At 40.7% G+C, this 142,568-nt stretch overlaps 9 protein-coding genes across 9 annotated transcripts in view; 2 read left to right on the top strand and 7 right to left on the bottom strand.

Annotated features, from left to right (window-relative positions):
* The window catches only part of LOC310924768 (proteasome subunit alpha type-6-like), a 7,138-nt gene extending 3,546 nt beyond the window's left edge, over positions 1-3,592 (bottom strand). The window contains exons 1-2 of the mRNA XM_083886596.1: positions 3,357-3,592; positions 1,351-1,445 (exon numbers count right to left, since the gene is read on the bottom strand). Coding sequence (XP_083742722.1) covers positions 1,351-1,445; positions 3,357-3,432 — 171 coding nt within the window. The 5' untranslated portion in view covers positions 3,433-3,592. The remainder of the gene's footprint in view (positions 1-1,350; positions 1,446-3,356) is intronic.
* A 330-nt stretch (positions 3,593-3,922) lies between these two features.
* Positions 3,923-14,703, top strand: LOC310924974 (inositol-tetrakisphosphate 1-kinase-like; the record flags this gene model as incomplete). Its single annotated transcript, XM_083886840.1, has 10 exons — positions 3,923-4,005; positions 4,719-4,743; positions 6,231-6,353; positions 7,914-8,031; positions 8,114-8,215; positions 9,878-9,918; positions 10,052-10,217; positions 11,628-11,695; positions 13,989-14,151; positions 14,597-14,703. The coding sequence occupies 10 exons, from the start codon at positions 3,923-3,925 to the stop codon at positions 14,701-14,703; spliced, it is 996 nt and encodes a 331-aa protein (XP_083742966.1).
* Positions 14,704-31,016: 16,313 nt separating this feature from the next.
* sars2 (seryl-tRNA synthetase 2, mitochondrial) lies at positions 31,017-43,349 on the bottom strand (the record flags this gene model as incomplete). The annotated part of the gene is made up of 16 exons (XM_083886839.1): positions 31,017-31,175; positions 32,854-32,919; positions 33,007-33,099; positions 33,961-34,054; positions 34,178-34,290; positions 35,009-35,096; positions 35,189-35,234; positions 36,732-36,840; positions 36,956-37,003; positions 37,132-37,237; positions 38,147-38,210; positions 38,303-38,357; positions 40,167-40,307; positions 40,395-40,424; positions 40,611-40,706; positions 43,089-43,349. The coding sequence occupies 16 exons, from the start codon at positions 43,347-43,349 to the stop codon at positions 31,017-31,019; spliced, it is 1,569 nt and encodes a 522-aa protein (XP_083742965.1).
* A 1,749-nt stretch (positions 43,350-45,098) lies between these two features.
* Positions 45,099-51,079, top strand: LOC310925364 (kelch repeat and BTB domain-containing protein 8; the record flags this gene model as incomplete). Its single annotated transcript, XM_083887308.1, has 4 exons — positions 45,099-45,252; positions 46,432-46,510; positions 49,206-49,433; positions 49,582-51,079. The coding sequence occupies 4 exons, from the start codon at positions 45,099-45,101 to the stop codon at positions 51,077-51,079; spliced, it is 1,959 nt and encodes a 652-aa protein (XP_083743434.1).
* Positions 51,080-57,669: 6,590 nt separating this feature from the next.
* fbxo46 (F-box protein 46) lies at positions 57,670-66,818 on the bottom strand. Its single transcript, XM_083887120.1, has 3 exons — positions 66,498-66,818; positions 61,279-61,876; positions 57,670-61,197 (listed from the first exon to the last, which is right to left on the bottom strand). The coding sequence occupies exons 2-3, from the start codon at positions 61,738-61,740 to the stop codon at positions 59,380-59,382; spliced, it is 2,280 nt and encodes a 759-aa protein (XP_083743246.1). The 5' UTR covers positions 61,741-61,876; positions 66,498-66,818; the 3' UTR covers positions 57,670-59,379.
* A 4,024-nt stretch (positions 66,819-70,842) lies between these two features.
* Positions 70,843-86,304, bottom strand: noxa1 (NADPH oxidase activator 1; the record flags this gene model as incomplete). The annotated part of the gene is made up of 15 exons (XM_083886838.1): positions 70,843-70,964; positions 71,046-71,169; positions 72,409-72,517; positions 72,885-73,045; positions 74,094-74,185; positions 74,808-74,895; positions 75,411-75,479; positions 75,700-75,838; positions 76,118-76,155; positions 76,236-76,295; positions 76,788-76,895; positions 77,456-77,590; positions 82,589-82,697; positions 84,143-84,225; positions 86,131-86,304. The coding sequence occupies 15 exons, from the start codon at positions 86,302-86,304 to the stop codon at positions 70,843-70,845; spliced, it is 1,611 nt and encodes a 536-aa protein (XP_083742964.1).
* A 6,201-nt stretch (positions 86,305-92,505) lies between these two features.
* LOC310924376 (syntaxin-binding protein 1-like) lies at positions 92,506-107,836 on the bottom strand (the record flags this gene model as incomplete). Its single annotated transcript, XM_083886090.1, has 19 exons — positions 92,506-92,615; positions 93,985-94,139; positions 94,399-94,484; positions 95,006-95,107; positions 95,218-95,327; positions 95,715-95,853; positions 96,442-96,522; positions 96,883-96,948; positions 97,698-97,758; positions 98,123-98,230; positions 98,570-98,700; positions 100,020-100,104; positions 100,211-100,359; positions 102,045-102,148; positions 102,447-102,525; positions 102,749-102,825; positions 103,063-103,144; positions 103,277-103,326; positions 107,800-107,836. 19 exons carry the CDS (start codon positions 107,834-107,836, stop codon positions 92,506-92,508), a joined length of 1,812 nt encoding a protein of 603 aa, XP_083742216.1.
* Positions 107,837-109,624: 1,788 nt separating this feature from the next.
* On the bottom strand, positions 109,625-118,162 carry arrdc1a (arrestin domain containing 1a; the record flags this gene model as incomplete). Its single annotated transcript, XM_083885999.1, has 8 exons — positions 109,625-109,662; positions 109,967-110,465; positions 110,875-111,051; positions 111,210-111,392; positions 111,797-111,951; positions 113,241-113,291; positions 113,621-113,731; positions 118,045-118,162. The coding sequence occupies 8 exons, from the start codon at positions 118,160-118,162 to the stop codon at positions 109,625-109,627; spliced, it is 1,332 nt and encodes a 443-aa protein (XP_083742125.1).
* A 1,045-nt stretch (positions 118,163-119,207) lies between these two features.
* On the bottom strand, positions 119,208-124,896 carry nelfb (negative elongation factor complex member B). Its single transcript, XM_083886796.1, has 13 exons — positions 124,705-124,896; positions 124,243-124,403; positions 124,056-124,155; positions 123,198-123,428; positions 122,941-123,126; positions 122,230-122,342; positions 122,029-122,131; positions 121,634-121,729; positions 121,198-121,340; positions 120,621-120,727; positions 120,196-120,337; positions 119,933-120,041; positions 119,208-119,485 (listed from the first exon to the last, which is right to left on the bottom strand). Exons 1-13 carry the CDS (start codon positions 124,804-124,806, stop codon positions 119,309-119,311), a joined length of 1,770 nt encoding a protein of 589 aa, XP_083742922.1. The 5' UTR covers positions 124,807-124,896; the 3' UTR covers positions 119,208-119,308.
* Between the last annotated feature and the right edge of the window lie 17,672 nt (positions 124,897-142,568).

Raw genomic sequence — 142,568 nt, 5'->3', positions numbered from 1 at the left:
AAGAGACCATGGGGGCACATGAGTGCAGGAGGCACTGGAGGTAAAAAAAGAAGGTGGTAATCATGAGAGGCATTAATCCATTCATTATCCATTATGATGATAATTGTTAGTTCAGGCTCAATAACTTCTTGATTACGATGATAATGAATTTATAGACAGGGAATAATAGTAAAGCTGCCATCTTAAGACTCAAACAGTCTTCATCATGGTAAAGTGTGATGCAGCCCTAACCCTCACTCTCCTGCCAACATCCCCTCATAGATCTTATGTTTGAATGTAGAAGTAACTTGGGGTCTGGTGCAGAGGTTGCGCTAGACTTTTTTGTTGTCTGTCATTTTGACTGACAGGGTCAGAAAATTCCTGTCATAAGCTATTTTTACCAGTCACTTTAATTTATTTAATTTAAATGACAATAAATATTCAATTGCATTTCATTTTAATTCATTTTTAATTAATATTCAGTCCAAAAAAGCTGAACAAATAATCCCTTTTCTCTGCAGTAACAAAAACATCTGACTATGTGGCCCCAGTAGCTACATATGAACAATGAATAGTGAAATATGAGCGGGTCACAGACGCGCTCCAAAGCCTCCTGTCCATAGCTCTTTAGAACTGAACTAGAAGGAGAACTCCTGCTCCCACTGAACTCTGTAATCCCGCCTCACCTCCTTGCTGCCGCTTCCTCGCTCCGCCAAGGCCAAGGGCTGAGTTTGTCCTTCATCTTCATCTGCATCTATCCCTCTTTTTTAACCTCTTTTATCAACATCGTTATTGGGCTTTTTAAAGAAACTTCTGACACTCAACTTTCTACGTTTCTTCTCCTACAAGAGCCAATTACTCTAATATGCTCTTCGCCACCAAGTGGTCAGGGGTGTGAATTGCAATCTGTCAAAATGACGGATGGCCCTCAGATTTTTCCGTCGCCGTTTTAAAAAATCGGTCAATGACGGAAAATATTCGGTTAACGCGACACCCTGGTCTGGTGTTTTATATCCGCTATGCATCTGTAAACAAAGTGAGTCTGCTTTCTTAACAATGTCATGAGAAAGCCAATGCTTCCTATTCCTGTCTGACTACCATGAACTTTCACTTAAACAAGAATGGACAGTGTTGGCAGCTCAGCACGCCACAATAAATGCAGAAATGTGAGTCGTTTCCAGCTTGGTTATATGAGTATTGTCTCTGAGGTCAGCACAAATCTGGATTAATGACTCTGTCAGGATTCACTGCTGCACGTTTAACAGTGTGTGTGTGTGTGTGTGTGTGTGTGTGTGTGTGTGTGTGTGTGTGTGTGTGTGTGTGTGTGTGTGTGTGTGTGTGTGTGTGTGTGTGTGTGTGTGTGTGTCTTACAGGTATTTTCTTCTGCGTAACCACCACCACACTGTCTTTTCCACGGACGCCCACGGAGGTCAAGCCGCTCTGGGAGATGGCTTTGAAGGCATACTCTGTGGGACAGCACACAATGAATACAATCATCTGTCCCTCCCATAATGCATCAGTCGTGTGAAGATAATTTAAAGAAAGTATAGCGTTTATGAATATTTGCATTAAAGCTGCAATACATACTTGGGAAAAAATGATTGTTAAATTGTGTCACAGTTTCTCCTTTTCACACATTTTAAAAAATAGTGGCTGAAAAACATGTGCAAGAAAATGCAATTATGGAGTAGAGACTGAAAAGAGTTTCTCTCCAGTTTTCTGGATTTTTGAGCTTGTCTAAATAAATATGGTTTGATGACATAACTCCTCCTCAAACATTAAGTGTTATAGTTACATTATCGTTATTTTGTCATTACGTTAACGTTTAAAACCCCTCAGTGTGTATTATCATGATGTTTCACCCCTTCACTCCAGAGTGACTGCACCTGCTCTTACATCACTTCCTTTGGTTTGCTAATTAGATGAGATGTCTTTGTACCGTTTCTTACCTCGACGTAAAGACACACAGAAAAGCTCTGCCACTTATGATTTATAGACGATCTATAAATAAAGAGGAACTGAAGTCGAGAAGAAGAACCAAGCTAAACCAGCTCTGTTTGTGGACAGTATGCTGAGACCACATTGTTCAAATCCTCCATTTTGAGCTTTCTTTCATCAGAAGAAGAGGAAGGAGTTTGTCAGTTTCAAAAAGTAGACCTGAATTACATTTAAATTAATACTAGTTACTTGTACATTGCACTTATCTCTAGCACCCTATAGTTTGCCATAATTGAAGCACTTATTTACTTCTAGTTTTTTTACCCAAATGTTGAAATGCACCTATTGTAAGTCGCTTTGGATAAAAACGTCTGCCAAATGCCATGTAAATGACATGTAAATGTAAAAAGTCTCCAGGAAAACAATATACATTGATATTCAGCTTTTGGGTGAAATGTATGGAAAACAATGTATGAAACAAAAAGCAGTGGTGGGTATACGACAACAAAAAATGTCAATGTCTCAATAACTTGTCTTGTGCCGTTGAGCATCAATTACAGCTTGACGACGTCTCATGCTGTTCACAAGTCGACTTATTGTCTGCTGAGACATGGCATCCCACTCCTCTTGAAGGGCGGCCCTCAGGTCATTAAGGTTCTGGGGTACAGTACAGAGCCTCTACACGGTGACTCAGCTGATCTCATAGGTTTTCTATGGGATTTTGGAGGTTTGGCATTCATCTGCTGATCTCCTTAGAACTGCAAGTTGTGCAAAAAGTACTGAAACATTCAAAAGTTGTGCATTCAAAAGTTTAGAGAAGGTCACATTAAGTTCACCTGTAAAGGTCATAGTGTAGGTTTAGGTTCATCCTGAAATTTCACCCAAAAGCTGAAAATCCCTAACTTTTTGTGAGTAGTGTAAGACAATGTAATGATTTGACATGTAGTTTCAACACAATCTCCCTTTTTTTGTTATGTAGTTTACGGAAGCGTATTGCATTCACTTGAAGAAAAATAAATACATTTTGGTTTGTTTTTTAGATTTGTTTTTTTCTGTTTTTCTGACTAATATTTATTTTCCCTGTTTTTCTGTCTCATTTTTTTCCAGATTTTCTGAGTAATTCTTTTCCTGTTTTTTAGAGTAATTTTTTTTTGCAATATGCTTCAGTAATCTTTTACCTCTTTTTGGATTTATTTTTATTTAGTCCTAATTATTTTTGGTTTGTTCGTAAGAAAATCGACCTTTTTCCATGTGCACTATTGAGAAAGTGACGAACTTTGGCAGATGATCCACTAGGTGGTGCTGTTTGGGGAAATACACTCACTGCTTTGGGGGGGGGGGTTGGGGGGGTGTAGTGTTGATCCGCTTAATAAGAGACCACTGAAAACGGTGCTAAAACCCCGGAGGAAGGACAGTATATGAACGTTGTTGTTTCTTACCGACTTGGTAGAGGCGGCCTTCCGGTGAGAAGATGGTGATGTGTCGGTCGAAGCCTGCGTTTGATCCGCGCGACATTGTTCCCGCCCTTGTGACCTAAGGTGAATTTCACAGCCCTTAGTTTCTTAATCGCGCACCTGGTAGTGTGTTACTGATAAGTTTAGTTTAAGATAAACAGCATTTATTTCCCTGTGTGCTGCTGCTGCTGCTGCTGCTGCTGCTCAACTACAGAGACTGATCATGGAGGCACGTCCTGTCACACTTTTACTTTCTCTTTCGCTTGTTGAGTCAGTTTAACAGGCAGTGGAGCGGCCTCTTCATCATCATCACCACCATCATCATCATCATCAGCAGCAGCAGCAATAAGGAAGTATGAAGTGACCTGACCAGTTTGACTGGCACTCAATGAATCACAATGTCATGATTTTAAAAAAGACGCACACACTTCATGTGTGTGTAAGAGCACCTCTCTCTCTATATATCTCTCTCTCTCTCTCTCTCACACACACACACACTCTCTCTCTGCTGCTGCTGACCCACGCACACACACTCACACACACACACACTCATGTCAGGTCGCAGGGTGGGCTTCTGTCTCAGCGACAAGAAGCGCAGGAGGATGAACCTGGACGCCTTTGCACACTTCTGTGCGTAAGTTCACTTTTTTTGTTGTTCTTCTTCATTATTACTATTATTCTGATTGTTCTATATACCATTGCGCAATGCTGTGTAATGCTTTATTTACATATTGTTTAATGTTCACATAAAATCTACGTATACGTAATCATCAGCCAACTTAGTACATGTATGTTGTTATATAAATGTACTACTCACCCAGTATTTACAGGGGGTAATCCTGTGTGTGTGGAGTGGAGTCCAAATTAATTATAATACTGGTAAAACCTGTTTTTGTCCTTTATGTCTGTTTACTGCTGTACTATTACTATATATGTCTCTGACATCTGCTGTGAAAAAGGTCTATTACATCAGGTTTATCCACAACATGCTCGATCATTGCATACACGTATGAGTTCAAGTCATTGAGCATCAGTACGATACAGTGGTTTAACACATTTTAGACTAGAAAGCTGTTCACAAATGTCTGCTGATGCATTTCAGTTCATTTAAAAGGTACAATTCTCCACACACATGTTCTTATCCCATAAAGAAGAAATAAACAGCCCACAACAAATAATTTTGCTGATTGTTATTTACATTTTTGCAGTCCGTACATAGTGAAGCATGTGATATGTAAGATTCGTGGATTGTATTGGATTTTACATTTTAATCTGTCGAATATCCAATCCAGTGATTTTGTCAACCGTGTGTACCTTTACTCAAGTTTATGTGTTTTTTTTTGTCAGCGTCCATGGTGTGGAAGTGGTGGAGGTGAGTGATTTTAAGTATAAAATCAGCCTAAAAGTGTGTGTATATGTATTGATATTGTAATGTCCAAAAACGTACAAACCTATCCTTGTGAGGACATTTTGACCTTGTGGGGACATTAAATGTCCGGGTCCCGGGTTAACATGGTTTTAGGGTTAGGGGTAGAATTATGTTTATATTAGGTTTAGTTTAAGGGTTAGTGTTAGGCACTTAGCTGTGATGGTGAAGGTTAGATAAGGGGCTAGGTTATGCATTGTGTCCATGGTGTATCCTCACTGAGATATAAAAACAAGTTTGCGTGTGTGCTTTAAAAGGTATTTGCTCACAGGTCATATTTAACAACCACCCACATGCACACAGCCACATCTTTTCTTTGAACAGGTTGAACAGTGTTGAAGTATTCGTCTTCACAGACACACATGTGTCATATACAGATGTCTAAACCTTTAGTAATCCATGTCACAGCCACCTGCTGCCACCTCTTACACTGTGTTTGTCGCAAAAGCCCAAACAATGGTTGTGTGGTTAGTACCTGCCCAGATACCAGTGTTACACTACATATGACTTGACTTCAAGCATGAGAGGAAAAATGGTCATGTTAAATGACTCTTATTGTTTACTTACATACTAGGGCTGTCAAAAGATAAACATTTTTAATCAGATTAATCACAGGGTAGCTGTGGGTTAATCACGATTAATTACCATTCGTAAATATGCCAGAGAAATTCAAATTTTCTCTTTATATTGTTGTAGGAACGGAGAGATAAATAAAGTATGTGAAAATATAAATGTAAAGAACAATAAAATATTGTAAATAACTTTTTTAAAAAACCTATACAAACTTAGTAAAAAATAAACATTACATTGTAAAGAACCCACATTATAAGACAATATAAATATATAGAAAAAAAACCTTAAAAAAAATTATACATTGCACTGTAAATAACTCACATTATAAACAAAATATAAAGTATAGAAGTCAAATAGTTTTCTTGGGAATACTAAACCCACAGCAGGAAATTCCTCATCGGCACCTTTGAAGCACTGCTTCTACTAGTTAGCGTTAGCGTCAGCTAGCATTCTGACGCTAATATTAGCTGCAGTTCAAGTCTGTGTCCCCGTTAGTTAGACAAAGTAACTGTTCAGTAACAGCAGTCATTTACTGTTAATATTATGATTATATCATTATCGGGGATGTGGCTGGTCACTGATGCATTTAGGCAACAGCCCTCAGGCTCTGAGTGTCAGGTGCCCCCTATCGGCTCGGGGCCCCAAGCAGTTGCCTGCCTTGCCTGTTCATAAACAGCACATCTACCTGTAGCGCAATGAAAGTGAGAAAGTGCGTTAATTAACGCGTTAATTCCACAAATGAATCATCCTGCGTTAACGCATTAATTTTGACAGTCCTAATACATACTGATAAAGAGATAATAATTGAGTTGTAATTTGACTACATTATAGTGCAAAGGAGTGTTTGTGTTGTGTGGCAGATCGACCTCTCTCAGCCGCTGATACCACAGGGACCCTTCAATGTCATCGTTCACAAGCTTTCTGATCTCATTGTGGAGGCAGAGCACGACAGCCAATCACAACAGCTGCTGGCCAATTTCCAGGTAAAACAAGTTTAATTAAGTGTAGAGTAAATGTTGAGTGTGATTATCCTTGGTTTGAAGTGATGCTTTTTCTGTGGTGTGACTGTATGAGGTACTGACGGTCTGGACTGTGCAAACTGAACAAAAGGCTCCAATACCTGCTTCAACATCCTCGCATCCATTTTCTACCATTTTATTCTCCACATGAGGGTTACACTGGTGCCAATCTCAGCTGACATAGGGTGAAAGGTGTGTTATACCCTGGACAGGTCACCAGTCTATCACAGGGCCACATAGAGACAAACAACCACGCACTCTCGCAATCACACCTACAGTCAATTTAGAGTGTCCAATGTGTCCAATCCCCAAATCTACATGTTTTTGGATTGTGGGAGGAATCTGTAGAAAATAACCTTGGCCCGCTGTCCGTTCATGTCAGACCATCAGTCAGATACCTTAGTGTTTACTTTGATTCAGATTTTACCTTCAACATAAAAATTAATTAAGTCACCCAGTACTGTTTTTGTTTATGCACACTCTTCCAAAATCAAACCACTCCTTCCCCACTCAGGTTTTGAAGAGGTCATCTTACTCCTCTCTGGTATCACAAATCACTCTCCCATCTCCAACTAGTTCAGAATACAGCAGCTAAGCTTCTTATTAGACGCTGTCACATCAGCCCATTCATGGCTGCTCTTCACTGGCTCGTTTTTTTTTATTAGTTGATTTTAAGATTTTACTGCTCACTTGTACAGCTCTGATGGGTCTTTGATCCCCAGGTGAGGTCTTCCTGGCTATTCTGAAGTTAAAGCTCAAATCCAGAGGAAGATGTTGACGGGGAAAATTTGTTCTGTTTTGTGAAAACGAGTTTCTGACAGACAGCCACCACAAGCCTGTGACTACTCCCAGTCCATTGAGCTGTCGGCAGCTTCCTAAGGACAACTTATGGTCAGAATCACAAACAAAAATGGTCTAAAGAAAAAATCAGTGAGCACAAAGAACAGATCTATTTTCAAACAATAAAATACAATATTTTTAAATGATTAAATCTTAATTGAATTTGCTTCTTAAAAACAGTTGTTTGATTAGTGAAAAGTGACACAGATCCAATTCCATAGGTTTAAGCCAAGGCAAGCACAGTCAACATTTTGATTTCAAACCCTGAAGTCACTGATGTGAATGTGGATCAACAGCACTTAACAGCTTTGAATCGTGTACAAAGCGACAGACACTTCCATTTCCACTTGGAAAAGGCTGTTCCTGAAGAAAAGTCCTTTTAATAAGTAGTTAAAATCTGTTTTCCTTGTGTCCCTGTTGACAGCCAAGATATGAAGAGATGAGATGAGCTATTAGTCCCACAATGGGGGAAATGTACGGTGTCACAGCAGCAAAGACACTAAAGCTAATAAACATGCATTTTCACGTCAATGAATATTCAATATAGAAAGCTATTGATGATTAAGATTATAAAATAAATAATTTACAACATATACATTACATAGTACAGTATGAGCTTAATATTTACAGTGTAAACCAGGATTGTACTTGAGATATTGACATTACATTGATGTTATGTTACAGAGCTATGTGTCAACTCATCCCGATACCATTCTCCTCGACCCCCTGCCAGCGATGACCCAGCTACTAGACCGCTTCGCCTCTTATAGGATCATGAGCAAGTTGCACAATTCACTCCGAGGTGATTGCACCTTCGCAAACTGACGGATGTTAACCTTTACTGACAGATGTCAACAGCTGCCTCTCCTCCTCCTGTTTTACAGACTGGCGTATCTGCAGTCCTCCCTACCTGGAGATCCAAAGTGACAGTGACCTGATCTCCATTAAACAGACTGTGACAGCTCAGGACCTAAGCTTTCCTCTCAGTCAGTTCACCCTCTATCTGCAACCTTTCTCAGCCACATTGCCCTCTTTATTTAGTTCTTATAAATGTATCTGTAACTGTGAATAATGCGAATCTGATTTATGTTGTGTTCATACACCTCATACGGAATCATGTGACAATCAAGTGGTTGTCCAGAGGGATCGTGAGAATAGATGTTTGCAGAAGTTGATTATTTTACCAACATTCTCCTGCTAGCAATTCATTTAAATGTTATATGTATAGTGCCGAACATACATTATCTCATCATAGTAAGGTAAGACCTTACAATTAACCTCGTAGAGAAATTCAGTCACTCAGCAGCTCACAAAATAGCCAAGACAGTAAATGGAGGCATACATAGCATTTTAACCAGTAAAATACAGGTCTAAAGGTTTGTGCAATCAAATCTGTTATTGCACAAGTCGGGTAATAATAGATTAAAATAAAGGTAAAAGGATAAAAGACACTACACACAGACGTTATAAAGAAGTTATAAAGTTATAAAGCTATAAAGAGGGAAGTAGGGACAAACAGTCACTCTGCAGCACAGTGATATGAGCTGTCCACTGCGGCTGCTTTTCTGACAGCCAGAATGTTGTGAAGAGGGTTCTCTGTATCGCCCAGCACTGTTTGCACCCTCTTCAGTGTGCACTTTCCTGACTCAGTCCCGTCACTGAGGGTCTTTTTTTTTTTTTTTTACAAATAAGGGTTCCAAAAGGGTTCTTCTACAAGGGCTGGAACCATTTGTTTTTCAATGGTTCTTGGAAATGATTACCCTTTCCTGAATGAAGGGTTTTAAAAGGGTTCTTGGTAATATTATGGTTCCAGTGTCCCATAAATGGTTCTACCTGGAACCAAAAAGGGTTCTCCTATGAGGACAAGCCAAAGAACCTTATATGGTTCTACTTAGCACTTTTATTTCTAAAAGTATATTGACCACATGGAACACATGGAGCGTCTCACTGCAGGTATTGAAGTACTTCATCCTCCTGAGGAAATACAGTCAGCTCTGTACCTACTTGAACAGACCCTCAGTATTCACTTATGCACTTGCTGAAGAGAGGGCCCAGTCCTGAGAAAAACCACCGCCATATCCTTATGCAGCAAAGAACCATTGGTATAATCAAACTCTGGTCACTGCAATGTGCCCTTTGCTACCAACTGAGCTACAGTATATGGCACCCCCATGTAAATGTACATATTATAATGGTGAATGGGGAAAATCGTGACTATTTCACTTGAATTACCTAAAGTCCTGAATATCGCTCCAATGTGCAGTCCAGTTATTCAATGACCTCATGATTTTATTAATTCTTTTGAGCGAGCTGGAGCCACATCATCAGCTGACTTAAGTTGCCAGCCATGGGGGATTCACATCCAGTGTACTCCTACTGCCAGTCCCTAACCCAGATAAATGAGAGGGTTGCATCAGGAAGGGCAAAAAATCTCTGCCAAAGCAAACATGCAGATTGTTTGCTGTGGTGACCCCCAGAGAGGGAGCAGCTGAAACAAAAAAAGAAAACCTGCCATGTTTTTTTATTTTTTTATTAAAAAAAACTACTCAAATGGTAAAAGTCTGAATTCCTGGAATAAGTCCTCTATTTCTAAATGTGTTAAATGACAGAACCAGAAGTAATCTCCTCTTTTTCTCTGTTGTCCCCAGTTTGCAAAACGAGAGTGGCACATGGCTCAGTTTCCCATGAGGTTAGTTGATACATTTTTCCATTTTGCTCTGACGATGTTTTGTGTACTTTTGAACTTTTTTGTTTTCCATTCACTCTCGTATGTGTGTTCCCTGATCAGTCAACATCTGTATTGTAACTTGTTTGTTCTGCAGATGTCGCTGATCTTCAGTGCTAGCAGTCTGGTTGACATACGTCCTCCCTGTGTCCTCCAGAGCTTCGTTAACCATGGAGCTGTTCTGCACAAGGTCTTTGTGATAGGAGACAAACACTTTTGTGTAGAGAGGCCATCACTGAAGAACTTCCCCTCTGGTCCCTGTGGTCAGTCTTCACAAACACATGTCACATTTTATTTGATTTAATTTTGAAACCAACACTCTAGTTCTGGATTCATCATTATAGTGGGGCACATTGCTGAAACAATCTTTCACTTGAAGATACCAGCATCGTATTTGGCACACAAGTGCTTCAGAACCTATTCTTTTAGAAAAGTATGTTATCTACTTGAAAATACAAAATTCGAAGCAGTTGAAAACGGTGTTGAACTACATTTTGATTGAATAATCTGATATTTTTGATGGTATATACATCCAAATATGTGTTTTTGAGTGTGAGAAATCCAATTCTGCATTTAGAAAATCAAAATGACTGAATATTATGATGATTCACTTACACTTCGCACAGACAGAATCCCCATTACCCTTGGCTCAGCTCTCCTGTGCTGGCACATCCTGTCAATTCTATTCGATATTCAAATTCTATTGCTGTTAACAGGGGCTTATTGTATAGCATTTGGGACACTAAAGTATACTACAAACTACAATGAGTACACCACTACAACAGTTAGTATACCCCATGCTGAGTCTCACAGCAGTGATGTCACCAGTGTGCCCTGGTTGTGCTTTGACTTCACTCTTATAAAATAATACTAACCAACAGTGCTTGAATGATCATGGATGTTGCCCTTCAACTTAATGCAATATCTGTGATCAGACAGCTTCCCAAAACAACCCACAACACATTTTGAGTGACGTAATAGCCGCCATCTTGAAAACGGGCGGCCATATTGGAATTCAAATGACACCATTGAGTTTTTCCAGTCAGAATGCATTCATTTTGATGTTTGAAAACCATTTGTTTTGCATTTGACGAGGCGGCCACCTTGAAAACTGGCTGCCATTTTGGATTACAGGAGCAGAAGGATGACGTACTTTTCTTCAAAAGTACATCCTGAACATGATTTGTGCCAAATTTGGTTCTTGTATCACAAAGTGAACGATTCTTATGGAATATTGTCTTAGGGCGCTTTCACACCTATAGTTCGATTGCTTTGGTCCGCACCAGTCAGAAAAATGTTACAATCTAGCAAACAGACGTGGTTCACATACACATAGTTCTAAACGAACCAAAATAGACCACAAAGACCGTCGGCACCGGAACCGGACTTACGCTCGATTTCCATCTCAACTCATACCCATAATGCATTAAACTATACCGCTTCGTCCCATTGGGTTTGGTTGCTTTCACACCAGACGAACCGTACCAAAGTCGGGCAGATAAAGCGGTTGATTGAAGGACCGAGATTACATTCACACTTACGCAAACGAACCGAACCAAGGGACCAAACACGTTTGGTGCACACCAAATGCTGTAGGTGTGAAAGCACCCTAAATCTGTCTCACTATACAAATAAAATAAAATTGAATTGAATTGAATTGGTTTTGTCACCAGACAGGAAAACCATCTTCTTTAACAGCCACCATGTGTCCAAGCCCGAGTCAAGCTCTGATCTCACAGCTGTAAGTATAAGAAATAACATTATATTGAAAAAAGCATTAATTCATTCATTGTATACCCCTTTACGTAGGATGAAAGTAAATATGATATAAATATGACACCATGGACTGGTCACCATTCCATCACAGGGCCACCACACAGAGAAAAAGAACCATTCACACTCACACTTTTAGAGTGTCCAACTCTTGCTTGTTGTTACTTCACCCAACAGAGTGGGAGTATTTTTGCGTGAATGGGATGAAGTCTGCCATTGCTGATTGCCCTGTTTTTGAACGATGGGGGGAACCAGAGAACCCAGAGAAAACCCCTGAACACACATACTGTGCATAAATTCAGGTCCATAACCATGTGTTCATAAGAACTCTGGTGAAATGCTGGAGGATGGTGTGGGTTCACACTGACTTCACTGTTGTGTACCAGGTGCAGGTGTGCTTTCTTGCACTTCAAGGAGGTGATGTCTTACTGTCTGTGAATCCTCATGTCAGATGTGACAGCTAAGTGGCATTTCTGCAGGCTGGATTATTGTGGCTGGTCGCCATTGGCCATCTTCATGCTGGAATCGGATGGGTGCTCCAGTGTTTAGTGATGGTTGAGGTCTGGCAGCTCTGTTGCAGTGTTTCTTCAGGCAACATTGACATTCCTCTCTCCTTTCTAGCACAATGTTCTGTGGGGCTACTTGGGGCCGCAGTTGCTTTGCTGTTGGGAGAGTGGAGCATTATCTGCGGCTCATCAGGATTTCTTCTGGTGATTTCCTGTACTCAGTAGGCTGAGGTGGGGATCTTTTCCATCCTCTTTGGCCTCTGTGAGTGTCCGCTATGCAATTTGAACAGTCCTTTCGGCCAAGCCATTACTCTGGGGGTAAATTGGGCTTGATGTGGTGTGTTAAAATCCCCAGGATGTCTGGAATAGGTACTGTCGCATGTTCCGTTGTCACTTGTGACTGTTTTTTGGATGCCATGTCTTGCAAAGGTGGCTTTCATTCTCTGGATTGCAGCAGCTGTTGGGATGTTCTCTATAAATATCTGCTGAGATACTTTCTTGGAATTCTCGGAAGTTGAAGTTGGAGTTGCAGTGTGTTTGGCAGTGTACTCTATATTCCAGGTCAGAATATCACGTGATACTTTGAAGTGGAAAAAAATGCTGTAATTTCATGCATTTTTTCCTTGTTTCTGGCCAGCCTGTTTGAATAACATGTTTGAGGGCAGACAGCTGATCACTCTGTGCTGTAACTGTCTTTATGTCCTCGAGTCTGAAAGCACTCACAGGGTCTGTGCTGATGATTGTGTGCACTTGAGTCCATTGCCTATGTTAGTCATATGTCTTCATCATCCATGGATTTTCTTGACATTGTGTCGGCCACGAGGATATCTTTCCTGGGTTTATACACAAACAGCTCTGAGTTGAAATCTTCACTTATTTCATTGCGTGCACGCCTTTGTGTCCTGTCTTCTGAGGAGTGTGGGACTTTAACTTGCATGCTCTTGCAAAGTGATTGAATTTACAATACTTTAAGCATTGTTTTCCTTTTGTTGGGAATTATATGTGCCTGTCATGATGTCCCCCACATGAAATCTGTTTAAATTCTCATATAAATACCTAAAAAAAGTGCCCACTAACTTTGCTTTACATTTACCAATCTGCGCAAAACACAATATGTGAGACCAGGGACCCGTCCTGAACATGTCTGCAAAAGATGACCTCCCAACAGGAAGCGGAACGCCTGAAAGAGGAAGTAAAATCTAACATTGTCCCATCTGCACGAAACATGACAAGTGTGACAAGGGAGCTTCCCTGAACATGTTTACGGACTTTGTCCGAAAAATTGGTAGCAAGAAACAGGCAGGATTGAAATTTCGCCCAGGGAATTTTCTATTACTTCTTTTTTCTATAGTTTAGTCAAATGATGTTATTATATTATAGAATATGTCATCGTATGTGGGACACATGGTGAAATCATGGCTAGCATTGTTGCCTTGCAGCAACTGCGTTTGCAACCCGGTCCGACTAAGGGTCTTTCTGCATGGAGTCTCTCAGTCCACAAACATGCAAATACTAGGAATTGACCAAAGGTATAAATGAGAGTAAATCATTGTTTGTCACCTTTGTGTTTGCCCTGCGATGGACTGATGACCAGACCATGTACCCTGACTTTCACCCTGTGTCACTTGGCATTAGCTCCATCAGGCACCGTGGCCCTCGTGTGGAGGATGGAGTGGTAGAAAATGAATGAATTTAAGCTTGACTCAGTTCTTGAAATATAGTATATGTTTGTGTTTGTGTTTCCTATTCTCCAAGCTGGATGAGCAGATGCCGTGCCTGCCTCCTCCCAGCTCCCAGGCCGTGGCCGCTCTTGCCAGAGAGCTCAGGGTTCAGCTGGGCATGGCCCTCTTTGGTGTGGACGTCATCATCAACATACGCACACACACGCTGACTGTCATTGACATCAACATCTTCCCAGGTACAGCAACCACACTGACACACACATACATGGACTAAGGCTGGGCAATATGGATTATATCCAAATAATATCTGGATTAGGCTAATCCTGATATACAAGATACACACAGGTTGTTTCTCTGGACTCATGAAAAGTTTTATTTTAAGATGTTTGTGCTTCTCAAAGGAGACTGTACATTTTGAATATAATTTTGTCTATTCCATATTTTTTTCACTCAACATATATATATATATATATATATCATATTGAATTATTTAGGGTATTTCACAAATTGATAAAAAAAAAACAAAGATTATCAATACAACAGCCTTTAAAAGCAGGAACAACCTTTGCAGATATGTTGTCACAATATGACATTATCCAAAATCTAAGACCATATCTAGATATATCCATAAATATAATATCCATATATGACATAGATATTCTGACCTCTCCTCTCCAACAGGATACGAGGGAGTGCCACAGTTTTTTTCCTCTCTGCTGAGCCACATCAAGTCAGTGCTAGACACACAGACCTCTACTGGCCCACGTGGTCCATCTGCTGGCCTTTAAGTCGCCTTCATTGTCTTGCTGGGAGGAAAGACCTGCTGTGTGTATGCCTTTGTTTTGTTTCTAAAAAGCTATTTATTCATCATGTGTAGCTTGATGTAACGCTCGTCATTATGTGCCTTTATGTGATTCTCTTCATATGTCAACAAACCAAACGCACAACACATACTGGTTGAAACCATTTTCCATTTATTGATTGACAGGTAGCATACGAATAAGATACACCAGGCACAAAATACAGCACAGTACCAGCCAGTAGTATTACAAATTATGTTTTAGGTTTTTTTTCTTTTACCATTACTTGAAATGTCAATGTCAAATGTATTATGTGGAAATATGTTGCACTTCTACTGTATATTAACTAGGAATGTCCAATAATATCTTCTTGTATCAGTTTTTCTGCAATAATGAAAAATAATACCTAGATGTGCGATTAAATGCTTGGTAAACATCGTGGGAAGCTTGAGTTGCAGTAAGCAAAAATTGAGTAGAGTATTGAACAAGAAGTGCCTTTTATTTTGACAGTCAGAGCGTTGATTAAGACACCACGTTCAGTGAAAACCCAGAGGGTCATTAACTGCATGAACACTCTTAACTCATGGTGCAAAACACAAAAACACAAAAGTAGCAGTAAACTAGTGTACATGTATGAACACAGTACAACAATAACTGCACCATGGCTGCAGTAGTGTTACTCCCATAATGCCTCTCGGCTATATGAACCGTGTTCTCACTTGTGAGGCACGTCCATGAACAGCCAAATGCATGATTGGAGTAACACATTGACAGCTGCTGAGAACTGTCGTGTTTACTGTTATATTTAAGCATGTAATATAAAATATTTTGATACATGTTATTTTTACAATGCTATATTTAGTATTTTGACTATTTGTAATGCATTTTACAAATGTTAATCCACCTCAGCTTGTCATTTCAAGGACATATACTGCATGATAATAATTCAAAAAACCCCTACAGAAAATGCACAGTGTGTACATTGTAGAACATGTTTCTGTTAACTGTATGTTAATTTGACATCATCAAACTTATGCGATAACAGGTCAACACATTTGAAATATTTCTACAATGTTATTGTCCAAAAATGTGTCACAATATAAAGCTCACAATCTCACCAAAACTTCCTTGGATTGATGACACTCCAGCCCTGAATACATCTATATTAAAATATTAAATTTGGGAAACAGTGCCACCTGGTGACATCAGACAGAATTACATTTGGTATTTGAACAAACTTGTCGTAGCGCTTTTGTGCAATCGCCTTCAAACTTGGTGAGGTCACTGTGGACCAGTTGAGGATCGAAGGTGATCGAAGGTTTTCATTTATTTATTTATTTATTTATTTATTTATTTTTAAATAAAAAATGTTGCATGGTCTACAAGATAGAGGGCGCCAAAGTTGGTGAAAATTCTGAATTTCAAAACCGACCAAGGTCCGATCCAAACCAAACTTGCTATGGTTGATGATGGGTAGTAGCTAAAGACGACTATGAAAAAACGATCAAGTTTGAGAACAGCGCCTCCTGTTGGTGATCGGAAATTTAAAAATTGAATTTAAAAAGTTTATTTACGATCATAACTTTGCGAATCCAGTTCCGATCTGAATCAAACTTCCTTGGATTGATGATAGTGTGACCCTGAAGACGTCTATATGAAAATATTCAATTTCATTCAACATTACGTTTCACACTTTTCCATGCTGCTCTAACTAGGAACGTTGTAATCACCTAAAACGTGATATGTGAGACCACAGACCCGCTCATACATGTCTGCAAAAGATGACCTCCCAACAGGAAGCGGAACGTAACTTTGCCTCCACAGCCCGACATGCACAGGGACAGTGCTGAAAATTACTAGTACTTGAAAAAGTAAATACTACTGAGTGAAGAATAAAAATAAATAACACCTGCTTTGTCGTAATATTTGTCGCTCCACATGACCAGGCTTTTGGTGTGCGCGTACTGTGACGTCACTCTGGGAAACAAGATTTTTCTGGCCTTTGGGAAGGTTTTACAAATATGAAACTCCATGAATTAAAAATATAGAATATAAATATCTATTAAGGCTATTATAGATCTTTATATTCACAATAAAAGTAGGCAATATGTTTTCATTCCACGACAGGAGACCTGACCTAAAATATGTTTTTTGGGGAAAAAGCCTGTATATATTGGTATTGGTATATTGGTTGATATCGAAATCAGAAAATTAAATGTTGGACAATATCGGCAAAAAAGCCAATATCGGACATCCCTTATATTAACAGAAAATTAAAATACATTCATTTTTCATTTATTCTTAAGTGAACAGAAATATACACTTTGGAATGGACAGCCATCAATTCATTAGTGTTGATTCATGATCATTTGTGTGTTTATACAGGTTGAGCAGTGACTTTGCCAGTATAGATTGTAAATATTGGCTGTGTAGAAAAAAAGAGATTAGAGATTATTATTGCTAAATTAACCTCACCATGCACTTTGATTACATACAAATACATGAAATTATGACTTATTGGAATAATTATTGCATTCCCATCTGCTGTTGTCTGCATTGTATTATTGCAGTGAAGTGGGCTTCCACTAGTAACCCTGTTAAATTTACACCATGTGCATGTCCACCCAGAATCCTCTTGGGGGCGCTGTTACTTAATAATTTCTATGACCTTGGCAGAAAGACTATTGCCCTGTTTCCACTACATGGTCTAAGCTCACCTCGCCTTCGCCTCGCCTCTTCACGATTTGGTTGTATCATCACTAGCATGGCTGCATGAAACGTTTTACACGTTCCTTGGTAATTGTTGATCAACCCACGTTTTTAGGATTGTTCGGCACTGTTCAGCTTGATTCTTGTTGCTCATGACTCTACCTGGGACACAATCTGACAAATCAGTGGCCCGGCAGTCTGATGACATCACACAAAGAATCAGCTCAGATCCCTTGGAGCTTACCTTGCCAGAGCAGGTACTAAATGCAAAATAACCGGGACGAGGCGAGGTGTGCCGTGCTAGTGGAAAGGGGGCTTATGGCAGCTGATATGTACACAAATGATATGATAGCCATGGAAACAGTGAGCTTATTCCACTGGGTGAATTTATTAGTGATTGTCCGCTGTTACCAAAAGACAACAGATGGCTTTAGTGTGTCACTCTGCTCTTGGCTCCTCCTTGGCATGTTAAGATAAGAGTGCAAAGCTGACTGAGAACCTGAAGTGACACTTTTAAGACCTTGTAAGCTCTAAGTACATCTCGTCCTTTCACTGCACACTAACCACGTGCAGGACAAACTAAGCGTCTAACTTACATTTGACATGCAAAATGTACAATCACTTTCCTCTGTGTTCTGCTCGCGTCACCCTGGTTCATCTCAAACAGTCTAGTTTTTAACAGTGCATGAGCCAAATGAAACACAATCCTCAGTTTCTACTTATTCATCAAAGTTGATGATAATGACCTGTGTAGAAATATCAGTAATATTTATTACTAACAGTCAGGAACAGTTTACACATAATCATCAATTATTGCACAAATATATTGAAATACTTTAAATACACATATAATTATAGTTCAGTAACAGTTCACTGACAGTACCCTCAGACATAAAAAGTGAGTGAGAGTGAGTGCCAGTACTCATGAGTTTGCAGTCAACATGAACATTTGGATGAAAGTGCTGAATGCTTGGTTTACAACTAAAGTTTTTGGGCAAAGAGACATGAGACACACGGAGCTGCAGAAAATGCTCTATTTTCATCAGAGTATCTGAACGAGCACTGGGGAAACAGTGACCTTTTCCAGACCATCTTAAAGCGGTATGTACACTTTCTGCTACTGTCCATTCACAGATTCACATCTGAGGATGTTTCTCACCATAACTGAAGGAAGTTGACGGCTGTTGATAAATGTGTTTTTGTCAAATCTGTGAGGTGAGTATGTGAAAGTGAATAAAACAGGGTCCTATCTGTGTGTGTGTGTGTGTGTGTGCGTGTGACTCATCCTCTGCGAAGCTCTCTCAATTCCGCTGCCACCTTTTGCAGCTCTGCCTCAATCTCCAGCAGCTCCTGTAACACATGACACAAGGATACTGAACATTCTAGAACACCTCAGATCAGTGATTCTGAAACTTTCTATATGATAACACACTGTTTATAGATCCTATTTAAAACACCACCAGGTGTGTTGTTTTTATGTGGATGGCACATGTGATATATTCCATAAATTAGAATGTAGTAGTTATTTTTGTGACATAAACCCAAAATCAGAAGTTCAATAGTGCCAACACAGGCAATGTACACCTGTTCAGTCTGACGTTTGGCCATTCACCCGGTCAAAATAATATTTGAAATCTAACGTTGGGTTGCTTTAACTTATGCTGAAGCTTTTTTATTTCTGAATGTGTTTCCATCCATCCATCTTCTACCGTTTCATCCTCCACATGAGGGTCGTGGGGGCACTGTGTCAAACTCAGCTGACATAGGGGTACAACCTGGACAGTTCCCCAGCCCATCATAGAGCTACATAGAGAACATTCAATCTCCCGTTCACACCCACATACGGTCAATTTACCTAATCTTTCAATGTGTTTCAATAAAGAAAAATAATTATACTGTATGGTCATTAGCATTGCAAAAACAACAAATCTAATGGTGGCTAAGCCTTTAACAAACTATTGTATAAGCTCTCCACTTGTGTTTGACGCCGGGATGGAAATGAGTGCAATGATTGGTCGCAATCGTCTTTTGACAGCAGACTAAAGTGGGCTGTGAGCTGCTGCACTGATGCACGTAAACAGATGAACTGAAAGATCTTATTCCCTTTTCGAATAGTTTTAAGTAACACATCGTAGCAGCCTAATTTAATGTTAAAATCCGTATCTGCTACATAATTGCGTAGAAGTTGGTAGGTCTGCATCTATTATCACAAGGTGGCAGGAGCAGCAAGCATTTAATTAGTTAATTGCATGTATTTTAGCAGAAGTGATGAAAATGAAGGGGTTCCTTGAATGAAGCTGCTCTTCTCAACTCAACACGTCATAGATCCCCAATGAAGACGTGTTTCCATCCAGTGGAACGGTTCGGTTTGGTACACTATGATACACATTTTTGGGAAGTTTCCATGAGGAATAGTTCCAAATCAAAATAACCAGCGCAGTTACATTTTTTGACATCCTTCCCCTGGGATACCAGAATAAAATGGTATGGTACGGTCAGACTACTATGTCACAGTCAAAATGCAAGCCTGTCCCAGGGCTTTACTATTCCAAACTGTAACAAAGTGTACCAAACCAAACCGTACCATGACAGAAACACAAAATGAGTACCCAGGTAGCCTGTGGAATGGGTGAGGCCACCATAGAAAACAAGGACAAAGTGCATAGGACCAATATTATCAGCCCATTACAACCCTTATGGGGCCACATGGACACGCTGGCTTTATTGTTTTGCATGAACTTACCTCCCCTTCATCTTCTTCCTCATCACCCTCATCATCGTCTTCCTCCTCTTGCCCCTTTTCATCCTCTCTGATGTACTCTTCCTCGTCTTCCTCCTCTTCCCCATTTCCGTCCTCTTCCTCCTCATTCTTATACCTGTCCTGCTCAAACTGCCTTGTGGCCTCATCACTGGCTTTCTCCATCACCCTCTTCTGTTGGGGCTCCTTCATCTCTAATGCTACTATCTCCGTCGTCTTCTTCACTTCATCCCCTGCTTTACCATCAGTCTCCTTTACTGGTTTTTCCTCGTCCTTTACAGTCTTCTCTTCCACCAGTGAGTCACCCACCCAATGTTCTTCTGTTCTGCCCTTAATATCCTCCTCCTCCTCTTGCACATGCTTCATCTTCCTCTCAAGTTCATCCAGCTCCTCTTGCTTCTCCTTCCTCTCCTGTTCCTGCTGCAGCTTGTTCTTGTTGTCCTGCTCTTTGAGAAGCTCCTTTAGCTCATTTTCCACCTTCTCCTTTTCCACCATCAGCTCCACCTTGTTCTTCCTCCTCTCTTCAACCCTCTGCTTCTCCACTGATTGTTTTTTATTTTCTTTGTCTCTTTTCTTCTTATCTTTCCCCTGCTCTATTTCTGAGCCTTTTTGGATTTCTCTCTCCCTCACAGCCTCATATCGCCTCTTTTTCAACTCTTTCAGCAGCTCTTTCAGCTCTTCATCATTCCTCTCCTCCTTCCCTTTCTTGGTTATCTTTTCAGCCAGCAGCTCCTCAAGCTCCCTGGCTCTCTCCTCTTCATCATATCTGTCCTTGATTCGTGGCTTCTCCATCAACTCTTTGGTGTCCTCCCCTTCTGTCTTTCCTTCCTTCCGATTGACAGTCTTGTTCAAATGGTCAGTTGTTTGTCTCTCATCATCAGCCAAGTCATAGTCGTAATGCTCATGCTGCCTCTCTCTCTCTGCAACATTCAGAATGTGTTGTTAGTCAGGGACTCATTTTGGCATTTGAGCAAACTATATGTGTGTACTTAGGGCTACAGACATTACACTCTTAGAAATAAGGGTTCCAAAAGGGTTCTTCTACAAGGGCTGAGGTTCTACCTGGGACCATTTGCTTCTGAATAACCCTTTCCTGTAGAAAGGGTTTTTCACAGGTTCTTGGTAACACTAATGGTTCCAGTAAGAACCATTTTGATCCAGAGAACCCTTTAAAACCCATTTCCCTGAATAAAGGGTTTTAAAAGGGTTCCTGGTGGAAAGTTTATAAAAAGGTTCTACCTGAAGCCAAAAAGGGTTCTCCTATGAGGACAAGCCGATGAACCTTATATGGTTCTACTTAGCACTTTTATTTCTAAGAGTGTACTTCTCTTTACATCAAAGTAAGTTCCAAGCAAATGAAAGTCCCCAAGTCAGTGTGTACATGTGTTAGGACTGGACCATAACAAGATAATACATACACATGCACTATATTTAAGCCATGGTAATAATATTGTTACTTTGATTTTTTTTTTTAAAAGAAGGAAAAAAAAAAGAATGTTGTTTGATATACCTAAAGAAATAGTGTTTGTCAAACACACCTGTCTGTGTGGGTGAGTTTTCTGTTTCCCTAAGAGAATGATTCACAAGATGACATCTACTAAGGTTTATTAGATTATTGGTCACATGACTAGTTCCCCACAAAAGTAAGGATAAAAGAAAGAGATAACAATAAAAAAGTAGGGATGGGCATGTTATCAACATATTCATATCACTGATAAAAGGCTGGCATTTTGGGTGAGACAATGACATCAACACTGGGCAGGTCAACGGTCCATCACAGGACCACATAGAGCCAAATAACCACTCTCACATAGTCAATTTAGAGCGTCCAATTTGCCTAATCCCCAAATCTACTTGTTTTTGGACTGCTTGAGGGAACCGAGAACCCATGCATACACGGGTAGAACATGCAAACTGAACGCATGAATTCTACACAAACTTCCAGCCTCAGATGATTTATGTGTCCAGTGGATACATTTTATATATGACGGCAATGTGCCGGCTAGAGTCGGGAAACAATGGCTTTTCCAAATGCAAAGTGCTGTTAGCTTCTGTAGCCTGAGTGCAATTACATAGTTTCCTGTGTCTCATTTGCATTTAAAGAGACAGGCACTCAAAACCAAGCGTTCTGAACAGGGCTGTTTTGGCAGAGTGATTGAACTGCTGTGGTGCTTCATCCTTATGGTGTTTTGACCAAAGCATGTCACAGACATGTTCATTAGGACACATAAGGGAACTAGGTTCACTTGGAGAAATAGGGTATAATATGAGTCCTTTAATTTTCATTATGGTCCATGATTGTAGCACCTAATTTCTGAGGAACTGGTCATATGAATGCAGTCAACAGCTGTGTGTGTGTGCGTGTGTGTGTGTGTACCATGATCAGCCAGCCCCTGTAGCTCCCTGAGCAGACCCTCATGTCTCTGCACTTTGTCAAGTTCCTCTGCAAACATTCACATTAAGATCATTAGACACAATAACACAGTGGGAAATATTACCAACAAATGTAATTATAACTTCGCAAAGGCTGAGAAGTCAATAATAAACACAACACAATATTCTTCACATAAGGAACAAAGATAAATGAGTTTTGTGATCATTGAATTATGTCTGTTATTTAACTCAGTCAATCAATTGGGAAAAAAATAACCATTACCTGCCAGCTGTGGCCCACAATCATGATGTGACCCATTCTCATTCAGTGTCTCTTGAATGATACATTCAACCTGGACCTTGGCATCACTAAGGGGTGAGGTCACTGGCCGGCTTCCCACTGAGGTATAAAACCAGGAGGTAAACAGATGACAGTGGTGAGAAATTAGTATGAGGAGTAAAAATCTTTTAACATTCTGCAGCAGCAAATGCTGTACCACCTGAACCACAAGAGGAGCACAGACACGTGTACTGGTTTGTCCAACGTGAGCATGGGTCGAGATGTGTCCTCATTGAGGTTAAGCACAGTTATCTTACTAAAGTGACCCAGCAAAGAAGCTTAACTTCAGGAAGTAGATATTCCCTCAGGCTTTATCACACATGGAGCTTCAGTCACCAGTTGAGCTTTAAAGGGACACTAACCACATTGGAGCTAACAAAGACCTAAAAGTCAGTGCAGATTGGAATCCATGTACAGTGTGAAGCTCACAACCTTGACTTTTGTTGTTATGAATTGGTTGCAAGGACTGATTTATAAGATCTGATACTGTTCAGTTACTGCACTGTTATTCACTAATGAATCTAAATACCAACCCTTAGTACTCTCACTTAAATTTAATTTTAAGTAAACTTCAATGAAAGCAAATACTCCATTTTTGCTCGAAATGCCCATCCCTAGCTTATGCGGTTTAAACATTTTTCCTTAAACAGTTTATATGGAATAAATCAACTTACAGGGATAGTTTAGGGCTTTTTTAAAGTGTTGTTATATGTGCTGTGTTAGTCCTCTGAACCTGACACTCATACGCTCTCTCTCTCAGGCAAAACAGAGCTGCCTGCCAACAGGGACGAATACACACTTACAGTATATGTCCAGCAGTTTATCTTTTGATGTTACACAGTCTTTTCAATGTGAAAATGTGAATGGCTCACTCTCCTGTACCAAAGTCCATCAAGAAAATCTAAAATCAGTTTTAAGCTCCTGCTCTATTGCTGCCCCATTTGGTAATATGACACATCTAAACTGTTTTTTTTCCCTACGGACTTAGGTGGGGGAATAAGATTGTTACACAAAGCGACAAATTTCAGTTTCCAGTGCGTCTATCTGTGAGATAAAGAGGTCAACATAATCTTTAGACATCATAGACTTAAGTGGGTATAGATTTGCTAACATGTGTTTTTTCTTGTGCCCCCTCTTTGCAGCCCTGTTTTCAGTGAGATTGAGGGGATATCCACAATAAAACCAGTCTCAGTGGATCCACTTAAGTTTTTTTTTTTATCGTATCAGCATTTATTCACATGGAAACAGTGTTTGGAAATCTAAAAATGCCATCCTTGCATTTCCATGTGTACGACAAAATGCTACTTTGGAAAAGTGGTGCTGTTTATTATGAAGATTGTTCATGTTTCATTCAATTTCTTTGTGAATAGAGCCTAACCTTCTGTGTCTCAAACTGGTTCTCCATATAGGCTACACTAATCTGAATGCTCAATTTAACCCTTCATGGTAATCTTTATATGTAGAAAAAATTAGTTCCAATTTACAGTCTAATCAAATGTGGCCTTAGAGGTTTACCAGTGAGCTCTGCAAGTGATGAATATATTTATTACTATTATTTAATAGTAATAAAAAGTTTTTTTTAAGTTTGTCTAAGAAACTACTACAGAGCAGCTCAAATCCTGCCACTAGTTGGATGGTATATACCAAACTATAGATCAAGAAGAAAATAATTAATAATTTCTTAAAAGTTGCCAACTGAGAAAAGAGATAGAATTATGATCCCGAATTTTCACCCAATAATTATGACACAAGGTTTAAAATTTGGATTGGTATTGGGCTCAGTGCATACTTCCAAGAATTTGGCTGACGAAATCAAGATCACTTTAGAGACTGACAAATCAGAGAAACAAAACAACTCTCAAAGGATATTATATCAGGTAGAGAAGAAATTCTTAATATTTCCCATAGCCTATATAAGAATGCAACTTATACAATCGCTCAGTCAGAACAACCAACTGAATCTCCTCATTAAGCAGCCTGAATGAGGAGTTTATGGTTACCCCTGTGAGAGAGGTGCTGCAGTACAGGGAATCGAAAGTCTCCCAGGCTGGCATCGTAGTCAGGACTGGGAGGAAGTGGAGGGCGCAGGAAACAGTGGAGCAGGCTGAATCACACTTGCGTCACAGTGTGCTAGTCGGCCCAGTGGCATCAGGACAATAGGGCTTGGTGCCTCAGGAGAGGGATGCTAGAGCATATCCTCAACTGTTGCCCAAATGCCCTGGGAGAAGGACGCTACACTTGGTGCTGAAGGCGATAGCAGAAACCATCTTCACCAGCATCACCCAGAACAAGTCTTTCCGACCAGCAAGGCAGGCTATTGCTTTCTTCAGAGCAGATGAGAAGCCTAAGCCCCAGCCAAGGGGGGCAGCGGGACTCCTTGCAACCGCACAGGACTGGCAGCTGAAGGCCGACCTGAGGACATTGTGAAAATTCACTCCTACTGGAGCTGACAGTCCCCTGGGAGGAGTGCAAAGACGAGGCTAATGAAAGAAAGTACGTCAACTTAGTGGAGGAGTGCCGTAGACGAGGGTGGCGTGCCCGGTGTGTGCCAATAGAGGTGGGCTGTAGAGGCTTCACAGCGCAATCTTTCTGGCCATCAAAACCACCACAGTGTCACGAGGAGGCAGATCTGTTAATGTTTTTGTTGATTAGTCAGTTTTTTTGTTAGTTTATGTTTTAAGTCACTTTTTGGTGTTGGGTTAGGTTCACTTCCCCTTTTATTTTTGGTAAACAGTCACTCACCCTGTCGCGCTGGCACTGCATCCACCTTGACACACCTCCTCCTAATTCCCTCATGCACAGCACCTGGTGCTCCTTAGTAATCACACACACCTGCCCTTGATTTCCTCTCCCCTTTATAATGTCCCCACTTCCCTCAGTCGGTGCCAGTGCGTCGTTTACGCTACATGGAGAAATCATTGTTTCATGTCTGTTCGCAAAGTAATTTTGGAAGCTCAGCGCTAGATTATGTTTTGTTATTTTCGTTAAAGACCCAGCTCATTGTCAACTTTGATTGTTTTTTCCATTTTGTTTGAGGAGCAAAATAAAGCCTCAACATTGTTCATTCACGCTGATTCCTGTCTCTTGCATTTTAATTATAGCATAATAACAATGTTGATGACACACTACAGTTCAAAAGTTTGGGGTCACTTAGAAATGACATCATTTTTTTTTAAGGAAAAGCACTTTTTCAATGAATATAACATTAAATTAATTAGAAATACACTCTATACATTGTTAATGTGGTAAACGACTAGTCTAGATGCAAAATATTCAAAAAAAATTTTTTATGGAATATGTACATAGGTGTATAGAGGCCCATTTCCAGCAACCATCTCTCCAGTGTCCTAATGGTACATTGTGTTTGCTAATCACATTAGAAGGCTATTGGATGATTAGAAAACCCTTGTGCGATTATGTTAGCACAGCTGAAAACAGTTTTGCTGGTCCTTTTAATGAAAGTTTGTAGGGCAAGATTAAAATTTAAACATATAAATCTCTATATTTCTAATCTTGTCAATGTCTTGACTATATTTTCTATTCATTTTGCAACTCTTTTGATGAATAAATGTGTTTTAATGGAAAACACATTCCCATTCACATTGCTTGAACCCTAATAATAACTACTTCAGTTTCAATAGGGTTCTACGCACCCTTGGTGCTCGCCGGTGCCACCAGCAGGCCAGGTAAGCCCTGGACTCTGTGTATGGCAATGTTATGGGTCACTTCCTGTCTGGGAAGAACTGCTTCCTGTGTGCAGGTAATGTCTTACGTGGTAAGGGGTCTCACATATCAAGTTTTGAGCCAATTGGTCAATATATGGGGTTAAAAATCTTAAATGGCAGGTTGTGCCAAACTGTGCCAAACGAGAGAACACTGAGACATCTCTTTACTAAAACCTCTGTCATTTTACTCATCTCATCTCTCATCATGTCCACATGTTGTTACATGACCTCCATGTGTTTTTAAGCTCCTACTGCATATTTTAATGGTGATATTTACTTTAAAATGCAATTTTTTTTTTAGGCGAGGGAAAAAATCCTTCTTTTATGCTGAGTTCCATCTGCATATTACTCTGACACAGTGGCATCTACAGTGATGCTTACACTGGTGGAATCTCACAAGTTTTATCTTAATTTTGATAATTCACATAGACCTTGTAATTGCAGAGATGTACTGCATATATATTTAGTCATTTTTGAGCAGGGACCCCAAAAAGAGGGTCAGGGAAGAACAGGTTAACAAAACATCTAGCGCGGTGCCACGCTAAGCTAGTAACCAAAAGAAAGCAAACCGAGGATGAGAGCGGAGACAAAAACTAAGCAGCAAACACTAACATTCTCCCGTCCTGCGATGCTTGAACCTCATGAAGTGAGGAGACTCATGGCAGAGTATGTTGTCGAAGATATGCTGCCACTAACAACAGGGGATTCTCCATCTTTTGGAAGAATTTAAGCAAGATCCCTGTCCAGGCTTGCAACAGCAAAGTTATTGATAGCTTACCTTGATAGCCTATCATTGCCTCAACAGGTTAGTGCTACTGGGCTACTGACTATCATATAACTAGCCACCAGAACAGCGACATAACGTCAATCTGTATCCAGATAAAACAATATACAGTACAATATACATTGGTAGGCTCTAGCTCTACTGATTTCAATATGAATACACTAACTGCTGTAAAGTCAAAGTCGACTGGTCGACTAATTGGTCGACAAGTTCTGGCTCGACCAAAATTCTGATTGGTCGACTAATTTTTTAATAATTATTATTATTTATTTTATGGTGAATTTCCTTAGGAGGAAAGTACCAAGTGCTAATGCGGGTGTTTTAATTTAGAGCACCCGTGTTTCACGGGTAACAGCGTGTATTCAGAGAACACCCCCCCTTGTTTTCCATTATTTTGGTTTCGTCCAGCCCAGTGGTTTGTTGTCGCTCCGTGGCTAATGAGAGACAGACAGATTAGCGCTGCCATTAATTAGACGTGACTGGCAACCCGTGGTTGCTCGGCAGCTGAGACTCTACTGACTGCAATGATTGGTAGACGGGTGGCGCCACATGCCAAAAACGTGATTTCAAAACATAAACATGATTTGCAGTCTGCAAAATGTTTTTTTTAATGCAAATATTTTGGCTGTACTGTTGTTGTTGGTGAGTTCAGTTTGTTATATGAACATTATTCCTGAGTCTCTGTGACATATTAGGAGGATTTTATGGCCAGTTGCTTTAGATTTATTACATAATGCACCTTTAATGTTGAGCCCTCTAGTTCCTGTTTGTCTGGACCCCCAAATTCTATTTCATATGGAGCTGAAGTGATCACTACAGGTTCTAATACTACACTAATACTAATGAGTATTAACTTAAACCCACACACAGTTTATACTCTGCAGTGCTATGTGGGTTAACCACTACAAACTACACTCTTATTTCCACACACATATTACGTGCAGGAGCAGACAGAGACAGACAGAGAGGTGGACTCTTCACAAATTATGTAACAACGCTTTTGTTTAGCCTATTAAGTTTAAAACCACCTGGTTAACACGTACACACCTAAACCTCTCATCTGCTATTTAAATACAAACATTTTCGTCCATCTATTAAAGCAGCGTCTGTGTGGTGTCGGTATAATAACAAATAACATGGCGACAGTGGAAGCACTTGTGTGTGTGTGTGGAGCACACGTATCTGTAGTGAATCCTGCTGAGAGATGCTGAGCGACCCAAATACACACAGACACGCGTTTACAGTGGCTCTCTCATGTGTTCATGTCTAAATGACATGGTGGTGATGGTGAATGCCTACCTCCGACTGCAGCCCACAGGAACAGTGCGGTTATTATCAAAAATCCCATAGGATCTGGAGAGGGAGACTCCTGCAGGAGATAACCTTGAAATAACGGACTGGAGACTCTTCCCACACACACACACACACACACACACACGCTCAGGAGTCACAAACACAAACCACACACACACACACCAGGGGAGGAGGAGGAGCCGAGGAGAGAGAGACAGACGGAGAGAGAGAGAGAGAGAAACACTGACCAAATACCAGGATTAATGAAGCAGAATCTCATTTTATTTATTAATCAAAATACTATAAAAATCAAGTCCCCATGATGTAAATTATAACATTTTAATGTGTGTGTGAAGCCACTTTTGGATTTCAGGCTTTAGTCTAATTGGGCGTTGGGATCAGTTATTGTTCTGGTTATTATGCAGGAATTTATTGAAAATGTCGGCAGAAGTGACAAGTGATAAGCATATTACCCTCTGTCAGCTCGAGACACTGATGTTCAGTCAAGCCACTTCACAAAAAGCTCACCTAACATCTATTTTACACATTTTCCATTTCAAAATTCCATACTTTTCCAGACTCAAATTCCCAGACTTCTCTGAGGATTTTTTCAGTCAATATTAAACATCTCAATACCAATTGTTAGATGCTTATTTTGTAAATACCTTCACTCATTTTTCATGAAGTCAGCCCTTGGAAAACTTGCATCGACCCACAACACAGAAAATAATAAATAAATGAGAATCGCAGTCACTAACAGTAACCATGGTAACTCGACACAATTCTACATCAGTTTCATATCATCTACAGCACGTGTCAAACTCGAGGCAGATTTTATGTGGCCCGCAAGTGATTAATTACCCACAAAGAGGCGGCACCGACACTAGATCGCAGTTTATCATTGTATATGTATCATGCGATGAGTGAAATTGATTAAGTAATAAATACAGAAAGTTATTTAGCAATAGTTTACAGAGTAGTTACCTTTAGTTTACATTATATTTTGTTACATTATTCTGTATGACAGTTACATCTGGCCCTTAGAGGGTAGCCATTATGCTGATGTGGCCCTCAGTGAAAATGAGTTTGACACCCCTGATCTACAGGAACCCTATCTACACCTGCCTCTGTCTAAGATACATGACAAATATGTTTTTCCTCTTTGTCCCCCGAAGAGAGTCTATTTTTTTGTACTGGAAACGGAAGTGTGTAAACCGTTGCAGCAAGGTCCAGACAAATACATCATTATTTTTGACCCACAGGGACACAGAAGCTGCCGGACAACTTCAAACCCTACAGTCACAACAACATATAATTGAACTTAATGGAGGCAGCAGTGGACTCCTATGATGTTGTGATGTTCTAACATTGCTGATTTTCCCGGTGGACTTCTGCACAAGGAGTGAGTAGTTTACAAAGTTCAACACCAGTAGATATTCTTATGATATCATAGACTTAAGTGTATATTTGACATATATTAATATATTCACTCGACTTAACTTAAGTGACTTAAGTGTATATTTTACTTGGTCAGCCTTTTCTTAACTGGTTAAAACCTTTTTCGTTGTGTCCCCACTGGCAGCCAGTCATGATTATCCTGACCAAAAAATGTTATAATATATTGTTTGAGCTCATGCCTGTCTGCACCTACAGAGGTCAGAAACATTGTATACAGTGACATTGTTTGCATATGTACAAACCTGGAAGTTTTGGGGCCCTCAAAACTCTGAAACTGCTTTTATGAATGAACATTTCTGCAATTTCTGCAAGTATGCCAACAGCTCTAACATGCAGGAATAATTTCCATTTCAAATGTATTCTTCCAAATGCAATCTTGGGTTTAAATGGAAACTGTAGCACAACGACATGTTCTACCCTAATAAGACTGTGTCAATGACCATAATTACATATTTTAACTGAAGTAACTGAAGTACTGGCCACCTCAGCTTCTGTCAATCCTGTTAAAACTCACATCCATCAATTATCAAAAGCAAGAGAAAGTAGCCCAGACTAGAGATAAACAAGCTGACAGAGGGATACATTGGAGGCTGGAGTGCGGTTACTACGGAGATCATGATTTTGCATTTTTAACAAAATGTCAAGCAATGGGGAAAAAAAATTGGACCTTAGAGTGTGAATGACTATGAGCCATCAGAGTCATTTGGAAAACACATTTCCTGGCTTGGTTGAGGAGTTTGTAGGAGTTTGGAGATTGCATTCACTTCCTCTGAAGAACAGTATTGATGATAAACAATCTGTAAACTTCTGATTAAACGTCCATAAACCCTGTGGTGTTTGTAGGCGTTTGATGTCCACTGATCAGAGCATCAGTGTCATCTGCTCTTTGGTCTGGTCTGGTCTGGTCGGTCGACTGTGCTGGTTGGGTCCAATGTATTTCAGTGCAGTGTGTGACGGCTTCTTGATCACTTTCAGACCTAAATACGGCTGCAGAGCTTTTGGGACACACACTGTCCCATCCTGAAGACAAAGACAGAAGGGAAAAATAATGGTCCAAGTTATTGTTCATGTGAAAATTATAAAACCAAATGTTCATACCAAACTCCTCTGTGAAGATGTTCTATTTTTGGCAGAGTGTTGGAAATTGAGGTCTGGACTCGAGTCACATGACTGGGACTCGAGTCTGACTTTGATGATTTTAGACTCAACTTTGCAACTAGACTTTGATTTTAACATCAGTGACTTGCGACTTCTCTGTGACTTGAGCCTTTTGACTTGAAAAGACTTGCTACTTTTCCCAAAACCCAAATATTAAAAAATTATGTTATAAAGGAACATTCTGTATCTTTCATGGTGTATAGGAGAGCGTCTGTGCATGTATGAGCTGTCGGCAAAACATCCAATCAAATTAGAAAGAGACGGACAGACACACAGAGCTACTAAAAACAATACTTCACTCCCACTCCGTGAAGTGACAAAGGAACAGCGCAAGGTACAAGGAACAAATACTCACCTCTCAACACAGACAGCTGAAACAAACATGCCATAGCATGAACATTCTTTATACCAATACAAAACAAAGGGTCTCTTTGAGCTCAAAGGAAACAACGCATTGTGAGTGCTTATGGTAACACCCACTCTCTCCTGATTCAAACAAACAAAATAAAGTCATCTTATGTATAACCAGTACCTTACATAGAAAAGGTGTGTGTGGTACAGCCATCTGACTCCATTGCTGTAGGACATTTAGCAGGACGTCTTGACGGATGGTGATCTTTGCTCCTCCATAACTGGGCTGCTTTGCGGTGAGTGCTAATATCTTCATCTTGTCCACCGGATAATGGAGCTTCATGATGACCACTGGGGGCATCCCAGATTTGGGAAGCCCAATACGTCAATAACATTTGTTCAGCCGGATTCTGCCATTCTTGGTTTCCAAGTGGGGGAGTTTTGGCAGCCAGGTTTCGAAAAATATCATGCATTATTGCCTTCAGTACCTTCATTAACAGCGAAGATCCTGATATTATCCCTCCGGGATCTCACCTCCTGCTCATCCAAGCGATGAGTGAGGTTAATTTACTCGCTTTTTCCAAATCAGCAATAATATATTCAGCATTGGAAATGCGGTCTTCTGCTTCTCATTACGTTCCAAGTCATTCTCTAGTTTTGCCGCAATGATGTCCAGTTTATTTGAGAACAGTCATAGCTTCTCCTCCACGTTAGCCGCCACTTTAGCCGTAGTTTCTGCCTCTAATGAAGTTACAAGGTTAGCTCCAGCTACGTCGCCATCGTTAGCAGCTGCCTCGTCGTAAGTTAGCTGGTTGCTATTTTTCTGGGGAAGTGATTTTGCTGTCTTCTTTGCTGGCATTTCTTTGCCATACACAGTGAAATATTTTAAGTTTGATTATAAATATATATCTCAAACAAGTTTATGGGTAGTTTCTGAAATACGATAAACGTCTTTTGCCCGGAGGAGCTCTGTGGAGCAAGTTACTTACAATGGAAGCAACAGCTGATTTGTAAAACAGCGGTTTTGGGTTCACCCAGGCTAATCTTTTTCACTTTCTCTAGAATTTTTTATTTATCAGGACATTCCCCTCCCTCTTAAACGAAAAATTTAGATTTGCTGTTTTTTGCTGCTATACAGACAAAAATACTACAGCCTAAAGATGAATGTCCCTCAGTGTTAGTGTCTTACTTTGGTCTGATGAGACTCCAGGATGGCGATGATCATTCGTGGGATGGCACATGCTGTAGCATTTACCTAGAAGTGAAAACGACACACAAACACATTATAAAAATAAACTGCAGCAGAGCTAAATTGGCAGTGAAGTTACATCTGAGGTCTTACTGTGTGAGCGTACTGCAGGCTGCCATCCTCTCGCTCATATAGGATGTTGAGGCGTCTGCTCTGGTAGTCTGTACAGTTGGACCCACTGGAAACCTAACTTGGAGAGATGTGACAACGCATTGTCAGCCTTTTTGATTGCTGGGATTAAATGCCCTTCTTGTAACTACATATTGAGAGAGCGAGACAGAGAGAGAGCTGTCTATTAAACTGTGACGTCTGATTTAAAGTGCCTTTTTTTTCTGATTTTCTTATGACTACAGTTTCTAGTTTTTAAATCACAATTGTGATTTTTTTCAAACGTACATTTTAAACAAACATTTTACAAATACAAACATTATTATCAATCATCACCATCAAAGATTGATATTTATGTGTCACAAATATAATATGTGTGTTTTAGAATTAGGAATTTTTGCAACCACACCAATTGGTGACAGTGAATTTGTCCTCTGCATTTAACCCATCCTTATTACACACCAGTAGTGAACACAGACAAGCCAGACGCATGAGTGCCTTGCTCAGGGGGGCACCTCAGCTCTTGGCCTGTCCCGGGATTAAACCAGCGACCTTCCAGTTATGAGCCCCAATTCCTGTCCTCTTGGCCATGGGCTGCCTTTTAAATGGCCTGACAGATACTGTACATCCACAGTTAATGTGTTTGTGTGAGTGTCTGTGTGAGTGAAGGGGAAAAAAAGTGAACTTCAAGGTCTGTTTTGTAACATTTAGGAGGGCTTTTTGGCAGGAAATGTAATACATTATCCACATGTTTGTTTTAAAAATCACTTGGGTACATTCCACATACTAAGATGATCTGCTAGTCAAAACTTTCTGTCTTTAATGTGGTTCATTTGATCAAATAATGATCTGATCACGTGTATTTTCTACACAGGTAACGTGCATGTAATGTAGAGTAAGCTACAGTACAGTAGACAGCAGTGATGTGATGGGGCTGACCTCTCCAAAGCTGTTCCTCCCTGGCATCCAGGCTTCAATGTCATACTTCCTGTGAGCAGGAGGACCCAGTTCCTGTGTGGGCATGTCCAGCACTCTAAAGGAAAACACATATACAAACTATAGCTCAGAATAAAACTTATATAATGAAAACTAATATTTAAAACGTTTTGTAAGACCAAATAGATGTATGTAGGTGACTGTGTGTGTGTGTTGTGACCTGTAGTGCAGCTCCAGAGCGGAAAACATCTCTTTCTGCAAAGAGACAAACTCGTCGAGCAGCTGAGAGCTCTCCTCTCCCGTCTCATCTGCAGTCACTCCAAACATCTCTACCTGAACACACACCCAGTTCATTAGCATATGTATAGTCATTCCTTGTTTTTATCATATCATAGAGGAGACAAACGCAGTGATATGTGAGAAGCGAAATAAAGTTGATATGATTTACAGAAAGTGTGCAAGAATTATTTAAACAAAATTAGGCCTGTGCACAAATTTGGGCACCCTTGTTATTTTACTGATTTCAATACATTTAGCACTAACTATTGGAACTCAAAATTGGTTTGGTAACCTCAGTGACCCTTGACCTCCATACACAGGTGAATCCAATCATGAGAAAATGTATTTAAGGAGGCCAATTGTAAGTGTTTCTCCTCTTTGCATCTTCTCTGAAGAGTGGCAACATGGCACACTTTACACAAGGAGATGCTGTATGGAAGAGTAATAACCAGCCAGGAGTAACCTGCCACAAACAGAGTTGCTTGAGGTATGATAAAGCACATTTGGAATAAGGTGCTGTGAACTGATGAAACTAAAATAGAGTTATTTGGGCAAAACAAGGGGCATTTCACTTCTCAAATATCACAGTGTTTGTCTCCTATATGATATATTTAACTGAAAGTTCTTATTCAAACAACCAATAATTTATAAAGGAAAATCATGAAAATCCACTGTATATATGCATATATATATATATACCCCAGTTTGTCGACATACATTACATTATGTTCATGTATTTGTTTGAGACAGAGTGTGCTTGTATCTTTTGGACCTTGTTGAAGTGATGAACTCTGTAGAGGCCCCATGCTTCTCTGCCCGTGTCTGTCTCTGCTCTGTAGCAGGTGCTACTGCACACAGTCCTGCAGGGACAGGGACAAGTGCCAGATTACCTCAGCTGCAATTTAATTAATACACTATCTGCTGCAAACTTTGATTGACAGGTGGCCCTCACCTGACGGGCAGGTCCTTCCAGTTTACCGCATGATCCATGAAATAGCCTGAGGAAGAGACACAGTTATCAGGTTACGTCTTCCTACAAATGGATGTCTCAGGTTCTCGTTTCCAGTTGCTGCAGCACGCCTGTTCTCATTTTACTCAAAACATTATTTATTCAAATAACTAATCTATTCATCAGGTCTTTTGGTGGTTTTTGGAAAAGCATAACAGCACACGTTTAAATAGTGACTCGTTTTACATAGTCTCTTTTTCAGTATAAGAACGTTTATCATTTAAAACAGGAGAAACATTAAATAGGCATGATAGTCTTTCATGAAAAAAATATTACATATACAATATTATAGGTAAAGAATGAAAAGGCAATCAAAGAACCCTTATTATATAAACTACTTATTTTCAGCTAAAGACACATGAAAGGGTAACTAAATCCCCCTTTCCACCCAATGGCCTGATTTTGAAAAATGCCAAGAAGCGGGCAAGAAAATTGCCAAGAAGAGCTGAGCTGACTAAAAGATGGAGGAGTCTGGAGCAACACGCCAACAAGTGCTCATTTGACAAGAGGGAAAGAAAGAGTGTACCAGTAATGGTCCAAGAAAGCATGGACCAAGAAAGCCAATGGCAAAATTTGAGGGCAGTAGCTGGTGTTTGACCAGTATTCTCAGGCTCTGAAAAAGCCTGGTATTGTGACGTAAGAATCCTGTCTCCTGAATAGCAGATCCTCCTGCTCCGGGCACTAGTCCGGTTGTGTACATTGAACCGCAGAAGAAGAAGAAGAAGAAGAACGTCCGTTGTGGAGGTGTTTCACTTGCGAAAGTGTCTTCTGACTCTGGGTCTGACTCCAGGTCAAAGTCGTAAAAGGGACTGCGGCGGGGAGTCGTGACGAAGCCATTTTGAAACATTGTTAAAAAAAATGTTTGATAATGAGTAGCAGTGCATCCACCGTTCCAGAGGGGGGAGCTGCGCTTCTGAGAGCTGACGTGCCAATTACGTAACTTCCAGGTATTGGCCAATCACAACACAGTTGGGGAAGCTCTCGTTGACAGTCTGTCTTCTGGGTGTAAGATTTCAATCTGATAACAGCACGGCTGACGAGAGCTTCAGTGAGGAGAGATTACTATTCGTTTGCAGCAACTCGGAGGTTTTTGACCATAAAAACAAGTTAATGTATGTAAGTAGACCTCCATAACTATGTGCGACAGGATCACTCTATGGGAGCTTTAAAAAGAGTGGGACACAACCAAAATTTAAGGGATAGTTCCAGTTTGGAGGTTAGTGTTTATAAGGCACAGACACATGCTCTCAATGAAACATAGCTGCCTGGTGGGGATACATGGAAAACAGATTTTAGCCACTACATAAAAACTAGAAAATGAAGTTTGCATACATTTGTTTTACAAAATGTAATATCACAGCACATAAACTACTCATTAGTACTAATAATAGACAACCATATTGGTTCTGTATTGTTACAAATAAATGAAAACCGCATTGCAATCGCAGCACAGGAATCATGACAGTGGTAAACAATTGATATTCACCTGCTATCCCAACCTCCCCAGTCCCAGCCAGATTGAGGTCTGGGAACCGAGCAGGGTCCAGGGAGTAGACCTGTGAACGGTGCGCGTTCGGCTGCATCCCACAACCCTCCTGGACAAAATCACAAATCCAAGCAAGGAGAAGGCATGATGGGACTGTTTGTAGCTTGAAGATACGTTTTTGTTTTGCACAAATTAAAATTCTGTGTTTGAGTTGTTCTACTCACAAACACTGCCCCCTTCAGCATGTCAGGAACAACCATGGGAATGAAGCCCTGCAGTCAAAGCAACACACAAGACTTGCCATTTTGTATTGTAATGTATTTTGTAATGTAATGTATTTTGTTTACAAAATACATTGACAGCCAAACTTTATTTCCAAATTTTCTAGACATGAGCTTACCCGTCGCTGCAGTGTATCGAGGGCGAAGTTTTGGAGAGCAGTCTGAAGTCTGGCTCCTGCTCCCCTCAAATAGTATGACCTGTGACCTGAGACATGAGCTAAATGCCTGCCGGAGACAATAGAAACAAACTATACTGAAACATATCATTTGCAAAAACAAATAGTACCACAAGGGGAAGAGTACCTCACACTAAGGATGTACCGACAACTTTTTTCTGACCAAGTACAATTACTTAAATTAACTATTAACTATTAAGTACTTGCCGATACCAAGTACTTAATAGTACAATTACAGCAAAAAAAAAAGTTGAAAAATTGTATTTGTCTCACGTTGACTGTTGAATTTGTTAAGTTCACACTGTCCATAATAATGTTGTTGTTTTTTACTTTATACCACAACTGGTTAATAACAAACAAACATCCACTCACAATGATGCTTCATTACCAGACTTCATGAGTGGAGGCTTGCTTGTTAAACAGGTTCTCAACTCATTGTCACACTCATTGTATTAATACAGCAGCAGTTACATTTAATAGTGACCACACATTTTATTGTGCAAAACAATTACACTATAAGTATACATATAACATATAAGAGCAGCCAACTTATTGTTATAACAAAAATAAAGAATTAACTTTGTACAAATGCTGAGAAATATTTTTTAAAAGTTTTTAAAAGGACCCATAATCTTTTGCCAAGGAGTTGCTCCTAGCGTAGCCGGCAAACAAAACAGGACCTGATGACGACTTCTACCCAAATAATCACAAGACAAAAACCCGTCAAGCTGAGCAGAGGCTGAGTGAGAGGAGTAGTAGACCTGCTCGTTCTGCAGAAACTATGGAGGTTTTTGACCATAAAAACAAGCTAATGTTTTCAAGAAGACCGTTCTATCTATTAATTATTAATTATTATTAATATTTAGTGGCAAATCCTTGGCAGCATTAGACTCAATCTATATTAGTATCAGTATCGTTGTATTCCTATGCTGCCACCAATAACTACAGTCATCCTCACCTCTGCCTGATGAGACCCAGCTCCTCCCCCAGCTGTACATGGCCCCTGGGCTTGAAGTCAAACTCTACAACAAACAGTGAGAGGTTTTTAAATGTAAAATGTGTCATGAAACCATTTCATCCAAAGATCCACCACAGCACAGATCACGTCAATCACCTGGTTTCTGTCCCACCAGTTCCACCACCCTTGCCTGGCTCTCATCTCCAACTGGCTAATAAAAGAAAAATACATTTTAAAAGGGATAATTAAAGTTTTTTTTGAAGTGTTGTGAGTGAGGTACTGACACATGGGTTATGTTAGCTTGTATAAATGACACAGCACATTCTCTCTGACAGAGCACAGAGAAGAGAGAGGCCCATCCACGATCTATAGGTGACAGCAGAGCAGGAGAGTGAGCTGAGGCGTTTTGCTTGGGTGACAATCGCAGTGACAGAGAGGAGGAGGATATAGCGGTTAAATAGATGAGAGTGATGCAGGAGGGGCTGCCTGCCCCCGAGCAGAGGGACAGATTTAGGGTGGGTTGGGTTGTTCTCTATACAGCTTGTCTGACACACAATGGAGTGTAAAGATAGAGGCTCAGTGGCAAAGCATTTGCTTGGTGTGATCCAGGATAACCTCACCAGTGAAGCCAAAACTGTGGCACAGTGCCTCAAGACACATTTTAAGTCCTTTCAAGCAGTTTTGCTCCTCACATTGGTGTTACAATGCATAGAGGATAGAAAACTTGCCAGCCAATCATCAACCATCACACTTGTGCTTAGAGAAAGAAACTAGACTGTATTTCAGCCCAGGGACTGTGTCAGATGGAGTCTTTGCTCCGGTCACGGAGGAAGTACTGAAAAAACATTTTAATTCACTGATTCACTGAAACAACTGCTTTACATGTCACTAGTCACAGCACTTCTGCGCAGCCATGCAGTGATGACGGTCACGCCGCCCACATTGAGTAGGTACTATCTTGTAGTGGAAAACCAAATTATCCCTCTAGGGTTGCTGCAGTTGGACAGGTCTAGGTTCAGCAAATGTTCCCAAAGAATGAGGTCATCTGACTACCTGAATATACTAAATGACCAGATTATTCCATTAATGGATTTTTTTTCTTCCCGGATGGCTCGGGCATATTCCAAGATGATAATGCCAGGGCTCAAATTGTGAAAGAGTGGTTCAGGGAGCATGAGACATCATTTTGGCATCATGATGGCGCTGTGCCTGGGATTTGAACAGGTAAGTGTATGTGTTGTATGCTTGTTTACTTAAATTAACATTACTGCAACGTAATGTACTTGAACTGGGATCCATGTACCACTTAGTGTGTAGTTTTATTTTATGACTATATAGCTAACTAAATGAAAAGCTAACAAAGATAGACACCAACTGATAAACCTTAGCTTGTTAAAACCTATTGCATCCGCTGTTGTTTTCTCCTCTCTGTATTTTAAGATTCAACACTTTTTTCACCCGTGTGTGAAATTGCTAAAGATAGGAATTATTCTAGCGATATCTAGCGTCTTCTACATGGACCCCTGAAGAATCAGAGAGTCACTCTCTCTAAAACCGATGCCAAACAGATAGCACAATCTGATCTGAACCAGGGTAAGATCTCCGAACGGGAGCCTCATCAAATGATTTAACAACGTTGCATCAACTCGACTCCTGGGGTCTGTGCCATACAACTTCAGGTTCAAAAATTCAAAAACTATAATATGTTTAGCCAACTACTTGCAGCTAACATATTGTTAAGACTTTGTGGATTTAAGAAGGTGAATATTTTAATGTAAGCCTTTTGTTAAGGGACTAAAACTTCACATAGCCATGTCTTCAGTGGCAGTTTGCCTCCGTATCTCAGGCTTGTTTCTGGTGCAGGGGGGTACAGCAGTGGGTGCACACAGCACAGTGAGCACTGAATATGTCTAAGAACCTCAGACAGCCACATTTCAAAAAACCTCAAGTATCACTTCAACTAACAGACTTGCTTCACAGCACACATGCTTTGGACAGAGTGTAAGAAAAGTGTACTAACCACATCAGGGTGTGTGGTGTTTGGCAGCCTCAGTGCTTGAATGTAATGCTCCTGATCCAGCTCAGTCTCTTTAGCACAGAGCTGATTGAGCCTGTTGCGGATCTCTCGACCCTCCTGTAGAGCACGGGTGTACTCTGAGAGCTGTAGGACAAACAAGGAACCAGGTGAATGTAATTTACCACTGACATTAGAGATTTGCTGGCATGGAAATCTGCAGCTGGAACTTACATTGGCCAGAGTTTTCTTGTCATAGTTGTTCTGTGAGGAAATGAGAAAACGATTAAACAAACCTAAAGCAAGAAGATGGAGATTTATGAGGATGATTTAGAAAACATTTAAAAAAACTCAATCTTCATCAATTAACATTAAAAACAACCGACACAAAAAGCATATTGTAGAAAACGTAAGGTGGTGAACAGCACTGATGTAAGAACCTTTACTGACCACTAGTGTTCTGACTGAGTCACTGATGCGTTTCTTCAGGTTCTCCAACTCAGAGATTTCTGTCCTCAGTGCCTGAAGTTCCTGCCACACACATACCTATAGTGTAGACACACGGGACATTTAGTTTAAAAAAAATACATTCAAAAATACATGACAATGGACATTATTATTTGATCTGTTGCGTTTTCTGTAATGTCGTGTTTTGCAATATAAAATATTGTATTTTCTGTAATGTGTTTTGTGAAATGTTGTTGTGTTTTCTGTAATGTTGCTGTGTTTTGGGAAATGTGTTTTCTGTAAGGTTGTGTTTTGGGAAATGTTGAGTTTAGTTAAATGTTGTTGTGTTTTCTGTAATGTTGTGTTTTGTAATGTAAAATGATGTTGTGTTTTCTGTAATGTTGTTGTGTTCAGTGAAATGTTGTTATGCTTTCTGTAATGTGTTTTGTGAAATTTTGTGTTTTGTAACGTAAAATGTTCAAAGGCGGACAGAGTACACAGCTTCATTACTTGAGTAAAAGTAGAGATACCCCTTGCTAAAATTTACTCAAGTACAAGTACAGAAATGTGTAATATCAGAAAAGAAAATTCAGCTAACAATTGTATGTTTGTGCCAAGTGACAACTGTGTGTATGTGTCTCATCTTATTTTGTCCATGGTTTCGTCTCTCAACTAAATCTGCGTTTTCTGTAATGTCGTGTTTCGTAATGTAAAATGTTGTTGTGTTTTCTGGAATGTTGTTGTGTTTTGCCCCTAGCTGTAAACTAATTACAATCGTTAAATGTTACATACAGAAATTAATAAATTAAGAAGTTCAGGTTGTGGTCTCCATGATGACTACTGGTCATGAGAAGGTTTATGCCAGAAACAGTCCTGAAGAGGTAACAAATGTGGCATTGGCAGGTAGTGGCACCTCACTGGCAGTCCGTGACAGCCTATGACAACTTCTGGCCTTTCCGTGGCATTTACTGACACCTGCTTGGTGTTTAGAGACGCCTCCCTTGACTCGCTGACAATAAAGGCGGGGCCACATTTGTTGTTACAACAGTCACTTCCTCCATGGATCATGATGAATACAAAATAAAAGTATTAGGGAAAAATCAACTATTTGTTTACTTATTTTAGTGTATAAAGTTTTGCATGATTTCCCTATGTTTTGTACTTCTTAATATTATCTAAATATACATTAATATCTGTTCCATAGCTTAAATGTGAATGTTAAAGGGGAAATAAGTAGTTTATAGTGCCATCTAGAGGAGAGGCTGAAATTTACAACAAAGAACTGCTCCTCTGCTCACCCCCTCCCTTCCCTGAGTGCTACGGTATCCGCAGCTGGTCAAATGTCGTCCTCGTCGTCTTTCTCCGTGTCAGCAGATGAGGTTCGTGAGGCGAGGGAGAGGGCGAGCTACCGTGGCCGTAGCTTACGAAGCGGAGAGAGAGGAGGCGGGACTTACGCTACAAGTAAAGAGACGCTTGTTTTGTTCTCTCGTATTTGTCCTTACAGGCTCCGGTAGAAACATGGCGTCTCGCTGCTAACAGTGGCTATGCAACCGCGGTCCGCGGTCATGTTATTTTACATGACTTTTTGAAACACTACGAAAATGAAACAAAAACTATTATACAGCGACTAGACAATGCAGGAGCACATAATATGTATAAAAAAGTGGATTTTGGGTTATATAAACACATAAATACTACATATTGTACCTTTAAATAGTGTACATATTGTACTATTCTTATTCTTATATTTAATATTTCCCTGTGTTTATATTATTCCTATCATTTGTTACCTTAAGCAGTGACAGAGTGACAATGGACACTGACATACACTGCCAGACAGAGTGCCAGAGCCTGCCACAGAGTGCCAGAGAATGCCATAGTGTCCATTGTCACTCTGTCACTGCGTAAGGATAAGAATAATATAAACACAGGGAAATATTAAATATAAGAATTAGAATTGTACAATATGCACACTATTTTACATTCACATTTACACTATGGAACAGATATTAATGTATATTTAGATAATATTAAGAAGTACAAAACACAGAGAAATCATGCAAAACTTTGTACATTGAAATAAGTAAACAAATAGTTGATTTTTCCCAAATACTTTTATTTTGTATTCATCATGATCCATGGAGGAAGTGACTGTCGTAACAACAAATGTGGCCCCCGCCTTTATTGGCAGCGAGTCAAGGGAGGCGTCTCTGAACACCAAGCAGGTGTCAGTAAATGCCACGGAAAGGCCAGAAGTTGCCACAGGCTGTCACGGACTGCCAGTGAGGTGCCACTACCTGCCAATGCCACTGGGAGGATCTCGGTGCTGCTGCCGTTTTGAATACCTATTCATTCTTCCATTAATTTTAACAGCCTTAACAATGCGTTAACTAGTTGGTCCTAACAAGGTCAATGTTTATGCCAAAATAAAAAAAAATAATGTCAAGAGGTAACAAACTTACAATGTACACACACACTTACAATCTTGTTGACATCGTCTGCGCACAGGTCCCCCTTCCTGTTCTCCACATTAGCTACGACTTTGTCAGTGTGCTCACACACCGCTCTCATGTCCAGCTCGGGTTTGTCACTGTAGCCTTCACGGACATGTTCATACAAACTGCTCCGGACTCCGTGACAGCAGCGCTGCAGTTTGACCAACACGCTGCTCCTCCACGGTGGCTTCAACATTAAGTGACCGGTGTTTCTCACAGTCACAACCATGCCTATGAGCGTCGCCATGTTTGTCTTGTGGTTCATGCTGCATTTGCGTGGTGTAGGAATAATTCGACTCTTAAGAAGTGCGGACTCTTTGACAATCGTACACCACGCACATCAAATGTCCTGCGTTTGAGTTGAACGACAGGGAATTCGATTACTACATACAATTTTAAATTATTAGCCATACATATATGCTAGGGTACAATTTATTATATCCAATGAAATCTACCTCTACAAAACAGCCGTGTTTCCCTGAATGCAACACGAATGCGGAACTGATTAATTCATTAAAATACAGATACAACTAAACAAAGCATGGTGAATACATCGTTTTGTAATATTATTTAAAATATTCAGAATCCATTATTTTACAGCATTTGTGACAATAGAGTAAACCACGTTGTTATTCGAGCAGCGAAATAAAAACATCTCAGCTCCAAACAACAAACGTCACGAGCCAAAGGTCAGCCAATCACATGAGCGGAAGTTTAACGTTGCGGTAATCCGGTTCAGACATGACAAGTGCGGCCGACTGAACCTCATTTTCCAATAAAACTGGAATCTCCGGTGTATCGACACAGAGCTGTGTCCGTGTGCCATGGTGGACTGACACATGTCGGAAGGTGAATAGTTTCCTCTGGAGCAGACCTGGTGCTCTGTGAGCGTGTAGTAGCTCTGTCAGTTGGCAGTGATGTTGGTCACTGAGCTGCTGGAGCAACAGCGAGCAGCCTCTCATCTGTAGGCCGACCGAGCCCTCCACACTCACCGAATGGGAACCCGGGGTCTGCTCAGAAACTTGAGCTAATACGCGGCGAGCCTACTTCAACAATTCCTGCTAAACGTGAGACCACAACAGCTTTCACGGTGGAAACGAGAAGACGAGCGAAGGTAATGAGGGCGAGAAAAATTCACCTTGTCAGCGGGGAAGAGATGCTACAGCAGCAGCAGCAGCCTGCTGTGTGATTGTATGCGTCTTATTGGGGCTAGTCATTCAGGAATTCATTGTTCATCTGGTATGATAAAGGAAAAGGGAATGATATTGTGGAATTAGGGTGTGGTGAAGCTCTAGTATGTAATATGCCATTCTTAATATAAAGCAATGCTGCTGCCATGTGACCCTTACTGTATAGGCAGATGTTTTATGGAGTCGCTTTAAAATGTTTTGCGTTCCATCACCTGAAGAACCCTACTTGGAACTCGGACCACCCCAACTAATATTTACAACAACATAATTACAGAAATGAATGGTGAGAGTTAGTTATATCTACCGTTCATGCATTTACAGTTAAGGTAGACGTTTGTCTACTGATATTACATTGAAATGATAACCAAACTAATTATTTGCTTCCAAATAGCAACTACTTCATTTAACGTAGCACAGTCAAGATTCAGTTCCTGCTAAAAAAAATACATGCCAGTCTAATTTTCCACAACTGTGTTCAATCTCACATTCCATTCCAGCTGTGATCATTTCTCACCAGGAGTTTGCCTTGATTTGTATGTCCTTCTATTGTTTGGGTACTGAGTTCTACACATGTGGTACCAGTGGACCTCTTCACATAACACCAAACATCAACCATGAACTGGACAGTGTTGTGCTATGGGAAGCATGCACAGGGGCAATTGCCTATATTGCCTACACTACGCTAAACAGGCGCTATAATACAAAGACCCGTTTCTAGCATGTAGATATGAGATGGGTAACGTATGCAGTGTTTGTTCGCTTCAAACACACATGATGATTCATATCTGCTTTGTGTATGCCTCCAGATGAATGCTGTGCGAGGGGGCACAGTAACCTGGCGTCCCCAGCCGTGGCAGGACGGGGACGGGGGTGGAGGGGAGCCTCTGTCAGACTCTGACTCAGAGGAGGAGGACTTCCCTGATGACAGCACCACCCCATTAGGGGACTATATCACACATGGTGAGTGAGACAGTTAAAAAAAACCTAGCCCGGACATTCCATTAAAGCTGTTTTTTGTGTGTATCTGCGTCATTACCTCATTCACAAAGCCCTGAATTTTCTAAACAAACAGTTCAGCCATTACTGAGAACGCTGTCTTTTATTGTAATCTCGGGCTCAGCGAGATCTCCCTTTTGGTTACGTAAACACCGGTTCTCCTGAAAAAGCATATCCTCCTGCTCCGGGCACATCCTGTTGCGTACATTGAACCGCAGAAGAAGAATAACGTCCGTTGTGGAGGTGTTTCACGAGTGACAGTGTCTTCTGACTCTGGGTCTGACTCAGTGTGTTCTGAGTCAGTGTCTTCTGACTCTTGGCAGCTGTGGCCTAGTGGTTAGGGCTTCGAGCTCGAGACCGGAAGGTAGCCGGTTCAATCCCCGACCAGTCCGTAGCTGAAGTGCTGTTGAGCAAGGCACTTAACCCCCCTCACTGCTCCCCGAGTGCCGCTCACTGGCATGGCAGCTCACTGTGCTGGGTTAGCATGTTCTCCACCTCACTGTGTGCTGTGTGTGTTCACTAACTCACTGCAGAATTGAATCTCCCCTTGCGGGACTTAAAGGGTTCTTAATCTAATCTAATCTTAATCTTACTCCGGGTCAAAGTCATAAAAGGGGCTACGGCGGGGAGTCGTGACGAAACTATTTTTAAACATTGTTAAAACAATGTTTTGATAATGAATAGCAGTGCATCCACCGTTCCAGAGGGGGGAGCTGCGCTTCTGAGAGCTGGCGGGCTGATTATGTGACTTCTGGGTATTGGCCAATCACAAGACAGTTGAGAAGGCTCTACGCTGGCTGGCCAATCACAACACAGTCTGTCTTCTGGGTGTGAGATTTCAGTCTGAAACACCGCGGCTGAGGAGAGCGTCAGTGAGGGGAGATTTTGATCGATTCGTTTGCAGAAAATAGCAGGTTTTGGACCATAAAAACAAGTTAATGTATATAAGTAGACCTCCATAACTAACATATGTACAACAGGACCACTCTATGTGACCTTTTAAAAAAAGGTGCAGGTTTGAGCAGTGTGCGAAATGCAGCTGATGAGTTTGATCCAACGTGGTTTTGTTGTATGAACTGCAATATTAAATGTATCGATCTATCTTTCCCCTTCTTGTGTCCTCACCTGTCTCTATTGTTTCAGGACTGAAGCAGCTACTGGATGCTCAGCAGCTGTGTGATGTTACTCTACTCGTGGAGGGGAAGAAGTTCATGTGTCACAGGTATTTTGTGCCAGGCTTCCCTTATCTGACAAAGTACCAGAAATAATCAACTTTTGTAATAATAAAAAACTGACCGTAAAATATGGTTTCCTGAATCAGCATATTCACGCTTTTTAATTCCTCCATGTGCACTTTAAAAGGGATACATGATATTATCAGCATTATATTGGTATTGGCCAATATTGGCTTTAAAATATTTTAAAGGATATCAGCAAACATGCCAAGATCCCCTGAAATGACTCATGATGAAAACAGTAGGCTGAATATGCTGCTACCTTCTTGACATATTTCTATGCTTGTGGCCTTTATATCTACATCTGCTGTGACATGAGTATGCAAAATATAATTGTATTTTTACTAGTTTCGTTATCGGTTATTGGCCCGAGTGCTCCTGATATGACTGCATTTTAGATATTGGCAAAAAGAACAATATCACTTTGCACTCTTGATAGCAAGCTAGTTAGTTACATCATTATATTGCACAGCGCTTGTTGTGTGGCGATGTTTAAGGAAAAAAGATGAATGTATTACCTGTAATGACAGTAAAATAACAGTAAATAAATATTATTTAACATTCGCCTCAACAATTGCCAATTTTAACTCATTTGACGCTCCATGCTGCAACTGCGGTGGCTCCACCAGATGGTGAAAGACGCAAATCATTTGCCGGATTAATCTATAAAGTAGTATAGGCTCGCTTTACATTCATACTGAGAAGAGCAAATACACATGTATTTAAAGTAAAGTAATACAGGGCATTATTTTAGATTTTCCGACTCACGAGCGCCCCCCCCCCCCCCCCCCCCCCCCACAGTTGCTGTGTCTAATTGCACTGTCGTAAATACCACTCCGACACAATGACACGCCTGCTCCTCAGATCAGCACAAAGTTGCAGAAAACGACGACGTCATCCAACAAGGTACAGTAGTTTTTTGTGTTTTCCAGGAATATCACATTTATCACACAGTTGTAGTCGTTTCATTTATCAGACCTGTAGTTTTAGCTGTCGTGGACTCACTCAAAGTGGTCGTCTTTAGAGGTGAGCTCATAGAAGCTATGGCTGCTGGTCTATGCTGTTAAATCATGAAAAAAGTGACGAGAGGGATGATCAATAATGTACATCATGAACACTGTGCAGCACATGCTGCATCATGCTTATATGGAGCCATATTACATATATTGACCACAGACAAATGAGCTTGTGTTCAATGCTAAGTTGTAGTTTATTCAAAATGATTAACTTGCAGTACAACAGTGGTTAGAATCTTTCACATGTTTTCTTTCTCATGGTTTTATCACAGGATTACTCCTCACCTCTCAGCACAAGCTCTTCAGGGGCAGAGACAACGACCACATCCCTGAGCCTGGAGTCAATCAGCAGCAGTACAGACACTTTGTTTACTGGTCATTCCAAGCTGCTGTGTTTGGAAAATAAGGCATAAATATCCTGATCCAAGGGACACGTACACTGGCTTATGTAGAAAAAATAAAACTCTTATAGCCAGTAAATGTTAATATATTATATATAAATATTAATTATATTTTATATTGTTGTGCCAGCATTTGTGAACTTTTGTTTTATTTATTTATACTTTAAGCTAATGCAGTATATACAGTATGCTTTTTTTGTACATGTTCTTACAATTGTTTTACAAATATTTATTTGAGAAAAATAAAACATTATTTGTTCTTTGTTATGGATATTAACTTCTTTTCTATTCACTTTTGCCTTTATTGCTATGACTACAATCTAGCAGTAATTGGCAAATGAAAATAGTGTGAAAAGTATGCAAAATGAAATGTAATGTACAGAAAAAGTCTTTCACATAATGCAAAAAGTCAGCACTTGTATGACACACATTTGGCGATGTACCTAGTGTATGATGACCTAAATAGTTATAGATTATAGATTATAGATCTGTAAATTCAGCTCACATGGATAAGTAATGTCTAAAAAACCATGTTACATCAGAAAAACAACACCCACAGGATCAACTATCAATGCGACTGCGACATAGTTCCTTTGTGTGTATCTATTTCCCCCAAAAAATAAATAACATTTTCAATCGTTACATCATAAATTGATGCGTTTTCTGCCGCATTTGTCATTGTTCTTCAGGAGGGAGGCGTCAGAGAGTGCGTTTTTAGAGTCATTTGTATATTAATATGTGGGAGGAACAAGGGCGTGGTGTGTTACTCATTCACCTCTGCTCAGTTTCACGTTTGTATAAAGATGTATAAAGAGAAGGTGATCTCAAATTTTGAGAGTACGCCATCTTTCGGTATGATATCTGCGCACTCTTTTATACATGAGGCCCTTGGTCTTTCCCAAAGACCATTGTGAACAATGACGCTATCAGGCTAATTAAGGTCTATCACCCTTTGGCAAGATATGATACTAGCCAATGGAGGGCTACGAGGTATTAAATATGCAGGGTTCCCAAACTTTTGCTGTGGCCCTTTTTCCTTTTCTCTTGTTTTGAGACACTTGCTCAATTGTTCACATTAACAGAAATTTTGACCAGGCTGCCCAAACCTTTGCATGCCACACTAGATGCGCTGTATGAATGGGTGTGAATGGTGAATAGCAAAACTGAAGTGTAAAGCAGCCTTGAATGGTCATCAAACTGAACACCACATAAAATGCTACTTTCTATATTCCTCTCTTTTTCCTTCTGACCCTTCCTCTCCTCAGAGTCCTCTTGGCTGCTGTAAGTCCCTACTTCCGGGCCATGTTCACCAGCCCTCTGGTGGAGTCCCGTCTCACAGAGATCCGTCTGGAAGAGGTGACGCCATCTGTCATGGAGACCGTCATCCAGTTTGTATACACTGGTGAAGCGGGGCTCTCTCTGGACACGGCTGAGGATCTGTTTGTGGCCGCCAACCGGCTTCAAGTCATGCCCCTTCAGGACCTGTGTTCCAGGTGAATCTGCCGTATTCAGAGTTTATCAAGTTTACGCTGATCAGAACTTTAAAAATCAATCATTCTTACCTTTTCATTGATTCGTTTTTTTCTTTTCCTGCCTATTTTTCTGACCGTCTGCATATTCTCTTCCCTCCTTTCTGTCCAGGTTTCTGTTTGAGCACCTCTCAGTAGAGAACTGCCTGGGGATGTACTCCCTGGCTCGGTCTCACCACGACCAGCTGCTGCTGCGTGCCTCCCTTCGGCTGGTTGCTCAGCACTTCCCCCGGGTTGCACGGCAGAAAGACTTTCTTCTACTTGACCATGGCACTTTAGGCAGCCTCCTTAGTTCAGATCGCTTGGGCGTGGACTCTGAGGCTGAGGTATACGATGCAGCACGTCGCTGGGCAGAGCACCAGCCTTTAGACCGATACGCTCACATGCCCGCACTGCTTCACCACCTGAGGCCGGGGCTGCTGTCCCAAGAAGAGAGCCGAAGACTGAGCCAGGAGTTGGGACCCGCTGCAGCAGGTGAGGGCCTTGGAGGGCCCCTGAGACCACGGGAGGGAATGTTTGAGAAAAAGATAGTCTGTGTGGACTTGACACCCCGGGAAGATGAGAATTTAGCCTCAAGAGACTACACAGTGGACTGCTTTGATCCTCGAACGGGGAAGTGGGAGAAGTTGGCAGCATTGGGATCCCTTGTCAGTCCGGGCTGCACTGCAATGGGTGACAGGCTGTTTGTAGCTGGTGGAATCCTGCGGACAGGCTCTGTATCTGCAGCCGTGCATGAATACGATGCTGTTTTGGACCATTGGATAGAGCGACCATCAATGGTCCAGCCCAGGGCCATGCTCGGTCTGCTGGGCTGTGGAGAGTCCCTCTATGCTTTAGGTGGCAGTAACCGCTCGGCCCTGTTGGACTCCAGTGAAACCTTGGAGCTGTCGACACTACGGTGGATTCCGGGGCCTCGGCTGCCGCTCCCGCTGCGTGCCTTTGCCTGTGCAGCACTACGTGGACGACTCTACCTTCTGGGTGGAACCACGCTAGAACAGAACCGGGCTGTAGTCCACTCAGGAGTGCTTATTTATCACACCCTAACTGACTGCTGGACACGTGTGGCTCTGGAATCTGGCGCCACCTGCCTCGCTGGAGGAGTAGCCGTGCGAGGAGGAGTCTGTGCAATTGGTGGATACATGAGGGACACGACTAAGTTCCTGGATGGAAACTACACTAACCTGGAGACTTTAGACGCTACTGGCCGTGTTTTGTTTTTCAAAGAGGGCAGGGGGTCCGGGGTAGAGAGGGAGGTGACTGGTGGAGGAGTGATGGTAACTGCAGAGCAGCGTGGGGGTGCAAGTGGTGGAAGTGACCGAGCTCCAAGCCCTGTGGTATTTCCTGGGCTGCCGCGGCGGATAGCAGCTGGGGGCGTGGCCAGGTGGAAAAGAAGGATTTATGTGCTAGGTGGGGAAAACGGCTCACGGTTCTATGACAGCGTATACTGTTGGAAGCCTGGCTGGCGCAGCTGGGTTCAGAGGCGTGAAAAGCTGCCTGGGGATACAGGAGGAGTTAGCCAGTTTGGGTGTACCACTCTAAAATTCCCCAAGAAACATATCCTGTCCAGACTGAGACTAGCCAAAGAAAACTGCAAGAAGGCCATTGAGTAGCTTGACGGGGACCAGTATGAGTGAAGGGGAGGCGGCCATTGCTGTGACACAGAGGCACGGTCCTGGCTGAGGTTTGAATTAATGAAGAAACAATTTTTACAAATAGAGTGCAGCCACAGAGTAGTTTAATAATGACATGGATATGAACAGATCTTATGAAATGTATTTCGGATTGGTAGAGCAAGTGGAGCCAGAAACTGGATTTAAATAGGCACAAAGCACCTGAATGTAACCTACATCCACTAGCTGTTATAACATTGAAGTCCTCTAAGAGAAACACAGCAGTGTAATGTTGTCAGCTTTTTGATGGTGTACATTTTTGGGTGGGCTTTTTGAGAATAATTTTTCACCCTGTGAAGTTTCCAGCAGTTCAGACGGATACCTGCATATCTGTGATGAGGCTGTGTATCACTGATTTGTCTGAACCTAAAGTTCAGGTTTTTTGACGTGAACTTTTTATGAGGTACTGACACATAGTCTGTCGGAGAGCACTGTGTGCAGGCTCACGTTCATTAAAAACCTGGCTGCCAATGTGGATGCGAGCATTAACGGCTCTCCTATGTACTGTACATTTTTTATTTACCGTTTTTTTTTTTTTTTTTGTAAGGTGGCATATTTGAAAATTCATGGATGACAATTACATACACATTACACGCACATAGCAAATATTTGAGTTGAACTGAATGCACTTTCACCAAGCACTCAGGACAATTTACTATAGATTGTTGAAAGAGGGCACCAGATGTGTGATTTTCTCATTTTAGTGTTTGAGTTTGAGTTCAGATTTATTCAAGTGAACCTAATAGCAACTCCTGTGTCCTTGTGACAGTTAGAAGTTTACAAACCACAAACTGTTTCCGGTTAGTCACTTATTGTGAGATATAGCAGCAAACTTATTCTGGAAGTACCCTAGGTTTAGGCTGGTGTAGATTTTGATCGATGAGCCTTTTGTTAAAGGTCCCCTATTGTGAAAATCAACTTTTTGATCTTTTAGTACTGATATTAAGGACTCAGTGGGCCATACCAGTCCCCAAAATGTGAAAAAACAAGACTCAGTCATGTTTTAGTGGTTCCACTTTGTGTAAGTATAGGCGATAAAACATGCGATGTTTACACCTCCCGACCAAGTGACGACAGTGCGTACATTTCACCGTGAATGTTGGCACCCTGCCAGGCAGAGTACTTCACAGAGTACTTCACAGCTCCACCGTAGCTCCCCCTTGTCCCTGTGAAATACGAGACTGCAGGCAAGGTAGGAAGAGCGGAGCACAGCGGAGCAAAGTGTTTTACACAAACTTCCAGCCTCAGAATATTTTTGTGTCCAGTTGATATATTTTATTTATGAAAAAAATGTTCACAAGCTTTACAAGCCCTTTGTTGTTGATCGCGTATGTAAATTCCTATGCTGGAGGGACACCTTGATCGCACCAGTTACGTGCCTGCAGTTAGCAAGTGGAGTGTGTGGATCGGTGATATGAGGAGCACGCGTTTGAAAGCACTGCAGAAAGATGTAGATGTTGTCCTACATTTCTTCTCAACCAAAGGCTGCCTTTCTGTCGTGTTTACACGTTCTCTCCTCGCCGCAGTTGCACTGGTGCGTTCAGGGTCTTTTTCTAGCATGGGAATTTACATACACTCCGTGCGGCGCATTAATCGTTTTTCTTCGATTATTTTATGATCGCGAGAAGCCAAAATTGTGGTCACTCTATGCATTACGGTGAAACGCAGTAACAACAGGTAAATGGACATTACTATGGGGTATATGGAGCAGGGGTTGTGACGACGCTGCATGACAATAGGTGATAAGTGGCGATAGTTAGATCAACACTCCCGTGGAAGCAGTGGATGTGTGTTTACCTGGGTCCCATTCACATGTAAATGATCAGGCACAAAACCGAGCTCTTGTGCTTCATCCTTATGATATTTTGACTAAAGCACGACACAGACATGTTTATTAGGGCACCAGGACCTAGTTTAACTTGGGTTAATAGGGTATAATATGGGACCTTTAAATGTCTAAAATCTTTTATCCCTTGTGTCCCTGTTGGCAGCCATGTCTAGAATGAGAGTGAGCATCTGTAACTGAAGCTGGTCCACACCACCTTTTATTTTGGAACACATGTTAACTTATGAGAGAGTCCACACTGCCCGCGTTAGTCTTGCTTCTCAGGTGCAGCTCACACAAGCACAGACCTCTTGCCTATTTTTTTTCCATAAGGAAACACATTTCACAACAACAAAAATGGTTAAAAAAAAACAGTTTTCGCCACCAGTTTCACCATCTTCATCTGTTACACATGTCACACAGCAAATCCTGTTTCAAAGTAAAAACACTACAACAATTTAGTTCCCCGATTCCATAATTTTTTTCCACAAAGTTGTATTGTGAAGTATTTGCAGGCCTAAGGGATTGTGGCATCATACTGAAGAGAACTATATTTTTTAAAAAGGGAGACCCTATAAATGTGACAGATCAGTGACGCTACCGACACACACTGCACACACATCCAGTCTGACTCCGCCCTCAGCATGGGTCCTAGTGTAGGGGGCACCCATATGTGTCGGTGCCTCAGAGACGTCAATAAAGTTAGTTTTTTTCACTTGAACCTGGCCAGAGCCTTGTCTCCTCCTCTTCCTGTGTTGCTTTGTGTGTTTTCTGCTCTCTTGCTCTCTTATACAGAAACATTTAATGTGAGCGGTCATATCACACAATATATAACATTAAAGCTGCAGTAGGCAGGTCCTCCGGAGCATATTGGGGCCACACATTTCTGTTTCGACACAGACAGATGCACTCATTACCTCCATGGTTTCGTCTGTGTAAATTGTAAGCTAACAACCTCCTGTCTACAGATTAATCTGATTTTTTTTCTAGTTGTATGGGTAGGTGATCATCCAACTGTTCTAATGTACCAATTTGGCATGATAATACACTCAGCTAAAGTTCAATCTGTACTTGATCCAGATTATGGCTTTTTTGAGATTTTATCTCAAAATGTGATATGAATACTAAATCCTAGCTAGTAGTCATGCTGGGGAGTGTGCAAAGTACTAGGGCTGTGTAATTGTCATCTTAGCGACTTTGTTGCTGTATTTAGCAAGTATTCAGACCTCTCAGCAACTCACAACTTGCACACCAGTGACAAATGTGTCTGTATGTAGAGACTGTATGTCATCAACAAAACTCTTGATTCTGACACCTTAAAAAAAACTCAGTTTTTGTCTATTCCACTACATTATTCCTCTCTTACATGATTGTTTACAATTACATACACATGGTCAATTAGGTGATGACATTTATATCATTTAGAGACTTCGAGGACAGCCAATAGCTACTTTTCCTTGCTGAGGAGTAATGGTTTGAAATAATCGTGATCTTGACCCAAATAATCGGGATTATAATTTTTTAACATAATTGACATAATTGAGTCACACTCATAAAATCTGAAATATCCCTTTAATTAATTATTTTCAAAATTGATGTATGTGATCAGTTTTTCAATTAATTGAAATTGTCTTGTTTTACCAGTTTATAAATCATTGGTTGTTTGGATAAGACATTTCAGTTAAATATAACATATAGGAGACAAACAGTGATATTTGAGAAGTGAAAAAAAGTTTATATGATTTAAAGAAAGTGTGCAAGAATTATTTAAACAAAATTAGGACGGGGTCAGAGGTAGAGAGGGGGGTGACTGGTGGAGGAGTTAAATCTGCATGGGTTTTTTTACAGTGCTCCTGACTTACCCACAGGCTTTTAGCCAGCAGGGTGTCCAGGCCCTGCACTGAAAATAGTAAGAAATTAGACACCCTACTTTTTCCTCCGTTTCCCTAGGTAACTTCACTCAATGTGATCAAAATTAGCCACAGGATTTTTTCTAAACCGGGGAACAAGGGCACTGCATCCCCATGTAATCGGCGAGTCAGGTGCCGGTTGAACCCCAAATCACACGATCAAATAAGTCATTATTGAGGTTATATTGTTCACAATAAAAAGTCACAATAATTTCCAGTTATATTGTGTATGTGCTCCCCCAGAAGATCGTGAATCAAATTGAAATAGCAATATCTGCCAGAAAAATCGCAATTGGATCTTTTCCTAAAATCATTCAGCTCTACTTTCAATGTAGTGGATGCTTCCATCTGAGACTGCATCTCAAGCTCATTTGAAATTTTGACAGGCTAACACAAATCAGATACGACCCATTACAAAAAGCAAAAAAAAAAAAGTGTATGAATTCAGATATTGTCTGCTCAGGTATCTGCATTTACTTCTCAGTGGACAGATCAGATATCTCCATGTCAATGCGACTTGTGCTTCCTTTAAATTAGATGGTGGCAAATGATCGTACACTATCTATGATCACATGACTCTATTTCAACTGGACAGAAAGGGGAGAGAAATGATAAGAGGGAGATGATAACGCAAAACTAGGTCTTTCAGGTATGAAGGTAAGACCATTAAGTGCTTTGTACGTGAGGAGGAGGATTTTATATTGTTTTCTAAACTGTACAGGGAGCCAGTGTAGAGAAGCTGAATTAACTGAAGGTTTCGAACAGACTTGTTGGAACATCCCGATAATAAGGCATTACAGTAATCTAGTTTACATGTGACAAAGGCATGAACTAGTTTTTCAGCATCCTTTTAGGATGTTTCTAATTTTTTTTTAATAATGTTCCACAGGTGGAAGAAGGCTGTTCTGATGATTAGTTTTATGTGTGAATCGAATGACATGTCCTGGTCAAAAATCACTCCAAGGTTCCTCACATTGGAACTGGAAGCCATGGTGATGTCATCTGAAGTGACAATGTGGTCAGAGAGTTTTTCTCTAAGGTGATTAGTTGAAATACACTGTGGATGCTAATGCTGTGTTATCATGATGGCTGTAGCAGACACTTAACCAAGTGTCCTCTTGTCTCTGTAGCTATAAGCATACATATTAATTAATGTGTGAATTTGTAGCTTTGTCCCAACAAATACAGTGTCACCATCTTTAAATGTAATGTGACTCTGCTGTAGGGAACAGGTTTTGCTTCGAAGGAGAAAATGAGCAGGTACTGGTCCTTCATTGCATTTCTCCACTTTTAAAATCCATTCGATGCAGTGTCTACAGATATTTGATCAGGTTAGAAAGCCATTATTGTATACTGTTACAAAATGATTCAATCACATGCCAGCACTGAGATAAAAGGTGTGGAATAAAATGTACATTTGAAAATCATAAACTCAATAAAATTTCAAATATCTGTAGCTTCTTGAAAACGTATTGTCTTCCTCTAAAACTTAATGTAGCGTTTAAATTCTCCTCTTTTTTTATTGATGTTATTAATATGTAATATTTTATGCTGCCTCCTGCTGAAAACGTTCCTCCTGCTGATAGTTTTGTCAAGCAAAACTATCACTTCAGGATTTCACTGAAAGCAGCTAAACATTTGTTGTTTCTCACAGTCAAACTGCCAGCAGACATTTTGTGATTATTTTTTAATCAACATTTAAAGCGGTTTGTTTTACTTGCTGCTGGTGGTTTTGAGAAAAGGAGAGTATCCACACTCTTGCTACGATTAGGTTTTCCCCTAGGCCTGATCGTAACACTGGTAAGTATGCAGTAAATGTAGAGGTGTGGGCCGGATTAAGAAGCATCCCCTTGTCTCCCTTAAATGTACTGCTTAACCACCTTTAAACTCACCCACTCAACCAGGAATCGATGAATCAGGAGAACTCAAAAAATCAATGTTATTTCCATGTCATTGTTATCAATATTATCTCATGCATAAGATAATGGTTAACATCCGGATTCATTTGTATTTTAATGCTGAGTCAGCATTTATTTAGCACTGAGATTCTCATGGTTCAGATGAAAAAAAACCAAGATTTTGTGAATGGAGGCTTGGGAAGTACTTACAATATACTTTATTTCTCCTTTATTTAGTATTATCCTGTAGATACTCTGTAATTCAAAAATACTTATGCTATAATTTATAACTCCTTTCCCATAAATACCCCATAGGTAGTAAGTACAATAAAACTTGCAGTGCAATTAAGTCTTACTTCCTGTGTAATTACCAATAACCAAAGTTGTTTATTATATTGGGATTCTGGGAGCCCTTAAATGCTTTTGTTTTGTTTTAAACTGTCCCAGAGTGGAGAAATCTCAAAACCCCACACCAACGTTTTTTTGTGTAGCTGACCAATGCTATGATATTATAATTCCCACCTCTTTTGCAATTGCGGTCATCTTCCTCTTCTTGTTTGGAGATAGTTTGGTAGGTATACTTTGTGATCAATTCAATCATTTTGCTTAGTTGCCCTGGCTTTCTTCATGACCCCTGTGTATGTTATTGTATAAATCAAATAAAGCTTTAAAAAATATTTTTTCTTTTTATAGAAAGTTTGTTCACAGTGAACATGCTGTATCCAGTTATGATGTAGTGGTGCTGCGACACCACATACAGGCCTGACAGGTGCACTACAGTATATAGAGCTAATATACATTAACTAATCACACACTGTGAGACCAGGATGATTCAGATTTCCAGTTTTTAATCATCACTTCTGTTTTTATTTAAGCAGATATTTTTTCATTAGCGTTGTACATGTCTGGAACCTACAGAGTTCTCCCATGAGTACCCAACCAGTTTCCAATCTCCATGCAGAGTATTCAGCATTATTCATCAAATACAGTATCACATAATTTCTTCAATGTCCAGTCGGTCAGCTTGCAGGTAGGGAAAGTGTAAAAGCAAGAGGACAGTTTTTCATTCCAACAAGTCAGAACCATCACCTGGCACTGCTCACTTACACTCGAGAGCAATAAGTGGATCCAGTAGAGCTCTATTGAGTCTGTCGAGCATCAGAAATATCTCCACCAACAGGGTCCTGTGCAGTTCCCAACAGTCTTTATAGTGTGTGAGGTATGTGATGCCTCAGTCTCCTGCAGGGTGGGTAAGAGGTAGGGGCTTTTAAGGCTAGAAGCTGGTGTTGAGTTTCTGCAGTCTGTGGTGGTTGATTTAACTTATTTTTGCAGTATGAATGCCGAATACTGCCCTCTGCCAAATCATAGGACATGGGGTAGGTGGAAGGGAAGAGAGCTGGGGGTCAAACAAGATGGAGTATTTTAAAAAGAAAAATACACCTTTTCCAGGATGTAGGCCCTCGGACTGAGGACAGAGAACACGGTCCTCAAGAATAAAAGCAAACATAACGGCAAATGTTCTCAGCCACACACACCAATAAAAACCACACTCCCACCCAAAACAACAACAACAAAAATCTAGATGACAAACACACAAGTCAATCAAACAATAAAAAGTGACATCAGGCCTTTCCAAAGTGACATCAAGTTTCTCTTTTTAATCCCATCCAGTGCCACTGGTCTTGACCAATTAAGTCCATATCCCATAATTCTCTGTAAACCAAAAAACTCTCGGTGGCTCCTCTTAAATTATGGCTGTTGAGCAAGGTTAGGGTCCATTCCAGTCTTTGCCAGCGATCTGGACACTGTACATGTCATTACCCATTGGTATGGCTATTTCTGAAGTAACATCAATGACACAAAGAAATGATTTCAGCAGCATTACCAGGCGACTGATCAACAGAGTATGTTACAGCACATTCAGAAAAAAATAGAAAACTGTAGAGCTGGACAGGTACAGAAGGTCATCTTGCAATGGTAAAATCAAGTTTGCTTGATACAATCACATTTCTTGAGCAATGTTGAACATTCCATCACTGAAAATTTACATCTGTTGTAATGTCTTATTCCTTGAAGCACCATTGTACAGCTAACATGGAGGTTTGTGATACCACACAGAACACGTATTGGAACAGTAAGCAGGCTCCAGGGCAGTACATTTCTATGTGTCACTTAATGAATGCTAATCTCATTCAACTACACTGCAAAGTTAGCATGTGAATTACCCTACAACCATGTATGGGTGTTTGACAGAGACTCAAATGATTAAGACGCAGAAAGAGGGCTGATGGACACAGCAGCAGCAGGAAAGGACCCAACCCTGGTATGCAATCTTTTAAAAAGGTGCCACTCTGGACACAGAGGGATCCTGGAGGGTTTGGAACAAAAAACAAGGCAAGGAGAGCGACACACCTCTCTTCCTTCTTTATCTCTCAACCTCCACTTAGGGCAAGTATGAGAAAGGACTGCTGGATCCAAGTAAAACACAAACAGTCCTGGAGTGCTCATTTCTCCTCTCTGTCTATTCCCCTATTCGTCCAGTGGACAGAGATGAGAGGGAGAAAGGAGGAGATGAGAATTGGTGCCAAGGGGTCAGTCTTTCCTTCTTTACCTGGCCTCCTCCCTCCTGTCTTCTCTCTTGGTGCGGATGGGCTGAGAACCATCAGCAGGTTGCTGGACCCAGTTGTTATCATGGAGCCCAACACGGCAGCCTGGTGTGTCCTTGTCTGTACGCCGGCAGCACATCCAGTAGGAACGTCCGTAAGGCAGGTCATGGTGGTAAGGTTTGGGGTGCCAACGGCACAAGGAAACATCGCCACGCTCGTATTGCCGTTTACACTGCTTACAGGGGTCATCCCTATAGAGAGGGTCTTGATTCCAGCGTGAATCCACTGCTCGCACACCATATGTTTCAATCAACATCTTAAAGTAGTGGCAGGTGCATTTGAGGGCTGCCAAGGAGCGTGTGGGCAGATAACTAAAGATGTTCACCATGATGTGGTCGGGCAGCAGCAGCATGTACTGGCGCGGTTCGAGGAGCCGCTGAATCTGAAAGCGAATCTCCAGGAAGTCATGCGACACATGGCGGTAGAGGCGACACAGCGAGGGGTCTGAACAATCTTCCACAACACTAGGAGAGTCTGGTCGAGTTGCCCGCTCCACGGAGCCCACTGGTACACCTGCTCCTGGGCTGCCGTTGTTGTTGGCACAGTCCAAAGAGCACATTCCTGACCCACTGCCAGGGCCCATTCCTTTGATATCTTCCTCTGGTCCCCGAGGAGGCTGTAGAAAAAACAGCTGTCCAGGAGGGGGGTCATCTGATGAAGGATCAGTGGAGCTGCCTACACCCCCACTTCCTCTCCCAGTAGGCAAAGCAAAACACACAGTCTCCTCCTGCACATTCTCAGTACTGTCCTTGCCATAAAACACACATTGGTCCACAGCACCTGTAACCACAACCTCCACATGAAAGCCAGTTACTCGCTCCCTGCCCACACCCACAGCTTTCTTCTCAGCAGAGGAAAGCTCTTGTGTTGGATCTGGGCTGCCACAGGCCGCACTGTCTTGGTGATGGTCTCCATCTGGTTTGGGGGCAGCAGTTGTGGCAGCAAGTAGGAGACTACTAGGGTCTTTAGATGAGGGGCTGACAAGCTGGTAGAGGTCACAGGTGATTTTCTCTTTGGCCCTGACTGCTGCCTGGTTGCTTCCACCACCACAGCTCATAAACATACAGCGGGATCTGCCAATTGTCTCCATCTGAGATCGCGGGTCCAGATTTGACACTCTAAAAGCTATTCTAACTTCACCATGGCTGTGGCTGGGTGGTGGAGGCGGTGTTACAAGGCCAGACTCTCCTTTACTTGCCTCCCTGTCTCTGTCTCGATTGGAGGGGTCCACAGAACCAGTGCCCAAATGGAGCTGATTCTCCAGGTTCTGGGACTCAAAGTGTGCTATAGCCTGAGCTACTCTACATGACTCCTGCTGCTCTTCTAGCTCTTGGTCTGTCTGGATGGCAGATGATGATTCCTGGGCCTCTTTGGAGGGCTGGCCATTTGAACTGTCTGACACAAATACTAAAGGTGTAGGGTCTGACACTGTGCCACGCAGTAGAGTGTGCTGGTGGGGGACAAGGCCCTGATTGTTAGTACTAGATGGGGTATGCTGGTGTTGGTTCCCATGAACAGCTACAATCCCCTGGAGGGCCATAGCAGTCCTCTGCTCAACCAAGGCAACCATCTCTGCCACTGACAAGAGGTCTGTTTCATTCACTCTTCCAAAGGGTGGCTTATCAGGACTCAAAGGTGAAAGAGAGGAGTCATGGCTAGGGTGTGGCTCTGAGGCTTGGGAGCGTGTTGGAGGGTCATAGGAAGAACATCGTCTTCTGCGTTTTGCTTTACTGCAGTCAGTTGCCCAATTTCCTTTAACCTGAAGAGATAAAAATCATATAATACGTCAAACAAAAACCATTTCACCGTTCATTCACAGTTATTTTTTTAAGTTCATTACCTTCATTGCACTGGGTCTGGATTGACCCGCTCCACTGAACTGATGAGCAACAAAGAAGGCAATCTTCTCTTTGGTGTTGCCTGGCTTGATGACATACCACGTGTCTAACAGCACACGACCATCTTCCAACTGGGACCCAGGCATAGGTGAAGGAGGGACTGAAGAGGGTGGAGGGGCCTGGTTCTGTGTAAGTGAGCTGGATTCAAGCTCAGGTTCAGGTGGAGTGTTCTCTGAGCCCAGCTCCTCCTCATCGCCATTCTGCTCCTGCACCCCTACTATCATCCCTCCATCCTCACTTCCAGAACCTGGGGATGCCTCAACCTTGCAGAGGGAAGAGGCCCCTGCTCCACCACCCCCTCCACTGCTGCCCCCTGAGCCTGGGCTCCGAGCTTTGTTCTGGGAGTAGGTGCCAAAGGGCCGCGGGCACCACAGTCTGATGTGGGAGAAGGTGTCTCGGTCCATCAGGATGGGGACCCCCTGGGCATATCTGCATTTACGCTGGCCAGCAAATACTGAGAGACAGAGCCCTCATTGTTCTACTGCCAACCTGATGGGCACCGTCTGCCACCAAGTTGACCAGCAACACAAGGGATAAAACCTGTATCAATAGAAAAGGGAGGGGAGTGAAGAGAGAGAAAAAGGAAAATATTTACAAAAAAATATAACGAATAATACGCAACACATACAGCTCAGTCACTGAAAACAGCTTCACTATCATAGCACTAGCAACAAAGTTTGTCAGTGTCCCAATCAATTCAAATTATCACTGATTAATTGAGGCCTTATAAAATAGTGTGAAGGAACTGCAGGTGGGCCATGAGATCACTCAAAAATATTTAATAATTTATAAAAAACAAGCAAAAAAAAAGTTCCTTTGCAAGTTGTTCCAATTATTTTGAAGGTATCTCCAAGTTTTAACATACATTCTCTCCTGTGAACTACAGGTGGAACTTCAGTGTACCCTCTATGGGGTTACATTTGTTCCAAGAGAGTGCAGAGAGTGGTCCACAAGTATTTCTTGATTTGCATGCGTGTTTTGAGATCCATAAATAAAAAAGAAAATCCCATTTGTAACTTGTATATTGATTTTTACAAATACAGATTTTTGAGATGTTATATTTGTCACAATAACAGCTCCCTTCATCAGCAGGTGGCAGTGTTTTAAAAGTAGAATCAAGTGAGTTCAGCAGTTTGACAGAATAAACACGTCTTGCCCCCTCCCGCCCCAGTACATTGGTGAATACACACAAACGCTCCCTCGATCGTCATGTCTGCTTCTAACATGTATGATCAGTGTGTGGTTATCGATAGTGCTCTCTCTCTTGCAATGTCAAGACGTGTTTGTGTCAAACTGCTGAACTCACTTGTTTCTACTTTTTTTTTTTAATTCAGGATCTCAAAACACATGCAAATCACAAAATACTTGTGGATCTCCATCTGCACGTCTCGATCTGTGCGACTTTCAAAGAAGATTACATATAACAGAGGTGGAGTTCTCTTCCATTTTGTTTTCAATTTCAGCTATGGCTTCCACTATACTTGGACTCAAACAGAAATGCATTACCCTATCCATAGGTCACAAAGATTAGTCAACCACTGAGAACAAAACTGACATCATACTGTTATCTGAACTCATCGCTGTTGGCCTGCCTCCTACTTTGGCCAAACTCAATTAACAATTACTTTTGCCTCTGTGTGCCATGATTATCTTCCTGCTTCGGAGCCTTTAAAATCTAATTAAGGAGAACCATTTCAGATTGGGTGTCTGAGGCCAGCAGATGATATTGGAGAACGATGGAAGACAAAGGTTCAAATGGACCCTCTCATTTCCCTTTGCACCTCTCCTGCACCAGAACCAGAAATATTTCCATGCCTCGTTTCAGATACTTTGGTATAGTGACTGTTTGTACAGGAGGACGGTTCAGTTTGTGTCCTCTATCAGCATCGATTATTAATTGGATAAAAAGGGAAAAAACACATTGATTTCACAACGCGCTATATACCGTTATTCAGCTTATTACAGTCAAATGTATCTACCTTTTTCAGGCAAATGTTTTGACGGACAAATGCACGATTTCAGGCCAATTTAAAAACAAACTTAATGGAAAGAAATACTCTCTGTTTTCCTAGGGCTGTAAAGTTGTGAAGTTTGCATTCCACTTTTTTTTTTTACCGTCATCTACTTTTGAAAAAGGCTGCCACACTGCTGATGTCTTTGACATGGATGCGACAGGACGACTGACTGTAGCCTCAAATAAAAAGCTCAAAATTCAGGCAAGGCTAATCTGTCTGTCGCTCGTTAGCCACAGAGCGACAACAAACCACTGGGCTGGACTAAACCAAAATAGTGGAAAACAAGGGGGGGTGTTCTCTGAAGACACGCTGTTACCTGTGAAACAAGGGTCCTCTAAAACACCCCTATTAGCACTTGATACTTTCCTCCTAATGAAATTCACCATAAAAATAATCATAATAAAAAAAAGTGTCGACCAATCACAATTTTGGTCGAGCCAGAGCGTGTTGACCAATTAGTCGACCAGTCGACTTTGACTTTACAGCCCTAGTTATCACAGCAACACCCAGCCGCCTGGCACGCATATCCAATCAAATGCCACACGTTAGGGTCACCGTATGCATGCAGATTTCCTCCCGAAAAAAACGATTGTCTAAACGTGGAATGAAAAGGGAAGACACAACGCCACTTTTGTGTCTTCTGTTCAGACCGTCATCATATGAACGTAGCCTCACCCGCCTGCACACAGAACTGTCACTGAGGATGTGATTTACAGTACTGTGCAAAAGTTTCAGGCACCACCAGCTCTGTTGTTTTTTCTGTCTGTCAAATTCTGTGATCATTGGAATGAAGTGATGCGACTTAAAGCTGGTCTTATATATTAGCGAGCTGTCAATGAGTTTAACTCATGCAACTTGAATAAACCTGGCGTAATGGACGTTTTTTACAGCAGATATTTCTTTAAATTAAATAGTAGGACAACACAGGATTTACCAGTAACATAAATAAAGGTTCCACTCCAGTATTAACAGAGCTGTGTTATTGTTCAAGTGTAAGGGTAGATCACGCTAAATACTTGACACCTGTAGAAGATGTTTTTTTTCTGATTTTTTGTTTTTGATTTTTTTAAACAACAATAAACTGCATACATATTTTCTGGATGTGTTCCAGTACAGTGAAATAGAAATAATTATACTCTATTGTCATTGTAGCATTGCTTAAACAACAAATGTAATGCCACTGTGCAGTCACTCACTCACTGATTCGCAATCCAGTGACAGCACCAACGTGAATCACGTCCTTACAGTTCTCTTCGACAAACGACGCAGCCAGCGAGCGGGTGGGGACTGTCATTCACTCCCTGTTGTGTCTCTGCTTTTTATGTGAATACATTCAAGTCCACAAATATACTGTATATAGAGGACTGCTGCCACTCTATTACCTGCTCAAGCTGCAGACATACTGCCGTTACTTCCTGTGTAGCTGTATCACATTTAAAAATAAAAGGTATACGTTACCAAACATTACACTCGCCTGCACACAGAACTGTAACGAAGGACCTGATTCACGTTTGCACTGTAACTCACTGATTCACAAACCTACTGCACTCAGAGAACCGTCTTCGAGGATGTGACTCATGTGGCAGGGCACTGGGCTCCTGCTAAGCACTGCACGAGATGGTGAACACGTTTTTAACAAATCACTTTAATGAACGGATTCTCGGGACGAACTGTCCAGGGTCTACACTGCCTATCGCCCTATGTCAGCTGAGATAGGCACAGCACCCCCCACGACCCTCTGGTGGAGGATAAAGCGGGAGATGATGGATGGATGGATGGTATTCTAGGGATGCAGTACAAGCAAATGAACTGCCATTCCCATCACCAATTAAAATTGGTTCAAATTTATACAAACATTACAGGTCACTATAAATTGATTTCAACTCGATTTGATTTAAAAATTGACAGGTCTAATTCTTCTATTTAAAAGTGAACATTCTACAAACAAACTTGTACTTGAACACACACGGGATTGCACAGCTATTCTTCAATGCACTGCACTGACACTGCAATGACTTTTATTAATTTAGACAGCCTAAACAAGGCATTATCCCTAACATTAGCCATAACTAGTTAATGGCTAAACCTAACCCAAACCGAACCCCAATTCAAATATTAGTCCTAAGGTTAACCAGCTCCTTAGACATTAGGTTCTGCCACATTAGGATTAGGTTTTACTCCCCTTGAGGACTACTATTCTTAACAAAGTATCTGGTTATGCCTGGTAAGTACACTCACAATCTACTTCAAGCACACACCTTTTTTCAGTTTTGTTGCCCACAGTATTATGTATTTTTTGCACACATATAGCAATGGTCCACTGAAGTAAAATCCCTTGTATGTGCACACATTCTTGATCAATAAAGCCGATTCTGTCTCTGAAACACTGTCATACAGCAAAAACTCTCAACACTATGTAAGAGGAGACGTTCTACACCTGGGAGCTTAAAATCAATGACAACGTTAAGATTTGATCAGTCAACAATACAGAGTGACTCTATGTTTGTTTATCTGGGCTTATCAGTCATCTATAGTCTTACAGTAACTGAGACGTGCAATTACACTGCACCACTTACATTTACTTACACATGCAACCTCACAGTAGTCTGTGAATTTCACTTTACATCTGGTCTTGTGTGTGCCTGATTCTACTGTATGGTGTCGCCTTAAAGACAACTAAAACAGCTGTAACCCTGGTTCTGTTCTAGATCACCTTACTTCTCCAGCGGGAAACAAGTGAAGCGCCACGAAAACATCTTTACTAGCAAGATGTGTGCAGCTGTCAATGTGAACTGCAGCAATCCTCTTCGATCATCTTTCTCAAATCGCTAGCTTGTTGCCCTGTTAGCAAACATGTCGTAAACATAGCATCGTAACAGAATAATCAGCAACCGATTAACAAAGTAGCACATTCTGTTTTGTCGTCAATTATTGTTTAACAACGACAAGGCCCGAGCCAACAACGCTTCTAGGAGCTTAAATAAGAAATACACAGTCTTTCCAGAGTAAATAAATCCGTCATTAGCCGAGGAGTTGCTAACTCAGCAGCACTTACCTGCATAACAACACCAAAGCATTAGCTAGCAAGCTAATGAGATTCAAAAAAAAGAAATACACTCAATGTTATACTGTGCTATCCAACTTACCCAAGCAATGTGAACACCCACAGACAACCTTGAAGACTTGTAAGCTGTCGATGAGAAGAGCTTCCTCGCTGTATTTTGCGAGGATCAAGCCAGTTTGACTAGTGATATAGATTGACACGAGTGAACTATCCACGTAGCTAAGCTCTTGCTAACGTCGACATTAGCCAGCAGCTACACTCTGTTACCAGCATCTCTAGTAGTGTATGCTGTCGATACTCCTGTGCCTGTCAGCGCTTTAAAACACGGTGGCACTCACAGCATTCAGCGTCCCACTATCTATATAGAAGTGACAGCACCGCTTACGGTATATTCTCGGGAATACCAAAATAATCAGTGTTAAAACGGCAGAAGGAAGAAGGCCATCTTGTTGACAAGCAGCTGCATAAGGACCACAACCAATAGCAACGCAGAGTCGATGGTGTGTCCATATATGGCGTCTGCACTGCTCCCTCCCTCTCCAACTCTCTGCCTCCCCCATCCTCTCTGCACTGGGCAACACTGTACAGCAGCAACATCAAAGGTCACCATGTGTCAAAGGTAGGTACGACACTGTACCCAAAACATGTAACACCAAGGATGGATGACTGAACGGGTTCTACCGGGATCAGGAGTCCAAACCAATATTTAAATGTGGCCCTGAAGCAGCGTGACACTGGTTATGTTCAGTCAGTGATATATCTAATTATTATAAGCCAGGTGTTATATACTTATATAGTTACATAGTGGGGAAATCAAAGCATTGTTCACATTGTGTTTCCTCTTGCATAAATCAGATGCACTTCTTATTGAAATTATAAGCTTACCTAGTGGTCTTACTAGTCAATTGGAGCTTTGCTCGACTTTTGTGTTAGGTAGGGCCCTATCCGTTTGATTTTTTTCCAAAAAATGTTTACCTTTTACACTCTGACTTTACCGCCATATAGTGTGTGCTTTTTGTGTCAGTGAATAAAATGTCCATTAATGAAATGCAACTTTCTTCTTGAATCCGCTGACTTGTCAATTGTTCAATTGTTTTCACTTAAGTTAAATCCTAATTAAGTAATCGGTCAGTAAATCTTAAAACAAGCCATGCAATGCTGGTCACATTTAAAAGTAAAATAAATAAACAAAAATGTAAAAGTGGTAGTGCCCCCTCATCTGGCGCGTTGTGGCATCCTAGGTTGTGCTGTACTGTACTGTACTCCCTCTCTCCTGCTCCGTGCACTTCTCCGTCCCCAAGCGGACTCTCCGTATCCAACGCAGACTGGATCATTTCTCTACATGCAGATTTATCCCTACATACAAATAATGATCTTTATGACGAGGATCGAGTACAGTCTAGTTCTCATGCCTTCGCTGCGCACGTCGCGATGGCTCCGCAGCCCGACATGCACAGAGACGCTGCTGAAAATAACTAGTACTGAAAATAACCAGTACCACAAGCGGTGAATGAACGGGTTCGAAGACGAGGCACTTCACAAATTTCACTTCACGAATGACTCAAATTAAAGGTGACTTTGATCGGTGGTCTCTTTTACATTTATCTGTGGCCGCCAGAATCAGTATAATAAATATCGTTTTATGTACTCGTTTTAATGCATATCAATTTTTATCCCTCGCTCCTTTTTTCGTAAATTTGACAGATTATTTTGGATTTCATTTGGAATAAAAAAACAAAAAAAACAAGTTACGATTACAATCACTTCAAAGAACTAAAGAGTTGTAAGGGATGGCACTACCAAATATGCTATTTTATTATTGGGCGGTGAATATAAGGAATTTAAATTTTTGGATTCAGTATGGAAACCTTGAGGCTCCACCTATGTGGTTAAATATAGAAGCTAATTCTGCACATCCGGCCACATTGTAGTCTTTATTACACCCGCAGCTCTCCTCCTCTGTATAAGTATACGAAAAATACAATTACATCGTCTTCACTGAAAATATGGGCCCAATTCCATCGCTTTTTTGGTTTCCAATCACTCTCTACTAAATCTCCTTTGATTGGCAATCACCTTTTCACTCCATCTTTGATGGATAATGCTTTTTCAGCATGGGCTCTATTGGGAGTGAGGTACATTATGGACTTATTCATAGATGGGGTATTTGCCTCTTTTCAACAATTAGTATTTCAAATTTTGATATCTCCATGTGTATAGCTTTGTCTCAAGAACATATGCATGTTTCCCCACCTCCCACACATTAACAGTGGCTAGATGTCCTACATTTTCTAAGACTTGAAAAAATTAGGTTGTCATTCCGTGGACAATCAGGAAAGTTTGATAGGATTTGGAGGATTTTGTCCTAGTTAATTGCACACAATTTACACCAGGCTGAGCTCAAGAATGGATAAATTAACATAACATTGTACGCTAAGGTCACTTTATAAAACAGCTTATCTTGTTCATTTAAAAAAAAAAAAAAAAAAAAAAAATTAAACTAATTTTTTTTTCCACGCTCTGTTAGTCTCAATGTTCTTTTTGTTATTTGCTGGGGGAGTGTACCATTAAGGGGAGGGTGGGATGGGATTATTTAGTTCTCATTTTAGCAGATTCTATCCAATTGTTTTATGGTAATATTGTTCTGTACTCTGCATTAAAGATTATTCCCTGCAAAAAGTGTGCTGTTAGTGCTCTTCTCTGCTTTGGCCAGCAGGGGGTACTCTAGGACCTTCCTGAGAAATTGTGACAAGCGGCAAATTAAACTTCAAATTGTGTCTTCTATGGTGCCTTTCATCACCACTGAACTCTTAGGTGAAGCTGGTCAGAGAAATTAAGAAAAACTTTCCTAATTCTTTTAAAGCACAGGTGTCAAAATGGTGACCCTTAGGCCATATGCGGCCCCTCACTTAATATCATGTTATAATGAAAACATACCCCACGACCTCACCGTCTTTTAAACACAGTGTGTAGCTGAGGCACAGCTGCCAGCAAGGTTATAAAATAATACATGTTTGCAAGCAATGTTTTTATAACAGTAATAAAAAGACATTTGGTCATTATGATCACATTGTTAAATGTATCACATACAACATTCAATTACATATATGAATCCTTCAGATTATTATTACATCCGTGGCTTTCCAGTCACTTAAATTAGCTAACTTTGTACTGGACAAAAAGGTGAAATGTTGTCTGAAAATGTTTTGCGGATTCAAAACGGCGTGGCCATGGCAAACCTCTGCGTTTTTGGCAAATTCCGACCATTCCCCATGAAACAGGAAGTGCCCTATAGCTTCTGCATAGATTGAATTCCACCGAATTTCCTGAAACTTGGCTACAAGACCATGGCCTCAACTCAGATGTCCATTTTGGCAATTTGCACCCTACGTAAATGAGCTAGACACATCGTTGTCGAAAGGTTTTGAGAATTCAAAAGTGAGGTCAGGGAACTGCTGCATTCCCCCGTCTTGCTTGGGGACGCTTGCGTGAGGGTACGAGGGCCCAATCATGACTGTGTGCAGTCCTAGTTTGGTGTTATTTATGTCATTTTAAATAAATGTCTCTGTTTTTGATATTAATAGATTCATTTTGCAAGTGTGATATCATGATGCAATATTGTGAACAGTTGTCCCCCCCCCCCCCTTTTTGTTGTCAAGGCCAGCGCCCTCTTGACCACACTAAACAATCATTGGCCCCAGGTCATTTGACTTTGACACCCCTTGTCCAGGGTGTACCCCGCCTATCGCCCTATGTCAGCTGAGTTTGGCACAGCTCCCCCCGCAACACTGTGTGGAGGGTAAAGCGGTCGAAAATGGATGGATGTTTACAAATATACGATTTTTGAGCCTGTTTGGCGATTAAGCAGTTAAATCAGCAATAGTCAGTTTTTCAGCGTGTTATCTTTTATTATTCAACAATTCTCAGGAAACACTGAGATTCAGAAAACATATTCAGTAAGGCCCAGAGGCATCATAACCCTCTAGAAGTGAGAAAACATATCAGAAATGTATACAGTGACATCACATGACAAGTATTACTCAAAAAGTAAAACATGAAGAATAACATATGCCGTGTTTCCATTACGTTACGGTTTTGGCTTGGTACAGTTTGGAATGGTTAAGGCCTGGGTCAGGCTTGCGTTTTGACTGAGAACAGTACCTTTACTCTGGTGTCCCAAGGGAAACTATGTCAAAAATTAAAAGGTTGGGGCTGGTTGTTCTGGTCTTATTCCCCAAAATATATACCGTACCAAACTGAAACTGGACTAAAGTGATTTCATAGGATTTACAGTAGAAAACAGGGAAATTATAGCAGTTTTAATATAAAGATACACCTCAGAATAGACATATTCTCGCCTTGCTTAGTAATATTAAAGTGATGCTATATCAAGATGAACATAATCAGATTTATTAAACGCTTCTATACTATAACTCATCTTCCTCTGTGGCATGGCCCTGGTTGATGTAGCCATTTTCCCTGTAGGCGAAGCTGCTGGGAAAGATGCCAGTAGTTCCTGCACAATGTCCCTCCAGCCATTCTTCATTAACTAGAAAAGAGAGGTGAAGAAGATGCATGAAGAAAATGTCTGTGTAATGCAGACAAATCTCCGCTCAACCTGGCAACTCACCTTCACCCAAGATGTCAATAGTGTCACCTTCACTGAACTCCAAGTCCTCTGGGCCCTGAGCTATGTAGTCATACAGTGCCACCATCTGGTACAGGATGGTATAGTTTGTCAGCGGGTCTTCTTTCTGCAACATTCATTATCGTTATATATTAGCAAAGAAACATGAATTTGAGGGAGCAATACAATAATTTTAATATTCTTTTTCTTTCTTAATCAAATTTGCAAGTCAAAGATAATTTGATGGTGTATCTCAAAAGACAATTGGAGACTATTGTAGCACCACAGCTTTTATATATTCTAACATCTGATCTAAAATGTTTATTCAGTGGCAGGCATGGGTCTCAGTCTCAGTGGTCTAACAGTAAATCTTGGATCAGGAGCTAGACCTCTAAAAAAAGGAATCAAAACCACAAAAAAGATACAAAGAGTTCAGCCCTTTACTCATATATATATAAACGGAGGTATCATTCAGAAATAATATTTGGTGGATTAAGCCTAATGTGTAATCACAGGCACACAGTTGTGTGGCTGACAGCATTCAACAGGAAATTAGGTTTTCAAATAATGTGAAATTCAGCAAACATTCTCTGCTCACAACACAATAATGATAGCTACAGCCTCACAACAGCACATCTGCTCTTTTATCTTGCGATTCCACTATTTTTTTCAGCTACACTAACATTAATCATTAGTAATGTAGCAGCGCAGTTTTGAATGACAGGGTCCCTGCTATCACATGTTGATAAAATATAACATTTACATAATAAAATCAACTTTAGGCTCCCCGAATGCTGTAATAAAGTAAACATGATGAGTTAAGCATATGTCAGCATGTGGCCCCACTTTTAACTCTTTCTTATTTCAAAACCTTATTGCAGATGGATAGGCTTAAAGATGCAGTATGTAAATATTACTCGCGACCAACACTTTGTCTTATTTACTTTATAAACCTTTAGGAAGCTATGTATATATTTATTTATTTATTTAATTATAATTTTTTATTAATTTATTTAAATGTCTGTTAAATCTATAAGAGATGCTGCTGAATCTGGAAGCTTCCTGCACTTTTTGTGAAAGCTTTAAAATAAAGCTCCTAAAAGATATGTTCAATAAATGCATGCTTAAAGGCATTTAAATCAAGTTAAGTGTTGGTGTTTGTATTATTCAAAATTTTGATGCCGATATTTTTACTTTTACTGCAAATGAATATCGACTCCAAATATCAGTTATTGGCCTCCTTGACTACTAATAATCAGTATTGCTATTGCAAAAACATATCGGTCCATTTCTACCAACAATGCAGTTTTACCAATAACAGAAGGGACACATGTTGAACTGATCCCCTGAGTTTTTTAATGTTCACCTGACACCACAGGGTGACTCTGCCACTCTCCGCCACATCCTGCATCATGGGACCTGATTCCACCTCTCCACCCAGTGGAATGAGCACTTGGGAGCCATGTGGCTTGTGCCTGGAGAGAGAAAAAAGGACAAATGAGGGGAAGCATGGGAGAGGGAATAAAAAGGTTTAGGGCATCATGGGGGCAAACCTGGATGGCAGATGATTATTATTTTCTAAAACAGAAAATGTCAAGCCTTATAACAAGCCTCTAATACATATATTATTATATTTTATCAGTTCCCGAATTGCTTTTGACACCTGCTTAAATTAACAGCTCCCACGGTTATCAGTAACACATACACACATATCTCTTATTCTGCTTTTTATAGCTGCTCTCATGACTGAAGTTGCAGTTGCAGTGTCCTATAGCTCATGTTATGTTAGGCATAAAGAAACTTAGAAAGACAGAAGTGGGTGAGCACCAGACGCAGGGTTACCTGAGGCGCAGCTGGTTTGCAGGCTGGCCCAGTTTGTGTGCAATTTGTTCCTTCACCTCATGGTATGGAGCATTTAGAGGCACAGACAGAGCAACAGTGTATGTGTAGTGGACCTTCACCATCACGGAGCCCACATCTTCAAGCTGAGCTGAGCTGGCAGTCTGGAAGAGCAGTGAGAGCACAGACATGATATATGTCTGGATATTATATAAAAGTACATTTAAAAATATTGATTGGTGCTTCTCTCTGTGAATAGCTTTCAATTGTTACAATGTAGGTATAAGTGGCCTGTATTTACAGTATAAAGGACCTTTATAGACTTGATTAGAACACGAATAACTGCCCTGAGCTCATCATATCCTGTTTGGATCCCCAGTTTTGGACAAAAATTCAGAAATCATTTTTTGGCTCTGGTCAGATTTGGCAATGCTAATTGACATGGTAATCCAATTAGCATTCATGGGTTGTAGATTGTTTAGGAGGCTTTTGTCCTTTCCAGTGTTAAGTATTGATTTTATGATTCGCAGTTCCATTGTTGTCATGAGTTCTTTGTGGGAAAACATTCCTTCATTGCCTCAAATGGTAAAGTTTTTATTTTTTGCCCCCAAAAATGATAAAAAATAGCTGTTAATCCATCTGAGCCAGGGGAGCGATCAGATGCCATTTTATTGATGATACTGTCTTATTGTTCAATGTGTAGCTCTTTTTCACATGCATCCCTAAAAATGAGATGGATTACCAGGACCGTCTTCTTTATTTTGTCTAAGAATAGCTTTGTATGCTCCCTTGAACCAATTTGGATTCATCAACCTTTGATTCTTCATTTTTTTTCTCATTAAACCTTATTGAATATGTTCTGATTGAGAATGATAGATATTCCCACTTTTGTATGGCTGTAATCAGGCCATTATCATTGCTAATTTCTTGAACAACCATTTTAATGTCATGACAATATTCTTCCTTTGTTAATAGCTTTGCATTAAATTCCAATAATCCCTGGATTTGTTGCCGACTGAGGTGGAAATACTGCAGAATGCAGTCAGAATGAAATGCTTTTTTTAAACGGAGCTTGAATTATGTTATAACATTGGGCTGTAGAAAGGTTTAGTGTGATTTAAAGCTCAACATAATGTAAGATACAACGTGCTAATTAATCTTTATGGTATGATCATCTATAGCTGGCACATATAAGTTAGTGGAGGATATTACCGGGTTGCTGGCTATGTTGGGCAGCTCTGATACAGGCGACTTGTGGGTGGCAGTTGTGTAGGATGGAGGTGGAGAGGTTGAGGTGAAATGCGCTGCAAAGAAAACAGCACAGGTTCTGTTAGGAAAAGTTAGGCAGTGAGATGACGGCTTGGATTGTATTCCATGTTATATATTATATATAATATCTTGTAGAAAGTACATTTTCAATCATTCCTGGCACTGTCTCACAATATCAACCAACGTGATATTTATGGTTGAACAAACCATATTTTGAATGATGATTACTCTGATGATATTTTGAATTAGACACTGACACTGAAGAGCAGTTTTCTGTTTATTCAAGAGGTCATAATAAGAACAATCTTGTTGGGCCTTTAATCACGTTAAACGTCCAATATGCAACATTTAATCTCAGTACTGCACAACTTTGTATGTTTGTACAATTCTAAGACGTCAATGAGTCAACTCATACAACAATTTGTTTGTAAAATAAATAATATAAATAAATCTAAGCATCACAATCAGCCCAATTTATAATACTAAATAGATTATTTTGTAACAATGTAAAAGTCATTGGCTTACTACATCTACAGAATTGTAAGTGAAAATAGGAATATTACAATTATACTAATATTCTATAATAATAATTATATATATTATTTTACTGTCTTAAATCTATGAAAAGGAAGAAGAAATCTAGATTTTTCTTTTTACCACGAGGAGGAGGTGCAGGGTTGGGCTTAGCCCGTGGACGTGTTGGTGGCTTGAGTCCTGGTGGGTAGGGAATCCCATTGGGAAATTTCTGTGGAAGCAAAGACAGAAAGTCACATGAAACAGCACTTTTATGGTTTTCCGTCCACAAATCTTTGGATTGTGTTTCTGTTCATCACTTATCAACACAAAAAAAAGTCATATCTGCCAAAACACCATATGTTATTAGAGGTTCCCAAACCCTCGACCCCCTGACCCAAATATAAATCAAATCTTCTAAATTGAGGAGCTGCGACTGATAAGAATAAGAATAGAATAAGAATAGCCTTAATGTATTGCATACATCGACATTTGAGTGCAAATCCTTTGGTGCATAAGAAACAGATGATGATATTGATCGACTACATTTTCTACAATTTCAGGGTCAACAGTCATATCGGAAGGGGTACAACATTTTCTTTTGTTTAAAGTTGAAAGAGACAATTCTTTGGTTAAAAATGTTCATTGAGATGACAATAGAGACACTAAAGAAATTAGCAATACCCCTGACCAATTAGTTTGGAAACATTTGTAATTATTCCATGAATACACACAGTAAATCTTTACATTCTCCCTTTTGCCTTTGGAGATCCTGACATCCATTGGTTCAAGCACGGACACTGGCAGAAGTCCTCTCTGGGGAAAACAACACAAAAACAAAGAAGCAGATCATTTTCAGAAATCAGGGGTGTACAATGAAAAACATGCCCTTTCTACTACTTTTTTTTTTAACATTAGATTAATCTTGCAGTTGTCAAACAATGATGATGATGATTATTACCTGTTTAGTAATCAGTCAAGCTTTTTCTGTCATGTATGCACACAACACTTACGTCATGTCCATCTCTCACCTCACCTGTCCATCACATATGACAGTTGCCATCCCATCCCTGTCTTCCTCGGCTAATAAGAACACGACGGCCCCTCTCGGCACAGTCAGATGTCCTTGCTCTCGAGCCACGTAAGGTGCACTTAGGCGCATGTATCGAGAATCCCTGAGTTAATGAAAAGAATAAGTCATATATCCACAACCATTGCATTTTAATATTGTGTTCAGCAACTGTGTTATCATCAGATAGTAACTAACATTAGTATTATAACCATCAGTGGAGGCCCGTACATAGAGGGAGCTAGGGCACCGCCCCACCAGTCTCCACAGTGTCATGTCTGATCTTGGTGTAGTGCTTTTTTTTGCTTTTTTCATTAAAATATGCCCCCCAAAATTATGAGTATATATGTGTAGTGATTTGAAATTGATCGGTAATAATACTAACCGAGTTCCGTCCACCTTAGGCTCATAAAAGCCAGGTTTCTGTGAAGAAGACAGAGTGACAATTATTAAAGGGACACACTCACAACAACATTTTAATGGGCAGTGCTAGTCAGCCTTACCTGTGGCCTCAGAGGTTCAAAGCCTCCAAAATCATCATTGGGAATCATGGAGGAAATCACCTGCAAGCACATCGTCATAAATGTCACGTATTTGCTACTTTAAATGAACATATAATGTTTTGCAAATAATAAAAAATATGTTCATGAGTTTGTTTTGTATTGTGCTGTAGCACTCAGTTTACACTAGGAGGTGCTATGAGTCCTATGAGTCACATACAGAGCATGGTTTCAGAGGTTTGCAAAAGCCTCCATGAACATAATCTCTAGAATGTAATCTGCCTGACAATAAGGGAGCAGTTGTTGTTCATCTACGTAAGCCAAAAATATTTTTTTCTGCCTTTCTCGGGCAAGAAGGCACTTAATTCAACTATTATTTCACATCTCTATGACATAGATGACCCAGTTTTACATATATATTTACAGACATTCATCTTTCCAATGGTGAATTATTCCTTTAAGTATCACAATAAACTATGGTAGGGAAAGGGACACACAGAGCTGAGGTGAGTGAAATAACAGGCTAGCATTACAGTCATCATAAGGACACACTACCTTTGCTTTGCCCAAGAAGTCTCTCTGCTGAAGCTGCGCCACATCATCTTTTTTGGGGCGAAACACCACACCCCCAGGCACCAGGACAGGAGCGAGGACCTCTTTCCTCTTTGTTTAAAGGAAGAGATATAATGACATGTTTAATTCTCTGTGTATGATCTGGCTCATCATTAACAAAAACAACATTTACAAAAGGAGTTTATTTCTTCTTAACTTCAGACGTTTGTGAGATTGTATTTCACATATTTCTAATAACAATGTATGTAAGTATGTGAGATCACATTTTGTCAGCTGAGCCCCGACAGACAACACTTTTGATAAAAACAGCAACACAACTATGCTGCGCTTAGCGGAAAGTGTTAATATGAAATGATGATTAAATATGAGCGAAACAATGCAAGTCAGACAATATTATTGTATATTTTATCATATATTATATAGCTCCACTATATATTGTATGGGGTTGGTTAATTGTATTTGAATCAAATACAATTAAGCACATCAGTATGAGAGCCTGTGTGTTTTAATCACAGTTACGAGTGGGGTCACATGGCTTTTATTATCATCGAGGGGGTGCGATATTGCATTAGACGTAATGATGACTTAACAGGTCAGTTCTGTCACAGATCTTCACAAGTATGAGTGGGTGTGGGTCTGTTAACACTCACCTGGATGTTGTCCAGGGCCACCTCGATGTTTCCCCCTCGACCTCCTCCTCTCTCCTGATAGGCTGACAGCAGGACATTATTTGCCTGATCCCACTGGCCCATTAGACAGTACACAGCTGCTGTATTATATAAAACCTAGAGGATATATTTAAAGAAAGAAAACACAGACGCTGTGAAACAAACAAAGGAAATGCATAATGTAGTCGGGGCTTCCTTTATATGTTGAGAAGGTTCTACACATTTCTTTTGCACACTTGGGAATTGTCCTTGCATTATCATAAGTGAGCAGAAAATCAAAAGAAATGTGAGAGTGTATATGCACTGAAATCCATCTTACTAACTTAGAATCTGTCAGTAGCAACTTATCAGGGATTTATTGTCAATATTATTGTTCTTACATATGGAGGCGTTTGCAGGTTCTCCTTGTGTGTGCACATGAAATATGGGGGATAAGGTAAATTGGACACTCTAAATTGACCGTAGGTGTGAGTGTGAGAGTAGATGGTTGTTTGTCTCTGTGTATGGGTCCCTGTGATGGAGTGGCGATCTGTCCAAGCTCCTTCCACAACCCTCATGTGGAGGATATAGAGGTAGAAGATGGATGGATGGATTCCACATTTCTTTGGTATTACATTACAGGTTGGTCGAATGTACAACAACCTGATAACCATTTGAATTCTATTCTATAAAAGAATGCCACAGAGCCTTGACAAAATCTCATAGATGTGTTTTTTTTATTTGATAATGTACTCAACTGCCCTGATCATGTTATTGCTACAATATTTTGAATTATTTAGATTAGGTGGGGAGGCATATGGTGGTGACTGTGCATTCCCTTTACATTAAGATGTAACGCAAAAAGCTGCCTTTCATTTTTATTTGACTTTGTCATGTCATTAACTTAATTGAATTCTTGTTTGCAACAGTTAGCCACGGACCAAGCGGGAACAAGTCGGCCAGCGCTAAAGGAGAAAAAAAGGAAAACGTTTTTTTTTTTTCAAAATGAGTGATTTCCGGTTTTTTTCAAAATTACACAAGTTGAAGTTTTGAAGAAGCCACTACATGCTTCAAATCACAGTATTGTGGGTCTTAAAACCATAAACTTTGTGCTTGAATTAAGGTTGTTTTATCGCTGTGAATCACTCCTAGTTTGGGTGTGGCGATCTCACATTCCAGAGCTTTTGTTGCTTTTTCAGCCAATCAGCTGAAGATCACGGAGAATACACATGGCTAATTATACGGAGAGAGAGAGGGAGAGAGAGAGAGTGTGTTGAATGTCCAGCGTATGTGTGCAGTGTGTGTGTATGTGTGCAGTGCGAAATTAAAGCGTGATTATCATCAAAGCAGACATCATCAAAACTTTGTTTGACAAAGGAAGACAAAGAGAACAGGACAATAAGTCAGTGGCTGAGCAGCTTCTTCACGGACAAGGACAGCGAACGTACAGAGACTGCTGTGTGTGGACTGTTAGCATTTTAAGCTAGCGATCTTTATGCTAACGTGTTAGCAGACTTCATCGTCACAAAAACGACAAACAGATGGATTATTCCGCGGCTGAAAGAGAGCAGGACACACACGGTAGTTGTCTGAGATGATGACGTGACGCCAGCACCGCTCTATCTCCTATCGAATTGGACTTTTGGAGGCGAACAGACGTAAAACTGCGACGAAAAGGAAGCAAGCCCGGACCTTTTATCTGATCGGAGGCACTGAAGTCTGTCGGAATACCTTTCAGTTTCTTATGGAGTTTTCATTAACGTTGTTTATCTATGTTATGTTAGTGTTCATTCAAAGTCACATACAGACGCACATAGGGACGCTGTCTTTTAATAATCCACTGTGCGTTTCATAACGCCTTTTGGCTACATTGTTATTAGCTATGCTTGCTTAGCTCGCTAGCTGTACTGTATTATTACAATGAGAATGATGCGCACATCGAAACTTTTGTTCGGTCAGATGAGCGTATTATTAGTCGTAAGGGGAGCATATCACGGCCGTCTTTGAGATTTTGTACACCCACAGGTTCAGTTTGATAATTCAAATGCTTTGAGACAAAACTCCCGTGTTAATGCCACACCTTTGCATGCATGAATCACACATGTGATTAACAGACATGTGATTAACACAATTTGTGATGAACGTGTTAATTACACGTGCAATTCATGCACATAAAGGTGTGGCATTCACACATAATTCAAGCAATACTACTGATCAATCTATACTGATTCTGTGATAAAGTGCCTGTTAACATGAACCATGATTTGAAACAAGTATTTTTTTTTTTTTTTTCAGAATCCTGGGCATAAGGATTGGCATGTGAAGTTGCTGCCAACCCATGTGTCCAAGGCCTCAGTGTGGCGTCAATACATGAGGTCGGCTAAGGCTCTTGGTATGTGTATAAATTGATTTCTATACAATAGCCAAATGCTTATATAGACTGCTTTATGTAATGTGTAAAATGTGATTTTTTTGGGGGGAAAAGTAAAATAATTATTTTCATTGTGGTTCTTGCTGTCAACAGGTAGTGGAACACAGCTCTCCTGAAAGTCGCCTCAATATTCCGCAGCTTGTTGGAACGGCAGATGGCAGAGTGATAGTAAAGACCATCGACTGGCAGACACATCTGAGTCCCTACTTTCGAAAGCTCCCACAGATCAAGAGTTATCAGCACTTAAGGTATTTATATTCAAACTTCTGCATTTAATGAATAAACAAATCATGAATGGACATGATAGTGTTCCATGTGAACAGTGAGCCATGTTTTAAATATCCTGTTGTGTGCTTCTATTCTGTCACAGCTTTGATGCCAACAGACCAGGTGTGGTGCTTGCTCAAACTCACAGTGATGCAGAGCCTATCGAGTTTCAGCTACTGCGCAACCCAGGAGTTCTGCCCCCTGTTGACAGTCTTGGCCCCACCTGGACTGACCATGGACAGGCAGACGTATCTTTTTGAAAAAATCAGGCTTTTCTATTCTGATGAGGCAAAATACTTCACATGCCCAGCACCAAAGGTTACAGCACAGAAGAGTAAGCAGAAGAGGGTGCGTTTGTGATGTCATCATTTAGTCCACATATCAACTGTGATGGACAGAGTGGGTACAGCCACATTGTGGGGGAGGAACTGGTATTGAAGATGATAATAAAGTCCATGGTCTGGAAAATATTGAACTCTCCTTCACACACTTAGATATATTTTATTTGATATTTGAAGTATGTATCTATCTTTCACCTTTCTTGTTTCTCATTTTTATTCAAGTGCTTTTTGTAACAGAAGAATTTCCCTCTGGGGATCAATAAAGTAAATTCTGATTCTTATCAGTCCACTGAAGTACTTACAGCATATAGCACTACATTGACATGAACTACATTCATTCCTTTGTTTTCAAACTGCTACACTGTTACTGTCCTGTGGGCTAACAGACATCAGATGTCACGGACAGCTAGACTGGGTGGGGGGTTGTGACCATGTTAATGTGATGCAAATGAGCAGCTATTGGCCTGGCTCCTCAAGAAGGTTGAAATCTTTCAGGCTGAATTTCTCCCTAAAGCAGTTTGAGGAGTGCCTACATTCAAATGACCACATCTTCTTCAAAAATTATCAGATGGACATGGGTTTGACATTGTTGGAAAGCTTAGAAATCACACTTTCGGAATCTGTAAATAACTCCAAATGTCCCAAAGTAGACATGTGAACCCTTTTGCCATGGCTGGACACAGATGGGGTCATAATAGTCTGTATAGGCTTCCAAACATATAACAGTTGAAGAATCATCCATCCAACAATAACAAAATGGACAGTGGTGACTCGACAGTGACAGATTGTGTCAGCACAACTAACAGCAAAAATGTCTTAGATTAGCATTGCTTCGGGTTAAAGAGAAAATAATAAAAAAAATAATCAAATAAATAAATTTATATGAGCACAACCGTTCGTCTTGTGAGGATTGTGATTACAGTTTCTTTTTTTTTATCTTCCTTACTAACTAACAAGATATGTCTTATGGATCTAATTTTCATTTCCTTTATAGTTCTTGGCCTACTTACATGTTGATAATATTAGTTCCTCTCCTTCCGACAAAAATCTGAAGATCTGAAGAACATCTCCCAGTGATTGGGCAACAGCTCCTTCTGAAAGACCTCTCCATCATCCACCTTTATGCTGTTCCCCACAGATCCAGGTCTTCAGGTAGTTTCAGTGATGTGTCTCATTCATAAGCATGCTGCTACATTATCTCAGTATTTAGTTGTTGCGTGATTGCATGTCATGTCCTTGAGAATATGGGAGTTTAGTTAGTTTGTAAATGGTGGAGTAGTTATACTGTATATGTGGAGCACAGGTGCATTAACAATAGCTGGAACAGGATGTCTTATCTGCCCTGTGTGAAATATGTTGTGTTGTGTAACCTCTCCTTCAGCCACCATCAATGACGCTTTGTTTTGCACTGTTTGAACTCCACAGTCAAGATGATGACATGTCAGTTCTCACTGCTTTCATATATCACTACTGACAGATGTCAAGGTGTTGGATTTTCATTTCATTCCATTGCAATGTGCCAGAAATGAGAAGAATGAAGACTGGAGTCCCTGTGTGAATGCAGGGCTGTTGTTTGAGGTGTTTTTTTTATATACCAGCACAAAGGGCAGATCATTATTTTGTAGTAATGGGTTTTATATTTACACATATAGTATATAGTGTAATGTATGTGTTTGTCATCCTCACAGGCACTAAAACATGGTCCTCATGAGGTAAAACCTAAAGCCCTAAGTTTAGAGCTAACTTTTGAACTGTGATTAGGTTATGGTTAGGTTTAGGCATCAATGTCAGCGTTATGGATAATACTTTGTTTTGTCAAAATCAATTGGAGTCCAGATCGGTCCTCATGTTTGGTTGGAACTTGACTTGGACTCTTGAGCTCAAAGATTTGAGACAATCTGACTTGTGACTCAAAAAATGACTTGAGTGTGTGTGTGTGTGTGTGTGTGTGTGTGTGTGTGTGTGTGTGTGTGTGTGTGTGTGTGTGGGTGGGTGTGTGTGTGGGTGTGTGTGTGTGTGTGTGTGTGTGTGGGTGTGTGTGTGTGTGTGTGTGAACCTCATGGTCATGGCAATGAATGCAAATGAGTTTTGTCATACCTGCCAGCTGTACAGTTTAAACTGGAGTCCCAGTTGTCTGTAGTCAATCACCCCATTTCCTCTCATGTGATCATGTGCCCAGATACAGTCTGACAGAGCCTCCTCTAACCTAGATGGAGAGAGGAATTCATAAATAATAATAATAATAATAATACGTGGAGATAGGATGAACTAAGCCAGGGGAAAGAAAAGAAAGGGAAATAAAAGATAGAAAACAAGTTACCATACAGCAAACAGACCAAACAACAGTGTTGCCAACTGGCTCTAGTGACTTTACAGACAACCAAACAAAAAGCGACGAGACAAATCCAGCGACGCATGTGTGAGCTTCATCTAGATGTACTTAGTGCAGGCGGAGAGTCTGTCTGACTGTAGACAGAGAGAGAGAAACACTGTGACCGCACAGACAACACAGAGACTTAAGGCCACATTATACTTCTCCGACTGCGTAATGCGTTATCCAACTGCGTAACCACTGAGACCCCTCGAGCCTTCATACTTCTCCGTCGTGGTGACGGATACGCACTGCAATTTCCCGCCCGATCAGTAGACGTCGCTACGCAAGGTTGTTGTGCTTTTGGCTACAGTGAGCAATGGCGTCGGAGCGAGAAAGACTATTGTTGTTGTTGCAGCTGAATAACCTTGAAACTGTGGCCGTTTCTCACTATTCTGTGTCCCGGAACGCAGTTTTAAGATGATTTGAGGGGAGAAATTAGCCATTTAGAGTCTAAACATGTGTTGTGTGTGTTAAGATATCACGTATTCATAGTTTGGCAGCGACGTTGTCGGCGGTGATCAGCTCTGTGGACGCTCGGTGCGCACTGTGAGCCGGCACAGAGCAGCGTTACCTCGGCCTGTCCTGAGGACCAATCGCAGCTCTTGCCGTCTCCGTTGTCCCTTGACGGAGTGACGGACACTTAAAAAATATTTTGTGCAGCCGGAGACGCAGAGCCTGTCGGAGAGTCTCTGAGTCGACGCAGGAGTATAAATTGGGCGTAATAGACTGGAACCAGCTGTGGATGGTGCTGCAGCTGAACTCATTCAGCTGTATTGTTGTTGTTCATTAAGTAAAACAGCTTCTGTTTTCTCCTTCCCTTGATTTACAAATCACTTTTACTGTTAATCTTCAACACATTTTTTTTTTTCCCACTCCCATGTCTGAACTCACTGAGGACAGGATGTGTTAGCGATATTTAGCGTCTTTTGGGCAAAGATGTCAGTGCAACAGAGATGTGGGACTATTATTTTTGAAAAAATACTGTTTCAGAGCTCCCAAAGCAATGATTCTGTGTGAAAGAGAAAAAAAGATGCATATTCACCTAGGTTAACCCTAACCCTTGTTTCCATGTGGACAAAGAAGGAGAGAATTGCAGAGAAACAGAGCTTTCTAACAAGTGAAGAGATTGTGTTGAAAAGGAAGAAGCACTTTGAAGAGATTAGGGGGAGACTGCAGCTGTGACGGGGATGAAAAGAAGAAAGGCAGCTGGTCCACATGACAGGTGCCTGGAGAATAAGGAGAAGAAGTATAGTCTTTGTGACAGTGGTCGTTCCTACCTGTCAAGCTGCATCATCACTGCTCCTCTCTGGAAGAAAGCAATAGCAAGTCGCTCATCCTTGCTTATGGTGAGGTCTAAAGCCTGTGCATCAGAGAAGGGAAAATATGAGCTTACATTGAATGTGTTTCTTGTTTTTACAGTGTTTTGAAGCCACTTGACAAAATCTTATTGGATCAAATTCATAATTCTATTTATGTAAAACCTGTTTTGCTCCAGTGGGAGTGAATATCTAATTTTTTGTTTGTGTTTTGTCTTGTTTTATGTGATATTCCAATTCAAATCCATTCCAATCCATTCCAAAAAAAGAATTTATACATAACTAGAAAAGCACTCGGAGAGCGCAGACTTCCTACAAGGCAGCTCAGTGCCTACAAAATACACCCTGCTGGCGCACAGACAGACAAACAAACAAACTCCGGTCATAATCATATACCTCCTGGCGGAGGTCAATAAATATATGAAAGCAATTATTTATCTTTCACTGCAGACTTGACTTTTGACATATATTTGTTATTTTATGTCTTCAGGGGGATTTAAAGCAACCAATTAAAGTACTTCAATGCTATACAGTTGCACTCACAAGTTTACATACCCTGGCAGAATGTATGATTTCTTGGCCATTTGTCAGAGAATATGAATGAAAACACCAAAACTTTTCTTTCACTCTTCTGATAACATGCACACAACTTGACACAAGCAGGTTTGAATGGCTATTAAAGGTAACCATCTTCAGAAAAGGGATATAAGAAAATAGGAATTGAGAATGCCAATCATCAGTGTTCAAACTAATTAAGAAGTGGAAACTGAGGGGTTCTGTTGAAACCAAACCACGGTCAGGTAGACCAACTAAAATTTCAGCCCCAACTGCCAGGAAAATTGTTCGTGATGCAAAGAAAAACCCACAAATAATTTCAGGTGAAATACAGGACTCTGAAAAAATGTGTTGTGGCTGTTTCAAGGTGCACAATAAGGAGGCACATGAACAAAGATGAGCTGCATGGTCGAGTTGCCACAAGAAAGCCATTACTACACAGATGCCACAAAGTATCACGCTTACAACACACCAAACAGCACAGAGACAAGCCTCAATCCTTCTGGAACAAAGTCATTTGGAGTGATGAGACCAAAAGTGAACTTTTTGAACACAACCATAAACACTACATTTGGAGAGGAGTCAACAAGGCCTATGATGAAAGGTGCACCATTCCTGCTGTGAAACACGGTGGTGGATCACTGATGTTTTGGGGATGTGTGAGCTACAAAGGGACAGGACATTTGGTCAGAATTGATGGCAAGATGAATGCAGTAAGTTATGAAAAAATACTGGAGGAACATTTGCACTCATCAGCCTGGAAGCTGCTCATGGGACGAACTTGGATATTCCAACATGACAATGATCCAAAACACAAGGCCAAGTCGACCTGTCATTGACTACAGCAGAACAAAATGAAGGTTCTGGAGTGACCATCTCAGTCTCCTGACCTCAATATCATTGATCCACTCTGAGGAGACGTCAAATGTGCAGTTCATGCAAGACAGTCCAAGAATTTACAGGAACTGGAGGCTTTTTGTCAGGAAGAATGGGCAACTTTACCATCTGAGAAGATAAAGAGCCTCATCCACAACAACCACAAAAGACTTCAAGCTGTCACTGATGTTAAAGGGGGAAATACACACTATTAAGAACTGGGGTATGTAAACTTTTGATCAGGGTCATTTGGGTAGTTTGTGTTGTCATTAGGATTTAAAAAGAGTAAACAGTTGTTTGACAATAAATGGCTTCAGTCAACCACTAACCATGAGTGAAAGAAAAGTTTTTGTGTTTTCATTCATATTCTATGATAAATGGTTAAGAAATCATACATTCTGCCAGGGTATGTAAACTTATGAGCATAACTGTATGTTTATGCTTTGTATCTGTATTTACTTATTTGTGTTTATTACAAACATTGCTGTAAAGTTATAATAATGTCTGTTGGCACAGACCTGCAGGGCCAGGTCCAGTTGTCCCAGAGCCAGGTGAGCTGAGGCAGTGTTGAACAGCGTGCGAGATGTGGGTTCACTAATTTGCCCAAGTTTGTTCAGAGCTCCTTGCCAGTCCTTGGCGTTCACGGCCTGCACAGACTCATCCCACAGCTCTAATAACTCCGTGTAAAGCATCCTAAAGACTGGAGAGAGTAGAGCAGAAATAAAGGAATGCACATTGGTGAAAGTGACAGTGAGTGACAGTGACTTGTAAAGCAGTTATTTTCAGTGTCAGAAACAGATACCAGATGTCACTGACAGTTTGACTGGATAGGGGGGCTGGATTTACGTAAAAAAAGTCATGCAAATGAGCAGCTCGTATCACCTGGGCCCCAGGTGATACCCAGCCCAGCCCCCCAGAATCTTTCAGACATTTTCAGGCTGAATTTCTCACAACACCAGAAGAAGAAGAGTGTCTTGAAGAGCTGAGTTGTGTTTGAAGAGTGTCTACAATCTAATGGCCACATTTTCTTCAAATATTTTCAGATAGACATCGTTGGAAAATCGTTTAGAAACTACACACTTTCGGAATCTGTAAATAACTCAAAAATACTTCCTGGTTATTCCAGCACATATAGTTTTAATCATCCCAGTTGTATCCCTAATTGTCAACCCAATGGATACACTGACAATTTCTTTTTAAAAAGTAGTTATACCTAAAAATCCCAACTCGTATTTTATTGGTCAGTTCAGGGAGATATTTGTGCTTTTTCATGGGGATTGGTAACATTGACCCAAGGTGCCAGAGGGCTGGAATCCCAGGCTTCCATGGATGTTTGGAGCACTCATCAATGATCTGGGACCAATGAAGAGAGCGAGAGGGATGACAGGCATGTGGTAGGATTAACATATGCTTCTCTGCCACATTATACTAAAACATTTCACCTTAGATTTTTTACATTTTCCAGATTCTATTCAGAACATTGTCTCCAATTACTGCACCTTGTACATTTGCTTGTACACCTGGAGGATGATACGATGGATGGCAAGCATTGGAACATGTAACTGCCTTTGAGATAATCCTCAGAAGGGTAATGCAGGTTCTCAGGGGTATCAATCCACCATTGTATTTCAAAAGTAAATAGATGCATCCCACATGCGGCCCGGGCTGCATACGCAATGCATATCGACAGCCCCATGCGCGCACACCCTTCTATGCCCCGGGAATCTTACCCAATGGTTCAAGATTTTGTGATTTCAGCTTTTAAACAGGTCTGAGAGTTTCTCTATGCAAATGCCTATTAACCAGGCTTCAAGAGTGGCCACTCAACAGAAACCACTGTTGCCTTGGACAGTCAATCAATTCAATACAATGAACCACTGCATCCTATTATGTGCTCCCTGACATATCTCAGGCACTGCTCTCTCCTGGTTACAATCTTACCCAAAGGGTGCTCCTATAACATTGCATGGAAAGGAAGGACACGTGTATCCTCTTCCTCTCCTTTTCTCACTTCAGTCTCCTTACAGGTGCATCTCAAATTCTCAATAAATTAGAATATCGTGGAAAAGTTCATTGCTTTCAGTAATTCAACTCAAATAGTGAAACCCTAACCCACCAAATGTTGGTTAAATGACATGGTGTAGATGTGCATTGTAAGACTGGCCAGCAAACTCGCCAGACCTGAACCCCACAGATTGGTATTGTCGATAGGAAAATGAAAAACAAGAGACCAAAAAATGAGCTGAAGGAAACCTGGGCTTCCATACCACCTCAGCAGTGCCACAGACTGATCACCTCCATGACATGCTGAATTGAGGCAGCAATTAAAGCAAAAGGAGCCCCAACCAAGTATTGAGTAGATATAATACTACATACTCTCCAGAAAGCCAGGTTGTTGTTGTTGTTTTTTTTTTTTTTTTTTAAAATTGGTGTTATGGTGTGTTCTAAATTTTTGAGAAACTGACTGTTGCTTTCTTGTTAAATGCGAGAAAAAATAATCACCATTAAAAGAACCAAACACTTAAACTACTTCAGTCTGTGTGTATTGAATTTATATAATACAGGGTTTCACTATTTGAGTTGAATTACTGAAATGAACTTTTCCACGATATCCTAATCTATTGAGATGCACATGTAGTGCTCAGTACAGAGGGTCTGTTACCTTCCTTTCTCTGTGTCCAATCTGTTCACATGGTTTCTCACTGATGACACCCAACTTCATATCTTTTATTCAGCAGACACTTCCACATTCTCAGCATGGACCTTTCACCTTTCTGATAAACCTCTTCAAGACTGAGGTCATTCACATGCTTTCACACAACCCCTCGCAATAAAAAAGCCCTTTCTTCCTCTTCATCATCATCACTTAAGCGGTTGTTCTTACCATTTAAACCAGAGACTAACCAAATCATCTCTACAATGTATGACAAAGAGTAAAGTAAAAAATGGAAAAAAGAATTTGTATTTGGTTTTTCTGCAATCTTCTACATAACTTACCTTGGACACTTTTTTAATCCAGTGCCTGCATTCACATGTTGGTCAGCTGAGTTCATTCACGTTGAATAGTTCAAGACAAACTTTATATTTAGACTGCTTACCTATTGCTGCTGAACCAGAGGCCAGTAACAGTTGAGTATAGCTCTGCTTCCTTCCCGGTGTCCTCCACACTGTCTGTAAGGTGGGTGTAACAGGCAGCCTCATGCTGAGACTCCACCCTGCTGCTATAAGGAAGTTCTCAGCCTTATTACTCTCCTGGAAAAACCCACAGGTGCAATGGCTGTGGAATTCACTCACCACTGTGGCACATGTGATATCATGTATATCAACAGACTAAAAGTCAAGTTATTATAGGAACACAATTCATTTGCTGGGTGTTTATTGCAATAAATCAGCCAATCACAGCCACAGCCTGTCTAGAGAGGCTGTGAGTGAAGAAAGGTGACTGTGTCATCTGTGCAGGAACAATTGTAATTCAAGTTTCTAAAGAGTCATTCCATTATGCTTAGCCAATGAATGCAATATAGAATTACAATCGTTTTCAATGAGATCCATTCATTGTGACCACTGACAGCTTTTTCCACGGAAGAAAAAAGATGTGGTAACAAGGAAATTCACCACACCATAGGTTAATCATTGCACAATTGGGTTGGCTAACCTGCTTCACAGGTTGTTTTGTTGTCCTGTTTAAGCTCTCATGTGGCCCCGCCCTTCCGAGAAATTCCACAGATAAACACAGCACTGACTGTCCTCCTACCAGCTCATCTGGATACGTGTGTTATTTTACTTTGGATCCGACCCTTCACTGAATTTTGATTTTGAATTTTGAATATAATGGCCAGTGAAATATTTATACAATAAAACAAAATAAAACAATTTGGTGTGTTTTTATATTTCTATGATGTGTATAGATTTCAATTTCTGTGAAATTATTGTAATCAACGATCACATCCTGCTTTTGTACAACTGGATCTCTGATAAATTAAGCCGGGATAACCAATATATCCCGGCTTAATCCCTTATCCTAGTTTTGTTCAACTGGTCCCTGGGCTCAGTTTTTCAAAAGGTTTAATCTGGATAAAATTGATCCGGATTTGTTTATTTTTTTGCTATCCATGATCACGTATTCCATCTTACTTTTGATTTGATCATTTGATTTGAAATATTTCAGGATCACCAAATCTGGATTACCAGAGCTCAAATAGGGAGAGGGAGGGTGCTCTAGATAGAGACAGCCAAACCAACCGACCGGATGGCATAATATTAGGAGACAGTGCCTACCCACTCCTTCCATGGCTGATGACCCCTTTGCAGACAGCAAATACACCAGTGCAGACACACTTCAACAACATAACCCTTGCCTGTTTTGTCCTGCACAACATCACTTCCAAGCTCAATGTCCCTCTCTGTGCTGACAATGATGCACCTGAGCCCCTTGGACACCCTGACCAACCTCCTGCATTCTGCCAGTACGAGCAAACAGGACGTGCAACAAGGGACGCAATAGTTAGCTACTATTGGATTATTGGATTTCAAAAACCAGTGATGTCATTGCCATTGATTTGTTATTCTGTTTTATCATTGCATGCATCACTAAACAATATTCTAAAAACGAAACGAAACTATTTTTGATTGTGATAAATACACATTAATTAGTGACAGGTTTAAAGATATGATTTGTGGTCTGTAGCCTGATAGATGAACAAATCAATTTAAAACCTTATGAATAAATAGGATATTTTGTAGGCTATACTGCATGATCCAAATATAGTTACAAATACAATTTTAAAGTTTCATTACATTTTGGGCCTGAAATCCACGCTCAATCCATCCTTCTGATGGGATCAGTTTAATCCAGAATTTTTTGGATCAAAGTGATCCCAATCCTACTACAAATTTCTGAAAAACCCAAACTAAAGGTTTGATCCGGATCAAAACCTGGATTGGATTATGTGATGTAATTGGATTACGTAATCCTTTTTTCTTTTGAAAAACCCATTTTCAAGATTTGATCCAATCCGTTATCCAAAAACCGGGTCCTGGTGTGGTGTTGCACTAGTTGTTGCAACAGCATGTGAAAAAAACGACTAAGGTTACTAGGCCAAAATGAACGTTAATCTCGAGGGGAAAAAAATGACGACTTGCGTTTATGCCGTCAAGGTTGGCAGGTCTTCATCCATGTACTTCTTCATTCTTAAATGGTGGCTCGATACCCTGGCTGAGAACCTGCATTTCCCTTCTCTGAGGATTATGTCAAAGGCAGTTATGTTCCAGCGATTGCCATCAATTGTATAGTTGTTCCGCCAAGTGGAAGCAAATGCACAAGTTGCAGTAGTAATGAATGGTTGTTGGAGTCCCAAAGCTTTAGAAACCTATAATAACCTACATAATAGATATCAGTAACTGTGTTTCTCATCTGTTCCTGAATGTCTTTAGATCGTAGCATGATGTGTTAAAAGAGTTAAACACCAGCTACATTAAAAGGTCAGTAGAAGACACTTTATTAGCTTAACAAGTACAGTTGAAGCATGTTATCACAAAAACTCAGACTCAGTGATATACAGTGATATATTGACACTCTCTCTTCATCACACACACTGAATCTAAACTACTTACAGAAAAACTCACTACACTGCAGTAAAAATAAAAAATAGGATCAAACTGGGAGACATAAAAATAAACATAGTCGCTACCAGACAAAAATACGTCATAAACATTGCTATTGGGCATGGAGACGATGCACAAAAAGACTAGAACAACTATACCAAATACTAACCTTTCATGTGCTTAATCTTCAGCTAAAAATAACAACAGAGTATATTTTCCATCTCAGACACAGTGACGAATACCTATCATTTCATAGTGAATGGTATGTTCCAGCTCAATAAAAGAAGGGCGCTGTGTGTATGGGTAGGAAAGGAACTACAGTACAAGTGAGCATGCAGATAACGTGTAATAATGGATCACAACCACGATGCAGCGGAATATTGTGTAAGAATACTACACCTTGAATTGAATCCAGTCATCTAAACTCTTCAACATCAAAACATTCTATTTCAATTCAACTTTGATCAACCTGTGAAGTGTAAAGTGAATATTTGATGTGTCGTCTCCCTGTGGGGATGCTACTCATGTGTGACACCAGTGGAGGGCGCACTGTGTTTCTTTCTCCAAGTCTTTAAGGATTTTCAGAAGGTGAGCAGGGCTGAAGATTTCAGTTGAGCCTGAGAGACAAAAAAGACGACGTGTGATCACTTTTCAGTGTGACAGTGTGTATGGATGACAAATGGACAAACACGTAAATATTCTATTTGATCTGGTAATAGTTTCCATGGGTGGGAACTTAGTTTGACTGAAAATATCGACCTCAGGGTCATTTAAAAGTGTTACACCCACAGTCATTGATCTGGCGCTGATGTATGTTTGCAGTATTGTATTATATTGTACTATACCATCAACCTGCCCAGGTACTGCAGGTGGAAAATAATCTGCTAAAACCTGGCACAATGCATATTTTCTTGTTGTGCAAAATTAATGTTTTATTGTGCATTGTCCCTGTCCTAATAATAAAATTACAATTACAATTACAAATTGTGTAAGGAATACATGGGGGATTTCTTTAACACAAGACAAATGACTTTAAACGCTGACGTCATTCCATCCTCCATTATATATTATACATATAATAGTATGAAACACAATAAGCACAGTCAGTCACTTGACAAAGGTAGCACCATTAGGATCAGTGGGAGTGAAGTGAGTCACTGGGTAGGTAGGTAGGTAGGTAGGTAGGTAGGTAGGTAGGTAGGTAGGTAGGTAGGTGGATGAACACTTACGTGAATTCATGAATGACATTCTGACCTGTGGATTAACGTCCAAATGTTGTTTTTGTTTTGTTATTCTGCAGGTTGCTCTTCTGTGACTTCTGGTGGAGCTGTGGGGTCCAGGAAATCTGGGTGCTGGAGTTCCTTTAGGTATTTAGGTGGCGTGAGAACATGTGTGGAACCTTCAGGGGACAAAAGATGTTCAAGACGGACTGAATCATGACTGAATCATTCAATTTCCCCCTGGGGTCAAATATAAATAAATATGAATGCAGCCATAGTTTAATATCATTGATGGTACGACAACCACATGTACAACATTTATAATTTTCCCTGGTCTCCGGCTTTTCTAGTTTAACCATTCATTGTTTTTCATTTATGTATTAGTCAAGAAATAAAATGACTCTAAAACTAAAAACAAGGGTGAATTAGTGACATCTAGTGGTGAGAGTTGGCACATGCACTGCTTCATAATTACTAGTAACATGAAATCAACAATTCTATTGAGGTGCTTATGTGCATATAAGTGCTTATTTTAGGTCACTGTGATTAAGATTAGTTCTTCAGAGATTAGATTTGCAGTATTGATCAGTGTTTTATCGTCTGCCTGATGGTCACAACTCATATTAACAGTCCAGCAGAACATCAGAGGGATAGTAGAGGATTCACTCCACACACTGAAGACGGTTCGGACTTTTGTGACTGTGGATTTTCATTGTGTTTTTTGCCAACGTTGTTAGAAGGTACAAAGAGGTTCCCAAATCAGGCAGATATACTCTAAATGAATCTGCAACACGTTTATTCAACAATTAAAACAAGCTCTCAGCTTCTTAAATGAGAATAGTTTCTGGTTTCTTTGCTCCGTATAACAAAGAAATCATTGAATCTTAATCATTTTGGTTGTGGACAAAACAAGATATTTGAGTTCACATTTTTCAACATTTTCTGACACTTTATGGAACTAAACAAGTACTCGATTCATTGAGATCAGGAACATAATCGTTAGTTGCAGCCCTACTCTCAACACAACCTGATCAAACATGCATGTGAATGGGTAGGAAAGATGTGCAGTATGTGTGAGTGAATGGGTGAAAGGCAAATACTGACAAAGACCAGAATTTCACCAATATGAAGAGAGCAGTAGGCTATTCGCGACCTGCAGAACCGCGTCCATTGTTATGAGCTTGTACACAATGTCTGTACAACAAATACATATTTTTGACACAGTGTTTTCAGGAATTGCAACTGACAAAAAATATGCATGTACTGCACAATAAAACCAATGTATCTTGCCTAAGCAGTGCTTAAAGTATTCAGACACATTTTGCAATGGCTCAAGGGTCCGGGCAGACTCTGGTTTTTAGCCATGATCGAGGCACTTGAAAGAGCAGCTGGTCAGCTGACTGCAGAGCTCTGTGTTAGGCGTTCAGGTGTCGTTACGACGTTTAAAAACAAACATAATCATCCTAAAACAGACAAAGAGACCAGGGCAGGAGTGATATCATGTGCTCTACAGAAGCAGTTCTGCAGCATTTTCAACTCTCAACTCACCAATTAGGGCCTCCCACTTTCCATTGGCCTGGGTGACCTCATACACACAGCGCATCTCACTGTATGTCATCCCTCCAATGATAAAGATGATGATCCTGGGTCCTGTCTTCATCTCTGTGGGACCTCTGTTCTTGTGCCAGTTACCATAGCGAGCACTGGATGGTGAGAAAAATAGGATTGGGATTGTCACAGGCAGCCCTGCCACCCTCATGTGGAGGATAAAGTAGTTGACGATGACAGAATAAAATGCACACTGTAAAAAGAAAACTATGAATAGACAGAGATCGAGAATATTGCTTCCTTCCTGTTAAAGGTTGGCTTCCCTTTGTGTCTGTAACGTTCAACAAGCTGTGTAAAATAACATGAGAAGATGTCAGGTTAAGAGATCAAACACATTTAATTTGATTTTCATACCTCGATGGAGCACTGGCTTTGGCGGACACTTGTCGTTGGGAAATGTACGGGTACTGCTTGAGGTCAAGTTTATCTTCAATAGCATCCTGTGGGATGAAAATTAAACATTAATCATCAAACACAGCTTATAAAGTCTCATTCTGAAAGGACGTTAGTATTAACATTTCAAATATTACTGTATTCACTGATCCTTAACCCCCTATAGGCCTCTTTAGGGCTTGAAGAAAGTTGGACAATAAATCTGCCCTTTTTGGACTTCTTTGCTTGAACTGATTCATCTTTGTGTAGCAGACCAGCCTTTTTAACCAGAACCTCCTCACTGACATCATGAATAAAGACAAGCTGCTTATCTTTGAGACAAAATGATTTTTGTTGCTGTAAAAGTAAAAACTGAGCCTCATTCAGCACTTAAAGCTCTGACCAGTGAAGTCTAAAGACAAACTAAACATTTTCCATGTGATTGGACAACTGTATATTTCTGGCATAATTGAAACGATGATTGCCTTGATGAAAGATTTTAACTACAAGCTCTAGATCCATCTGTAGTAGTGGAAAAACAACAACAACAACAATACTGTGTGTAGTCATACTGTCACAAGAGAATCACCTCAATGAGATCCTTGACCAGAGGAGTCCACCTGGAGAGCTGGTAGGTCTGCTCACTGACTCTCTCTTTACGGTCTGCTTTCTTGGCCTTCTTGGTCGTACCCTGTGAAAAGACACATCACAGTGTAGTTAAAATGGCCCAAATGGAAACAGCAACACAGTAAATGAGCTTTTCTTAATGAGACACTGAGGTTCCAGGTCAGGACAGCTCACCTCAGAGACAACAGCTACCCCCATGTGAGCCATGTTTGAAATGATGTCACTGTCTTCTGGTGGGATGTTGGCATGCTGCAGGAGCTTACAGAGGTTCTCCTCTGTCACTCCTGACACACACACACACAATAATGATGTCATGCATGGCAACACAAAAAAAGCAGAATTCACAAGTACATTAACATTTTTTTATAAGAAACGAGCTAGTCGACCAAAATGAGTTTTGAAACCTGACACCACTGTCATATAAATATATATTCTCTCCACTGCCCCCTAGTGCTTGCTCATTCAACTGTTGGGTTTCTCTTCTCTCTATAATATTGTGAACTGTAATGATACTGTATGTATGATACATTCATTTGTATATTAAGTACAGTTTCTACAATAATCTTTAACTACCACATGAAGAAAAGGCCACTGTATCAGTTTGAATTGACTTTATAATGTAGCAGGATATGTGCTGTTTGCGTGTCTATGCGCAGGGAACAACAACTGACCATTCTTAAGGAAGATGTAGAGCAGGATGATGCGGATCTTGTCAGAGACGCTGACGTTGGCATCGAGTAGAACAGGGACAATGAGCCGCATGGGATCCTTGATTTTCTCTCCTTCTGCATCTGTGCCCATTGCCAAATCCTTCAACAGCAAAGGACAGATCAGGTCAGGTCAGGTCAGGTCAGGTCAGGTCAGGTCAGGTCAGGTCAGGTCAGGTCAGGTCAGGTCAGGTCAGGTCAGGTCAGGTCAGGTCGGGAGGTCAGGCAATGGTCGACATGCATTCCAGATGCTAAATATAGAAATATATATATAAAAAAAAACAAAAAAACAACAAGATATTTTTACTGTGGCGTGTTTATGCACTACCGAGACATGCATTGATAATATTATTATGTGATATTAGTGACAGAATCGTTGAGGGAACGAGTGGGGGGGGGGGAATCATTTAAGTGAGGATTTAATCAATTTAATAAATTGTTTTGATTTATTGAGACAAACTAGATCGAGCCAGGGGGCCGTTAACATACCGTTAACGTAGACTTTGTCAGCTGTGATGACTGCCTGGGATCCACCTAACCCACCGCCAAATCTTCTATTTTTTTTAATATTGCCATATGCATCGCAAAAATCGCCCTAATTCCCACTGTGCTCCAGTGTCCTGAGTGAGGGAGTGCGTATATTTCATTGAGTTGTTTGTACGTAAAACAAACTGAGGTTTCTCTCATTTACCTGTTCCACACGACAGAGTTTGTCCACAGTGCCCTGGTACCGGTTCATACAATCCTCAGCCAGGTGGAGGTGAGTTGAATACTAAGACTCAGAGAAGAGAATAACAAGTAAATGAGTCGTGTGGAGGATCTTGTTACATGATCTGTGTGCTGTTCAAAGAGCTTTTACAGTTTCTCGAGCAGCAGCATGGCATCTCAGACGCTGTCTGTACATCAGGTCCAATGCTTTATTCATATGGATTCTTATGATAAATTAAAGCTGTATGGTATTGCAATTAAAAGGCTGCAAAGACAGAGTAAGCCATCACATCACATGGATGATACACCACTAAAAAACTTGTAATATTACAACTTTCTTCTCAAAATCTTTGATATTTTCTTCTTCATACCATAGTCCTGCACAGTTAACACCTGGACCTACTGTAAGTGTGCAGTAACCTACCTTACTAAGCTCTTTCTGATACTGAGGCATCTTCTTCAACATCTGAGCCAATTCCTTCATGGTGGTCTGAAAAACACAATTTATGTAAATTTACCGTCCACTTTTTATTATTATAAACTGAGAATGAAGATTTACAAAAGGCAGCAAGTCATATGTGGTAGATTCTTTAGTCTTTTGTCACTGTTTGGACATAACCATAAACATAACCCTCAAATTCAAGGACAGCATATTATTCTTAGGATCTAGCAGAAATCTTGTCTTCCCTCCTGTGCTCTTTTTGCCTTCTTGTTCTGTGGTTGTTTGTCCCGTTTGCCTGTTTTTGAAGGATACATTTCTGTCCTTCACAGAAGAAGAATAAATAAATATAATACACTCTAAAATAAAAAAGCTTTTTATCAGCTGATTCTTCATATTAATGAATTTTTTTTTTTTTGTGAATTAAAGAGGCTTGTTAAGAAGTTGTTACTATTGTTGGAGAATTAATGTCTTATTTCTGTCCAAATTCAAATCATATTCCACGTTAGTAACATTTACTCTTTACTCCAAGCCTGTGACGACTTCTGGTCCATTGAGCTCACTCCAAAACTCTGTAGCCAATCAACAGGCAGCTTCATAAGGCCCGCCCACAAACACAAAACCACAATGCATAGAACAAACCTGGGAGCGCAAAGTGCATTTTCAAACAATAAAATACAATCTCTTTGAATGATTAAATCCTTTTTTTTTTTTTTGCTTCATGAAAAGTGAAAATATTTACACAAATCTAATTCCATCATATTGGAGTACAAACAGTGCAGACACAGTGAGTCCTTTACCTTTTCTCCAGTGTTCATCTTTTTGCTGGCAGAAAATTCTTTCAGAGAGCGAGTGACAGCCCTGTGCAGAAGAAGAAGAAGCAGAAGAGTACCTGAATAATGACTGTGACAGCTTTGGATCAGAGCATTTATCATCCAAGTTATCATCCTGCCTCACTTCAGTCACATTTGGATGCTGCGTCCTTCTAAAAACAGACTCTGCCAAGCAACACTATCAGACCTGACTGAGGGGAGTTTACATGGGCAGGTTTATTAGAATGGACTTTCCCAACATGTTTGTGTTTCTGTAAGCAGCCTGGGAAACTCAGAGAATGACAGAGAAAGTCATGACAGCTGACAGCTTTAATCAGCATTGTGTGAACAAAGTCATTTAAAGCGGACTATTGAAATGTAAAGTGCTTTATAAATAAAATCTAGCTACTCACGTCGACACCTCTGCAATGTGTTTGTGTCTCAGTGTCAGCCACAGGTCATCGTCTTCATCCAGCACCACCTCCTTCATCCTGGTTTCTCCCATCCCACTCGTCTCAAAACTGACAGACACAGTAAACCCAGTGACATTTGTTTCGTTAGGAGCTGTGGGTCAGTTAAAAAAGTCAAAACTAAACTTTCAGTCCGTTCAAATCTTAGACCTATTCTTTTAAAATGTTAAAAACGTAAATGGTGATTTATTAAACTGATAGTATGGTATTTCTATGTAAAAAAACAAAAAACCTATAACCGTGATATGAAGCGAACATGGATTCTGTGAACTGTTCCACCACTAACATGCACATTTCTAAGCCAAATTGGAAAGCCCAGAATTTCCATTTAGCCATTTCCATTTATGTTTCTGTCTGACTGGGGCTCAGTGACTCATGCAGCTGTATTACCTGTAGACATCGTTCTCGACAGCCATCAGGTCATAGGCCATGGCCTGCAGCGTGAGCTCATGCAGGACAGGAGACACAGGATCAAAGCCTCGGTCCAGAATGACCAACTGAGTACGAGACTTGTCTGGACCCTGGAGGAGTAAACCAGCACTGTTCATTATTTTACTGTATTTTACTAAATGATCAATAACATGTGATTGAAAACACAATATCTGAGTAATGCTGAGTTCTAATCTAATCTAATTGCGTTTACTCGATGGCCAATAAGTGTTGAGACTTGACTTTCCAGCAGCGAGACTCCGCTCATAATGGATGGGGAGACGTATTATTTTTGTGTGTGGGCACACGGAGCTCTACGACACTGAGAAGAAGCACGGAGGGTGTTGTGAAACCGCACATAACGGCGGTTTCTTCGCTGCAGATATTTCCACAACAAAGAGTGCAACAATGCTTTGGTAGATGGCGAAAAGAAATGCCCATTATTTCTGTTTAAAACATCGTTCATCGCGTCACAAAATGATCATGCGGCGCGATAGATGAACAATTAATCAAACTGCTATTGTAATCTCAATATAGCAGGAGGGACAATATCTATTGAAGCTATGTGCTATGTGCTAAAGCAGCAAATCAGTGCGTAAGATTTAGCTCTAGAGCAGGGGCCACAACTTAAAAATGTATAATTTATAGTATAAAAATACATATAAATTAGCAAAAAATAACAAAATAGTTTAAATGCACTGCAGTACAAGGACAATGTCATTCTTAAAAATACAGTCAATTATCTTTTGTTGATTGAATATTTACTTAGCCTTATCAATCTATTTGTGTTCTGTATTTCCCTCATTCATTCGTGGCTTTATGCTCAAAAAGCATGAGGCCAAACATCATTAGACAAATTAATTGGCAAAGATATCAAATTACAAAATGATGCCTACTTTGCATATTAGCATGTTTCTTCTTTTGTAACAGAACAAATGCTTTTTTTTTTTTTTTAACTCTTGAAAATGTTTTTCAAGCAATGTGTTTAAGAAATTCACTAAATTATATCAGAAATCAAAGTAGGCTTTATTCCCAGTATACTTTATTCTAATATATCCTCACACTCATCTCCTGTTGTCAATAGGTAAAATATGAGCACAATATGCATGATTGCCCTCTGGTGGTAGCATGTCAAAAATTATTTTTCATGATCAAATATAGGTATTTATTGGTGACAATAGCAGCAGGCGGGCCGCACAATTACAGCAGGGCCACCAAGGGGTTGAGTAGCCCAGGCTATTTATGCATTGCCGCATTGATTGTGAAATGATTTGATCTAGGACCACATACTGAAGTGAGTGACACATATCTGATGTGAGAATTGGAAATGTCTGTGTCCTCACAGCCCTGAAAGATCAGATTTGAGCCATAGTGATTTTCTGATTGTCTTTTTTTTAGCTCCACATCATACCTCTCCCATTGTTGGGTCATCAGCCTTGTAGCCATCCAGCTTTTCCTGAAGCATCTGGGCCAGGACTGCACAGTCTTTGTACTCCCTGAACCATCACACATGCACACACACGCACAATCGACTTTAGTAAAGAGAGGCCTTCATTCACTGTGAACAGCCTTAGCTCATGAATGCTACAAAACACTACTCACCCTCTGTATCGGACTCCAGGATACTCTTTGAGTGTGGCACAGAGGGTGGCAATCTGCTCTGCACAACGCTCCAGCATGTTATTCTTCACGTCAGCCTTAAAGGGGCTGTAGAAGTCCTGAAAGGCATCCACTTTGTCCAGGGAGAAGACCTGGACACACAGGACACACCAGAGACTTTTAAATGGGTTCATATGTCACAGCAGCCATTTACAAACTGAAGAGATCCAGGGCATGTTTTGAAATCTAAGAAGAATCCTATGAGGCTCATCCAGACCTTAAAACACAACTTTGAACAACACACAAGAATGGGAACCAGAATTCCCATTTATATTTTTGATTTCAGGGCCCACGGTTGGTGTAGTGGTTAGCACTCGTGCCTTTGCAGCAAGAAGACTTCGGAAGGGCCTTTCTGCAAGGAGTTTGCATGTTCTCCCTGTGTGTGTGGAGGTTCTCCGGCTTCCTTCCAATTGGTCACTCTAAATTGACTGTAGGCGTGAGAGTGTGAGTGAAGGATTGCTTGTCTCTATATGTGGCCCTGTGATGGACTGGCCAACTGTCCAGGGTGTATCCCGCCTATTGCCCGATGTCAGCTGAGATGGGCACAGCGACCCTCCGGTGGAGGATAAAGTGGTAGATGATGGATGGAATTTCGATTTCATGTGATCATGGGGTCCTGGCTGTGCTTATGCACCAAGCAGCAGTTGGGAGTTTGGAGGCCCTGGGATGGCTGCTGGATGGCAATGACAGTGTGACCTGAAGGGGCGTGATAGGGAGGGACAGCCAGTAGTGTCATTTTATTTTGATTCGTTTTAGTCACATTTAGTCCCATTTAGTCCCATTTAGTCCCATGTTTGCGTGGTCAAATTTTTTTTATGGTGCTACTATAATTTACGGTAATTGTAAGGAAACCGCACTGAAGAGCTGCTGGTAGTGACTGTGAGTATTTCAAGATTCATATACTGCTGGACTCCCAGGGCTGTGATACTACCTGCATCCATAATATGTAGCACTTTTACTGTGTACTTTTCGAGTAATACTTTGTCAAAATCCATTACAGAGGACAAGAATAAGCATATTTTGCCCAACTTTGACATGGAATAAAAATGTATTTTCCATAAGTTGTCCAATATTCATACACAACTGGACTTAGTACTTCCTACACTACTATCAGAGTATTTCCTCTAGCACTGTGTAAATCTGAAACTTGAATTCATAAGTCGGTCTTTTTCCAGTCATGACACCAACAAGTATGGCCATGGATACAACTTGAGAACTGAGCTGACCATCAGTCAGCAGACGTTGACTGTGGTCGACCCAGAGCATAAGAGTTGAGTCAGATTTGCCAATCTTCTTTTCTTTGTGGTATTCGTAAACTGAAGGGGCGAGGACTCGAAACTATGCAAAGGCTGATCAGGTGTAAACCAGGATTGGAAAGCATACGCACGTTTCATGAACCACGTATTTACACCTGAATCTGCACCACTGTGTCTAGCATTATCAGGTGCAGTCTGGGTGAATGAGGTGAGGCAGCAGTAGATGAATGGTAGAATGGGTCATCTGTCCATCAGAAGGTCATCACTTTCATCCCTGGCTCCTCAGCCATTAACCCCAAGTTGCTCCTGATGGCTGTGAAATGTTATCGATCTAACTCTAGCAATTCCGCACACAAAGTCAATGGTCCACAGCACTCCACAGTACTCCATGTCACCAAAACAAATCAAACCATTCACAGTTTCTCTTCTCGCAGGTGAACACATGATGCTACACACCTGAAATCATCCCAAACCTCATTCATTCCAGTTATACTGTAAGTGGCTGCTGTGTTCTGTCCTACCTGTGACTCATAGGGCAGGAAGGCGATGTGAATCTCAGTCAAGGCCTTCATGAATTTGGATGCACGGGATTTGGTCAACAGTCCAAATAATGACTCTGGGATTGCTGCAAAGAATCCCAGAAAACATTATTACTGTCTGATATACTGTCATAGTGGAGTCAAATAATGTTGGTGTCAGTATGGGATATTTTAACTAGCTTAAATTGGTAGCTATAGTTGTGCAGAGTATATATGGTTGTGTTCTTGAAGTGGCACCAATATAGCACATGAAGTGTGATGGATCAGAGGATGTAAGACCTATGGTCTGTCAATCTTTATAGTTTATACAGTATAAAGAGGAATGTTCCAGGAAGGTCGAGATAAAGTCTGGGATTGTAAGGGTTCCATTTGTGATTTACTCACTGTCGGTGAAGAAGACATGAGCAGCTCTGTATCTTGGAGACTTCGGGTCTCTAAAGTCGTCAATCAGACCTTCAACAGACTGGGACAGTAGAAAAAAAGGCTCAACACATTTGGACATTTATTATTCTGTTTAAAAACGTAATATAAGGAACGGGGTGTTTCTCTATATTATCCCCAGCCACACACACAAACCATAGCACTGTCCCAATTCATCTGATGGTTGATTTTGTGTCACAACCATGCTGTCACTCACATGTATATTTTGAAGCCAGGACATGAGTGAGAAGAGCTATTTCATTTACCTCATCTGAAGGTGTAATCAGGTAGATGGCTTCCATGCTGGGTAGAGGCTCACGCCGCTTGGTGATGTCTTCAACAACTGAGAGAAAAAGAGCAGTGACCAGTACTTGTCAATGCAGTTCAATTGAACTCTCTATCTATCTATCTATCTATCTATCTATCTATCTATCTATCTATCTATCTATCTATCTATCTATCTATCTATCTATCTATCTATCTATCTATCTATCTATCTATCTATCTATCTATCTATCTATCTATCTATCTATCTATCTATCTATCTATCTATCTATCTACTTTCACAAGACACACTTACTGGTGATTCCCTCTGCCATGATGTCTGTCATTTTACAACAAGAGGAAACCATCCTCATACTCATCTTATCCACAACCAGCACCTAGAACACAGTTGCACACAATGACAGCGTTTAGAATAGACTTTATAGACATATTTTTTGGGTAGTTTCATACAAATGTAACTCTCGTCACCACATATGAGAATAAGATGAGAAGAATACCAAGACCATTACCTTCCACTTTCCTTTTTCTCTTGCCTTCTTGATGACATTATTCATGATCTCTATAAAGAAAAAACACATGTTATTACTTCTTCACGGTACAACTGGACAAGAGAAAGTACATATTGACATATGACATCTCATTAGGAAACACAAATACGAGTGATTGACAGAGAATATGTCACATTTCAGCAATTGTTGAAATGTGACATATTTCAACGTGTACAGCATCCCAACTTTCCTCAGAGAGGGTTTAACTCCTGCCCAGTCTGTCAAACGTAAACAAAGGTCCCACTCCAATCACTGGCTCTAATCTGCTCCCAATCCTCTTACCCATCCACCATTCGCAAACACTATTTAACACTATTCCTGTGCCTGTGTTGTCAGCGGATATGACTTCATGAGAGAAACACCATCACTCTCTCTCTCTCACACACACAACACACAGACAGAGAATCTGTGAGAGAGAAAATATGTCAGCATGTTGTGCTTCACTCACATAGAAGAGGACAACTCTACAGCGAATGATAGTGACCGTGAACTCACTTTGACACAGTTATAAGGGAAAAACATATATGAGTCTTAAAGCAGGACCAACTCGGAAGAGAAAGAGAATTTTTTTCCTAACCAATTCGAAAGATCCTTAGTACTAATATTCCTTTCAGCCGTCTCTGTCAGCAAAAGTAGTTATTATCAGTGTTCTAGACATATTATCTGTCATTGTCCAATCAGAATCATCAGATTCAAGTCATGTTTTATGGTCCCGCCATATTTGATTGGCGTGGAGAATCGCCCCAGCAGTCTCCCATTGACTCTCATGTTAAACCTTTTTTTTTTCAGAAAAATTACTCTGCAAATCATTTTCCGTGAGGATCTTGGGGCTCGCCCAAACGTACTTGGGTCATATGTAAACTGAGCAAAGAGGTAGACTCACGACTCCCGATAAGTTGTTCGCCTCTCTGATGACGGCACTCTCAGCGAAGCTCACTGTTTTAAAAATACATGCAGAATTGTGCTGGTTTAACTGGTCCCAGCACTAACTGATAAGTATACGTAGTTTTACCAGTGCCACGGAGTTCACGCTTTCATACGTGTTAGCTGTTTATGGCTCGTAGCAGCGGACAGCAGTCATTTGAAGGGGGACCGTATCTATGTTCCCCGGGTTTGAATGTGACTGGGGAACATAGGACCCTTTCTCTAACCCTAACCCTAACCCTAACCCTACCCTTTTTCAAAAAAAGGGTCCCACCTTTTTTGGGAAAAACAGGGAACATAGGACCCGGGGAACATAGGTAAGACCCCTTTGAAGCGACGTCCGTTAGCTTGTTTGCTAACATTGTTGATGTTTGTATCGCTCAGGGTTTAACTGCAGGTTAAACTTCACGCAAATCAGACAAAATAAACTGTTTTGTGTAAGAAAATATTGTACTAAGATGCATTTAGCAACATCTAAAGATCCAATTATGCACTTTCCTTTACACTTAATAAATAATTTGACTGCACTATCTTGTCACATGTTTGTTGTATGTATCTGGTAAAGCAGGGGTGTCAAACTCAAATACAGAGTGGGCCAAAATTTAAAACTGAACAAAGCCGCGGGCCAAGGTTGAACAAATTAACCTTTTAATAGGGACCCAAACAAGTTTTGCATTGAATATTGAACAAGCAAGGCTTATATAACGTTATAGTGACATTCAAAATCGAGTTTCAAATAATAATAATAATAATTAAAAAATATCAATGGCATATCAAATAAAATTTAAATAAAAATTGAATGCACCTTAAATACAGGATAAGCGGTAGATAATGGATGGATAAAAATGTAATGCCTCTTTTCTATTTGCAGCCTTCTGAGGTAAATATCAAAATAAACTTTTTCCACAGGCTAATAATACATTTGAAAATAAAATAACAATAATGAATGAATCAAACATTCAAGCCTTGAAGTAGCAAGAGAAAGTGCATGAATAAAACGTTAATTATTGCTCAGTTTGCTACACTGATTTGCTTTAACACTGAATATGGAACAAGCAACGCTTATATAACTTAATAGTGCAAAATCAACTTCAAAACATCAATGGCATATTAAATAAAATTTAAATAAAAATTGAATGCCTCTTTTCTATTTGCAGCCTTCTGAGGTAAATATCAACATTAACTTTTTCCACAAGCTAATAAATTTGAAAATAAAATAACAATGAATACAAAACAACAGCAGAGCATTATGGGATTTGTAGTATTAGCGGTGAATGCTGTGTTACAGCAGCGGTGCCGCTGTATAATACCGGCGGGCCAGCTCTAATGTTAATTTGATATTGCCTCAAGGGCCAAATGAAATTACACGGCGGGCCAAATTTGGCACCCATGTGGTAAAGGTTGTGAAAGCTTTTGATCCTTGGTCAGTTAATAAATACTTTACTTAATATGCTGCCCCTGTCTTTATGTGGTTGCTGAAATTTTCTTCAGGAACTGCCACTGCTAACTGATGCTCATGGTAAAGACAGTCAAGGGCGTAGGTTTGCGTATGAGAAAGCCCGAGATGAGAAGTCCCTGCCAGTATAACAGGGCAAACTTATTTCTCTTTTACTTCTATTTCTACCTTGTTATGATTTGTGGCTGTAACACTGCAAATACTATGGAAGGAATAAAGGAATATTCGATCTTTATTTTTTCAAATAATTATTAGTAGTTTATGATCTCACTGTCATTAGACTGAATACCACTTTGTGAGTGTACTTTTTTGACTAATCCAGGGTCACAAATGAGATGAGAAACATCGTCCATTTTTGAAAAGGTATAAAATCCATCATTTTAACAAGACAATCAAAGGTGGCAGACTTCACCCCATTCACTCAACAAGCCTCTGGCGGCCTCTGTTGGTCATATTGGCAGGTGCAAGTGTGGAAGCACAAACAAACCGACAGACAGATAGACACGAAAAGTAGTTTATGGTTTCACTTTCACTGGACTCAGTAGCTCTGATACTTAATCCAAGTATAAATTTGAGATCTCTGTTCACAACTACATGCGATCTCACCTCTAAATGACAACCATTCTTCTGCATTGACGCGCCTTTACATCACTGACCCTATCACCACCACCTATCGTCTCAGCTCGCCTCGGCACTGAGCGGTTTAGGTTGGTTTTCCACTACAAAATAGTACCTACTCAACATGTCTTCACTGCACGACTTGTAAAGCAGTTGTTGTCAGTGTACTGAATCATTAGAATCAGTGAATTCATTCATTTGTACATTATATCACACATGACACCATGTAGACCACGCGTCAAACTCAAGGCCCGGGGGCCAGATGTGGCCCGCCACGTCATTTTATGTGGCTCGGGAGTGATTTATTAGTCTATGTTAAAATAGGTCTATGCTGCTTTAAGGCGTGCGTTGACCATAAACTATCTCCCACAATGCATGGCAATTGCGTTACCCGCAAAGTGACAGCATCCTGCCACTAGATCGCAGTGTATCATTGTATATGTATCATGCGACGAGTGAAATTGAGATTGAGACTCTGATCGCAGCAGAATGTGTTCAGAAAAGCCACAACCAAAAACGATGAGGCAGTGAATGCTAGCTTCATTGTGGCTGAAGAATTCATCCGTACTTCAAAGTCTTTTTCTGAGGGTGTGTTTTTGAAGCAGTGCATACTGAAGGTGTGTGAGCAGGTCTGCCCTGACCAGATACAGACTTTTAAAACTGTTAGTTTGTCAATAAACACCATCGTGGACCGGGTTACATCCATAATGCATCATATTTGTAACTTGAATAAGTAATAAATACAGAAAGTTATTTAGCAATATGTTATTTAGCAAATAGTTACCGTTATTTTACATTATATTTGGTTACATTTATTCTGTCTTACAGTTACATCTTGCCCTTTGAGGGTAACCATTATGCTGATGTGGCCCTCACTGAAAATGAGTTTGACACCCCTGATGTAGACAATCAAAATGACAAAAAAAACAATGATCCAAAGACTAAACTATAGACAAAGTGTAAAAACGGCACTAAAAGACAGAGGAAAACTCCATTGAATCGTGACCTTAAAATCGAATAATTATTACTGTTGTTGTTGAAATGTTAATTGTTCATGTTATTGTTGACATTGGATGATGATTTCCTTCCACTTGTCTGTTGACACAGTCTCTTGTAACGCTGTGTCCAGCAAAGACAAAGAATGTGTCCTTCATCCTCCTCCTCTTAGATTTATGTCACAGCTCTTAATCCGCACAGAGAAAGATTAGTGAGGAAGGATTTACACAGGGACTCACAGGACTCTAATATGCTCTGTGCTCCAATATTCAGACCAACGCTGATGTGGTGAGCACATACATACCAAAGGTAGAACTAAATAATATAACTTAGAACTTAACTAAAGCTGCAGTGACAAAAATTGTGTGCCTTCACAAAACAACATACTTTCACTTCTTTGGAATAATAATAATAATAATGATAACATGCTCCAGTTAAATAATCAAATATAAATCAATGTCTTATCATAAATGTATTAATTAACACTTACTTTCTCCAACAATTGCTTTTAGTCCCAGTGGTGACATGATGATGAATCCTGGTGATCAATCCTCCTGTCTCCCGTCCACAGAGCCCCGAGTTGCGCCGCACACACTTCCGTCAAGTTCGTGCAAATAAGTCGCATATTTCCGGTACAGTCAAATTCAAAATAAAAGCGTACTGGGGCTCGTTAAAACCTGCTGACGGGAATAACTTGGCAGAGCTACGTGTGTATTCATAAACTGTTTTCACTATCGAACTACTATTCCCGTTCTTAAATCTAATCTAAGAGTATGCCATACTCAGTATGGTTAAAACGCTATCACCCAATCAAAGACGCGCCTTTTATTTTGAAGCCCACAATGCAATGTCTGCGACAGCTTTCTGACTTCAAACAAAATGATACAACACGCATTTGAGAGATAAACAAAGTAAACAATATATTTGAAACATAGCATTCATTTAGTTTGTTAGCTTTATCTTCAACTGGTGGCAGATGATTCTAAGATTTCTGAAAGTTCAGGAATCTATGAGATCTAAGGTTGCCAAAGGACTTAAAACCGAGCTTCAGCAGCAGCAGTCTGTTTATATGCAATTTGATTTGAAAAAGTGAATGTGAGTGTAGTGTCCATGAGAGGGCTGCAGAGGAGAAGTGGGTAGAGTCCACAGGGGCCAGTAGAATAGATTATTCTGAGATAAATCTTAGAAAAGTCTAAATATATCACATACAACTAAGAAACAACCACATTCCCAGGAAAAGAGTGACTTTCCATACAAACTGCTTTAAATTCTGTGGGAAATGAAATGTACATGAGCAGCACATGAGTCAGGGAACAAGTGCGCTTCATTTCAGTCTATGATAAATAAATAGAATCAAGAGAAACATCTAGAGAAACAAATAATTTTTAGACAGATTTATTAGAATCCATATACATATTAAACAATAAACAAACTTTGTTTGATGGTTTTAACTTAGAAATATTCAAATACACTTCACAAAAATGTATGATTGAAATATTTGGTGTGAATGATATCAAGAACACAAAAGTAAAACCTTAAATCACAGTGATGCTGCATTATTTAAAAAACATCTGAAAAAAATAAACCAGCACATATCCAACAGAAACATATATATATTTATATATATACACACACACGCACAGTTTCTAGAGAGCCAGTGAATGCAACACAATTAACAACAGGAAACAAAGGTATGACATTAATACGAGTTTAGATGTATGACGGGGTGATTTTATCTTAAGAAGAAGTCTTTTAAATGTCATTTAGGGAAGTGTTGTACTTTACAGAGGCCTCCATCATACTTTGTGTTTTTAAGACACGGTCGTTCTCCAGCACACTCGGGAAACTCAGGAGTCCTCTGTCCTCCGTCTCTCCTTAAGATGCAACCAATTCCTCCACACTAGACCTTTTCATATTCAACCAATTTTAAAAAATCCTACATGAGTGTACCTTTGAAACTTCCACACTTCTATCGACCACTAAAAACATGACTCCTGTTACAGTATAGATAATTCCTCTTTCATTCAAAGTGCTTAAAACAAATGATAATAATAATAATAATAATAAAAGCGTTGCCTGTTTGGCTGTAGCTGGTTTACAGTGGAGGTTCAGCAGAGTCTGAGGCCAATTTACATTCATCCTGAATCTCAAATAGAATCAAAGGATTTCGGTTTGTTCATTTGGTCCATGATAGTTTGTACCTTTTAAAACCACGGGACTCTGGTTGTGGAAATTCAGTGTCATGATGGATGAATTGCAGTTTTAGTTTCACATGATGACAGTGACGTCATCGTCCTCCTGCGTCTCCATCCACTTCATGTGTTGCAGCTCTCATCATAAGATGGCGGGGCCTCTGTAACGGTAGAAACCAGCTAATTAACACAAACATTCACATCATGTGAAAGGTGACTGCTGCAGGTTGCTGATGATGGAGTTTAACATATAGAACATTCTGATCAGATGGTTTAGAAGCTGCTCATATATAATTTTTTGTTTTTCTACAGACATATTTCTTATATCACATTGCCATCAATCTTTAGATGAAGACAGTGGAGAGAGACACTCTCCCAAATATCTGCAGTAGCTAAAGCTGCTTGTTATAATAAAGGCTTCTATGAGCCTTGAAAACACATGTATACGAGTGCACGCCAACATACCTTGTGGATAAGATGAGGTGCCATAGTCCGGAGGGAGAATAAGTGGTGTTGGTCCTGATCCAGGAGCACTCTCAGCAGGGGGGTACGGTGCTGAGGCCCCTGTGGACCCAGCAGCACCTGGAGCAGCAGTGGGCTGCTGGTTTTGAGGGAAGAAAAGACCAGGAGCATAGCTGAAAGCATTGGGTGACACCAGCTGAGACTGACGCTTGCTGGGGAAGCCATCGTTGCCTGGAGCTCCGCCCCCTCCTCCCTGACGACACTCGACTGGGGGAGCACTGGGAGAATTATGATTGGACGCCGCTCTGGAGCGTGGCGTGGGACGAGGAGCAGGCTTTGGTGCTGGGCGAGGGGTTGGTGTGGGAACGGTGTCGGAGGCAGAAGCTGCTGTTTCCTCAGCTGCAGCATCAGCTCTTTGGGATGGGTGCAGTTTTGGGTCAAGTGAGACATTTCCAATGTGGATGGGTAACGTCAACATGACATCAGGAAACTTTAGACTGACCTGTTTTCAATCAGAGGGACAAAAGAAGAAACATGTGATTGGAATAAAAACATTCTCCTGTGCTTTAACTACTAATGCATTACATGTATGGACTTCACTTAGGTTTAGAGTTTATCCAAGGATTAGGCGATGGCACATCCTGCATCACTACCTGATCACAAAAACTCTAAAAATCCTAATGCCAGATGAGTCATATGCAGGTATCTATCAGATTTGGTTTGTGTGTAAGTTAATATATGAAGAGAGTGAGTTAGTGAAAGTGTCACTAACACTTCAAGAGCAGGAGTAAACACATCATGAGTGGAATCAGGAAGTGAGAGACGATGCGTTATGGTAGCAGCACGTCAGTACTCACGTCAGAGGAAAATGAGCAGTCACACTGATTGTGATGATAATGACCATATCTTACTTTAACATAGTATTCAATCTTGATGAGATCACAGCCGACCAACGAGGACTGAGGAAGAGGAGGTACGATGATCTGCTCCTTCCACTCCACCTCCTTGCCAGCCTTTACCACACCGCCCTCCACCTCCACTACGGCCTTCAAATCGTGGGTGGGTCTCTTCATCTCATAGGTCACCCTCTAAAAAAAACACATGGAGGAGGTTCATAAATATGGTGACAGAAGAAGAACACAGTTCATCAAGCCTCTCAAAAAATAAAGACATTTCTTACATTTTCCAAAATATCTTCAGCTTAATTGACAACAATGATGAGAATGATAAGAAAACCTTTGTTGACCTGCATCAGACTGGCCACCATGGTGCCTGTGCTCTTCCCAGACTGGTTGTGGATGTTGGTGGTCACTTGGATGATCTGGCCTGGTGTGTAACCCTTCATGTCGGCCTGGGCCTTCAGAACCACGGTGCCCGTTTTCACCAGCATGTAGCTGAACTGCTGTGTCACTGCAGATGAAGATGTTCCCTGTGTGGAGAAAAACTATGGATTAAGATCGACACTCACTGATAGAAACACTCAGACCTCTACTAAGGCTGCTCAGTTTCCCACAGTGAGTCCTGCATTTGAAAGATAAATATTCAAAAGCTATAGAGTTCTTGTACAATTTAAGCAGGATTGTTTTTCCCTCATTGCTTCAGCTGAGGTAGTCAGACTAGTCTCTGTTCTAGAGGAACATTCATAGATCACAGACAAGTTGAAAAGAACTAGAACAATAATATCATTCAGATTCAGGTGTTTGTCCCTGATGTTAAAGTCACCATGACAAAGGTAAGGTTTACAAAAGAGCAACATCACTTTCTTTTCCTGTTAAAATCATTGAACTGAAGTATTCCTCCAGACCACATCACGGTTCAGAAGAAGTGTCTCACCCAAATATCTGGCACTTTATTCAGGTTGAGGAGGCTCAGCAGGTAGAAAGGCTTCTCTGTGTTGTAATTCTTGGCGAAGCGTGGCGTGTCAATAAAAGCCCTCACTCTGTAGATGATTTTGCCATAGCTGCCTTCAAAAGACGTCGGGGCAGTGGCTGTGAGAGAGAAGCCAAATAAGTATTAGTTTCATCACATACAGGAAGAATCAACAGTTTATATTTTGCTCTTTATGTCTGTGACTGGATGTTTTGTCATTGTGCAATTGCACTTATGGCATTAATTATTCACAAAAAGTACCCTTTAAAGTCAACAATCTCATGAGTTTTACTACAAATATGAAAACAAGAGTGCTCAATAGTGTCCTGACAAACGTGCAGGCACATTAGAGGTGAAAGCACACAGGGGCGTTACCAACGACAGATTCAGATCAACAGTAAAAAGACAGGTCGGGCAGGTTCTGAGTTTCACTGTGGAGAGAGAATACGTCACAGCAGGTACAGTAAGTGGCTGAGACAAAGCCCGAAATCAAAGTAATGTGTGAGAGACCATCACAATAATCCACGGCAACAACAATCAATGAATCAAAGCTCAGTACAGCCTTGGTGTTTGGGCTTCATGTATAGTATCACATTTTCTCCTTCCTTGCTTGATGGGTTTGAATGTTTTCTTTGATTTCTGCTCCTCTCAAGACAATCTCTGGACTTCAGTTAAGGAATTTAGTCAAGTTTTGTTGACGATGGCTTGAAGTATTTTGTCTCCTAAATAGGAGTTAAATGACACATCGTTTATCCAGATTAACTTAACCACAGTGTGTTTGGTTGGTTTAAAAGGTTACATTTTTATTAACATTGCTCTTGCAATTTTGAGAATACATTGTGTCTTAAAAATAATCGTGCATATATATTTCATTGCCTATTGATATGTAAGTACCTATGTGGGTCAAACATTCACCAAGGGAAGCAGTTACACTGTGACTGATGTCATGGGTCAGGCTGTAATGATTCATTCAGTAACTCATTATTAACCCTTTACTGCTGACAAATCTTTTAAAACTACGTCATATCAAATATTCATATTATTGAGATGTTATCCCTTTAAAAGCCAGTTTAAATTTTTTTTATCAAAAATGAATCAACATTTTCAAGGATAATTTGATTCTTCTTTATTATGAGGCCCCGAGATGGGTCAATAATTGCCATAAACATTTATAAGATAAGATTTGGTTATTTTACGCCGTTTAACAAAGAAATCATTAAGACTAAAATCCTGGTATGTGGACAAAACAAGACTTTTTTTTTAAGGACCAGATGATTAAGTCATCTACAGATCGATCAGTTATGAAAATAATCATAAAATGAAAAAGAAAAGAACACCACTGTGGCCCAGGTCTTAGAAAATCAGAAGTCAGAAGTGAATGATGGGATAACACACTCCTGAGGCCTACCTGGTATGAGAAACTTGAAGGGAAATGTGTGTTCTCCCTGTTTCAGGGTTCCTGCAGGGGACGGGGAGAGAGAGAGAGTGAGTGGGTGATAGAGAGAGAGGAAACGTAACAATCAATCTGCTGTTTCTCAGGACACTGATCTCCCTCAGGGTTTCATATCATGTCAACACGAGTCATCTCTTTTCTACCAATACAGTGTATTTCCATGATGTTTATTTTCTGAGGGTGTGGTTCACTGTCATCACTGTCATCACTGTCATCACTGTGCAGTTCCTGTATTCAAAGCCAGTTCAGGTGCGTAATCTGTGATACTTCCTCAGGAGGTCAAGTATTGAGTACAGAAGTGATCATCTCATTATTATCACGTGTCAGCGACTCACCTTTGTCTGCAACAGAGACAGTGCTGTTGAAATACTGTTCCTCCATCACCCAGGCCGTGTCGTTCACCTTGTTAGTAATGCCACAAAAGCCATGACAGTTCACTTTGATGGCTGCAGAAAGAGAAGGAGAAAACAAAGGTAGTACACGGAGGCCAAGAGAGAACATCTAGATCATTCTGACCTGGATCTCATTTGGCTGCAAGGATCAATCCATGAATCAATCTCAACACTAATCTGTCTGTGCAATAAGGACTTAAGCACAGAAAGAATAGGATTAGATATGAAGCATTTACAGTTTACAAGGCTTCCAATCGTCAGTGAAGGAACAGTTTGAATAACTGGGTGAATGTTTAGAGATGGAGCGTCATGGCATCAGAGCAGTGTCTATGACTATTCAATTCTTTCATCAATTCATACTGTGCAAACAAAGACTATTGGCGCACACAGTGACAGACACAGACACAGACACAGACACAGACACACAACAAACAGAAACACAAACAAAAGAAATCAGGGGAATGATGCTCACAACAAAGCCGGAGATAGAAGGATATACAACGTTATCAGCGTTTCCAAGTGTCATCAAGAAATTCAAAGAAAGCCACACGATACAGAACAAGCCTGGCAGAGGTAGGAAGAGGAAGATTTCAAAGACTCTGGAAAGAAAACTGGTGAGAGATGAGTCTGAAAAGCCCAGAACTATGACTGGTCAGGAACTAGTCAGGAACTGTAGACTCAAAGAAGACGATCGCTAGAGCTCTGCACAGAAATGGACTGAACTCAACTTCTGCACAAAAGACACCTTCAAGCCAGACTGAAGTATGCTTTAGGACAACCTGGACAAAGATTAAGCACACTGGAAGAATGTCCTTTAGTCAGATGAGACAAAACTAGATGATACAACTCATGTTTGGAGAAAGAAGGGGTGGGTGTATCACCCAAAGAACATCGTCCCCACAGTGAAACATGGTGCTGTGTGGATGCTTTAGTGTGTCTGGAACTGAGAATCTCGTCAAGGTGGAAGGAATCGTGAGGAAAGAAGGACATGGAGATTTTGAAAGAAAACCTGAAGCAGTCAGCAGCACAACAACGACCCGAAATATATGTCGCTCCTGGTTAACTGCCTCCAGAAGATCAAAGTGAACGTTATTGACTGGCCTGCTCAAAGTCCTGACTTCAATCCCAGTGAAAATCTGTGGGGTGAACTGAAGATGAAGGTCCATGATTTGTCAAGGAAAAATGGTCTGGGATTCATCATGAGACGGAAACTACAACAAACGTCGTCCAAAAAAGATACTCAACTGACTATTAGCATGATTTTGACCATGGTAGTTTTTGGTTTTTGTGGAATAATTATATTTCTGTGTGTAAAGTCTAATAATGTAACCATCCAATACATATATATATATATATATATATATATATATATATATATATATATATATATATATATATATATATATATATATATGTATATGTATACATATACATATACATATATATATACATACGTGTGTGTGTGTATATATGTATATGTATACATATACATATATATACATACGTGTGTGTGTGTGTATATATGTATATAAAATGTATATGTGCATAAAAAGGAAAATCTAAGATCTGCAATGAGAAACATAAATCAACATATAATGTTAGAAAAAGAGTATAGGCAAAAGCAATATGCTTATCTGGCCCAAGCCCTTATTTAATCAACGACATCAATGAATCTTTTTAATACATCTTTGAAAATTCACATTCACTTTTTTTAAAATTATTTTACACATCAAGACGGAATATGTTGAAGTGTGTTTTCCTTGTGAAATGTAACGTGAAATAAAGCTTGGAGAATAAAGCTCAACCATGTTCCACGAACTAGTGGTGCTAGCTACATGGCCTTTACCAACAAGTGACATTTTTAAATTGCTTACTCTCCCTCACCACAGCTCATAGGCACGGTACTTCAACTAATGTACACATGTTGTCAGCGTCAAACCAAAACACACATGATTTTCAATGCAGGGTCAATTCGATACGTCTCTTATCTCAATGCCTAACCCACTTTGTCATCCATCAGTGAGTCATTGTGTTACATGGAAAGAAAGCTGCTTTGCTGGGAGGCGGCAGTCTGAGCAGGAATGTAAACAAACTGGAGGATCCACAAGCATTCAAACTGAAAGCAACATACATGGAAGCCTTTATCAGCACAATACTCCACACAAACACACACGCACACACAAACACAAACATGCACACAAACACTGGTCCTGACAAGGTCATTGTGTATGACTAAACCATATTTAACAGGCCCTTAATAGGAGTGCAAACACACAGTGTTTGACTTCTAAATGGGGCAAATACATAGGCAACATTGTCTGTGACACACAGAGCCTTCAGTAGATACGGTGATGTATCAGATGTTGAAATGTGAAAGCCATTTTGATTTCTATTAGAAAATCATGCTACATGTAAGTAATGTAGTACTGTGTGTGTGAAAAATCAAGATGTTTAAAGTATGTAGTGGAGTTCAGACATCTAAATCTTAACTATTGAGTAAACCTAGAACAGCTTATAATATACGTTTAGAAAGAGACAGGAACTGAGAGGAACTACTTCACTAAATAAATTACATTTTCTAAATGTATCTTTTTAAATAATGATAGAGGTGTCAAAAATCTATTCATGTAAATCCTCAAACATTCTATATTGATTGTTCACCAGGTTATACCCAGCTTCGGTTATTTTCTTGTGTTTATGTTGCCTTTTTCCAAATATACTCAACAAAAATATAAACGCACAAACCTTTGCTCAGATTCTTGATGCATTTGTTTATGGAATGATTTGTTTTGCTCAAACCCAGTAGTCCAGTGTCACTTGGCCACTCCTATGGACTACAATCTCAGATTGATGAGATTGATGAGTATTTCAACTCACGAGAGTAATGGAGCATGGCAGAGTGGTGGTCAATATGCGTGACCAGTACACAGAAACTCCTTATGGTCTGGTCAATAAAAGGGCACACCAAAATGTGGACTTTTGTCAGCTGTCAATATGCCACAGATGTCACAAATCATGAGGGAGCATGCCATTGGCATGCTGAGTGCTGGGTTGACGGTTACAGCTGTGGCAACACAACTGAATGTGCATCATTCAACTGTCAGCTGCCTGTGGACTCGTTTCAGAGAGACTGGAATGACAGCGAACCGGGTTCCAGTTCCCCAGAACGGCCGCCAACTTCAAGTGACTCTGCAGGAGGAATGAGACAACATCCCCCAGGCCATGATCGACAACCTGGTGATGTCCATGTGTCGCCAGTGTACCGCTCTGCGTGAGGCTAATGGTGGACACACACGTTATTGAAGTTTGTGAACTTGGATCATCGACCCCCATTGTGTTCTTCGTGCCATTACTCCAGGACTTTTGTTTTGAAATTGATCCTTATGCTCGCAAATTAAAGCCACTTTATTGATAAAGTTGAACTGTTATTTTTGGATGGTTACTCCGTTTTGTCACATAACAATAACTACAAGTGTTTCTTTATGTGTTTATATTCTTGTTGAGTGTATAACGGTTCCATAATCTTGCAAACACTTTAGCTTCATTTCATGACGACCACACAACAGCAAATTAATTCCCCAATCAATTCTGAATAAAAGATTTCTGAAACTTTCTGAAAGATTCTCTAGTGGTGATCACTGTTAATATTTTGTTTTATGAATCAGTGCGAGTGAAATAGTATCTTTTTATTTTCATTGTTATGAAACTTGTTTTGGTTTCTTTCCTCCTTCATGACTGAAAAGCAGTTACATATTTAATAGACAAAACGTGACCATTTTGAGGTTAAGGAAATATTGATTACCCACATTTTTATAGATCAAGCTACCAAGTTGTTATTAGATCAAATCATGAACAGATGACTCGAATATGAATTTGGTTGTAAATTGAAGCCTAGGACACATTTGCTTACAAACAAACGAGTCTGTGTTCACACCACATATTTAAATGAAGACAGGGCCTTATCATATCCTTATCATAGTTTGTTTAACGAAAAAGTGACAAACTACGGAAACTAAAGTTGGAAAACAAACTTGGATAATTAGGATTCGTGGGACTCATGACCTCCAATATTCCAAGTTACGTCATTTCCTCCGAGTCTATGCGTATAAAGACTTACAGCAACATTGTCTTCACATTGTTTCACTGTCACGGCCAAATAACGTATTCTTTTTTTTCTTGTTACAGCAACAGAAACAACTATAGTTCTGGCTATAAAGCATTGCGGTGCAGGCACCTAATTAAGTTCACTTTGAACGTCGCGGAGACTAAATCCATCACTTCCTTGTTTGACGACGGCGACTTCTGTCTCACCTGGTGCAAACACTGCGGTTGAAATGGTGAGGAATAATAAAGCAGCATCTTCTTACCTTTGCACGGCAGTGACTGAGCCACTTTGATGCTCACTGCTCCGGTTATTGACTCTCCTGGACTGTACACCACTTTGTTTTTGTCGAACGTAATCTCAAACTCCTCAAGTTTCCCCATGTTTCCTTGGAGCCGCGGACTGAAGATCACATCACCTGTGCTAACAAACACCGCACACGATCCCGCCCCTTCGTCTGACGTCACTGCTATCTCAGCGGAGGGAAAAACCCGAGCAAAATCAACATACACAAGCTCCTGTTCTCAAGTTTGAAGTAAATATGTAGGACACCAAAGGGTCACACACACATACAGTATAAGAAGGGAAATGCGTATTTGAAAAGTAATTATTTACTATTTACTAACCTTAACCTGCTCAAAAACGAACGTGCTGATTGGCCCGAAAGGAGACCTGTGTATCTGCGCTCGATTGCTTTTCCTTTACCAGTACCCGGATGTCTGTCACGGTAAATTCCAATTGAATTTTGAGAACTAAATTTCAATTGTGAGAACTAAATATGTAAAATATAGATAATTTTTCCAATGCAATAATTCAAATTAAACAAAACAAATTCAAATGATGTGATTTAAATTCAGTTTCTGGTGGTACATATTGAGCAGGAGTCTCAAACTAGCTGACATAATGAAAACATGGCCCGCGACCACAGTCTTTTAAACACAGCTGAGGCACAGCTGCCAGCGAGGTGATAGAATATAATATGATTGCTAGCAATGTTTTTTATAACAGTAATAATAATTATCATGTCATAATTATCCCATTATTAAATGTATCATATACAACATTCAATTACATATATAAAACGCTTGTTAGGGCCCAAGCCACAATATTGTGAACAGTTGTTTGTTTCCCCAAATTTTTGTTCTCTAGGCCGGCCCCCTCTTGACCACAATAGATTGGCATTGGCCCCCAGGTCATTTGAGTTTGAGACCCCTGATGTAGAGGTTTTTTGATTAGATCCGACCACAGAGGATCTTTTTCCAAGTACAATTTATAAAGACCACAGTAATCACTGCTTTGATTTTCTAATAATCATTTATTTACACATTTTCTGGCATTACTGACAATTAAAATTTAACATAATGATTGAGCAGGTACATGGAAATACTGTACATACAGCACTACGTTTACAAATGTAATGACCCCACAAACATCTTAAGAAACTAATGAATGAAAAATAAAATCAAAGAATAAAGAATGATGCGAAACATGTCCAGCTGTCTGGTGAAGACCTGTGCTGCATCTCAGTTTCAGAGAGGAGTGGTTGGTGTGGTGGTGGCCGTGGCAGTGGCGGTGGTAGTGGGAACAGTGACTGGGTGGAGTCCTAGGTCCAGGGATGGTGTTTCTTCTGGTGGTGGAGGGCTCTTCTTCTGGGCCTCCAGCTTCTCCGTCAGCTGGGTGTAGAGCTCCTTTAGCGGCTCACTGCTCTGTGGTTGGCAGATACAGCAACATACTGTGTCACATGTACTACTACACATACATTAAACTGAAATAAAATCCTTGTGTGTTTGTCAGTGTGTAGGTAGGTTCAACTTAAACATATGTTTATATTCACAATTCAATTTAATACATGAAGCAGGTGACACAGACAATACAGATCCAGTTCCAAATAAATAAATAATTTAATTAATTAATTTTCTGCTCTGATTTGTTTTTAGCCAACATTTAACCTTCAAAGTAAGATCTATCTATCTATCTATCCATCCATCCATCCATCCAGCCATCCATCTATGTGTGAATATGTGACATGGATAAGGTCTTCTTCCACATAGGGGATGTGTTCTGTATTTTTTATTATGTATTTCATAATACTTATCACTACATCACCTGTGCTTTTCAAAGCTTCACAAGCTCCATGTAAACAAGAAACCAACCTGTTTGGGAGTTTTAAGGGTTTTCATCAAGATGTCCATGAATGATGGCAGAACTTTGGCGTGCAGGTGCAGCAACATTCGAAGGGTATGTCTGTGGACGTTCTCTTTACTGGAAACACAAGCAAACAAATGTTTGGATAGCACGAGTTAGGCCTGGCTCATTTGGCTAATAAATCATGATTGTGTGTTCACATGTGTATTTTTTATCTGATTGGAAATGGAGCCATCATTACATACAACAGCATCTGCAACCATCGACCCACCTGGAGAAAGAAGTGAGGAGAAAGCCATCAAAGATGACTGAACAGAACTCCTCTGAACCAAACTCATCAGAGAGCAGGGTGAGGTGTGCGGTTAGCAGGTGGAGGAAGATGTCACTGAAGGCCATGTCATTGTAGGTATCCACTGTGGGTTAACAGCACAGATATTGGATATTATGGCTGACAATCACAGGATTCATTTTTATCAAATGTCCTAAACACATCTGCACTGAACTGGGAAAACTAGCTGAATCTGTATGGTAACGGTATGAAAAATGTGGGTAAGCACAGTGGCATGACTGTCTTCATCCTGTGTAACACATAACACATGCAGTTTATACAAAGGTAGCTTAAACTGATGTGGGTGTACAGTCAAACATAAAAACACACACACATACAGTAAGTCAGAGAGATAGAACAACACTCACCCAGGGCAGGCAGTAACCTCTGTAAGGCATTCTTGTTCCTCAGTTTGGCAATGTGGAGAACATAGTACAGACCCATCTCACAGGCCACTCTGTTCTCCTGCAGGTACCTGAGGAGCACAGCAACACAGAGGCACAGATGAGGCGCAGCCGAGGCACAGCTGAGATAACGACAACGACAACATGCGAGACTTGACATCAATAGTGTTGTGTCATTGGGGGAAATGAAGAAATGTGAGGATATTCTGCTCGGCATTGCGTGGTTATCGCTGAACGTGTGACTGGGAATTTATTTTGGGTATGCATGGATTAATCCAGAACATACTGTACCGAATACACATACATATACAGTGGATATAAAAATGTTTACATACTCCTGTTTGTGATGTTGAAATGAGACCCTTTTCCACCTTTAATGTGACCTATGACCTGTACAACCCATACACTAATACTTTGAAAAATGTTGAATTTTGCCAATAAACCTAAAATGCTTTGATTGCAACTGTATTTCCTGACTCTCAGATGTGGCTGGTGATGAGTTTGGGGAGGGAAACATAGCTCATGGTGAATCATGTTTTACCTGTTGAAGTTGTCTGGCAGGGTCGTAGGGTATGACAGTGAGGTCTTCTCCTCACTGGGAATCTTCTGGTCGATGGCAAATATGTGATCATCAACAACCACAGACATCATGGCAGGCAGAAAGCGAGTGACCACCTCTGAATCCTAAAGGCATGTGCACAAGGAACCAAATGAACATTACCATCTCTGTTTTCTTACACGATGATTTCATGCAATGATCATCCTCTGGCTTCTACTTTTAAAAAAAACACACAGACTGGTCAATGCAAGGTTCCCACAGCTGGTTGACATCATCACGCACAAAATCAGTGCAGGAGACAACAGGGCTTGGTGTTATGAGTGAAAGAGGAGGAGGAGCTGCTCACAGTAACAGTAAGACTGTAAAGTGATGTAATGAGTTGATGCACAGATGGATGTCAAGTGGTGGTGGTACATACCAAACGAGGCTCCTTAAAGACTTGGCTGTCAATCATGTCCCATGCTCCCTGACCCAGTGACAGCATCCTCAACAGCAACATCAGGTCCGAACTTTCCTGTTCATGACACACACACAATAATTGGTTGATCCCTACTGAGGACATTGACTATATGTGTGTGACTATATGCGTGTGTGTGTGTGTGTGTGTGTGTGTGTGTGTGGGGGTGTGTGTGTGTGTGTGTGTGTGTCATTACCTCACACAGACCCACAACCAAACACTAAACTAACACTTTCAAATGATGTGACATAGCTAAACAATGACAAATAATGCAGCATGGTTTAGGGTTCACAGTGTTTGCATTGCTCTCACACATCATCACTACCCCCTTAGCACAATGAGTATACTGCTCTCACCCTGGGTAAACCTTCCTGGCTCAGCAGCTCCTGCAGGTTCCTCATGATACTCAGAACCAGGGTGTTACAGGCAAATGGGTCACATAGGATCATGGACAGGTCACTAGAACACACACACACACACACACAGATTAATTCAACCAATCAACATAGACACAGCTGCTCCATTTCAAAAAATGCATGCCCTCCCATTCCTGTTACCCAAGGACTTGCTCTTGTCCCTTCTTCACTCCGTCCAGGAAACCCTGCAGCTCTCGAGCTCGTTTGCCGTCCACAAACTTCTCACGGATGCAGGCATCCAAACACCAAGTGAACTGTGGCAGACACACAACAGAAACAAAAACGAAGCAATTGTGTTAATGTCTAGTCTGGTGAGTGGGGGCCTGTCCAACTGTTCAGTGGGGGTTATATAATATGTGCTCAGAATGACAGTATATCAAGATACTCCATCATGATATGATAGTTACAATATTTGTGATGATATTTCATAGAATTTCAGGATAAAAGTGTATTTTCAATATGGAAAGATATGTAGTTCACAATAAATGTGTTTATGATGAAAAATTAAACTGTACATACAGAAATAGATCATTATAACTTGACTTTAAGTGGCAGGCTGCATTAAATTGATTGGAGGGCTGTGCTGTCACACAGACCTTAAAGGGGAATTCCGGTATTTTTCTACCAGGTAATGTTGTCAGACTCAAACAATCCCAGCTATGTTTTGGCAAAAAAAAAGCACTTTATACACATATAACTCAAAATGGCGCTATTGTGTCATAAGATTATACTGCAGCTAATGTTGCTGTCTGTCACGGCTGCCGTCCGAGGCGATCTACTGGACCAATTATGAAAGTACTATGGACACACATTTCTAAACATTGGAAATATAGAGTTTAGGGCTGTTCATACCTTGTGACAGGGGTCCACAGAACAGATCTCACTGATGTCCAGTTCATGCAGAGACATCAGCAGCTCTGCTCTCAGTGTGCAGTAATGGACGTTGCGTGTTCGCAAGAATAATGTTCGTAAAAACTGCAGCACCATGTCGTACAACTTGACATTCTTTCCAATCATCTGGGTCAGCTTGAGGACCACCTACGGTGCACACAAAACAGTTAACAGCAGCACAATGGGAATCAATCACTTTGGTTGATGGAGCCAAATACCTCGCCTTGGCGCCGTGTTTTGGGTGAAGGGCTGAAGAAATTGTGAAGGATAGAGAGGTCACTGCTGAACAGAGCTGATTCCTTTTCCACAATGTACTGCTTTAGGAGCGGGGAGACTTCATCTCCAAAGAGAGCCTGATTGTCCTGCCAGATCTGCCTTTTCACCTCTACAGCACACACTTTGTACAGCTCCTTGTCAGCCATGACCATTTTGAGTTTCTTCTCTGGCACCTGCATGAGGGAAAATGTGCTAAAGATTATGAAAAATTCTTCAAAATGTTTTTGGAAAAGACAATTGCGAGGTGTAATGAAATAATATGATCTGCATTTGCCCTTATGTATAAAAATACAGACATCATTGTGTGACAACGTTCATGTGTGATTTATAAGATGTTCGTATCACGCCCACCTCAGCACAAGAATGATTGTGCATAAATACTTTATTTAAATCCATACATTTATGTTTCAGTTGCCTCTGCCCTGGAATTGATGACATGCAGAAACATAATCGGGATAACGGAGGTTTAAAGCTTACATGCACAAGAAGTGAATGGCCCCTAAAACATCCACACTACTACATTTTCATTACAGATCTGACAAATCCTGGCTCATTTTTTCTCCTCAGTAGAATTTTCTGAAACAAACCAAACAACCAAAGAGATCTGCAAGCTCATCCAGTCCACATGAGGTATGTTTTCAGGTATGCTCAGGGATCAGAGATTATGATCACTTCGGATTTACATCTTTCAGCTTAGAGGTCTCCACGCTGGAGTGTCAAAAATTCTAGAAAAGCCCTATGTAAATACAGTAATATATAATTAATATGAAAGGACTCAAAAAAGCCCAAAGAACACTTGCCTTTGGAAGATGCTTCAACACCTGCATTACCACTGGCTGGATGGATGGCATTTTGACAAGAGGAAAACTCTTCTCCAGCAGCTCTTCAAGCTTCCCATATCTGAAATTAGATTCAAAGAGACACAATAATATTCAACCTGGCTCGGACAAGGAACATAACTAAAAAATAATAATAATAATGTCACACCTGTCCTCGTCTTTGCCCTCTGCAATGAGGGCAACTCGCTCCATCAGCTTTTCTCGAAGCTCGTCAAAGACAGACTGATGGAACTCCAGACGGGGCGTTCCGTGCAGGTCCAGGAATGGAAGAGCCGACTGAAGCGTAGGCAGCAGGATGCCATTTTCCATCTGCAATCGTGTTTTTCATGAAACACTCATCAATGATCTGGTCTACTCAGATTCTGCTGAATAACTCTTCCTTTTCATATTTACCAAGCTCATTTATCATACATTTGGTGTTAAATGACCAAGCATCACTTCAGCATCTCCACAATATCACCACTAGTATTACTAATAGACTGTGGTACATGTGTACTCATCAAAAGAACACCAAAAGCTAAAATGAGCGAACACACATACAGAGGGGGCAGCTAACGGCACATACTGTCTTAAAAACATGCTAACATTTGTGGCTAGCAGCTATCGTTACCTGAAACTGGTCAATGGCTTTCAGGGGTTCAGTGCAGTTGGTAAGAGTTTCTTTAAGATCTTCTCCATTCGATATTCCGAGCTCAGGTAGCCCCGCGAACATTGTCGAGTCGGTTTAATCATCAACGTGAGCACCTCACAGTGAATAGGTATTTCTAATGTATGGATGTGTTGGTAATAAACAGTAGCTAGCTACAACACACAGCAACACATTATACTTTTTAGTGTCAAAACAAACTTCCGCTGTTGCTACTTTGTAAACAGTCCGTCGGAAACAAAGCAGCCATGAACGGAGTGTCAGAGTTCCTAGTCGGCGAGCGAATGCTCCCCTCTACAGGCCAAACATGGTTGTTCAACCTCGGCGATATTCTTCAGAAACATTGCTACAATATTTAATCAGCAGGTATTTTGGACATTCATTCAACTGGTCAATTTGAAGCTCCAGAAACTCTTTTAGAATGACTATATGATCTGCGGTAGAAGGCTTTGAGCGACTGTTCTGTTGTAATGCTGTAAAGAGGTGTAATGCTGCCCTCTAGTGGACCCAGTCATGGATGGTGAGCTAATTCTGCGGCTTATTCATCAGGGGGGACATGATGCAGGAAGAAATCACAATGCTGTCCAGTATATCAACAGAGGAAATCAAGGTGGTGTTCGTTCAGTGAAGAATGTTCTCTCCTCAGTTGTCAAACAGCAGATTCTGGATGATGAAGGACTCCAAACGATTTTCTTTGAGTGTGAGTCAATGTTAAACAGCAGGCTGATTACAATGGTCTCAAATGGTTCAAATGACCTTGAAGCCCTCACGCCAAATCACTTTCTGATGTTGAAAGGTGATTGATAGAAGCTGTTTGATAGAAACAACCTCAGGAAAAGGTGGAAACAGATACAGAGGTGGATTTCTGAGTACCTGCCATTGATGCGAGAGAGAGACAAAAGTGGGCGACGCCAAGAAGAAGAAGCCTCACGATGCTTCAGCTCCACGAGGATCTTGGTCAATGGGGAAAGTCTTACCCTAGTGACAAAGACCAGTGTTCTGGGGACCCCTGTGACCAAGCTCTGTTTACTATATATAAAGCTTATTAAGATTCATTTTGAACATATTTTTTTGTTGACAGATGGCGACTATAATTAATATAATTTCTTAAAATACAAATGCACTGTTGTTAAAAGCAAATGATCACACAGTGAGACAAAGACTTTGACTGTAAGTGCATGGAGATGCATCGTCGATAATCATTTTTCAATCAAATCATGGCCCCTGAATCACAATCCAATCACAAGGCACCCAAAGCTTCCCACTCATATCTGTGCCACTTGTATTTATGTCTGACCAAGTGTGTATGTGTGTGTACTGAATGGCAGATGATACTGCAGCTTGAAGTGGGGGGTATTCTCTGTGGTTGGTAGGGTCTGGGGCGGGGGTTTGATTGCCTGAACAGAACCTTGGGGGTGACACAAATGGCAGTGGGGTGAAGAGGTCGGCAACATAATTCTTAAATGCACAGATAAATTCGAAGTGTCCATGCCCAGTGGTTCAAACACCCACCTGATGTTTCCTCTCCAAACACTCACTCCGACCCCCAAGAGCTGCTACACTGTAAAAAGAAAAAGTCCACATCAAAACCACTCTAATGTCAATGTCTAGAGGATTTTCAATAATCAATAAAGTAAAGAATAAAATGTCACTGAGTCCACTGAGGTCTGTGTGAACATGTTAATTGTCTGCAAATGTTCCAGCTAAGAAAATAGAAATACAATGTGGGATCAGGTATGAATGCTTGATATTAGAATGAATAGAACTGCTGCCAACACATTATTTAGAATAGTAGCAAACTTTTTTTCACTCCTTCACAGTAAATCAACTATCTTACTTGTAAAGTAAAATGAGATTTCAACATGAACTATTATTATTTAGCAGATTGCATTTATGTTCATAGTGGCTGCGATGGCTTGATTCAAAATAAAATGTAATTTTTTTTTGGTTGGTGTCTCAAAATTACCTTTAATCCACTTCTTTAATCTCTATCCACACAGAAATGCAACAAAATGTAAACCATCTTTTTCGGCTGTGGTACATATGCCAGGCCTGTATGTGGTGCTGTAGCGCTGCTACACCAAAAGCAGAGAAGAAGATGTTGAGCATGTGCATATACATTATAGTCTATATACCGTAAACACAGAAACAGGGAAAACATGAAGAGGAAGATGATGGAAATAAGGGACAGTGAAGGTGAGATTATGACATCATCAATTGTTTTTAATATGTAAACATATTGAGTGTAATATTAAAGGTGCCATATGTAAGAATGTGGCCAAAAACGGTTACTACATTCAAATTCAAAATACCGAGGTCTTTTAGGTTTCGTTTTCTGACCCGTGGTTGCTCGGCAGCAGAGACTCTACTGAGTGCAATTATTGGTAGATGGCGGTAGGTGGCGCCACATGCCAAAACATGATTTCAAAACATAAACATGATTTGCAGTCTGCAAAAGATTTTTTTTAATGTGAAAATTTTGGCTGTACTGTTGTTGTTGGTCAGTTCAGTTTGTTATATAAACATTGTTCTTGAGTCTCTGTGACATATTAGGAGGATTTTATGGCCAGTTGCTTTAGATTTATTACATAATGCAACTCTAATATCATTGATCATTATCTCACTGAGAGCATAATGTGGTGGCTGACACTTTGCAGGTTAAACTACATACAGACATGTGATTGACCTCTTGACCATTGATAACCCAGCTTTCTCTTGAGGTTTGAAGTATTTACCTATTTAGAATTTAAGGATGGACTAGAGCGCAGCTCGTTATGTTTAGCATCCTACCACGTGACATTCATTCAGCTAAGATTTCAATAATCAGAGCAGCCTTCGAATAGATCAAACATCTGCATTCATCATGTGTGTAAATTGTGTGAATCGTGAATTAGGCGCTCTCTCTCGCTCTCTCTCTGGAGCTGGATGAACACACCCTTCCCTGCATTATTATCAGTACTAACCAGCAGTCAACATTAGGCAGAATCCACATTTTTTGCAGTGTACTCCAGGCACTAAGAACTTCCACAGGCTGCCAGGGCACACAGAGGGCATTCACACCTTGTTAAGTTTTACAGCTTGTGCATTTGTCGGTCTCAGGCGTCTATTGCCCCTTCCCTGCTTTGAAGTGAGCAGCTCCTGTGACTAAGGTGAGAGAGACATTTAGGGTTGTGTCTCTGACCAATGTGAATACAGCACACATTGCATATGGCCTGAGTATAAACCCACATGAGATTATCATTGAAGACAATGTGACATCATGTCATTATTTTAAATTGGTTTAACAGTACCCTAATATTATTTTTGATGATATTTTCCATTTTTATGTGAGTTACATTACTCCCGGTGTTGTATGCTCATGAGTTTAGCCTTGGCGGAGGACAATACAGTATATAGTATATTTATCTCTCTAGATAGAGTATATTTGACTGGTCTTGGCACAGCAAATTAAAGGATTGTTACACTTATCATCCAGAACCAGCAGCATTATTTTTAGCCCTTTTTTCAGTTTCCAAAACATCTATGAGTAATTTAGGGACTTATTGTTAGCAGCCCAGAAACTACAGACTGAATATACATTCAGTACAGTGGGTGATGCAGTTAGTGATATGAATCAGTGAGTTGCTTATTGACTGAAAGTGTATTGTGTTGATGGTTGCAGTTGCAAAAATGGCTTTACCTTGCTTTGACCTGTGCACTGCAGTGTGCTGTAATCTGTGTGAAGGAATGAGAAGATTCAAGGAGAACAAAGCAAGTGACCTATAGGAGCAAGTCAAGTATGTGAAAATGGACTTGTTGAAACAGACTGAGGAGGGGGAGTAATGGGTGGTGGTGGTAAAGGTATATGATGCTCCTGTGATCCTGTACCGCTGTGTCATCCTTTTACATGCATGGCCTGCTGTTTATGTGTCAGTTACTTATCTCTCTCTCTCTTTCTCTTTTTCTCTCTCACACACAAAGGTTTACCTTTCTACTCTTCTTAGGACATTGCACTGATTTCCATTGTCTTGGACAACCTAAACACAGCATTATCCCTGAGGAACATCTTCACCAGTTCCTCAGAAATGAGGTTCTGCCTCATTAGGACCATGGGTTCCTTCCCGGTCAATCAGGCCTTTGAGAAAAAGGCCATTTAGCAAAGCGCTGATGAAGGATTCAAAGGTGATCCTGGTACGGATCAGGTTCCCTCTCCCCTTCTTCATATGTAGAGGGAAAGGTGCTTTTTCTTTTTCTTGTCAGGTCTTAATGTGGGATTAGACCTTAAAGCACACCCGCGTTGTGGAAGCTGAATGTGACATAAAGGCATCTGTTGTGTGACAGTGGCTCTCGCTGTGGGCCCTCACACCCACCTCATGCGCTCTCTCAATTCTGAACCAGCAATTAGATGGTCAACCCCAACAACCCTAGTGCTCAGGACAAACTGTTTACAGCAGGTCCCCATTTGAAGGTAGCACCCCTGCCTCTCTGGCTATCAGCATTCCATCGAGGAGTGAAGCCACATGCTTTTTTAATACCTCAAAGTAGACATGATTTTCACCTTCCTTTCATGGTTCAGTTGCACTGATGGGTGGGTTGGCCTGACAGATAGTAACCTATACCTCACAGACGACAGGCATGTATGAGAGGGGAATTCAATTTCCCTGGATCCCCACCGATCCAAAGAGATGGTGGAGGTGAATCACTATTTCAACACTCAAGGACAAAAAACAGAAACAGGACGACAGTGAACAGAAAAATGGTGTGATTACAGAGAGTAGGCGAATTTGAACAGAACGGAAGAGACTATGAAACATTCTCAGCGAGCGGAAGAAGATGAAGCAATGGGAACTTTGCGGTCAGCTATTGGTAAATTATGAACTCTAGATTTATCAAGAGCTAGTCAACATTAAAATCTTATACTCTAGCGTTGAATGTTTGTCACAAAGCCAGATTGCATACATTTGTTTCCCTCCAGGTGTCATGTTTAAGGTGAAGAAAATAACTTGCCACATTTATTACTCATACTTCTTCTGCATACATATTGCAAGACATAACTCAGAACACACAGTTCTGCAGTGCCCTCTTTTGGTTCTTATCCATATTACACACATTCCCCCTTTCCCTGAAGGAATTACTGTACTCCTGCAGACTGATTAAATGAGACATTTTTAAGGAAACAGGTGCATTCCATTTCCGACCCTCAGTTAGCAGGTAAGTATTTGGTCCCACTTACTTAATGACAGTCAGGGTTTCTGTGAATCTGGATCATCCCTTTGGAATGTGTTTGGCTCTCCGCACACGCACAGTATCATTCACATATCACTTGGAACATGACCACTTTCTGTCTGTGTGTACTCTTTGCTCTTTTGTTGCTTTTGTTTCACTGTCTCTTCCACTTGTGTGCGTGTTTTGAGTTTATGTGGGACAGGGACTTCTGTTTCTCAGTAACTCAAATGGTGTTGCTCCTGTTGTAGCATGTTGCGTGGCACGATAGTTCTGTTTGTTTCCATGGTCCTTTTTGTCAGCCATCTGTAAGCAGCACTCTGTTAAACCTCTCAATGGCTCCATTTGCTCTTGGATAGTATACACTGGAGTGCAGGTGCTTTATCTCTCTCTCTCTCCCTCAGAAAATTGGCAAATGCATGGGAGGTGAATTGACATCCATTATCAGAAAATAGGTAGGAAAGGTTTCCCTTCAGTACTACATAGAGACAATAAGGGCAAACTTACTATAATAATCAATAAGAGTTATGACATAGCGACAATCCCATGTAGCATGTTCAAAATGACATGTGATGTCAATAGCCACCCTTTCCCATGGTCCATTTGGAAGATCCACAGGATGAACGTTCAGTTCTGGTCATAGTACACATGCAGCTATCATATTACGTACATAGGCATCCATCTTTGGCCACCAATACAGCTAACTGAGCCTCTGTTCTGTATGTACCAGTCCTTGGTGTCCATCAAGTTTATCACTCTGGACCTGAGTGAAACAGAAACCTTCAGTGCCCCTCATGATAAGTGACTTATCCACAGCCAGTTCATATCTCACATTGAAGTACGGAGCAAGTTCAGGTGTCTGTGTCTGTCAGCCTGCCTGAATCTTATATTTCAGCTGTGTCAGTTCAGGGCATGTGTCATAGGCTGCAGTGAATTCTAATAGATACAGCATAGAAAGTCTCCTGAAAGCTAGCAGCAACCATATCTGGTACATCAGAAGCATCTCCTGTAGTGGGAAGCCTGGAACGTGAGTACAGCCCCCAGTCCACGATTAAGCTTCTCTATGCTTCACTTCATACTTCTTCTGCATACATATTGCAAACCATACCTCATGACACACATTTCTGCAGCGCCCTCTTTTGGTTCTCATCCATATTACACAACACAACACGTGGATCGTGTTATCTTTCATCTTTCAGTGACTCTCTGGACTAAGATGAATGGAAGTTGAAGAAGTATACTGCAGTCTTCTCCACCTGTTTCCAAACTGGTAAAAATATATCAGTCATCTCCGTGGATTTAAAGTGTGCAATTAACTCTGACAGGGAATGATTGGAGACAACAGGCTTAACTTAGCTCAGTTTCACGTCTACAGTTTGTAGCATTGATGCTTGTAATCTGTCATATTTGGACCATGTTTTCCTTCTTCTTCCTCTTCTGCTCTCAGATGAACTGCTCTTGTATTCCTATGCTGATTTCAGCTGCTGTCACCTTGTCCTGATTTGTGATGCCCCTGATCTCATTTTACGCAAAATTACATACTAAGTCACGATGCAGTGTGAGCTAGGCTTTAGAGAGAGGCTTTGTAATATACTGATATGATTCTTAGTGCTAAATATTCTGACGGTCTGTGAATTAAATTCTATATCATGCAAAACGTTTTTATGTGGTGTCCAGTAGCTGTCAAGCTTCAGAATGTTCTATTATTGCAAGTTCAACAGCAGCACAGTGCTGTAGGGTATGCAAGAAATCCCCAAGTGTGACCCCTGTGATCACAGCAGGTAAAGCTCCACCTCTTGTCTGTCCTGATTCAATCTCCTGCTGCATTCTTCATACGTGAACAGCAAACTAAAGATAATATGAAGACCCAATTTCCTAGTTCAAGTACATGGAAATTGAAGAAAATATGAATGTTTTTCTTTTTGAAAAGATTTTCCATTTGGATTCCAGGTGCGCTGTGAATAATTTTTATTATTATTATTATTTTTAAATAAATAAACTTTTATTCTAATGTATACATTACAATGTATACAATCACAGAAAGAGATAACATGAAGCAGATCAAACAGACCCTTACAAAGTAGAACTAAAGCACAATAAACCAGCATTCAGTTGACTCTGTAACTCTTAATATGTGTAACCCCGCCCTTTCCCTCACCCCAGTAGGTGACAAGTTTATCATGAAAAGCAACTTTACTCAGTTACAATGTAATTAAAATGCAATTATTTGCTGCATAATGATGTGCTAATGCCTGTTTGAAGCTCCACTTCCATCAGTCCATTAGTTCATGCACTTGTGGCCCAACTGAGTGGGCTAATGGCATTACAGTAAATGTCTTTGACCCCCTACTAGTGTTTGCTTTCCACTCAAACAAACAAGATCAAACACTGTTATCAGAGTCCCTCAGATAGGGCTCACTTGACCACTGGCTACTCAAGAAGTGAGAGCCAACCTCCTGACAGCTCGAATGTCACCCTGCTACAGCAGAAGCCACAGCTTTTCATTTCCAGTTGAGTGTTGCATTTCACCTTTTGATATTACCCTGCAACGCAGGATACATGTATCTTTACACTAATACAGCAACTGCACAGTTGCTTTCTTTCACATCATGTTGTGGTGCTTGCATGTCCACCATAGCCAATACATGCAAGTTCCAGTCCACATTTTATAGTAAGTTGGCCCCAGCTGTGTGATTACCAATGAATATTGTTTGTGTTTGTGTATCTCTGTGAGGACCAATAAAATGTATAGGGAGCGAGGACATTTTTGAAAAGTGAGGACAAATTCAAAGGGCTTTTTCAGGAGTTAACCCTGGTTTTAGGGTTAGAGCAAAACTTGGGCTTTGAAATTTTTTTGAGATAAGCAACAACAGAGACAGATAGACACATAAGAGTGTGTGAAAACTATTGAGAACAATCGAGATTGAGTTTGCCTTATGTGACCCAGACGGTGTTCATTGAAGGAACACAGTAGTCGAGAAGGAGCATAAATAAATAAATAGAGTTTAAGTATGTGGGTACAGATCCACAAGTCACTGAATTTGATTTGGGTTGCCACTGGAAGCCAGTGAAGGTCAATGAGTCGTGGAGTGACACTTTTAGGTTGGGCAACTGTGTTCTGGATCATTTACAACACGATCATAGACAGTGGCTCTTATATTGGAACACAGTTCATCATGTTATGTTCACCACCTATGTAGGCTACATTGACCAGAAACACAAACCCAGATTAATGGAGCCCCTTGTTTGCTGGCAGCCGCCTTATGAGATCCTGTAGTGACTTGCTTGGGGCTCAGTGCTTGGGCTTCACAGGTGAGCAGGAACGAGAGATGCACTTGTGGGTGCTTTAAGTGTTTAAGTGCTGTCTTTGAAAGTTTCCTGTTACCTGCCCCCCCCCAACCCCACCCCCCTCCTCCTGCACAGTAAATAGATGTATTTACTTTAATGTGGATGAAACTGCCACTTTGGCTTTGCAGCTTTTCAGTAACAGTGGTTTTTCGATGATTTGAACAGAATAATAATAATAATATTATGTTTAATAAGACAAAATCTTGATTCCCTTGTCACCAGCACCATCAAGTGAAGGCAGTTTCCCCTCCTCTTTGTTGAAGTAAGACCAGGTATTGTTTGTGTATGTCAGTATGTGTGTGGAACATGAGAGTGATGATGTGAGTTGCTGTGAACACAGCACAGCCTTCTTACCTGCCTATGACCCTTGTTAACTGTCTCATCTAAACTCAGCTAAGAGGCTAACACTGCTGACAAAGACACATCCTCAACACTTGATGCAGCCACTAAAGGCCAAATTATACTTCTCCGACTGCGTATGCGTTATCCGACTGCGTAACCATGGAGACCACTCGAGCCTTCATACTTCTGCGTCGTGGTGACGGATACGCGCTGCAAATTCCCGCCCGATCAGTAGGGGTCGCTGCGCAAGGTTGTTGTGCTTCAGGCTACAGTGAGCAATGGCGTCCGAGAGAGAAAGAGAGAGAAAGACTGTTGTTATTGAAACAGTTGTCGTTTCTCACTTTCCTGTGTTCCGGAACGCAGTTTTAAGATAATTTGAGGCGAGAAATTGGCCATTTAGAGTCTAAACATGTGCTGTGTGTGTTAAGATATGACGTATTTATAGTTTGGCAGCGACGTTATCGCCGGTGATCAGCTCCGCCTCTGTGGACGCTCGGTGCGCACTGTGAGCCGGCACAGAGCAGCTTCGCTCGGCCTGTCCTGAGGACCAATCGCAGCTCTTGCCGTCTCTGTTGTCCCTTGACGGAGTGACGGACACTTAAAAAATATTTTGTGCAGTCGGAGACGCAGTGGCTCTCTGACAGGCTCTCTGTCGACGCAGAGGACTCTGCATAACCTATGCAGAGCACTTTATGCAGGAGTATAAATTGGGCTTAAGAGATGACTGTGTTACCTAACAAGAATGTTCTTCATGTCGTACAATACATTTTCAAAAGTGTAGAATAAGAATCACAAATTATAAGCGATTATATATCGGCAACAGCCATGATGAATATCTACGAGCAACAGTTATCCATCGCCGGCTTGCTGGGCCTATCGCAGCTTCACCAGAGCCCCGTTAGCCAGATGTTTTCAGGGAGCCGATGTTGTGGGCTGTCCTACTCCATCTGTTACCACCTCCCACGAGGAGGAACGTGGGGTTGGATTTTGGGAGGTCTCTGGGAGATATTAGAACAGCACGGTGTGAAAGGACAACTTCTAGAGAACATAAGAGCAATCTATTCTAACAGTCAAAGTGCAGTACAAACACCAAATGGTCTCTCCAGCTGGTTCCAGGTAAGATCCGGAGTGAGATAGGGATGCGTACTATCACCCTTACTGTTCATAGTCTACATGGACAAAATCATAAAGGAAGCCAACCCGGACCCAGTATCCCTGAATGCACTACTTTTTGCCGACGACCAAAGCATTCTAAACGAGAGCAAGGAAGCGCTCCAGCACCATACAGACAATCTAAACAGGGCATGTGAATCCCACTAAATGAGGATCAGCATTGGGAAGACAGAAACCATGTCAGTTGGCCACCGAAAGAAAGAAAACTCACAAGTTGTGAGATGCAGTTCCTGCAAAGATCAGCCGGAGAGACAAGGAGAGACAGGGTGAGGAATGAAGTTGTTAGAGAGATGGTCGGAAACAAACCTGTCCTACAGTACATCGCCTAGCAGAGGGTACAGTGGTTTGGCCATGTGACCAGAATGCCAACCACCCAACCAGCCTTAAGAGCTTACACTGCCAGGTACTCAGGAGTCAGGGCCAGAGGGAGACCCCGCCGCTGATGGATAGAGGGAGTAGCAGAGTCCTTTCTGTGTGCATGGCATGACTCTCCAGGAGGCTACACTCCTGGCAGCAAAATATCGACGACACCTCCCCACGACGCCCTCCCAGGCATAAGCAGCAGGATATAGTAAAGTAAGTAAGTAATAACCATGATGTGACTATCTGTAACACTGATGAGCTTCAATACAATTTTGTTCACCTTGCAGGAATTTCTACCTCATGGTCTGCTCATCAAAGAGTCAACTGTCACAATCGGTATGCGTTTGGCAATTGCTAGCCGAAAATAATCAAATATTTTAAAGATTTGGATGGTGTATATATACATATGTATGTATATATATACATACATATGTATATACATGTGTATATATACACATAAATGGAAATTTATTGCAAATACAGTCAAATGCAGCAAAGTCAGACATTTTTGGTCTCAACAACATGTGTTGGCTTTGATGCTATAGTCAAGTTGCAGTGTTTTGACTTTCCAAAGAAAGCTACCCATGAACTGAGACAAAGCTAATGACATAAACCCAATTCAAACCTGACAGTAACATCTGTTCTGAGAGATAGGATCACAAATGGACGGCACTAAGTATGACTAGTATTAATCTCCTGTTACCACGTGTGATCAGATCTTGCCTCACCTGCACTGTATCCAAACAGGCAAAATAATGGTTTTAATGAGTCTGACCATACATATGAGTCAGCATGACTGTGGCTGTGTTCTACAACATGATGTATGATTTGAAATCATGTGACGATCAATGTGTTAAAATTATAGCGGTGTCTCCAAAAAAGAATAATATATGGGCACTGGTTAGCAAAAAGATATCTTCACTATGACACTGCAGTGGGTCAGTGGACATCAGCTAATTCATCTTGAAGATAGATTGTGTTCATGCCTGCTCAGGCCACAACACAAACAACATGCAGTTTGGACACTGTATTGGTGTGGATGTTGCGATGGACTGGTGACCTGTCCACGGTTTACCCTGCCTTTCACCCTTTGACAGCTGGGATTGGCTTCAGTGGCACCTGCATGTGGAGGATGATGCGATAGACAATGAATGAATGCCCTGTGGAAGTGAATCTATAGTGTCACATGATGATCTGATAGTGTGTTTCTCTGTCATATAGATAGGAATGTTTTTCAATTAAAGGGAATTGAATTTGTGTCAATAGTGATGCCATGTAGTGCCTTTAACAGTACTCTTCAGCTCTTATTTCTGCACTGTCATTCTTAACATGGGTGGCTTTGCTAACAATGAAGGACGAGAACATATCCATTCCCTCCACAGCAAGAGTTGTGGAGGCAGGCCTGACACTGACATACCAGGCATGCTGTAATTGTAGGGCAACACTTGTCTTGCCATGGGTCTGGGGCCTGTTGGGCGGTGGGGCCAGGGCTGTGGATGGTGACAGAAAATAGAAAATGGAAAATTCCTGTGTGAAGTGCAGTCGTTGTTGATCAGGTGTGAATTGCAGAGCAGAGATCAGAGCAGAGCGGGGGAGGAGGGAGCAGACAGCTGCTGCAGATCCACTAACAGCACAAAGGCTTATAGGACTGACCACCAGAGGCCATGGCTCTGTCTGACCAAGACAAACAACAGGGCCATATACTGTAGGTGAATAACAGGCTCATTGACTTATCTGCTACACAGGTGATCAATAATAAAAAGGCAAGACTCAAAATACACACGAGAAAATCGAAGATTATCTGGCACAGATAGGAAGGGAAACAACTTCTATACATTCATAAGAGGCAATGAGTCATTGGGACAAGGAAAACAAGGGGAAGAGGGGAATGACACCAGAGACGAAAATGGTGAACTAACACAAACACGATGGCCTCCTTTACACCTGGCATTAAAATGCCTTTTCTGTGATCCGATTGCAATCGGATTGCGCCTGACCACTTGTAAGCACAAGTGTAAATACACCCGAGGACAGACAGGGGGTGACAATCGGAATTGGATCTTGATGTGGACACCAGAGATGCATGTCAACACCAGGTGTAAATGCATGTGGTGAAGAGCTATCAGATCTCTATCTGATCTCAGACAACGCATTATAATGCCATGCGTAAAGGGCATATTTTTTATCATTTTCCAAATGACCAAACGATTAATCATGAAACTAATCGACAGATTAAAGCTATACTTACCTTTCTTGCATTTTTACACTTTTCTTTTGTCATCTTAAATTGCTCCTAATAAGCGTATAGCACTCTAAAACGTAAGATAAGACTTTTTGTGGTGTTTGGAGACTCTGCCGTCAAAGCACGTATCACTCTGCAGTTACTGTGCTCAACAAGCAGCGTGTGTTGCTGGGATCACCTCTCAAAGCACAGCAACCTCCACAGTCCAAGCCTACAGTCCGAGCAGCGATAACCTCTCCACTCCGTGTCCAGGCTGTTACATAGATTTAAGATTTAAGAATTTAAGATTTATTTGTCATTTCCTCATAAAGGCAAAATAAAAAATTACTTTTCTCAAAATCCCACCAGCTAGCTATTAAGATGTATAACAAAGAACCAGCATCTCGATGCAGACAGGCAGCCTGATGTGTGTTGGTGAAATCATTTGTTACATCACATAATTTGCACACAGGTAAATAGTCGGTATTTATAGAGCACTTTTCTCGTCTTGATGACCACTTAAAGCTGCTTTTAAGTACATTACACATATTCACACAGCACATTTCCTATCACACATATTTTGTCACACTTCACCCACAGCCATCAGGAGCAATGTGGGGTGAAGTCATTTAAGACAAGGACACATTGGCATGTAGACATGAGTGGAGCTGTATGGTGTATGGTCCACTCCATACCCAGAGACCAGTGTCAGAAAAACACGGAACAATAAATAAGGCTTAACCTGTTGCTGTAAGTACCTGGTTAAGGTTAGGTTATGTTTTTTTCCTTCCACTACGGCTCCACTCGACTCCTTTTCTTTTGCTTTTCCAGTCAGAATAGTACCTGGTACCTGCTCTGGCGAGGTTTCAAGTGAGTTGACTTGATACCAAACTGTGTTGTTGACAGGTTGTCGGCCACTGATCGGCGGTGCTAAGAGAGTGGATGAGTCAGGATGAACAGTGCTGAACTGTAAAAATCCTGAAAACATTTGTTAATCTCTAACATTTAGCACGGGAATTTCAAAAATCTCAATATGTAACAGATGTATATTGGAAAAGTGCCAATAGCATGAAAAAAAAAAAAAGAATAAAAAATAGTGCACAGAATGTACACCTTTGATATGCCATGGATTGCAGAAAAACATTTTCTGTTTTTCTATTATCATAAATATACGTTTCGTGACCTGTTGTCTCATGTCTGTTGTCTTAAAAGAAACTTTTGTCCTGGCTGTTACTGAAAACACTTTTTTCTCCCTTCATTTTAAAAGGAATTCTCTGAGGAATTCCTTGGGGGTTTTGACCCACGGCCCAGTGACATCAGTGATATATGTCTATAGTCTTGCCGTCAACTGATGACAGAATAAATCTTGAAAATGGCTATCAATGAGTCCTTGAAATCCCAAACCCTTCAAATATAATGACCTGATGTGTCCTCTGAGAGCAGGAGGTCACATGTTTTCCCATCCATAACAAATTTTTAATAAATGGCCTGTTCCCCAATGCTAGTTTTCAGGGGTCAAATTGTTTGCATGCTTTTTTCTCTGGCCACGGATTCTCAAGAGTACTTTTTTAAAATGAAGATGCTGTTGGTTGCTCCTAATATAATAAATTAGCAATTGAAGAACGATCAATTTAATTATAAGGCATCGAAAGGTATATACACCTTCAAATTGTTGATTTCATTGTCGGAAATGTATTTTTTACCACAAATGCATGAAAATAGTTTTGACCATGTGTCACATTTCATGTTTTTAGAATTTCCTAGCAGGTAGAAAACAAAATAAACTGAAAGCTGCTGTTAAACAGCCACAAATGTACTTGCACAATGTAACATTTATTTAAGTTGACGTAGCCTTCGCTAGACGCTCTTCTTCTTCTTCCATCTTGCCCTATGTCTTGTGCCATCTTGTGTTACATCACCTGTCCTCACGTCCTACTACATCCAAGAACCCCTACATTAACCGTATATCGCTCAAGTGACTATAAATGGTAACTATCCAAAACGCTATGTGACCCAGTGAGGTTGGAAAGTCACGTGACTTCTCTCAGCCAATCTGCGATGGTAAGACTACGTCACAGATAGTGAAGTCATACCATCGGACCAATTCTACGATTTAACCAATAAAGGAAACAAAGGGCCGTCCATTTAGCGGACCTGAAACTGTATTTTTTGAAAACACCTCCCAGAGCGGGGAAACCTTAAAATGCCGACTTTCTGTAGACAGAGAATACGATACTTTAGGAAAACAATGACGTTGTTAGTCATATACCCACCTGTCTCTTGCTGTCAATCATGGTCTTGTGTTTGGAGACTGTTTGACAGTGTTACCAACTACTGTCAATGAAAAGTAACACAACTTAAACAAACAAACAACAAACATTATTTCCCTTTCTTTCCCCTACCTCGGTTTATTCGGTCTCCGTTCTTCTTCTCTGTTTTTTGGTGTATCGTTACAGCACAACTACAGCTGTCATATGTTCTGCAGCATTCTGAGTCGTTTCATGGGGGTTCCATGTGGATGAAGATATTTCCTGAAACAATGCCGTCTTTAGGGGGACATTTTTGAAAAGGGCAAAGAAAAAGATTTGTCGTGCCTTTTCTGTCTGGACGTGGCCTAAAAGTCCCTACTCTCACTTCCACGGTCCTACCCTTCTCTCTATCTTCCCCCTCTCCTCTTCCTTTGTCTTCGGCCAACAGTAGGACATTTCCCATCGGCACCCTGCTGGTCGACAGCACCGATGGCATTCATAGTTGAAGCCTCAACTGATCCAGTATGACATTGGAATTATTTTCAGTGATGTTCACAGACTGATGCCCTCCAGTGCAACCCTACCCGTTTATCCAGGCTTGGGACCGGCACTAGAAGTACACTGGTGTCAGACTGTACAGAGGAACCAAGCACAGGCAGCGCTACAGGGTTCAAAAAGGCAGGTTTTATTCAACAGGATAGTCAAACAAAACAAGTCAGGTCACAGGTAGGCAGTTAAATCCAAAAAAAGACAGACTCAGAGTGACAATCTGACAAAGACACAGTGGGAAGGGGCAGGCTTTTGTAGGTACGAAGGTGAGTGGAGAACAGAAATAAGGTGTGGCAAATCAGACGCAGGTGAACAGGCCGAGGCTCATCAAGAGAACAGGGAAGGGAGGGGGAGTGAGCAGAGACGGCACATTAACAACACTATGTATCTTGGCTTTGGCATGACCTTGCATCTTACACTATTTGATATGTGCCTTGTTCAATGTTCATTGCTCTGTGACATTTTTTTCTCCTCAGTCTGACGCTGTAGACTTCCTGTAGCTGGACAGCGTCCTATTTTCATTAGCACCATCTCTCTCTCTCATAACCACCCCCCAAACATGAGAGGGACAGTTGTGTGAGTGACTTTATTAGTTTTGAAGTCTGAACAGTTTCCAGCTTATTGAGCTGTGGATGAAGCAGTCAGAGCCTGTCTGTAATCACAGATCAGCAGCTTGGGTTTCAACTGTCGGACATCGCAATGCTCAGGGACTCTGGTGGATTTGCACCGTCTGGTCACCCTGACAGTGTTGTCTGTCACCTTTTACCTCTTACATTTCCTTCATAGTTATTCACACACACATCACTCATGACCCGCAATGTTAACATTTCTATTCCCAATGATGCATTTTCACATTGAAAGTTTCCAAGTTTGGACACTTACACTTGCTTATGCCTTTTATCATGTAATACATCTTTATCCCATGCTGCTGGGGTCTTGATGTGTGTGCACGAGTGTGTTTGTGTTCAAAGGCTTTGCAGGGCAGCATTCCTTATAGATAAAGGGGGGATGGGGGAAACTAGTTCAAATTTATTGCCTGTGTCAGCTGTGTCAAATTTGGCAAGCTCAAATGGTCAGCATGCAAATGGCAGGGCATTACCTTAGGGTCAGTAGCCTTTGTGATATGCAGAGAGTTATAGATTGTACCCTTTGTCAGTCAGTGTATATCTTCAATGTAAAAAAAACTAAAATACTTGCTTGAGTTGATGCTTCACCTCTCATCCAAGAGGCTTCTTCAGTACTCACAGATTATTGTCTACTTCCATTTTGTCAATTTAGAGCTTGAAAGAACGACACAGAAGGTTTGGCTGCTGCTAATGAGCACGCTGGGGTTAGGCTGCTCATCCACGTCAATCCTACCATCTCTTTTTCTTCATCTTCTCCTCTTTTGATTAGTCATAAAAGGGACCACCCACTTTCTAAACCCTTGCCTCAATTTTAGCAGGGTTGGAAAGAGTGGCCAGTTGCTCTTTACGGCGTAGATTTTTACGATGTGGTTAGAGCTGTTTGGAGACCACCAGTTCTCCTTTCACTTGTCACTGAAGCTAAAGTCGCGATAAGGAAAGTCCCAACGTCACGTGGGCTTCACTCTTCTCAAAGTCTTACACAATTTGGCAACTACTCAAAAACACTGTAAAGTATTGTTGTGTGTTTTTACAGGATCGTCATTTTAAGATAATCATTGCCCTAGTTCACTACAATTTGTAAGTAGCTGTAAGTAGAACAGTGGGTTTTTACATCATTATATAAACTGTCAAAAATAACTTGATCAAGCATTGCATCCCCCTGAGAGGAGCTATTTAAGAAATGATAATAATTAGCATACACCATATTCTGCAAATCTTATAAACTGAACGTTATTATGCTATAATGACGTTCAGTTTGGCCTATAATAATAATAACAGCTCAGGCATAAGCAGATAAACTGATTTGTCATCATTAAGGGTTTCTTGTCTTTATCTCCTCTTGTTGTGTCTTTCTTTTTTGACATGTATCTGAAGGACAAGTCTTTACATTTGTCAAAACACAAATTCAGTTACTCATTTTAATATGCAAGGGTTTGTGATCCCAATGGAGTACAGCTGAAAACACGTCTCCAGTTACTGATCATGTGACGTAATCACCATGATCAATCACCATGATCCTGACTGAATTTGCCTCTCTTTTTTTGGTGGCATGACGTCTACAAAAGAGAAAATGAGCAGGCTGTGTGTTAAGTAGTGCAGGCCAGAGAGGACGGAGAAGTCAACAAAGATTTGCCTGTGTGCTTTAGCTATGGCCCCAAAAAACTCACTGCATTGCATGATGGCAACAGAGAGGTGACATCTATACATCCAGCATCACAGCCGCAGCTGTCTTTCAAATTGGCCGTAGCTTCCGTT

Source organism: Microchirus variegatus (genome assembly GCF_963457635.1).
Source record: "Microchirus variegatus genome assembly, chromosome: 3".
NCBI lineage: Eukaryota > Metazoa > Chordata > Actinopteri > Pleuronectiformes > Soleidae > Microchirus > Microchirus variegatus.
Note: the sequence above shows the minus strand (reverse complement) of the source record. Positions and strands in the feature narration are given on the sequence as shown.

Coding starts and splice junctions, on each gene's coding strand:
- fbxo46 (XM_083887120.1), bottom strand. CDS start 61,740: ATGGACCGAGACACCTTCTCCCACATCAGACTGTGGTGCCCGCGGCCC. Junction 61,198..61,278: donor CCAGACCCAGTGCAATGAAG/GTAATGAACTTA, acceptor TTATCTCTTCAG/GTTAAAGGAAATTGGGCAAC.
- nelfb (XM_083886796.1), bottom strand. CDS start 124,806: ATGTTCGCGGGGCTACCTGAGCTCGGAATATCGAATGGAGAAGATCTT. Junction 121,730..122,028: donor GCCAGGAAGGTTTACCCAGG/GTGAGAGCAGTA, acceptor TGTCATGAACAG/GAAAGTTCGGACCTGATGTT. Junction 120,338..120,620: donor GAGGTTACTGCCTGCCCTGG/GTGAGTGTTGTT, acceptor GTTAACCCACAG/TGGATACCTACAATGACATG.